Source organism: Crassostrea angulata, chromosome 2 (assembly GCF_025612915.1).
Source record: "Crassostrea angulata isolate pt1a10 chromosome 2, ASM2561291v2, whole genome shotgun sequence".
Lineage (NCBI taxonomy): Eukaryota > Metazoa > Mollusca > Bivalvia > Ostreida > Ostreidae > Magallana > Magallana angulata.
In genome coordinates this window covers 49,946,194-50,068,622 of record NC_069112.1, presented here as the reverse complement: position 1 = coordinate 50,068,622, position 122,429 = coordinate 49,946,194, and the positions used below count along the sequence as shown (strand labels likewise).

At 35.2% G+C, this 122,429-nt stretch overlaps 6 protein-coding genes and 1 long non-coding RNA gene across 12 annotated transcripts in view; 2 read left to right on the top strand and 5 right to left on the bottom strand.

The window, feature by feature from the left end:
- Positions 1–9,405: 9,405 nt before the first annotated feature.
- LOC128171322 (uncharacterized) lies at positions 9,406–13,157 on the bottom strand. Its single transcript, XR_008242061.1, has 2 exons — positions 12,873–13,157; positions 9,406–9,704 (listed from the first exon to the last, which is right to left on the bottom strand). It is a non-coding gene; the product is annotated as an uncharacterized LOC128171322 (long non-coding RNA).
- A 2,956-nt stretch (positions 13,158–16,113) lies between these two features.
- Positions 16,114–17,736, bottom strand: LOC128171321 (dynein light chain Tctex-type 5-like). Its single transcript, XM_052837096.1, has 2 exons — positions 17,342–17,736; positions 16,114–16,917 (listed from the first exon to the last, which is right to left on the bottom strand). The coding sequence occupies exons 1-2, from the start codon at positions 17,486–17,488 to the stop codon at positions 16,348–16,350; spliced, it is 717 nt and encodes a 238-aa protein (XP_052693056.1). The 5' UTR covers positions 17,489–17,736; the 3' UTR covers positions 16,114–16,347.
- A 2,047-nt stretch (positions 17,737–19,783) lies between these two features.
- Positions 19,784–75,525, bottom strand: LOC128171315 (potassium voltage-gated channel subfamily H member 7-like). 5 transcript variants are annotated; one of them, XM_052837080.1, is made up of 14 exons: positions 75,384–75,525; positions 73,249–73,323; positions 64,522–65,546; positions 33,381–33,491; positions 30,281–30,763; positions 29,748–30,147; positions 26,813–27,012; positions 26,537–26,636; positions 26,171–26,323; positions 25,607–25,800; positions 24,369–24,474; positions 22,896–23,066; positions 22,354–22,687; positions 19,784–20,020 (listed from the first exon to the last, which is right to left on the bottom strand). In XM_052837080.1, exons 3-14 carry the CDS (start codon positions 65,251–65,253, stop codon positions 19,804–19,806), a joined length of 3,201 nt encoding a protein of 1,066 aa, XP_052693040.1. In that variant the 5' UTR covers positions 65,254–65,546; positions 73,249–73,323; positions 75,384–75,525; the 3' UTR covers positions 19,784–19,803. The 5 variants fall into 5 exon arrangements, with proteins under 5 accessions (XP_052693040.1, XP_052693041.1, XP_052693042.1 ...); XM_052837081.1 differs by lacking the exons at positions 64,522–65,546; positions 73,249–73,323; positions 75,384–75,525 and adding an exon at positions 46,728–47,431; XM_052837082.1 differs by lacking the exons at positions 64,522–65,546; positions 73,249–73,323; positions 75,384–75,525 and adding an exon at positions 42,502–42,657.
- Positions 75,526–76,521: 996 nt separating this feature from the next.
- On the top strand, positions 76,522–85,070 carry LOC128171316 (uncharacterized). Its single transcript, XM_052837085.1, has 20 exons — positions 76,522–76,657; positions 77,119–77,421; positions 77,562–77,741; positions 77,898–78,038; positions 78,135–78,191; positions 78,844–78,936; positions 79,028–79,066; positions 79,201–79,341; positions 80,076–80,207; positions 80,474–80,614; positions 80,806–80,958; positions 81,092–81,256; positions 82,099–82,212; positions 82,290–82,436; positions 82,700–82,873; positions 82,965–83,102; positions 83,282–83,341; positions 83,641–83,781; positions 84,201–84,581; positions 84,906–85,070. The coding sequence occupies exons 1-20, from the start codon at positions 76,591–76,593 to the stop codon at positions 85,052–85,054; spliced, it is 2,916 nt and encodes a 971-aa protein (XP_052693045.1). The 5' UTR covers positions 76,522–76,590; the 3' UTR covers positions 85,055–85,070.
- A 5,679-nt stretch (positions 85,071–90,749) lies between these two features.
- Positions 90,750–97,793, bottom strand: LOC128171319 (acidic leucine-rich nuclear phosphoprotein 32 family member A-like). Of its 2 annotated transcripts, none has more exons than XM_052837093.1 (8): positions 97,631–97,793; positions 95,715–95,858; positions 95,422–95,541; positions 94,967–95,123; positions 94,816–94,875; positions 93,363–93,454; positions 91,909–91,969; positions 90,750–91,793 (listed from the first exon to the last, which is right to left on the bottom strand). In XM_052837093.1, the coding sequence occupies exons 1-8, from the start codon at positions 97,688–97,690 to the stop codon at positions 91,720–91,722; spliced, it is 768 nt and encodes a 255-aa protein (XP_052693053.1). In that variant the 5' UTR covers positions 97,691–97,793; the 3' UTR covers positions 90,750–91,719. The 2 variants fall into 2 exon arrangements, with proteins under 2 accessions (XP_052693053.1, XP_052693052.1); XM_052837092.1 differs by having other exon boundaries at positions 93,327–93,454; positions 97,631–97,791.
- A 16,385-nt stretch (positions 97,794–114,178) lies between these two features.
- On the bottom strand, positions 114,179–115,618 carry LOC128174443 (DNA-directed RNA polymerase II subunit RPB1-like). Its single transcript, XM_052840000.1, has one exon. The coding sequence runs from the start codon at positions 115,616–115,618 to the stop codon at positions 114,179–114,181; it is 1,440 nt and encodes a 479-aa protein (XP_052695960.1).
- A 3,019-nt stretch (positions 115,619–118,637) lies between these two features.
- Positions 118,638–122,429, top strand: part of LOC128171320 (ras-interacting protein RIP3-like) — a 5,740-nt gene continuing 1,948 nt past the window's right edge. Inside the window, exon 1 of the mRNA XM_052837094.1 lies at positions 118,638–118,795. Coding sequence (XP_052693054.1) covers positions 118,724–118,795 — 72 coding nt within the window. The 5' untranslated portion in view covers positions 118,638–118,723. The remainder of the gene's footprint in view (positions 118,796–122,429) is intronic.

Genomic DNA, 122,429 nt, shown 5'->3' with positions numbered 1-122,429 from the left:
TCCGGAAAAATCAAATTTCAAACCCCAATTGTGCATGGTCCGATTTTAAAACGAATTTCAGCGTTAGATTAAGCTTAAAAAGATCTTTGTTTTTGCTAAATGAAAAATATCAAATTATTGCTTATAAAAAAGTTATCATAAAAAGACTTACTAGCCATTTTAGCCCCTAATTTGAGGGGCCAGCCCTTTTTTCTTTATAACAAATAAAAGGTCTCGCAAATGTAAACATTTTTTGTTCGCATGTATTCACAAATTAATAAACGTTTTCGAGATATCTGATAGCTGTGTTTTAGGGACCGACCCTTTAACTCCTTATCGGGGCCACCAACAAAACATTTTAATTGCCATATTGTTAAGAACATTATTCTTAACATTTTGTGTTCTACATTGTTTTTCAAAATATTTCTCCTTTTTCAGATATTAATGATCAAAGTTTTGAACTTCTGGCCCCTTGAAACCCCTAATTACGTAATATATAACTTAGCTATGGTACTATAAAGATAAACAGCTGTACAGTGAACATTTTGCTTTTATAATTAATAACAAATTTTTGTTCAGTAAAGAGTTATTGTAAGAAGATTCTAGAGCCCTCTTGGCCCCTAACGTTAGAAGCCAGCCCCTTTCTCTTGATATATAATTAAAGGTCTTGCAAATATAAACATATTTAGTTCAACAAGTGTTCACAAAGTGTTAACCGTTCTCGAGATATCTGTATAAATGTGTTTAAGGGGCCGACCCTTAAAATCCTTAGTGGGGCCATCATCAAAAATTTAAGTTGGCATATCGTACAGAACATTATTTTGAGCAACTTTTGTTCTACATTGCTTTTCAAAATGTTTCTCCTTTTTCCGATAAAAATGATCAAAGTTTTGAACTTCTGGCCCCTTGAAACCCCTAATTACGTAATATATGACTAAGCTATGGTACTGTATAGATAAACAGTTGTACGATAAACATTTTTGCTTCTATGATTGATAACAAATTGTTCAGTAAAAGGTTATTGTAAGAAGACTTTAGAGCCCTCTAGGCCCCTAATTTGAGGGGCTAGCCCCTTTTCCTTGATATCAAATTAAAGGTCTTGCAAGAATAAACATCTTTTGCATTACATTATTTCACAAAATATGTATACATTAAAAGATATTTCAGAAAATGTTCAAAAATTTCACGGAAAAATTTGGTGCTTATTTTCAGGTTCAGGCAAGCTTCGAAGCCTTGCACAATTTTCATAAGTGAAGGCAATGGGGTACATCTACATACATTTATCTACAATCCCTGAAAATTTCAAGCTTCTATCTTGATTAGTTTCGGGGGAGATGCGTGGACAAAATGACCCTTAAAATTTTACAAAATCGTCAATTTCTGAAACCGGCAGTGACGTCATAAATTTAAATTTTAATAACCTCGAGTATTTATAATACCAAATAAGTTCTGAAAATTTAGTGGAAATCGGTTGAATAGTTTTTGAGATATAAGCCACAAAAAAAGTCAGAGGAAGAATAATAATAATGAACTAGAGCAAAGCTCGTTGCAAAGCAACGAGTGGGTCTTCCGTTAATGTCGGATGTAAAGCTTGAAGTTCCTGTAAGAAGCAGAGCTCTTAAACCAATAACAAGAGTAACGATAATAAAAAGATGAAAAAAATCGAATTATTTGTGGTACGACTTAACAAAATCCGAATGATTTTAAGTACGAATTAACGAAAACCTTTCTGATTTCAAGAACGACTTAACAAAAAAATCCGAATGTATTCAAGTACGACTTAACAATTATTTTTGGTACGAGTTAATTTTACTTTGAACACAACGCTATTTTCTTAAACAAGAACGTGGAATCAAAATTTCCGGAAAACTCAATTTTTTAATCCTAATATTATTGTAATGCATCGTCCGATTTTAAAACGGATTTCAGATTAAAATTAAATATAAAAAAAGCTTCTTTGTTGCCTTATGATTAATATCAAATTATTGGTGAAAAAAGAGTTATTATAAAAAGACTTAATAGCCGTTCTTGCCCCTAATTTGAGGGGTCAACCCCTTTTTCTTGATAACAAATAAAATGTTTCGCTAATTTAAACATATGTTGTTCTACAAGTGTTCACAAATTGTTAAACGTTATCGAGATATCTAAACAACTGTGTTTTAGGGGCTGACCCTTTAACCCCTTATCCACTAACAACAACATTTTTGGTATCATTTTGTTAAGAACATTATTTTGAACAACTTTTGTTCTACATTGCTTTTCAAAATATTTCTCCTTTTTCAGATATTAATGATCAAAACTTTCAACTTCTGGCCCCTTGAAACCCCTATTACGTTACATACGACTTAGGTATGATACTGTATAGATAAACAGCTGTACAATGAGCATTATTGCTTCTATAAATAATAACAAAATATTTTTCAGTAAAGAGTTATTATAAAAAGACTATAGAGCCCCCTTGGCCCCTAATATGAGGGGCCAGCCCCTTTTTCTTGATATCAAATTAAAGGTCTTGCAAATATAAACATATTTTGTTCAACAAATGTTTAGGAATTGTTAACCTTTCTCAAGATATCTGTATAAACGTGTTTTAGGGGCCGACCCTTTAACTCCTTCCGTGGCCACCAAAAACAAAATTTTAGTTTTCGTATTGTTGAGAACATTATTTTAAACAACTTTTGTTCTACAGTGCTATTCAAAATATTTCTCCTTTTTCTGATATTAATGATCAAATTTTTCAACTTCTGGCCCCTTGAAACCCCTAATTACGTAACATATGACTAAGGTATTGTACTGAATAGATAAACAGCTGTACAGTGAACATTTTTGCTTCTATAATTAATAACAAAATATTGTTCAGTAAAGAATTATTGTAAGAAGACTTTAGAGCCATCTTGGCCCCTAATTTGAGGGGCCAGCCCCTTTTTCTTGATATCAAATTAAAGGTCTTGCAAAATAAAACAACTTTTGCATTACATGTGTTAACAAAATATTTATCAGCAAAAGATATTACAGAAAATGTGCGAAAATTTCGTGAAAAAATTTGGTGCTAATTTTCAGGTTCAGGCGAGCTTCGAGGCCTTGAGCAATTTTAATAATTGAAAGCAAGGGGGTACATCTACATACATTCATTAACAATCCCTGAAAATTTCAAGCTTCTATCTTCATTAGTTTTGGAGGAGATGCGTGGACAAAATGACCCTCAAAAATTTACAAAATCGTCAATATCTGAAACCGGAAGTGACGTCATCATTTGAAAATTTAATAATATGTAGCACCGATCATGCTTTATCAGTCCTGAAAATTTTGTGCATATCGCTTGTATAGTTTTTGAGAAATAGCGCTCCAAAAAAGTCAGAAAAAGAAAAAAAAGAACTAGAGCAAAGCTCGTTGCAAAGCAACGAGTGGGTCTTCCGTTAATGTCGGAAGTAAAGCTGGAAGTTCCTGTAAGAAGCAGAGCTCTTCAACCAATAACAAGAGTAATTAAAATATAAAAGATGAAAAAAATCGAATTATTCCTGGTACGACTTAACAAAATCCGAATGATATTTAGTACGACTTAACAAACACCTTTCCGATTTCAAGACCGACTTAACAAAAAAAATCCGAATGGGTTCACGTACGAGTTAACAATAATTTTTGGTACTAGTTAATTTTATTTTAAACATTACGCTATTTTTTAAACCAAGGACGCGGAATCAAAATTTCCGGAAAAATCAATTTTTAAACCCCAATATATCTGTAATGCATCGTCCGATTTTAAAACGGGTTTTGGTTTTAAATTAAACTTAATAAAAGCTTCTTTGCTGCTTTATGATTAATATCAAATTATTGGTCAGAAAAGAGTTATTATGAATAGACTTAGTAGCCCTTCTGGACCCTAATTTGAGGGGTCAGCCCCTTTTTCTTGATATCAAATAAAAGGTCTCGCTAATATAAACATATTTTGTTCTACAAGTGTTCATGAATTGTAAACCGTTCTCGAAATACCTGTACAAATGCGTTTTATGGGCCGACCCTTTAACCCCTTACCGGGGCCACTAACAACAAAATTTTTGATATCATATTGTTAAGAACATTATTTTGAAGAACTTTTGTTCTACATTGCTTTTAAAAATATTTCTCCTTTTTCAGATATTAATGATCAGAGTTTTGATTTCTGGCCCCTTGAAACCCCTTATTACGTAATATATGACTTAGGTATGGTAATGTATAGATGAACAGCTGTACAATGAACATTTTTGCTTCTATAATTAATAACAAAATATTGTTCAGTAAAGAGTTATTGTAAGAAGACATTAGAGCCCTCTTGGCCCCTAATTTGAGGGGCCAGCCCCTTTTTCTTGACATCAAATGAAAGGTCTTGTAAATATAAACATATTTTGTTTAACAAGTGTAAACAAAATGTTTACCGTTCTTAAGATATCTGTACAAATGTGTTTTAGGGGCCGACCCTTTAACTCCTAAATGGGGTCATAAACAAAAACATTTAAGGTAGCATATTGTACAAAACATTATTTTGAACAACTTTTGTTCTACATTGCTTTTCGAAATATTTCTCCTTTTTCAGATATTAATGATCAAAGTTTTGAACTTCTGGCCCCTTGAAACCCCTAATTACGTAATATTTGACTTAGTATGGTACTGTATAGATAAACAGCTGTACAATGAACATTTTTGCTTCTATAATTGATAACAAATTATTGTTCACTAAAAAGTTATTGCAAATATACTTTAGAGCCCTCTTGGCCCCTAATTTGAGGGGCCAGCCCCTTTTTCTTGATATCAAATAAAAGCCCGTGCAAATTGAAACAGCTTTTGCATTACATGTTTTAACAAAATATTTATACGTCAAAAGATATTACGGAAAATGTGTGAAAATTTTGTGAAAAAATTTGGTGCTAATTTTCAGGTTCAGGCGAGCTTCTAGGCCTTACGCATTTTCCGCAATTGGAAGCATGGAGGGAAATCTACAGACACTCATCTACAATCCTTGCAAATTTCAAGCTTTTATCATGATTAGTTTCAGAGGAGATGCGTGGACAAAATGACCCTTAAAAATTTACAAAATTGTCCATATCTGAAACCGGAAGTGACGTAATCATTTGAAATTTTAATAATCAATAGCGACATTGATGCTTTATAACTCCTAAAAATTTGGTGTAAATCGGTTGAATAGTTTCTGAGAAATAACGATCCAAAAAAGTCAGAAAAAGAAAAAAAAGTATAACTAGAGCAAAGCTCGTTGCAAAGCAACGAGTGGGTTTTCCGCTAATGTCGAAAGCAACGCTAGAAGTACGTCTAAGAAGCAGAGTTCTTTATCTAGTAACAAAGAAACCTAAGTACAAAAAGATAAAAAAAAAATCGAATGATTCTTGGTACAACTTAACATAATCCGAATGTTTTTAAGTACGACTTAACCAAAAACCCTTAACCATTTCAAGAACGACTTAACAAAAAAACCCAATGTGTTTAAGTACGACTTAACAAATTTGACTTCATTTTAGGTACAAGTTTACTTTACCTTGAACTAACATCTTTTTTCTTAACCCAGAATGCAAAATTAAAATTTACGTAAAAAATCAATTTTGTTTAAAACATAATTCTGAGCAACTTTTTCTCTTCACTGCTTTTTAAAGGGTTGACCTTTCGTACTGTGTGCTCGTTGCGTCATTAATTGTCAGAAACTTATCGATGTTAAGTTTACTTTACTGTACCTCTGTGAATATTTTCTATGTAAAATTACTATGAACCAGACAACATTGAAATGGTGAACATTTCAAAGGGCCCCGCTTATGTAATTTCAGAGAATTCTGCTTTGACCCTGAGCTATAACTTGAAATTTTTCCAGCTGGCATAGAACTTTTAATTCAATTTCATTTCTCCTAACATACATGCATTTTTGTTCAATCTGACCAAGATTAAGCATATTTGGAAAATAATCTACTGTCTAAAACTAATTTTAAAAAGATCTGCTATGACCTTCCAGGGCTCTACATTAACTTTTTTTCCTACTTGTCCATTCGGACAAGTGACCAAAACATTTACTTGTCCGAACTTCAACTTCACTTGTCCGAAAAATTTTCAATATTAAAGATCAAATATTGTCAACTTGAGAACTACAGTACTCTATTACTAAAATAAAATCATTTATTGATTAATACTCTAGCTATAATTAATAACCTGACTTTTTAAATGGAAACTTAAAGTGTCTTTCCTATAATTATGTACATGTATTTGTTCTATATAACATTAAACATGATTTGTCAGCTGTAGCTTTGTCATGGCAAATTACAAGACATCTTAAATTTAGCATCAGGTTTAAAAATACATGTAACTGTTATATTGATTTCTCAGCTGTTTTTTAAACTAAACATGGAATGCCATCATAGTCTATCAATGATGAATGAAACCTAAAATAAGTTACATTTCTTTCCATAATCCTTTATCTTTGCTACCTTTTCTTCCTTTCTTTTTCTTAACATATGTGTTTGGTACTTTGTAAGAACTAAGATCCACACCTTGAAAGTTGTTTGAAATTAGTGAACTTCAATCCCGATCAAGAGTAACTCAATTGCATTGCAATTTGATGTCGGGATCGAAATTCAAAATAACTAATCGATAAACTTATAACGAGACTACAGATAAACTTATCACAAAACTTTCTTTTCTTTTTTAAATGTTGGAGACTTCTTACTATAAAAAATGCACTTGTCTAGTCGGACAAGTGGCCAGCAATATTCACTTGTCCGCATATTTTTTTAACTGGTACCGGACAAGCGGACAAGCGTTAATGTCGAGCCCTGCCTTCACATTGACAGACTTGGTTCAAGGTCACTGCACGCCATTAACCAATAAACTCTGTAAAGGTAAAATATTAGCCAAATTGGGGCTAAAAGGAGAGTATATCTATGCTCTTAAAATATGGATTTTTGTGTGATCTGATATGACCTTGACTCTTCATCTGCAAATATCATTCGAGGTCATTGCATATATTTTGATCAAAGGCATCATGTGGGTGAAGTATGAGGCTGAATGGAGCAAAGGGAGAGAAGATATACTCCGGACAAGGATTTTTATAAATATAATTCTGCTATGACCTTCACAGTTTCTTTTCACTGAAAATAGGTTCAAGGTCACTACACACCCTTTCACCCTTTACTCAAACGCTCTGCTTATGTGAAGTCTGAGCCAAATAAGGGTTAGTAGAAATTATATATGCTCTCAAAAAAGGATTTTTGCATGATCCGATATGATCTTCACCCTTTACCTAGAAATTTCATGCAAGGTCACTGCACATCGTTTAACCATAGAGACACTCTGTGAGTATTAGCCAGATTGGACCAAAGGGAAAAAAGATATGCCCCAGACAAGGATTTTATATATATAATTCTGCTATGACCTTAACCTTATACCTAAAAACATGGTTCAAGGTCACTGCACATCCTTCAACCAAAGGAACCCTGTGGATGAGGTATGAGCCAGATTGGGCCAAGGGGAGAGAAGCTATGCTCCTGTCAAGCCATCTCGGATGGACAGACGGACAAATTGATCACTAGAAGGCGCCCGCATAAACATGCCTTTTTATCTAATTTAAAATAGTATCCATGCTATCTGCCCATGGTGAATAGTCATCAATATTCACAATATTTAACCAAAAAAAAGCTTTTAAAAATATTTGAAAAGGTCAAAATTGTAAAAACCCTAGCGGGATTCGAACTCATGACTTACAGGTTCCTAGTAACCCTCTAACCCACTGTGCTAAGGAGTTATGTGACCATTTTTGAAAAGAAACTACATGTACTTATATAATTACACTTTATTTTATTGTTTATTTCGATAAACAATACGTCACAACATGGAAGTGTCCCATATCACCTTAAACTCGGAACACCTCTGACCTAATAAGATCGCATCATTAAATACAAAGTTTGATTTAACTCTAATTTGTTTATCATCAAGAAATTGTGCATCGCTGACAAATAAAGTTTTCTTCTGTATAATGAAATACCAATTAACTGACTATTCGGACAATAGCAAGTAAATTGTCCCACTCCACAGCAACTATTTCCCTTGGCTTTGCCTCATTAAATAGTTGCTGTCTTTGGGGACAATAAACTTGCTATTGTCCTCATACCCAGTAAATACTAAATAGGCATATAATATCCCATCCACCTACATTTCATGTTATATAACCTCCCGTTTGTAACCTTCAATTTCACTGTAAAGTCAACATATCTGTCATAGCCGCAAGTTTCACAATTTATTTCTGCTTCTCATGTACTTAAAATCAGGGGCCTTAATATTGCTTACCAATTCCAACAAGAGACATCCCTCTAACTATTGATAATCATTAAAATTCATTTCATGAATCTACGCAACAATGATAAACCTTCAAGTACAGTCACTCTCAATTTTACAAAAATATTGACGGTACTTTATCCGAAACTGTTCCTTGTACCTTTAACTTAGTACACTAACATTTTTATGAAAAGACTAAGAAAGCTAATGCAATTCTGAGAAAAAGAATACCACATATTGCCAATTCCATTGAGGTTTAATAAAAATATGGCCATTTAAGTGAACCCACCATTTCCAATTTCCTTTAGTAAACACAGATTTACAGGGTTCTCCATAGTAAAACATCTTTACCTGACCTTTTAGAGGTCAACTTTTGTTCAACCACCTTTAAAAAGAAACCTTATTCAATACAACATACCCCTACATGATATAATCATGATAAAAGCTTCACATCACTTAGAAATACCCTTACATGTATACCCCCCACCCCCCAATCTTTTGATTTTCATAAAAAGTCATGGTTTGAAATGTTTTATCTAATTTTATGAAACGTGTGGCAATTTCCTTGAGTAATTTCTCACACATATGAAAACAATCATCAATGATTCTAAAATTTGATCTTTATTTGTTTATTGTATGATTTGTACCATTTTAATTAACAAATAGACAGCTGTCCTGCTTGTGATTTCTTGTTTTCATGAAAAAAGTAAGCTAACAATCATATTTAGTGAATATCTAATCTATTCTGATTTCTAGTCTCCTTCTAACCATGCTAAAACAGTAAGTTACAACCTACAAGTTAGACATCTGCCTTAAATTAAAATTAAATTCAAACTCACCCAGGTAGCTGGAGACAGATCGAGTTGATTTCAATGAAAAATTTTCAAATTTGACATGTTTTTCTACTTTTTTTTATGCATATATACCTTAGAAAGGTAGAAATAGGTTGTTTCTTGTTCATTTCAATAGTAATTATCATAGCAGATGTTATTTCAAAGTCAAATGTACATTTACATATCCTACATGTAATCTTAATGCAGACAATTAAATAGAGGGGGGGGGGGGGATTTTTCAATTATGTAAACACATCTAAATATCTTTATGAAATAAAAAATAAAGGAAACATAATTGCATACTTTTATTGAAAAACAAATTTTCACAGCAATTATGAATTTCTTTATAAACAGCCTTAATTTTGTTTTCATAATTTCTTATCAAACACAAACCACAACATGGCATGATGCTTTCTTCAAGTTCCATTATTGTTTATGCATTATCGGATTTAATTTGAATTACCGGTAAATAGTCTGTAGAACACAAGGAATATGCATGTGGATAGAGGTGACAGGTTAATCTCAGGAGCTGACCCCCAAGAATCAACAGGTACCGGTAAAAGCCATGTGGTAACAAGAGTCTGTTTTGAGCTGAAATAAAAAAAAAAATAATTAGCTGTGTTTACATACATGTACTAGTAATAGCTGTGTTTACATTAACATATGCATAGTATTTCTGGGAAAAATACACTGACCATGCAGTGTAATAGGTATGACATATCCCAATACATGACATAACATTTAGGCAGTACAAGATCAAAAATTTGCATATCAAGTCATAATATAATATTAAAAAATTTTCATAGGTATAAACACTTATCAAATTGAGAGAGAGAGAGTTTGAGAGAGAGAGAGAGTTTATTACCGTACTTGTAGTGCAACAGTCAATATTTCAATTCGTAAATTACAAACGAATATTACCCACCGAACAGCGTCAAAGTACATGTACTGGTATTAGCTTCTGGTATACCATTTTTTATCAATTCTACTGTGTTTTTTTTTTGCAAATAAATTAAGCAAGGGTTTTTGCTTATTTTCTTATAAATTACATGTTTTAAAAACAATACTATGTGTAATAAGCATAAAACATGTATGAGTAAACTTAATGAAGAATTTTTAATAGATTATTTTTCACAGAATGTGGTACATTACATGTATGTCAATCTTTATAAAACTAGCGTATATTTCATGCGCCATAAATTGCAAGTTTTTTTTAAATATTATTTACTTGCATGATAGGTATATATGGTCTAACCAAAATTTTCTTCACAAAGCTACAGCTGTATGTACCACATATATGTTTTGTCACAAGTATACATTTAAAAAAAAACAACCCCAAATTCCAACAGTTGAAATAAACTCAACTCATTCTCTGATAAGTTCATTGTGTTTTGTGCGTGCATATCTTATTTGTCTGCTGCAACAGCAGCCAATCAGCGGTAAGCTGAATCCACAAAAAGAAAGTTTGTGTTTTAGGAGCGGGTAAATTGTTTATGCGACACTGTCAAGAAAACCACACCAAATAATAACAGGAAACATAAATCACTGTAAATATTCACTTATATGTATTGTGTTGTAAAGTAAAGGTTTTTAACACTTATTGCATCTTGCAAAACATGTGATGACCCTTAATCATCTGTCATATATCTGATATACATGTATATGTAAAAGATGGGAGAAATAACGACGGAACAAACTGGGATTCGAACCTGGCCCTCTGAATCTCTAGTCAAGTGCTCTACCAAGTGAGCTACATGTATCTGGCACCGGTATTCAAACCAGTCTGACCGTCACATTCCTCCCCCCTTAAATGATCTTCACCCTCGAAGATCACCCCTGGCAGGAGTTAACCTGTTAGTTCCAGGGGTTGGTCACAACACCAATATTGTAACAGGATGGGAGAAATAATGAAGGACCAAACCGGGATTTGAACCTGGGCCCCCTGAATCTCTAGTCAGGTGCTCTACCAACTGAGCTATCTGGCACTGGTATTCAAACCGGTCTGATCATCACATATATAAAGAATTATTTTAAACAATGTTGTTCAATAAAAAATAACACGCGCAACCTTCAGTTTTTGTCTGTAATTAATCAATATTGGTGTGCGATCAGTTCTCGCCGAGTACCATTTCTCACCAGTGCATTGTTACGTCATTTTATCAACACATAAAATTATATACGAAAATATGATGTTACAGTGCACCAGCGAGAAATGGTCCTCGACGAGAACTGCTCGCAGGCCAGTACTGCCAGTAGTCAGATTAAAAAAAGAGAATAAATCAAAGGCCGGAACGGCCACAAAGGCGTCGAGCTGACATGTTCTTTTATATAGACAGATATCAATAATTAGATTTGTACTTAGGTCGTATATCAAATAACATTTGAATAAAAAAAGTAACTGAATTATGTTTAAATTTGTGTTGCTTTAAAAACAAAAAATCAGTATATTTCCTTATAAAATAGATAGTGATGCGTTTATAATACAATAACTCATCATGGTTACAAGAATCAAAAAAGAAATTTCAAAGTTCAAAAATAAATTATTTTCTTTCTGCTTTAAAAAGTCTTTGATCAATTTTCACAGGTTCATAATATGAATACATCAACAGTGTGCCCCTAATTATAATAATAAAACATACTTCTATTTATATTTCAATTCCCTTTTGAAACAAGATTACCTATGGTTGTTTACAAACAAATCCACAACACGTGCTATCTTAAATGCTTGACCAAACCAACTGCATTACCCTGTTTATTTATTGCAACAAAATTAATAGATATGTTTATCGCTTACATTTATATTGGAGACCGTGCCCGATAACAAATAAATTTACATATCAAATTTTATTTCTATCGGGCACGATCTCCACTTAAAATGTAAGCGATAAACTTAAATAATATTTAGTGAATTTTTTCACTTTATTATATTCATCCGCCATTTCTTGATTAAGCAAATTTAGACTTATGCAATGAGTTGTCAATAACCAGGGATGCAAAATCAGGTTTTTTGTACACAATTTAGTTGAATAAATGGAATAAAAATCTTGCAATACGTTTAACAATTTAAAGAACTTATTTCTTATGCGCATTTAAAAGGCGGTGCAGAGCGTGAATTTTTGGACGATTGCCAATCCAGACGATCGCTAGAAGGCTGCCGAGCATTAGCTCGACGCCTTAAAAATTACATTTAAAACATTAACAAGGACAATTTAAGTACACATCATAACTGCTAAACAAGAAAAATTATGTGAACTGGTAGAATAGTACGCATAGTTCTAACTTGTAACCTACATGTACAAGTACATGTACCGGGTACCCGTTGGTCTGCTAAACCTTTCTAATGATACAATGATTGGCATCATAAAGATATTAAAGTCATGTTTTAACTCTGAAGTCTGAAGTATACAATTTTATTTACTTGAAGTTATGTCTACAGGATATTCATGACTACATTTGGAGTCTTCTGCACAAGAATATATGATATGTTTCTAATTAGACCCTGCTTTGAATTTTGAGTTGAAAATTCATAATCTGTTATTTTTTTAAATACATAAAATCAGTTACCCTTTCCAGTCCCCCATGAACCTCGAGCGAGTCTAAACATCCATGAAACATGTAAAAATTACACGTTAGCCTAGTAAACAAACACCCACACCATAACAAAAACAAACAGTGTGCACGTACTTACATGTACATCTATACTATATACTAAATTTTAACTTTAACTTTTTAAAACTTTAAAAGGAGTAAAAGCCTCACCTTCTTCAGTAACATCCACATAAATCACACACTTTAATGTCCATCTTTTCCCCTTTATTACTCGTAGCTTATCAACGGCTGATCGTCGACAGAAGTGTGGCTGTCAGAATTTCCTCGTAAACGATTCACACGAGAAAAATATCCTCCTTAAACAAATATGTAGTATTGTTCCCTGTGCATGTTCATATGTTTCACAGTAAATTGAAAATGCATTTGTACGTCGAAAGAATACACAACTTCTCTTCTGCATTACGGCTCTCTCTTTTCTACAATGCCGTTCGTTACTGTTTAAATTCGGCGCGCGCGCGGGGGTTACAAACAGGGGCGCCCCGACAAATAGTTGCACATAGAACGTTAAAATAATGTGTGTTCATTGAATTCATAAATGATATAGATGAAAAAAATGAAATTGAATCACAACTATTTATCTAAGACGCAACACAACGTAATGCAGTATATGCCTGGGCCTTAAAGTGGCATTTGTTCGCTTGTGTGTCTATGTAGACAAATTAACTCGTTCATGTAACGTTACGATTCACACATATTTGTTTTATGAAATTTGAAAAAAATAGGGCACAGAACTTTTTAAATTTGATACCAAATGACATTATTTAATATATTAACAATAACTGAATTAATTTTTTTTCATAAAATGATAACGATTTTTGCTATCAGAAAAATACGTGTATGAGCTGCTGATCCCTAATTATAAGGGCCAGCCCTTTTTTCTTAATTTTAAATGAAAGCTCTCGTTATTCTAAACAACTTTTGTTCTATATGTATTAACAAAATATTTTTAGTTTAAAGGTTATAATACAAAAAGCAACACAATTTCAGCCCCGAAAAAATCTTAAACTTTGGCGACAAATAGCTCAAAAACTAACAAAGAAATTACCAAAATTTTCATGCCAGCAAAACTATAAAATGTTACCGACAATTTCGCCAAATTTCATGCATCTATCATCTGTAGTTCCCGAGATCAACTCTGGACAAAAGACCCCCCAATTTTCAATTAAAGGGCAATAACTCATAACCGGAAGTGAATTTTAAAAATTTGAAAAAAACGTCTAGAGATATTAATATCATCTACATACCCTGAAAGTTTCATAGCAATCATACAAAAAATGTTCGAGAAATCTCGTGCACAAAATTTGCGGGAAAAAAAAAAAAATAATAATAAGAAACAGTAGAATAACAGAAGGGTTTTCCGTTGAAAAACGGAAAACCCTAATAATAAAGAAAAAGAAACCGTAGAATAACAGAAGGGTTTTCCGTTGAAAACGGAAAACCCTAATAATAAAGAAAAAGAAACCGTAGAATAACAAGAGGGTCTTCCGTTGGAAACGGAAGACCCTAAAAAGAATCCGAAGAAAAACAATAGGGTCTTCCGTTGGAAACGGAAGACCCTAATTAATCCGCATTTGAAGTGGCGGGTAGCGAAATGGACTCTGGAGGACCTGCTGCAAATTCTTCTCTTCATATTTTCTTTTGCGAATCTATATTCTGTCAAACTTATTAACGGAGTTCCGATTTTCCAAGGGGACCACACTGTGTGTTTGATTGCGTTTCAAGTTGCAAATTTAAAGAGGAGAGGGGGAGGGGTGGGGTCAGGATTCTCGAACTCCGTCTATATCTGCACGTGTACTAGCGTAACCAACAATGCATAACATAAAGCTAGTCAACCATACACTAGCAAACAGTTACATAACAATGGACTTGCAAAAATTTACTCAGAAATGTACTTTTTCACAGCTAGTCAACTGTGCACTTGTATTCAGCTTTCAAACCATGCATAAACATTCACCTAACCAATCGCGCGCTTGCGAACAGCTATTTATCAGTGTACATACATGTATACAAGAATTAGCTAGCATACATATAACATGCAACCAATAGCACATCCAAATAGCCAAACAATGCACTTGTATATTTCTTGTCAACATCAACTAATTAACCAAACACGTACAAATAGCTATAGTATTATACACGCACATGTAGTCAGCTGCTATATTGTAAAACTTGAAATGACTGGACGTGTGTAATTACAAAATTGACATGGCACCTACTTGTTATATCACATATAGATTTTGGTACGTAAACACATCAACCCAGTTTTTTTTTTACAATATGACACCATCTGAATACTTTTCACCTTGACAACCTTATGAACATTTTTATTTAACCAATAAAAGACCTGAATGTATTTAAGTGTTGATAGCACAATTTTAAGGTATCATGTCCTGCACGTGATAAATCTCTGACATACACACATGGACACAGGGGAATCTAAGTACCCTCACTGTGTACAGATTAGAAATATCATACACTTTAGATATCGGACGCTTATCTGGCAATGAAGATTAAAATGAAGAGGAAACATCTTAATACACAGTTATACATGTCTGTTTGTGTTACACAATCTCTTTACAAAATTATTATTTCCCCAACCTCAAAAAAAAAACCAAGAAAGAAATGAATTCTTCGAAGAATTCACTTCTTTATTTTGAATTTTTTCCCTTTAAAATGAACAATGTGATGACCGCCACAAGACAAAAAAAATCATCATTTGACGAAAATCAGAAGAGGTAAGCCAGCGACATGTCTGCCGAACTATACACACTGATGTTTTAAACATGGGTGAATAAATTGCCCATAATAGCGACTAATTGAATGAGAGGAGAATTTTCAAAACTTTTTGAAATAATAAAAATTAAATACTTTAATTATCTCGACGATTTTGATTTATTAAAAATTTCGATTATTTGAACTCCTCTCCCCATTTTCATTATTTTTTTATCTTCATTTGGAAGAGGCGTTGTCCACCATTTTATGAAATTTAACAACCAATAAATTTATTAATCATGTGTATTGTTTCTTAGGAATGGTTCAAACGCCAGAACACAAAAAGTTAACGAGCGGTTATGTGACAACAGGTGATCATAAATCATAATCTTAGGTGACTAAAATACACGCTAGTTACAAAAAGCAAAGCGAGGCAGAAGATTGTTCGGATCAGAATTCGTATTATTCTTAATAATCAAAATCAGCCAAAGCTGAACATTTTTAAAGATTATTTTTTCAGTTTACATGTGAAGAATATAAACTGATTAAAATTTCAATTTCATTTTGATAAGCTTTTGTATTTATGAAACCATGGATTAAAATCAAGAAAGCAATTTACTTAATATAGGATTATGGGGAAACAATCTGAAGAAAAAAGCGTAGTAATTAAACTAGCGAATGAATGTATACATGTTTATTATTGAACCATTGTCTAATGATTCAACAAGAATTTTTGGCGTTGTACAAAAACACTAGCAAACCAACAAAAACCCATCATATACATGCAGACACTACACAAAACACTTTGGAATAATAGTAAGAGCACGTGATTGGAGTCCATTTGGCAAGATAGATCTGGCAGTGTGATTGTTAAATCAAAGCTTACACTGACAAGATGCACCGTCTGAATACATTACTCAAAATACAGACCATAGATCATGGCCACGGCGAATATAGAGGTGTTAGAGTATTTCACACTGACGAAGTTGTCCGTGTTCTTGTTCCACAGACACCGGCTCCCGAACTGCATGCCGGGCTTTTCCCGGAGAGACCCGATGCTGACGTTGGTGATGATCTTGTACCGCTTGAATCCCATCTGCTTCACTCTCTCAAGGATGTCAATGGCGACTGTCTGGCTGACGTCACGACACGTGACTGGATCGTACTCAACCTTAGACAAGTGCTCCGCTAACACGCCTTCAGCAAGTTTCTCGACATCACAAACTCGGAAAACCTTGTCCTCATCTGGTTCCAGTTTGTAGGTATTCTCTATCCGGTATGACTTTTTCGGCATGTCGTTTGAGCGCTCACCAAGAGAAGTGATCTCCAATGCTCCCCCAGGATCGTTGATTTGTCCGGACCCTGTCTTGGTGTGGTAGAACTTTGCTGCCGCTATGGACCCCCTCGCCTTCCGGCCCGGCGTGGAGGCGTCACTCCGCGGGAAGTTAGACAGCCTGCGGGACATGCTAAGGGCGCTGGTTATCTTGTGTCAGTGATAAAATGTTCCCCGTGTAGTCTCTATCTTCGTAGTATGGTCGAAGTTCAACACCACTACTCTAACTTTAGTATACTAACTCGCTGGATCAACACCATGGAAGCACCGAGTCTGTTTAATTTGCAAACGGTTTTGCTACCTGTGCACACAATGGTCCACAGCCGCTGTCAGGTAAATAGCGATCGCTGGAATTCAATACACATAAAGGTCCATTATAATCACTCCGCAGTCTTCATTGACTATTAACATTTCTGTCGAAAGTAATTATTCGCAACAAAATGCCTGTCTCACTTAAACACAATGCTATTAAATATCCGGAAGTGCTGTTCTTTCGCCGTAGAATTTTCATACAAAAACTTCAGAAGTCTTGTTTTCGTTAAGTCAATAACTCCAAATTAAGCGACATAAAAACTTTTTTAAAAGAAAATCCTCCCCAGGTGTGTATCTGTTTCTGTTCTCTGTTGCTAGCATCAGCGACGGCTCCACTACAGACTAGGGCGGTCTTCGCTGGTCGTATATAGCCCTGACCCTTCTCATATACAGGCCAACTCTCCACCATGATTTCGTCTTAAGGGATAATCCCAGTAATTCTTAATACTAAAACGATCATACCTTTTTTACTTCTAATATCAACTATAAAATAAAGAAGCTCGAAACCCCCGCGGATTAGTGTATAGTTGTCGTTATAATGCCCAAGATAGGCTCTTGACCCGCCGTAACTTTATAGGTTATTAAATTTCTTCACGGATCACTCACTGTGATTTGCGATACTAAAACGCAATCAAAACGAAATGCATTATAAGGTTTTAAATACATTAATTGCTAGATATAGCGCCATTCACACGGCTCATATCTGATCAATCTGTCTGGGATTTGCCCAAGATAAGTTTGTAACCGAGTGCAGATCTGAATAAAATCAAGTTAAACACAAGATATGAAAGGCTGTCGTTGTAATCTTTAGAGACATACTTCAGTCAGCTTTACTGACAAACAGAATATCATACCAATTTTGTTTGAGAGTTGGCCTTTTAGGTGATTTATTTGTTTGTACATTCATAATAGTTAATTTTCCATAATGATATATGATTCATTAGTTCTAGAGGGTTTAAAATCATCTTTTTATCCAAAATACAAAATTAAAAAAAACAAACAAACAAACCAATTTTTTATAATTTAAACAAAACACACTTCGATTATAACAATTTCTTAAATTGAAAAAAAATTAAATCATTGACATCCATACATGATTGAATTTTTACGAGGGGTGGGATGTGTGGGGGATTATAGAGGTTAGAACCCCAACATTTAAAATACTAAAAAGGATTTTAAACCGCTAAAATCAACAAATGTGAGTAAATTCTAACGAGGCGAATATCTAACATAAATTTTACTTTCCTTGAAATTATCATAAGTGCTTCCAGAGGGGAAGGGGCGATGCCAGTGCTTTACAATGCAATTATAATAACTCGGCCGTGGGTCGGGGTGATCCCGACGCTTGATATGCGCATGGCTTGGAGGAATTTTGCGCAATTTGTCCCGAGTACTGAGATACAATAGACATATACAGGGTGGCCTTTTTTGACAGAAAAAAAAGAAACGAGAAGACTCCGTGTCAATCAAAAATGTTTAATTCATTAAAAGAAAGAGTCAACACCATGTCTGTCTTACGTTGTGTTCTTTCCACTCATATTATGGTTTTTTCATCCTCAAACTGTTTCGTTTCTACCCGACCTCATTTACAGATATATAACTTGTAAAACATAAAACTGGTCAAAGATTTCCTTTAGAAAGAAACAAAAGGACATGTTTATTTTGCAACCAAAATTGTGTAGAAGATGAATGCCACTTTTTAATTGATTGTCCATTATATCAGGAAGAAAGATATTCATTTTTTAATCATATCTCAATACTTTACAAAAATTTTAAATAATCAACAAAGAATGACAAATTTATCTGGTTAATGTTCATTGACGACAGAACAATAAATACAAAGTTAACTGAATATATAATTAATGTTGTCAAAAAGGACAGAATACTTTGAGATCTAAGTGAAGTATTGATGAAACACTCATACAGATCACGATACCATCTTTGTATTTGTATTAGCTTCTTTTCTGACTACATTGATATATATATTATTAATATATTGTAGCATACTGGTGTACATTTGCCAGGCTGCTACATCTACATGTTCATGGAAGTGTATGGATGACTGTGTATTTGTAACCTCTCTTTTAGGAATTTCTCTCTAATATTTGTGATCTTGTATACCCTCTGGGCCAAGAATTGGAACTATTATCAATATTATTATCTGCTTCAATCCCCCCAGAGCTACTTCAGACTCATGGACTTGTCTGCTTGGTGGATTTTAAACTTTGTTATATTGTAGAGGACCTAACCTTCTGTCAACTTATAACATTTTTATGGCATAAAAGTAGCTTTTATAGAAAATTAAAACAACACAGCTTCATGTTACACTGATGTTTTCAGATGTGCTGTAGCATGTTTTTACTTTTAGTTTGGTATGGCATCGAATGTATCTAATTTTAATTCAGTTGGAAATTATTATGATTTTCCTGAAATTGCCACGAATGACAACTCCAGACACAAACTCGATAAAGCAAAGAGTTTATTCTAAAAATTGTTTAGTTTTTCGGATAATATTTTCCCCTCCTCTTGTTCTTGATTTACGTCGTTGGCTCTTGTCGTTTTTAATCAATCATACATTTACATATGTATTTCTTTTTTTAGATCCTGCTGTTTTAACTATAGTTGGATCATGCAACTAATAAATAATACGTATATGTTTTGTTGAAATTAAGTCTTTATATTTGACAACTAAAAATCAAACTACTTAAATTTTGGCATTTTATTTCATATCTTAGCAAACACACGGTCTAAGTCAGTCACGGTTTTGATCAGCCTTGCCCCTTTTGGTTTCGGTACCTTGCTGACGTCACTAGATTTGGCGGACGGATGCATAGAAATGTCTTCTGTCTGGGTTACATGCGGGTATTTTGGCTTTTGTCCAAGGAGCTCTAGAATAGCGTCCACGGTTGTGAATAGATCATTCTCAAATGTATTCATTCGTCTGAAATTAAAATAAATTACTCAATCAAAAAAAAGCCTTGCCATGCTCCACCCCCTAAACAATTAATAGATATTTGTGAAACAGTTATGCCCCCTCTCGTATACATCTGCGAAAAAATGAACGGAAACTGCAAATAATTGAATTTTTTCTAAGTCCAAGGCGCACATCTCTGTCAAAAATTGCTCGATCGTACCCAAATTAGAATTTGACCTATATTTTAGAACCGTTTCAACATGAGCTTGGACTTTTGGTGGGATGTTACTATATAGTTTGCTCATCAAAACAAGCTGTCAAACATTTACCTCTTTTCTTCTTATTCGCTAAGAGAAGCTCATTAATATTTATAGGCTGTCAAAATCGGTAAGCCCCCCCCCCCCCCCCAAAAAAAAAGAAATGCTCTGTTGTGTGAAATTGACGATGTTTCAATTGAAATATACAGCCCTGGATGAAGTCGGGCAAGTGTCGTTGCGTTATGTGTATTCATACAATGCATCTTTTGGCAAATGACTGGACAGTTAACCATGAGTAGACCCCGCCTTCATCAAATTGGAGTTTGTCATGTACTGCCCAAAATCCAAGCTCTTGCTACCACGGTTCTATTAAGATAAATCTGGGTAAAATGGCTCGATCGTACCTAAAATCGAACTTGATCTAATAGATATTATTGTAATAAAACTTCGAATGGGGGGGGGGGGGCATAACAATTTAAGCAAATACACTGAACTGTCTGAATAAACATACCTAACAGTGTATTTTCGTTTTGGCTATTATACATGTATGTAAATGTTTTTTTATTCACCAACTAAGGGTCCTCAGGGAGCATATACACGTACATTATAATACATTATTGTATTTAAACTGTTTTCTATATTTATTAAGATTCATTCTTTCAAAACACTCTCTTATAGGGTGATTTCACCATGCACCGGACACCCTTGGATTTTTCCCTTTGATCACGCATCAGTCATCGTCCAAATATAAATAAAACTTGTGTTAAAAGTGAAAAGTTTTCCCCTTGCTTAATTATTGGAGAAAAAATAGTGAAATTGTTAAAAATGTAGAAAAGTAATATTTACCAAGCATCGGACAGCTATACAGTAGAGGTTAAAAATAACATTTTCTGGTTTTAATGCAAAAATACAAAGGTTCGGAAAAATAATTTTATTCAATTGCTATTCAGATTCCTTTTAATGTAAATCCTCAAATTTAGACTAATGCTTCTGTTTAAAGGAATATTGATCATGAAGGGTTCTTTATCGTGCCACCTCCTACATGAACTGTAGATTAAAAATGCTGTGTCCGTAAAACTCGAATTTTAAGTGGTCTGGGGAAAATATTTGTATCAATTATTTTTAACATTTTTATTTTACTTCACATTTAAAATATATCACAAGGAATGAGCACAAAACATTCTTATTATTAGAAGAAATCATGCACTGAAAACTGTCCGATGCATGATTAATTTGTGTCCGATCCATGGTGAAATGAACAAATTCATGGACTTACTTCAATCAAATTTTGTTTCAAAACCTACTCCTCTCTAATCATTTTAGGCAGAGAGTGCATTTTCACTAATTCACAATCAAATGCACAACATTCAAATAATGCTTTAGGGCAAAATCTTCGTAACTTAATTTTCAATGATGTCGTATTTGACGTCATTTTACGATTGCTATTTTCTGACAATGTGACTGTCAAATTCTTAATAATGATAAAATTATTTAGTTCTAGTTCAGGAATATACGAAACAACACAGGAAGCACATGCACATTTATTTGTTTATTTACAACCAAAGTTGTCCGATCCAAGGTATATGTCCAATGCATGGTAACTCACCCTAATTTGAGATTATATTAAAAACGTTATTTTTATCAACTGAAAAGTGGGTTTTCTATCCCTAACATATACGAATCCCTATTAATTTCCGGGCTGTTGGATTGTCCCAGATTGATAAAATTGGCAGGGGGGGGGGGGGTCAAAAGCCTATCTTCAGTGCTTTTTTATGTAAATTGAATAAGTTTTGATTTTCCAGGGGCATGTTAGAATCTGAAACTCCTTTAGTTAACTAAAACTCCCTTCAAAATCCGTCTGCAGCACAATGTATGGGTCGGATACAAGTCATACAGTATCATCAGATCATACTAAAGAGATTCTTTTACGCCTTTTTTTATTTGCAAATTTCTATTCTAAAGTTTATTTCATAAAAAATGTTAACATCTTTCAATAAAAGCAAGACATCTACCATATAACTGTTGGTCTTCATTAAAACATATCGACTGAAAAAAAAACTTAGTATCGTTGGGTTTTATATCGAAAGAAAAAAATGAACTCACTGATGAAGGGAGGTTATCTTGCTGTCGATATCACTTATCACGTGACCACTGTCACGCATTTCTCGTTGCTTTGAAACGTCGTAGTCTACAGTGATTAACTGAGGACCGGAACTGGAGAGCGACTTCGGTGTATAGGACGTAGCTGTGGAATCCATTGGTGAATTATAGTCACGTGAATCATATGCATCATCGTCTGTTGTACGCTTCTCTGATATGAACTCTGATCTTATTGCGCCCCATTTGGATTTCGATGCCATAGCTGGGCGTTTCGGTTTGGTAATCTTATTGATTCTAGACACCGCCGTTACAGCAGAGAAAAAATTCGTCATAGCACCTGTTAAAAAGTAATTAAGAAGAAGTTTATTAATAATAAAGTTCTTAGTCGTCAAAATTGTATATAATAAAATCTGGGTGCGTGAGATCATGGATATAACTTCTCTTTTTATATTAGTTTTGTTGGCATCGTTTTCTAATCAATATAATTAAATTTATGCATTTGTAGGTGCGTATGGTCATTATATAACAGCTAAAGCTATGTATACCTGACACGGAGGCGGAGGAGTTTTTCCTGGTGGGCGGTACTTCTCTCTCCTCGATGTTGACGTTTTCAGTGGCTTGCTCGGTAGAAAACTCTAGAATCCCAACGTGTTCCTCGTCACTTCCGGTCGGATCGTTGCTGTTTCTTTGTCTCATGTAATTCTTTCGATGCCCAGCTGTAATAAAACTTCATGCAAATGAAACGTGATCTTCTATATAGCATTTAAAGTGTTAACTGTAAGAGGGTGTTTTTGATTAGTTCATAAGTAATTTGATTTTACAATTATCTATATATTTAATTTAGCAGAAGATAATAAAATATAGATTTACGAAGGGAAAAAAATTCAATATTATCTTGTTGCAATATAATAGCCCCATAGGAAAGTATTGCCTCCCCCATGAATATGAATCAAAAACTGACGATAAATATTATGATAGTATTCATGATAAGTATGGCATGAACATTGTACCAAGTATTATTCCCTTTATTAATTCATAACTCTACAGAAACGACTAGACTGAAATTATCGATTGGTCGAAATCTACAGCGGCTGAATCTGATAAGAAAGTGACAGGACTGAAATTGACACGCCCTGTTTATCGATTGGTCAAAACCTACAGCGACCTTAGAAATATCACCGACTGCACGAAATAATCATGACGACGTCAGACTCAAAGTCTGTCAGGATACGAGTTTTTTGTTTCTTTTATCTAACATACTTACGTACATTAGCAGTAATTTATTGAATTTTACTTACTTTTTATAATCAATTTATTAATTAGTTGAAAGAAAGACGTCAATATAAACAATAAAATGCTTTCTTTAATGATTCATGCCGGTTATGAAGGTGGCGATCATTGCAGAAAAAATTACATAACCTGCTTACGCGGGTAATGTATTTTGTGAATGAATCACCAAAGAAAGCATTTTATTGTTTAAATTATGGCATGTATATGTATATATATATAACCTTGTCTAAAACCAGACATGCTAGAAACTAGTTCGGGTTCGGCGGACAGGTAGATTCCACTGCACAGAGAGGGTTCCTCTTTCTTTATCCCCGTCCGCTCCCACCCCGGAGGATGATTGTGGGGTGTTTCCTTGGTTTGATTTTGTATATTATAACTAATTGTATATGAATGTTTGAAATCGGAGAAATTCGATTCAAAGTTATTTGATCATGTCTCAATGGTATTTAAAAATAGGTAATGAAATTTTAAAACAAGCTGGATAAAACTCATATACCATCGCAAATCATGATACTCTTTATCATATGTTTTTCATGTATTTTGTTAATCCTCAATTTTTTTCAGTCAACATTATAATTGTGACCGCACAACACATTTACTACGTCAACAACCTTTCGCACGTCTAAATAAACTTTAAATATAAACAAAGCCCTGCTTTACGCTTAAAAAGACAGGTATAGAGATTTAGACATTCTTATTAACAAGTAAGCACAGAGTACAAATCTTACCATCCATCGAGCGCCCTTTGCATTGCATTCTGGGACGTTTTTGACGGATAAACTTCAGCGTCTCGTCCTCGATCTTAGATTTGTATTTCCTCTCCAGCAGTGTGCCCTACAAGAGTGTGGAAAACCGGTCTAATTAAATCTAATTGCGTCGTTACATTTAAAATAGAGTACCTGTATGTCTGTTTTTCTGTTTAAATGTCTATAATGTGTAGAAACTAGACAACACTGAGATGGTGACCATCTCAGAGGGACCCGCTTGAATAATGGACAATAGGAGAAAAAGAATTTCAAAGAATTTTGCTTTGACCTTGATCTAAAATTTAGAAATTTTCCAGCTGGAATAGAACTTCTAATTCAATTTCATTACCCCTTACATACAAGCATTTTTATTTCATTTGAACAAGATGGGAAATAATCTATGGTCTAAAACTGGTTATAAAGAGATCTGCTAAGACACACTGATTTGGTTCAAGGTCTCTGCACGCCAAAGCTCTGTTTAAGTATAGTATTAGCGAAATAGGGCTAAGTGAAAAAAAATATATATATGCTCATAAAAAAAGATATTTGTATGATCTGATATGACCTTTACACTTGACCTATAAACATTATTCAAGGTCACTGCATACCCTTTGATCAAAGGCACCATGTGGGTGAAATATGAGATAAACTGGAGCAGAGGGAGTGAAGATATGGTCTGGACAAGGATTTTTCATAGAATTCTGCAATGACCTTTACATTTGACCTTGAAAAATAGTTTAAGGTCATTTCACATCCTTTACTCAAAAGCTCTGTTTATGTGAAGTATGAGCCAAATAGGGCTAAGTGAAAAGTATATATGGTCTGAACAAACGATTTTGCGTTGTTTGATATGACCTTGACCTACAAACTTCGTTCAAGGTCACTGCACACCCTTTTACCATAGACCATCTGTGAGTAAAGTATGAGCCAAATTGGACCAAGCGGAGAGAAGATATGCCCCGGTCAAGGATTTTGTATATAATTCTGTCAAGACCTTAACCTTAGACCTAGAAACATGGTTCAAGGTCACTTCACATCCTTCACTCAAAGATAATCTGTTGGTGAAGTATGAGCCAGATTGGGCAAAGGGGAGAGAAGATATGCGCCGGACGAGCGATCTCGGACGGACAGACAGACGGAAGGACGGACGGACAGACTGACAACTATAGGGCGCCGGCAGAGCAAGGCCCTAATTAAGATAAACCCATGAATTCAAATACCTTTTTAAGGTCAAAAGTCACATGGAACTTCCTAATAAACTGTTCCGCAAACTCCGGATAAGTTTGTAGCACTTCCTTTAGGTCATCCAGCTCTATCTTGTTAATATCACAATAGGACAGCGCCCGTACAAAATACAGGGACTGTCCCGCCGTGTCCGAGTCCTTCATGTCGGCGCCAAATATGTCGTGTTTACCTTGAGTGATGGGAACGGAGAAAATATAATGTACAGGTAACTTATCGCAGTATTTCCATAATATAGTAATATCTATATTTTAAATACAGATGTATAGTTATTATTCAGCAAGTACAGAAAAATATATAAACAGAAAAATCTTATTTCATTTCAGCCCTGTCTCATACCAGATAACGTGGAATCAATAATACAAGTTGGGGCTCAATGATGATGGGTTTTGTGGGTATCCACGGAAAAAACAAAATACAATCTACGAAAATTGGCAACAACAAATTTGAAATTCAAAGGTTTTAACAGTTATTTTTATCATAGACTAGCTAGCATGCATACTGAATTTACTCGAGAATAGCCCGATAAAGAGTTCATGTACCTAATATAGCCATAACGGAGTCGTCCTTCATGATTTCAACGGATCCCCTCGCCATGAAGTAGATGGCAGTCAGAATGTCCCCCGGATGTATCAACGTGTCGCCAGGGGGCGCATGTGTAGTTTTGAATTTCAAGGACAGTGAACGTAAACATCCTGAAGGAATTAAGAAAAACGTCAAAATAATAAATGATAAAATAATTGATATTAATAATTATTTAACAAGTATATCTAAATTACATTTCTTTAATATTTTGTATATTTAATTTTCCTTTGTTATTTACTAGCATATTCTCTTTGTAAATGCCAAACAAATGCAGTGGTTTAGTTTGTGTGTTTCAGCTGTTGATTCCCGTAGCACGGAAGTACCTGGGCTTGCCCCTTTGAAGGCCTGACAGTTGGTCAGCAGGTTCTTGTTGAGGTGGAGACATATGTCGGACTGTAGACAGTCAGGGAACCCCTTCAAAACCTGAAACAACAAATTCACTGAGTCAGATTCGTCCACATTGGTATGTTTCTTATGCTACATAAATACAATATTCCATTGAATGAGTGTTATCTTTACTTGTACATATACAGTGTAGCAAAAACATTTATTTAATCAGACAACCACACAGTTCTAGCTGTCTCGCTATCATGACGTACATTGCCCATGTCCACGCCGTTAGTGTACGCCCACGCGTGCTGGAAGGACTCCTGGAGGCGGGTTGCCAGGTTTTTGGGTAGATGATGAAAGTTGATGAACTCTTTTATGCTGGATACGCGCTCCTGATAGTCGTCCGAGCCCTGGTACATCCTCAGCATGATGGACGACACGTTACCAAAAATGGCGGCACTCAACAAGGCTGTAAAACGAAAGCAGGTGTCAAATCGTACACAGTGGTGTAGCTACTTATTTATATGAATACTTATTAATATCTATACTACTATATTAAAATAATAGACTCGAATTTTTGGTCTTTAATACCGATAAATCGAAAGAGTACGGTCTTTTGTTTTATATATTTTAAACATCATTGGTACTTGAAGATTACCAATTTGTTATTATTTTTTCTCAATCAAGCTTCGCTCATTAATAATTAACGAAAATTCCTCAAAAAATTCCGGAAATCATCTGGGGTTTTGGAATTTTACAATCTTGCACATGCGCAATACATTCACGATAAATCACAAAACGATCATATTTTATGTTTCCCCAATATCACATTTGCAAAGATAAACTCAGAAAGCGTGTAAACTTCCTTTGCTATATATTCTATTTATCAAAGAAAATACGGGAAATAACTCTAACACGGTGCATTTACTATCATGAAAAATCCCCCTAAATCGTTTTGGAGCGATTATGCAATTTTCTGCTACATTACGGGTAAATGGGAGGCATTTTAACTGTGGTGAATGCCTGTCCCGAGACAAAAACTAAGCAAATTGTAGTAAAATTAATAGCATTATTAAAGATTTAAAGCTTGGTTATGTAAATTATATGTCAACACTACGGTGTGTTAAAATATCTATTTTGTAAATGTCTGATATCATATGCAATGTCAACCCGTGCACGCACGGGTAAAAGTCTAGTAAATACCTAATTTATCTTTGGAACACATATTCTTGGAGCTTTTTGACAATTGGAAAGACTATCTCAATTATATATTACATAGGCATCCATGACAACTCCCCTTTTTAAAAACAATAGTTCGGAACTTCATTCATTAAAGCCAATGATACATGTATAACCTTAAAATATACCACAAAAAGACATTTAAGACTGTTAAGCCGATACTTCAAACTGATGTTGGGCTACTAATATTTACAAAAATATTAACATCCGATGATTTCGGTGTGGTTTACCATGGCCAATGAAATTAAGAATAAAGGAATTGTTACAGTAAAAGTCTAAGGAAGTTTAGAATTCTAGAGTCTTTAAAAGTAAAAAAAAAATGAAACAAAAATTATTTTATTTACAACACAAGTCATAAATGTACTTCGAAGTGATTTTTAAAAGGACGCTTTGGGAGTTAGTTAATATTCCATTCCAGATTTCATTTTCTTAAAATTGAAACAGTCTCTACAACTGTATCTCACTGGCAAATGGACTAACCATCATGACTTCACAAACTCTGACTTTAACCTTGCAGCTATCATTCATATCATAAATTGTTCTTTTTAAGATATTTTAATATATATTTAATTTATATATATATATAAATATATATATATATATTTAATATATTTTCCTTAAATCACAATTAAAAAAGATATTCTGAGAAGAATAAAATAAATGATACGGAATTTTAGCAACAAGTTCTGATATCTGATGGACACATATCAAACGGAGAGTATCGTAAGTTTGGGGATATAAGATTTATTATGAATGCTTTTAGAATTTTCGGAGTGTTTCATAGAATATTAAGAAAGATGTAGAGGAATACTCCTAACATTTTCTATTGTAGGTATTTATATAAATAATAAATCAAAATAGATAAATAAGCACAATGAATTTAATTAGCTTGATTTAAATGTGTCTGCTACACACTATACTTGTTTTAAAGATCAGTAACAACAGTGATACGTATACTATTTCCTTCCTTTAGTCTGTTTTTCTGGTACGGCACGGACGAGTCAATTCACTTAACAAGGACAGTTGACGCACCAATACCAGTAATATACTTCTCCACACGCTGTAAACGTCACCGATGATTGACGAGGGACTCCGAACTACTCGGATGAAGCCCTCTAGTTTATGTCAAAGATTTTGATTGCTCTTTGGGGTTGTGCGGTTTTTAACAAAGCAGAGCGGAGAATGGGGGATTTTGTTTCCTTCGCATCGAAAAACGATTAAACTGATAATAATAGATGGTTTTTATGTTTCTCAATAGGACGTACAAATGTACCATAATTATGTACATATACCGAGAGTCAAGTACACTGTTTGGTATCAGGGAAAGTAGGATATATTGTACCATTTTGACACATAAAGTTAACAAAAGGATCCGCTATCATCATTTGGCCTGTGCTTTAAACGGAGGAATCTGTATTAAAATCGAAAACTATTTATTATATACTAGTACCAATCAATTTTTCCTTTCATGATACTGTTAATTTTACTGAATGTGATCCGATTTTTTGAGATTCAACAGTGGGGATCCGAATACACATAAAATACCGTCTGTATTTTAGCGCGTTTAAAAAGAGGTCTTTTGAAAATAATTTTGTTGAATAAGGAAACGTCATGATTAATCTTAAATAGGTAGTTTAATAACCAAAACTCTGACATGAACAAGGGTATATGATAAATTTATCATTGTAACAGTAACTTGATTCAAAGAGCCGGATCACGTCTCGTTGCCAGGCGCATTTTCTTCGCCTCTCCTTCGATCTGATGATTCGCGCCTGGCAACTCGACGTGATCCAACCCTTTGATCAAGTTCCTCCTGTTAATATATATAGATATGTATATACTGTCTAGCGATGAAAACTCTAAACCTAGTATTTAGAACTACAGGTAGGCTTACATTTGTATAAACTGTGTAGATATGTACATCCTTCTTTTGTTTTTTATTAATTAAAAATAGTTGTGACTTACATCCTAGTAGCATGGCAAAAATACTGAAGATTTTCTCGGCATTAGTGTTTGGCGCCACATTCCCAAAGCCTATACTCGTGAGGCTTGTGAACGTGAAGTACAGGGCCGTTATATAGCGGGTTCTGATTGGAGGACCACTCATCGTATCGTTTGCAAGGTAGGGCATGTCATATTTATCCGCCAAAGTATCGAGCCATCCGATTGGTTGAGGGAGATGAGGACGTTCCATATAGGCAATGGCGTAGAAAATACAAGCCAGCCAATGACCAATCAGAGTGAAGGAAACCATCAGAAGCATCAGCACTGCCGCCCCATATGCTGCAAACTGTTCGATTCGCCTCAGAACTCGCAGAAGACGTAAAAGTCTGGCTAGCTTCAGGATACCGGTAATGGTCATTAACTATATGAAGAAAATAATCTAAATAATCAGATTACTGAATGGCTGGTGCGCTGATATTCCAATTAATGTATTATCGAAAGTAATATCAACTTGGATTCCATTTTATGCAAATTACCAATTTACATGTACTTACATCACTATTCCCAGAACCAAACAGTAAAAGGTCAAAGGGCAAGGCTGCTACACAGTCGATAATGAACCAGCCTTTGATGTAGTTGATAGCTATTTTCTGCGGATCCATGACAACCTCCCCACTGTGTAGATACGTGGTCCGGAAATTAATTAAAATATCTGCTATGAACATCAGATCTACAATCAAGTCTATGATAACTAATGGGTCTGTTTTTATTGTCTCGGCGTGCTGAAGTCTCGTTGCAGAATCTCGGTGAAGTCTCATCTTGGCCTCGTCTTCGTTGAGAATGAATGCCACAAAGTATGGCGTGAACACTGCCGTGTAGAGTACAAGGAACAAGACGATCCAGTCCCACACAGCCTTGAAGGGAGAGTAGTGCAGGATCAGGAACTTGGCGGGTTCCGGGCGAGTGACCTTTGCCTGACTTTGCAGCTGTTGGAACGCTTCATGCTCTTCACTTTCGTTGTCTCTGTCAACAAGGGACTGAAAGTACAGACGGTACAGGCTGTCACAATTCTTGAAACTTAATTTAACCATAGTCTCAAAAGCACAGAATAAAGACAATTAACTGCGTGTCTAATAATTTCAGCATCAATTGTTTGCTCGTTTTGCAACACAATAGAGTTTAATCAAATATATTCTCAATGTTCAGGAATAATTTCAATTGATTTAAGACTTTGTTCTCAACCAAAACGTTCAATGGTTTTCATCGGTTCCTGATATGATATATATTTATTGGAGAGTTTTTGTTTCAAAATGATGTTGATCGTACTGTTCCCGGGACACAGATCATGCTGACAACAGACAGACAATATGTAAAATTATTGAGAAAATTTAGTAATAGTGTCATGTTGTAAATTCTAAATTTACTGGGTGGCAGTAAATACAAAATTTACAAAATGACAATATATTTACTTGATCAGACATTCAGTCGATTCATAAAGAACAGAGGATGCCACACATTAAACACAGAAAGATCATAAAATTCAACAGAACATGGTAAACGACAAATAGCAACAGCGTCGACCAGCAGATACAGTAGTTGGTTAAGGGGGTAGTACAGTTTTCCTTATTTCCGTAATTAAAAAATCAGGCCCTAGCCTTTTAGTTATCGACGACTTTTATTCCCCTTTAAATGCATTTTTGAACTATTTTTTGTAAATTTCATCACTTTAATCGAATCCCCTGACCGGTATATAAAAGACGTAACATTTATCATTTATAAATAACCCTGACCTATAGATAAAGGACGGGACTTTTATCATTTAAAAATATCCCTCACTGGTAGATAGGGGACGAAACATCTTCACCCCTGACTGGAAGATAAACAACAGGATATTTATACACCTGGCCTGTAGATAAAGGACGGGACATTTAGTTCCCTCGCTGGTAGAAAAAGGACAGGAATCTATAACCTCTTTTCTCCCTGAGATTTATATATCTATGTACATTGCAGTAGGACTCATTATAATCCTGATAAGTACATGTACATAGTAGGACGGGGGCATCCCCAGTCAGATAAATGTAAGGGCAGATCCTAGCAGCTAGCCTAGCCGCTAGGTCGTAGATATCTAGGTCTGTTGCACGGACCGCTAGGTCTCACATTTGAAGTTGGAAATACTCAACTAAAGACTAATCACATCGACATAATTTGTTAATTTCAAGCGGAAATATGCATGTTTAAATTCATTAAAACTTAAAAAATGAACAAAATATCACTAAGTAAATAGATTTCATGTTTGTTACAATTAAAGTGGTAACTAATTAGGCGGTCATCTTAAATTTGACGCTTGATGCATAAAATATTTAGGCTACGATTATCTACGTAGCGGCTAGGGCTACGTCGCTGAACGGTAAGTTCAACTACATTTACGTAGCCCTACGTAGCAGCTACGATTTCGAACGCAGCCCTGGTTGCATCCCTGCTTTATACAACTTGGTAGATAAAAGGACAGTATTGCTTGGTCGGGTTTGACATCATGTGATTTGTATCCCGTCTCGATTTTCAATTATCCACCAAAGCAATGAATGATCACATTGATCAGTCAGACAATCGTTTATACAGGCAAAGATTCTATGTATAACTGGATATTAAAGCGAGAGACAATGACTGTCTCGTATGATCGTCCGCTAACTTTTTTCTTTTTGTAGATAATCTGCCTTTTGCATTTAAGACAGCTGCAAAACTTCAGCTTTACGGGGAAATGGTTGGCAGGTTCTACGGTGTGTAATCATCCCTACAGTTCTACAGCAATGTCTTAGATTTAGGTTGATTATAAAGTTTAGACACAACATCAAATATGTACATGTTGATTCCCTTCAATTTTATCAAAATAGGTACATGGTCATTGACAGAGTAATCAATACTTTTCTTCATTATTTTATGCATCAATCCTATTTTATTTATAGATATCATAGAGATTTCACGGTATATGATGTAATATAAAGGTAATAATTATTCAAAAATCTTGTTTTGGTTTTGTTTTAAACATTTGTTCTGGCTTTAACTTAGTTAATGACGACAACAGCTCTCAATGAAAGTTTCTGGTCCAGCTTGTTCGGGCTCAAATGGTGATAAATACCATCCAAAATTCACAAGCTAGCTTGTTCTGCAATAGGCGCACATTATCAATCTGACACGACGGTCATGGCCTATTTGTCAAACTGCATTTTCAAAACATTATCAAAAAGAAAAAAGAAAAGCAATAACAGAATTAAATGCTATTTATGAATGGACACCAATCGGGTCGTGTCAATGTGCTTACGAAAAAGTAACCCCCTTTAACGAGCTTCCGTATTCCTTCTTGACAAGCAGTATAATGTTTCCTTTATTCTAAGGACCATGATGGAATGAGAAATAATTGCATTATTTGATTAGTTAACTTTTGTTAGAATCGTTCACAAAAATTTTGAAAAATAAGTTCTAATTTCATGAAAGAAATTAACATGTATTACAAAAGAATATATTCCGTGTGAAATTTTAAAGCAAAAGAAATAAATCTTAAAAGCCTTAGCAAAAATTGACATACACGGCTGGCCATCGAGGCTGTATCAGGTGACCATTATGGAGGTTCGTTGTAATTGCAGAGCCGACCCTTACCTTCTTCTCTGGGGCTGTGTCAGGCCTGTCGCTCTCCTCGGCTATAGGACGGAATGACGTCTTTCCTTTCAGTTCCTTTAGAACCCTCAACATAATGATCTTATTCTTCGCCTATATACAGAAAAAAAATACGTATTACAGCTTGTAAATAAACCCAGACAGTTCATCGAAAAGAAAGTCATGTCGACTATTCCAAATGGTGAAACATTTCCGGGTAAGCCCCCCCCCCACCCCTTCACTCGATCATACGAACACAGTAAAGTGGGTCGGTTTTTTTAAAGCTGGAAACTTTCTAAAACGAAGGGCCCAGTGTATAAAAATGGGATGCGTATTTTTAAATCAAAGTTCTATTCTTCACCTCTTCATATCTCCCATCGTTGATGGAGACCGATAGTTCTGAGATTCCATTAAGAATCTGTTAGTTCCGTCTCCGGGCTTTTACGCTGTGTTACATACCGCTATTTAATAACTCCGCCATTCCATAAAATATCGGACAGTCTCGACCCCCGGTAATGAATTCTGATCTCTGCGACGATCTCTGCGTTTGACTCTTGGCTTAGTTCTTATTCATCACGTGAGTCAATACGTATTTTCATCGATATTAATATTAATACGTTACTATTCTCTGTCCAAAGATATCCTTAATTCACATTTTGCTTAATACATGTAACTCGATATTTATAGATATCTCAGGGTTCAAATGATGTTCATTCAAAAGTATGAGACGTCGCGCACGGTGTTGGTGTTAAAATGTCCTTTCAGGGTGCGCGCACAGTATTTGAGTATTTTTAAAAACAAAAATTTGGACTTATGTAATTTTATATACCGATCTGTTCGAATGTATACGGACTTCAACAAAACATGTAATAAAATGTAGGAATTTTTTTTTATATTTCATAAATCGGTGTTAAAACCTGAAATTTTTTCTAGAAATGGCATGTAGATAGGTAACACTTTTTGGGTACATATCTCAAATAAACTACATTATCTCGGTGAACTTTCATTTTGGGAGGGAAATTTTTGGTTGACTAATTATTTCGATAATGTAACAGATATACGTCATAACGTTTTGACGTAATCAATGCCAGGAATCGACGCCGGATCAAAGAATTCCCAGAATGGAGTTGTAGATGCGTAAAAAATCCTCGAAAATGGCCAGGGCAAGATGAGTTAATTGCCAAAATATAAATTGTGATTCAGGAACTTGCAATGATCTATTGAAGTTTTTTTTTAAAAATATGTCTTTTTTAATAAAGAGAAATTGTTTCTGTGTAAAATTTTCGTAATATATATTTTATAATTAATTTAATTTTTTTAAAATAATTAAAAAAAATTCGTTATGCTGGAGTTTATTCAAGACACGTGTCACAAGAGATACATTTCACAGTCGAACGTTATGCGTAGCATGGCGATCACAAGTATCATGCCCATTTAAAAAAATGTTGGCTATATTTCATAATAATAGAAATCATTTTAGAATGTGCATTTTCATAGGTTTAATAGCCATTAAAAAGAAGCAAATGTGTCCTCAAATTTTCTTAATAGAAACATTTTAGAATGTCAATATGAAATGTCACACTTTCATAAAAACACATTAAACTACATAAGCAATGCAAGAGAAAGTAACTTCGACACTTCTTTTAAAAAGTCGCGCAGAAAATTCACAAAAATGAATCGCAGTTAGAAATGTGCTTTTTCTCCCAAACAATTTGATGCCAAATATACAAGCATTTCGAATAAAAATAATTGATTTTTAGGAAAAAAATGATGTCAACATTATATGTCACGGGTACGTAAAATGACGCTAGGACTTAAACGTTACGGCATGCAGTATGTGTGCGGGTTTTTCTTCTTCATAAAAACAGTTCTAGAAAAAATTATAAATAACTACAAACTATTTTGTGAAGAAGGTACCAAAGTATAATCAAAGTACTGATAGTACTGAAAAGCGCTAACCCAGATTCTGTTTGTATATAAAAGATATATGTATATAACATTTTAGTTTCTGTATACGCAATATATTTCCTCATCACTGCGTGGCAGCCCCTGCAATGATGTATGTAAGCCCTGTACATCAAATTCACAGTAGCCCGCACTAGCCCGTGCAGCTCCTGAAACTGGTTCCCTAACCAGTTTAAATGATATAAACTTCTGCTCATAGGGGGCAGTTATTCATTGCACCGGAAGTAGAAGTCTAACAACAATAAAGCGCTGAGCTATGCTTAGCGCTTTAAAAATAATAATGATAAAATATAAGAATAATAACTTAAAGACAAAATTGATGATAAATATCTGAACTTAACCGGTCGAATTAATTTATTTTTACGATTAAGATATAGACGACATGGGTACATGTAAAATGACGCAATGACGTTAAACGTAAAACGTAATGTGACGATGAACATGTATTTTGATTATTTCAACGGGATCTTTGACTGCTACACTACGAATTAACATTTATGAAAAAAAGGAAACATAGAAGGGTAGAACAGACTCGGGAATGAAGGAGTTTTGTATATCAATTTTGAATCAAGAGCTATTCTTTATAATATATGACTAATTTCAGAGGAAGTTCATTTTAGAATTTAGGAATAAGAATTGAAAGCTGTGAGCGAATCACATGCTTTTGAACATTGATATTTCTTACAAATATTTATTTATATAACAGTTTTGAAATATAAAATCTCTTACATGTGGAAAAAAATCAATTTAAAGGTCTTATTTTTTAATATACTTGTATGTTGTGGTTAATGAAATGTATCACTATGTTATGATAATGACGAGTGAAAATGACGTTTTGACGTTTTTTTACGTTACCGAAATTAACACCAACACCGTGCGCGACGTTTGAATAATTTCCCAAGATTTCTTCATTGAAACGCTCCTTCTAACTTGCCATGTTTTAACATACGGCCAAAAATGTGATGTCTATGGGAATTTGGTATTGCAACAGACTCGGATAATAAACGTAGAAAAATTGTGCGAGGTATTTTGAATGACATCCGAATGGAGAAAAGATGCCGAATGTTTCCCCATTAAAAATCTCCGTAAGAAATCTGTTTTCGTTCCTGTGAATTTTTACGAGTGAAAAATGATAAATTGTAAATGGAGTTATCTTGGATATTTTCCCTTTCATCTATTTCGATTGCACTTCTTTCGCAGGTTTGAGCATTTTTATTACAAATCGCCCAAATGTGCTCCACAAATATCTCGGGACATACTAAAGAGACTGTCCAGCTGGTCTATGAAATTTGCTACAAACGCAACTTTTCTTCATAGGAATCAAACATTGATACCATTAATGTGAACATGCCATTGTAATGTTTACATTGCAACGTTTACATGAAATTAAACGGTATTTTCGTTTATGTGAGGTATAAATAGTGCCTGCTTGGGAGGATTGTCCACCGACGCGAAGAGGAGGTTGTCAATGGTTTTCAAGGGGTGTCAATTCCAGCTGTTACTCTTCCAAACGGGCACTATTTATTATATAATACTGAATTATAAAGAACTTAAAAATTTATAAATGCTTTTGTTCCAAAAATTTCAAGTGATTTAACTTAATACTGGGTACAAGTGTAAATTTATAACGTTAAATGTAAATCATTTGCACTTCATAAAAAAAAATATATATTATACAAATATTGACCGGTCAATATTTTTTGGACGAGCTAATATAACAATTGTTGACTATTCGTCTATATAGAGTTATATAGTGAGAATATATGTAATCAAAGTGTTTAAAATAAAATTTTGAATAACGAGTTTATAAAATCTCCTGCTATGAAGATTGTTCTCATAAGCCTTAGAAATTGTTTACAAATTTGATAAAGGTAACACAGACTATCGTGTTAAGAAAGGGCTAACATCCCCAATCAAATAGTAATACCGGTAATATTGCTTTCTACTCCTGTCTAGTCAGATAGATCTACTTCTGTCTAGTCCGATAGATCTACTCCTGTCTAGTCCGATAGATCTACTCCTGTCTAGTCAGATAGATCTACTGCTGTCTAGTCAGATAGATCTGTTTCTGTCTAGTCAGATAGATCTACTTCTGTCTAGTCAGATAGATCTACTCCTGTCTAGTCAGATAGATCAACTCCTGTCTAGTCAGATAGATCTACTCCTGTCTAGTCAGATACATATACTCCTGTCTAGTCAGGTAGATATACTCATATCTAGTCCGATCAGATAGATCTACTCCTGTCTTGTCAGATAGATCTACTTCTGTCTAGTCAGATAGATCTACTTCTATCTAGTCAGATAGATCTACTCCTGTCTAGTCAGATAGATCTACTGCTGTCTAGTCCGATAGATCTACTTCTGTCTAGTCAGATAGATCTACTGCTGTCTAGTCAGATAGATCTACTGCTGTCTAGTCAGATAGATCTACTGCTGTCTAGTCAGATAGATCTACTGCTGTCTAGTCAGATAGATCTACATGTACTCCTTCCTCTTTGATAATGTCTAGACAGATATATTTACTTTTTCCATGTCAGGTATTGCTACACCTTATAATCATAAACCAAGACTCTCCTCAGACTTGACATTCTTTTGCAGTCAGATAGGACTACCTCCTATAGTCGAATATTAGTTTCTTTTTCGGGTGCGTCCTAGTCCTACTGAGCTAGACATTCTCATAATGTTATCCTTCTCTCCTCAGATAAGGGTATCCCTTCCTGTTGGGATAGGTTACTCCTTTCTCATTCAGAATGTTCTCCCTTTCTGTTCCAAGAGAGTTATACGTTATATAGAGCAAGTTATTCTAAGATTGATAGACATTTTGTCTTTACAATCCGCGATGTCCCCGTCGTAAGTTTAATAACAGCAGATATTCTGTGAATGATTCAATTAGAAATGTGTTGACAGTGGTCAATAACGAACAGTCAATGCGCCTTTATTATGATGTGCTGATGAGAGCTGTCGACCAGTCTGTTCATTTAGTTAGAGAAATAGTTTCTATGGTTACATTTAGATACATTTAATAATAAGATATATCAGAATTATTAAAAATAATACGTTTGATAGGCAAACAAACAGATAAACAAGAAAAATATAAGGTTTACAAATTCTCCATCATTTTTTTCTTTGCTTTAAGCATCACTTAATTCACTTGCTCTGTGGTCTTAATGCCATAGAAGTTATTAGTTTTCTTGTCATCCGGGAACTTTCAATGACTTTGATCAAAAGCTTATGAGCTCTTTAGGTTAATAACGCTGCTGGTGATGTAATATCGTTGTAAAAACTCGGTCGTAAAAAGCTCCCTGTCAACCACTGATGGAATCTGGCGATGTTTTCAATATCAATAAATCAGGCGAGGGATGGAGTCGTCGTGTGCCGGTCTGTCTGTGGGACAGCACTGGGAACAGTATATCGCGGTACTACATCCAAGCTTGTCCCCGGTCAAAATTATTTAAATGATTAAACAATAATACTGAAATAACGCTTGAAATTAAAAATAAAGTAAATAGAACTTTGTTGCTAACACTAATGTTTACACTACTAATAGAAAAGCTCATGCGACATCTACCGCGTGAAGTCGAGTACTATACCTTGCTGGTGTCTCCATAGTTTAACCATATTGTAACCGTTTTGTAATCACTTTGTGGCCATAATGTAACTATATTGTTATCGTATTGTAATCACTTTGCAGTCATAATCAACAGAAAGACCACGAGCACGCTGAGCCCTGAGAACCAGCAGGATTCACGCCGATCACTCTGAACAATTTCAAATCAAAAACTCCCTTTATGTTATTACTTTGTATTAGAGTATATATTGACATCATTTTTACACGCCAAAAAAGTCAATTAGCAGTTTGTCATTTATTATCAATATATTAACGTTCTAGCGTCACTCAAAGGATCTCCTGGAACTCAGCACAAAGACTACATCACAGCCAAGCACCAACCACACACTCACACACACGGTAATCATCTAATTAGACCTCGCCATGAATAACTAGATATACGTATACATGTACTCTGTTCACAGGGGTCTCTTATTTTGTCATTAATCTAATGTTAAAACTAAAAATGGTTAGGTTCTGCGTATTGCAGTAAAATTATTTCACCAATATTGAACATCAATGCTAGGTCAATGAATAACAAATGCCCCCCCCCCCCCCCCCACCCCCCACCCCCCACCCGGAAAAGCCCAAACATCAATCAGTGCATTCGAAGTTTGATATGAAGGCGTTCATGTAGTGTTCTTTTGTTGTAATTGTTTTGTACAATGTATGGAATTTCGGTCAGACCTATCCGAGCACACCAGACACCAAGTAGCTGCCTTAATTTAGGTGATATATCCGAGAGAAGTGAGTCACTGTCCCCTCGTCTCGTCCCGACCACTAACATTACATCAAATATACATACACTCTTGTACTATCTAAAGTGCAAATCACTGTAAATGTAGAGAGACCTAATGAACAGATGGAATATAACATAATCGGAACCGGAAATCATCAAGGGTGCGATCGATTTTATATGCAGCAGCATTAGTCCAAATTTCTCTCAGCTTCCGCTTAAAATGTTGTTTTATTTGTAGCTTTATTGGTCTTAATGTCAAGTATCTTCTCTTTTCATGGCATGTTCCTCTTTATGGATGTTTACTGACTTCATTAACGGACGCACAAACACAGAAGATATTTAATGTGTTTTCTATAGTCGAGCAAGTTCTTATAATGATCTCATTATTTTCTAATGTCCCATTTCTTTAAATAAAATTAAAATCTTAGGCCAAATTCCAAGTTTCTGCCTTATTATCTTTCTTTAAAGGCCACTTGTTCAATATAATCTCAAAAGCACGAGAAAATACAATCCATTTATAAGCATCACCCATCACCTATTCTAAAGCTATTTCTTCGATAAAAATACATCTAATTTAGGGAGTGAGCCCTGCTGATGGACACTTCAGTGTTTAAACGTCTATTGTATACTAGGTGCAAGCTTCCTTTAATTTTGAGACGTTGTGATGCTAACAAGAAAATTTATAATAATATAATGTTATACATAATCAATGTGATGATTTTACTTCATATTTTCCCTGTGTTGAAGAGCTGTTAAAATCAAATGTATATGAATAAAATATGAATAAATGATAAAATGAAAAACAGGTAAGCGATTTTACCCATGGACCGCTGTAGATTTTAATCGAGCATGATTTGTCTGGTCTGACCAAAGAAAGAATTCCAGGGCTAGTATTGTTTTAATAAGTTGATTTAGATTCAGGTACACAAGGTATCAAAATGTCTTCAAAATGAAATTTTCCATCAATAACTAAGATTTCATTCTTTTTTGTTCAAATTCCGCACGCTGTAAAAGTCCAAGGCTTTATGTTTTAGAGAATTATATATATAATATGAGTTAAATTTGGCCCCCATAATTCGCCATTTTATAAAGTGTTTCGGGTACAATAAAATGTTACGTTATTTCTTTAAGAAGAGAGTTGATGTAAACTATATATTTTTCACCTATTTATTTGATTTATTTGCACTCACTGGCAGTATATGACGTCAGAAGGGACGCTATTTCTATAATTCAATCAAAATCAGTCAAAAATTGACATGCTACTTATCTTTTTATGAATGGGAAATAAAGAGCGCATGCTTGAACAAGGAAATTTTTTTGGCACTTATTAGCCTTGGCTAGATACATCTCTGATTAAAATATTCTGTTTGTTCAAGCATGCGCTCTATGGTTTTTGAATGAAAAATTGCTTAAAATTATATAAATATAAGTAATGAGGAATCATTCTTTGAATATTATGAGGTGATAATTTCGGTCGGGGCGTGATCAAATCTATCATAAAGCCCTTCGGGCTTTAATGGATTTGATCACGCCCCGACCAAAATTATCACATCATAATATTCAAAGAATGATTCCTTATTCCTTATGTAAAACATCACATATCCTGTTAAAAGAATTACAGTAAAATGATGATGTTCATTTTAGGATGCCATTTTAGGCCCATATCATATATAGTTCTTTGTATCATTTTTATTTCGATTTTGCCTTTAAAAACATTTGCTCAGTGATGTCTGTTAAGGTTTTCTGGGAAAAGATAACTTACAATGTATATAACCACTCTGTGCGCCAGCTTGCAAATATTTGCTACAATATATATATTTTGACAAGTCTGTCCAGCGTTTCTTGGTCTTACCTGTCATAAAATTAAAATAAATACCAATGTGATCAATATAGTTATGATTTGATTAGTAGTTTCATCATCTTTTTTTGAAAGTTGTTTATTATGAAGGCAATAATGACTTGATTGCAACTATTACCACCCAAAACCGGCATCAACTCTTGTAACCACCAAGATTAGCGATAAAGTAGTCTTCTCATCGCAGAAATATCAATACAATAATGTCAATGTCAATTAGAAACATATGTTTAAATTGTTTACTTTTCTTGAAAAATAAACGGACGTTGAATAGAAATTAATTCTGGTTTTTAAATGCTTGTTGATTATTTCCCCGTTCTCGAGTTCTCTTTAGAATTATAATTGACTGGCGCGCCGTGTATAGCTTCCCGACAAGCTAATCAATTAAGAAACAGAAAATATTGTTGAAAAATTGAAATATATTACGTTTTAATGACTGGCTTCAAAGAGACGCGCATGTAATGTCGAAACAAGCATTTGGTTTAGTTTTATGTTAAACCATTATGTTTATGTTTATACAGTATACAGCGGGGTAAAATAGAAACAAACACCCGTGAATTAAAACTCAAAGAACAATAAATGTACATACAGGCATGTTGATCCGTTCTTGGCTATACAAAGCTGATAATTAATAAATTAATGATTTGGGTGATTTTAAAGTGATTGATTCTGCACTCCATCTGTTTTTCTTTTTAAATTATGTTTCACTTTTAATTCAGTTTGATTTTAAATACATTTTGCTAATGAAGAACTTTGGTAACATTGGTTGGAACAAAATCTATACATCAGGTGGTCAAGGAGGTATACGTAGATAAAATTTTAAATAAAAACTATTTTATGATACCATACAAATATTACAAATATATTAATATTCGCATTTACGTGCATTACCTTTATCCTTATTTTTACGTTAGTTAGTTTTGGAGCAATGATGAAGTGATGACCGTGGACCTCTTACCGAGATATCAGGGTCGCCGCTTACAGTTTGTCCCTCCCGCCACACAAAATTACGTCCCACGTTTTCACGCCTGTCACCGGCGCTAGTCTCCCCCGAGTATGGAGTCGGCGCCCGCTCCCCGACTATACTTAACCATATTCAGTGAAACAACACTTACAAGTTTGTCAAATCGATTTAACATATGTTCTCTAAAGAAAACTTTCAAAGACCAATTGATCTTACTCTAATGAAATGAGGAATCGATTGAGATATTTGGAATACATACAAGAACGTTCCGGAGTGACGTTACTATATCTGTCACATTGATCCCGATAAAATTAAAAATCATAAAAAATATCTTAGCTTAAGCTTCATGCTATTCCATTGAAAACTTTAACTAGACTGCAGAAACTCAGCAGTTAGGGGACAACCCTACGAAACTAAAGAGCGCTTTATTTGGAACGATATAGATCGGCCAAATTATAACGTCCACCGGGCATTTTCCATAGCTTTTGACCTGTAATATTTGCAAACTTTTTCAAAGCGGCTTTTAAATTTTAATCAATTACTATTCACCTGTATTGAGGTAAAAATTAAAATGTTCGCATTTTCAATCGACTAACGAGCTTTACTTTAGGTATACTGAACATTGGTTCATCTGATATACGTCCATATCTTTTCAAACCAAAAAGTCATTTGCTACTTGCAGTAATTGTTCACTTCTGTAATAAGGACAACGACTCGCGGTTAGCTATAGCAATGTCTGCCGTTCATAATTGAATATCAGAGTAAACAGAACTTCTAGCACTGCCACTGAAATACAAATGAGTCCAATCCCTAATTTTAACTTATTATTTTAACCCCCTCCCCCCGAAGAAAAAGAGATCAGACTTATCGTCGAGTAATTACTGTAGCTTCATTAAATGCGGTCACTGTTAAATACCGAGCGGTAGCTATGATTAAGATATATGCCGAATACAGTTCTGCATTGTTCAAATTTTATATAAAAAAAAATATATCAGACAGTTTAAAACTTAAATTTTTCTTACATACAGTAATGTAGTGGGCACAAATCGAATGTAAAACATTGCCTTAAAATGTATAGTTAATGAATTCGTGATGCCATCTATGGACGTTTTCCCATGCACAGTCAGTAACAAACCTTATATTACATGTAAGAGTTTTGTCGAGGACTTCAATATTTTGTTAAATGGTTAAATTAAGAAAGAAATGCAATGTAAATGACGTTTAATGCCATTTTTCGTCCACAGAGATTTAGACGACAATCACGTGACACGTTTTTATTCAAAAAACGCTGTCCGAGGTAGAAGAAAGGAAATTGCACCGCGACTCCTGACTATGACTATTCACCCGGTGTTGGGACTACGACTATTATCGGCATGATGTTCTAGAGCTGAAACTATGACTACTGACGGCGACTATTCGATTGATGTTGGTCTCCGACTATTAGCGGTGACTATTAACTTAATGGTGGGACTATATATAATGATGACTATATATTCTCCAGTTACTTGGAGTACGATGTTTACAAGCGGGCGAGACTTTGACCCGGGTCCTCCAACTCAAGGTGTCTACATGTACTTTTTAAGGCTGTTATTAAAAGGGCATCAATCACACACTTTACTCATATTTGGGTAGCTGCAGGTCTGTAGCTCTCGGTCTGAAAAAAATTCAGATGGACGACCGTGGAGCTACAGTGCCACCCATTGAAAAATGGTATATTGATTGCGCACAAAAATCTGCGGTAGTATTGGACTGATAAACATTATTTATACGTAACTTCTAATGATATCGTCTCTTTACTTTACTCTGATAATCGTTTAAAAACACCATCACCAGCCCCGTTAAGTGAAGTGGTGCAGTTTTTTTTTACATGTAAAAATGGCGACTCTCGATCTCGATGTAATTATAACATCCTTGATTTTCCGAGATCGGTAGCGTGCTTCGGGGCAAGTAAAGAGACGATATCAGTAGTAATTTGCATGAAGAATTTAATGGCACTATTTGTTTTCACAGAATTTGCGTATAAAAAAACGTCTATCAGTCCAAAACCAGCGCAGATTTTAGTGCCCAATAAATATACCATTTTTCAATGGGTGGCACTTTAGCTCCACGATCGTCCACCCGACTTTTTTACAGACCGGGAGCTACAGACCTCTAGCTATAATTTGGATTATTTCTAAGCGATTGGCTTGAACAAAGAAATTACTATATAGTATATGGTTTTATGTATGTGAATTTTATGTAAGAAACGTGATATATAAAATATATTACTACAACTTTGTATCAGACGAAAAGACACCGTCTCTCATTGAACCTTGTTTTATTTCCTCCAGATAAAATGGAAACATCAATCTGTGTGAAAAGGGTTCCTCGTGGCAGTTTACGACACTCGAAAGAATGCTTTATGGTAACAATTTCAATCACTAGAGAGTCCCAATAATTGGCCAAAGTGAGCAGAGAACATGGTTGTCGACAGACGTCCACGTTATTCTAGGGAGCAGTTTGAAGTAATGAATGAAATCAAGAGGCTTGTTGTGTTATCATCTAAAAGAAAATGTAATTACACCGTTTATTTCCAACGTGCATGTCCCCAACATTTTTCTATGAACAAAAACCGCTGAATGTAAGCTAACAATATCAAATGAAAAATACTGATGATTAGATGAAATACTCAATATTATATAACAAAAAAGTATCACTGTTGAATTGTTTAATGTGATGACATTAAGAACTAGCATTATAGCCTCGTTTTGGTATGAGGTCTCTGCTTTAACATTTTTCACTTAAAATGAAAATGTTAATTCCCACGAAACCGGGGAGGGAAGATATTCAGGACGTGGCTTTTAAATGTGAACATCATATAACCCTAGCTACATATTCAACAATTCTAGTGGAAAACCACTTTAATTAATCATAAACCACGTGACCAGTTATCCAGATACAATCCTATTGTATTCTATCGTAGAAAGAAGATTACCCAGCTAGATCACGGGGATGACTGGTCGCAGAACGGATTTATTTATTCCCCTAATTTGTTTACTGTTGACAGGCAGAATGCAGATTTCATGCATGCAGGAAAACAAGATTACCCCGCCAGTTCTCGTTGTTCCTGAGCCCCGTCAGGGAAACCCCTAATCATAGAGGCCTTAGTCCAGTCTGTCGAGGCTGACATGGAGAAATTGATTGCTACAGGAACTTGTTGAACATATTCTATAATCCCCATCACGTAGTAATTACATGGTAAAACAAACTTGCGATTTCTCTCCAAATGTTTTTGTAATAGAACAATATAAAAACTATGTAATATATATATATTGAGTTAAGTTTCCCTTTCGAGCTGTTTATATTCAAAGGCTACTGAGACTCTGTTTTCTGGCCGAAAGATCGTATCTACCAAATTTGATCATAACTAAGTTTGATTCGGGCACTGACCCGACCTGTTGGCCATGATGTTTGCTTCCCTTGCTGACCGACCTTAAAGCAACTTGCCCTAATGATTTCCGTGCATCACGCATATTTCACGTTAATGAACATTTAATGAGTAAGGGAAGTGTGATCATTCAAAAACAATTATTATTAAACACAATTATATAACAGAAGTCGGCAGGCAATGATCAGTGGCGGATTTTTAGGGGCGCCCTCTGTTGTCAAATTGTCAATTTACGGTTTACTTTTATGTCATTTTCAAAGGAAAAAGGGAATTTTTCAAACTCGATAGACCATTTGTAAGTAATTAAAATTAACTTAATTTTTCTCTCTGCAACCTTACCATCGAAGTCAGTTCGATCCTAACGCCTGTAAAATTCAAATATTGACGAATTGTCATGTGTTTTGACTCTTTTAATCATTTATAAATGTAGAGAATTAAACAAATCACAAAAATATGAGAAATATCGATAAAACCCATGAATGAAGATATTTATTGACAGGCAAAGCATTAAATATGATCAACTTGATCACCAACACCCACACTGCTAACCTTTAAATTTCTTATAAATGATTAATTTAATCGATCTGTAAGATACAGTACGTTTTTACGCCATGGATAGAAAATCTTTTTCTTGCTTATACTTTGTACGGCGTTTTATTAATATTAATTAATGGTACAGATCTATAGACTGTTTATAGATTACAGTCACTAGGCCTAAGTTAATGGTTGTGACAGATGGGAAAGGTAACTTTTCTTGACCTGCTAATCTAACTCTCCCTCGCCGTGGACCTACCTTTACAGTCGTTGCCACTTCCGGTTCCATTTTTTCGGCTTCTAATTGTTCGTCCATGCGTATCTGTACAGGCTCCAACTCGCTAAAATGTGTAACTCGCTTCCGGTTTGGACCCATTTTACCCTTCTAGACTGTTTATTTTGATGCAGTGCACGCAGATTTAAATCTCTAATCCATTCGTCAAATCAATGATTTTTTTCCTCCAAAGTTTATAATTAATACATGCACACAGCGGTATGTATTGTCATACAAGTCACCGCGGAAATCCACGTCGATCCATGTTGAGGAGTCGCGTCCATTGTGTTTAGCTCTCTGTATCCGATCAGGAGTGACAGTCCAGGCGGCACTGGTCCGGTGTACACGGTGCTGTATTGGTAAACAGGATCATATCGCTCTATCTCCAATAATTACATAACGAAGACTGTTAATGGAATGAGATGAATAAAGGGGACCAACACTATATCCGCAAGGGAACAAACCCCAATATTAGTCGTCCGGCGGTCAGCCGCATTGTGACGTCATGCCATCGTAACCTCACCCACTGCCAGACATGACGTTCATTCTATCCGACATTATGTTGACACCAATTTTCATGAACAATAATTTAGTTACGTGTTACAACTTACAACCCCCGTTGCTCACATCTATCAGTAATTATGTTTCCTCAGTACTCCCGTTTTACTAAATCCATTTACTCTCTGCGTTTCTGTTGGTTTTCAACTGTAATATATACCGGTACATGACTGAGAGCCTGCAAGTTGTCTAAGATATAAAAAAAAACTTTCCTCCAATCAGACGGTACTTAGTCACGTGATGTCCTTGATTTCCGGAGAGTCTGTCAATTGCTGTTAATATTCTGTGGGACATCCTTTCCTAAAAGCCAGCTTACGATCGCAAATTGGGTGCCACTTTCTGCTGAATATAACGACTAGACTCGTCCCCTTCTATTTCTAGTTAAGGATGATCGTCTAACGCTATAACTTTATTGTATTTGGCTTTCTCTAATACAGTACTGAGAAATTGTAGTTCTTCTCATGTAATATTCATTTATTCCATTTCCTCTTCCGACCTCAACACAATCATCTATATAAATTTTATTCCGTGATCCAATTTTTATCCCGCTGGACACTTACAGCATGCGACCATTTTTCGGTCCGAGTCATTGTCAACCAATTTCTCAGATTAGAAATAATTAAAAGCCTGCACTAACACAATTTTCTTGCTAGTAATGATGTAACTCTATATTGTGTCTAAATATAATGAAACTTTAAATAGCTCTCTAACTGTAATATGAGGAAGTTTATGACAAAATGTTTTCGAAGAGAGGATTGACTTTCGTTCCCCAAACGATGTCAAATGCTTGCAAATGTTCCTCTCTGTTTTTGTCTCCATGTTCTAACTCTGTGAGTAACGAGGATGTTCTAGAGATGAGACTCAATCTGCAGCCCAAGTGTGAACCCTCCCTCTGTGGGAATAATTAAGATTTCCTGGACTCCCATGTACACGGAGAATAATTCTATAATAAGAAGATTCACAATTAAGGCAATTCCCGCAACAATCTGATTAAGGGTCCGTGTACTCAGTACTGCGCCCGGGAATCCCCGACTAAGCCACGCCGCATTCAGAGAGATCATTTAAAGTCTTCATTTAGATTTGACGCAATCCATCATGTCGTATGCTTCTATCAGTAATTGTCTTCTGCACAACACTATGATTTCGTATGCATGAAAACGCTTCTGTTACCATGAGATTGAAGGGTGCCTAATACATTCTCTTTCTTTCTTCTTCTCCTTTTTTTTGTAAAGAAATTGGACTTCGTACAAATTATCTAAAGCGCTGGTCCATCTTGATTAAGTTCAACCGTGGTCAGATGAAATCTCGTAAACAGAAAAGAGTGGATGCAAAAAACGACTCGTAAAAGCCAATCAGACGACATTCCGTAAAGCCCAGAGTGTTATATATAAATATTTCATGCACGCCGGATGCTTTGATACAGACATTTTACACCCTTTAGTCTTGATGTGAAACCAAAGTCGTGATTCATAACATGATATATGTATAAATGTACCTTCTAAAAATCTTATTTGGTGCTCAGTAGACAAAGATACCGTTACTGTTTTATCCTTCAGTTTATGAGGTCAAAAGTGTTTCAATCTTTTCAGGCACTATTCAGAATTGGATATACTTTATTCCTGAAATAATCCGATTTCATAAATTGGCGTAGTAAAGAACTAACCATTTATTTACTAAAATAAGATTTGTTGGAAATAATCTAACAATTCTTGTTTTAAATGAAAATGTTTTGGATCTTATTTCCGTTAACCCAAGCAAATACTGAAAACACAATTTATTACCAAGTTTATATTTTGCCATTTCAAAACCATGTAAAACATAGTTTGGCAACAAGCGCGTTATTTTTGTGCTATTAATAATACAAGGAGAAATTGTGGTTTTATTTATTGCTACCATTTAGTTAAAGATTTGGTTTTTTTTAAAACTTTTGCAATTATTTGTGGGTTTTCCCCCTTTTTAGGCGGTTAGCATAAACGCTTTATGTCGTGTTAATCCTAATATAGTGGTTTTTCTTTTTAATGATAAAAGCATTTACTGAGTTCTGGCCCAAAGTGGGAGTTAAAAACCTTAGTTTATTATGATAACAAATAAATCTACTAATAGTTTTAAAGAAAAGAGATCAAATAGTAGTACCGTGATACTGCGTGGTTGCGTTATACAATGACATCATCTTTTGGTTCTATTTGCATAAAAGCATGTATAATTCGCAATGAAAATATCTTTGGGGTTGAAAATAGGCATACGTAAAAATACACATTGATATTTTTATGGTGAGCTTTCTGATTTCTTATCAACAAATTTATCATCACAAATTATGTAAACTAACAAGAGGCCAATTTGCCTTAACGGTCACCTGAGTAGCATATAACCCATACACAAACTTGTCGAGGAGTCTCATATATGCATTTAATTAGGTTTCATTCTGGAGTAGAAAAATTATAAATTTGTAATGACGACCACCTCCCTGCCTGAAATCTTTCAAAAAGAACTATGAAACCTATAATTTTGGCGAAAAACTTAAAGATCTGGTCTACAAAATCATGAATTCAGTTTTCCTTTCAGGTGTGTGGGAGTAAAGAAGATAATTTTTAAACATTCTATGCAATAAAACCTATACATCCATTTTAGCCCTGCCCTAGAGTCAAAACCCATATTCCAGGGGACAAGAGATTTAAAATTTTAGTAGAGAACTTCCTGGTAAACATATATATATATATATATATATATATATATATATATATATATATATATATATATATATATATATATATATATGGGAGTAGAGAAGAAGATTTTCTAAGATTTAATACATTTTTACTTTATGGCCATAATGGCCCCACCCTAGAGCCTGAACCCCTGACCCAGGGGCCATGAATTTCACAATTTTGGTAGAGGGCTTCATGGACATCATTATTATGCATTTAGTTTATAACAAATATTTATAGGAATAGATAAGAAGATTTTCTAAGATTTAATACATTTTTACTATATGGCCATATTGGCCCCACCCTAGAGCCAGAACCCCTGACCCAGGGGCTATGAATTTCACAATTTTGGTAGAAAGCTTCATGGACATTATAACCATGCAACCACACGAAATCTTGCTCTGTTAGCCAGTATGTAAGAAAGGGCGTTCTAAGTTTCAAGAACTTGTGCCCAATCCTTTTGTTCCAACCAGCAATCAATAAAATATGTTTAAATCTGCCAGTACTGGTTTGTCACCAAGAGGGGATTCTCCATTCACACTGCACACACAACTGTCTGCTTGGTTTTTGAAGAATCTGGGTATTAAATAGACAACTTGAAAACAAAATAATTATATTGATTATGATGTTTCTAGTAGCTAGTTAGATTGTCACGCAAGTGTTTTATTTCTGTTTTCATAACAGACATGGAATCCATCCATTATGGCAACTATCGCAGAATTTTGGGAATCACTTTGTAAAACAAGTTTAAAAAGTCACAGGGGAACTGCACAATGAAAATCTACAGTCATTTATTTATCTTTTGTCTCTTGTTGAGTTTATAACTGTCCTTTTAATCTTGGTACCACTTTAAAAGAGTCCATCCATGAAATACAAAAAATCATAGTCATCAAAACGATCAAAGCAAGTTAAACACAAGGATATAACCAATCGCAAAAACTGTTATGGGAAAAAACATTTACTTGATTGTTTAGATACATGTAAATAAGGATGTCATTAATAGCTGCATGGACATATCCTGTCAACATTTAAAACAAGAGGCACTGAGCAACAATAGCCATAATAAAAGATACATGTATATACAAATATCTGGACAATGTAGAAGACTACGTTCCACATAAAAATATTTTTAATTTTTCACCAGATATTCTTATGTTAAATATTGAGACTCATTTGTTACAGGAAAGTTTTATTGATTTACCACATACTGAGCATTGGAGTTCTCAAAAAGATCGTCAAAAATTGTTTACTAGTATATATGGATAAAACTACATCAGACTATGAACCCTTTGTGTGGTCCAGAAATTGTCCAGGGGCCCAGTCTAAAAATTAAAAATCAGCAATATGTCAAAATGCTTTCATAAAAGTACATGTAATACCGTATTTTAAAATATTTGAGTTATTGAGAATAATCTAAGATCTTTCGAGGTAAAAAAATTCAACCCCGATTCGTGGCCCCCACCATTACCCCGGAGATCATGATTTGAACAAATCCACTCTACGTGAGGATGCTTCCTTACAAGTTTCATTTTTTTCTGGCCAAATTGTTTTTGAGAGGATTTTTAAAGATTTATTCTATATATTCCTATCTAAAAATTCGACCTCCCATTGTGGCCCCAACCTAACCCCAGGAATCAAGATTTGAACAATCTCGAATTTACACTACCTGTGGATGATTCCACACAAATTTAAGTTTTTCTGATCGATTGGTTTTTTAAAAGAATATTTTCTGATTTAAGTATATTGAAAATTATGCGAAAAAATGTTCGACATGTAGGGTCACCCTTACTCCTTTTGTGTAAACATACTTTATTTCAATAAAATGAAAATATAGCAATATTGACAATTTCTAAGACAGATTAGGGTTTTTTAAATTCTTTATTGTTAAATTCTGGCAATCTAATTTGAGGTAGGCCTATGAGACGGGAGATAGGTAGCTTTGAAAAGCGACCTCTAAAATGAAATTCAATATTATTATAGAATGATCTAAGTTACTGTGCAATGTGCCGCGTAACGACTATCTATCTATACTACTATATTAAAATAATAGACTCGAATTTTTTAGCTTTAATACCGATAAATCGGAAGAGTACTGTCGTTTGTTTTATACTAGTATATTTTAAACATCATTGGTACTTGAAGATTACCAATTTGTTTTTATTTTTTCCCAATCAAGCTTCGTTAATTAATAATCAACGAATATTCCTCAAAAAATTCCGGAAATCATCTGAATTTTTTGGATTTTACAATCTTGCGCATGCGCATTACATTCACACTAAACCACAGGAGGCTCTTTATTTTATGTTTCCACAATGTCATTTGCATGGATAAACTTGGAAACGATAAACCAAATGCGTGTTGATTTTCATTGGAATTTTTTCTGTTCATCAAAGAAAATACGGGAGATAACTAAAAAACAGTGCATTTACTATAAAAAATCCCGAGAGTTTCAAATGTCAACATGGTGTGTAAACGTTGTTAAAATATGTTGAATTCTGCAATTATAGAATTCAATTTTTGGAAGAAAGGTATTTACAGCTTCAAAATGGTTTGTTGTGAACAATTTGACCGTTTTATTCAATGCAACTTTCTCCTGAGACATAAACAAAATGTTATCTATGTCTCTGTATTCTCCAAAATCGTTTTGGAGCGATTCTGCAATTTTCTGTTACATTACGTGTATATGGGAGGCATTTTAACTGTGGTTAAGGCCTTTCCCGAGACACAGTTAGATTATTCCAACTCAGCAGAGTGTAGTGAAATTAATAGCATTATTGTAGACTTGAAGTTTGGTTATGCAAATGTCAACAATATACTGCCGGATATCGTATGCAATGTCAACCCCTGCGTGCACGGGTCAAAGTCTAGTATATATCAAAATATCTACAGTGTCCAAGATCACAACATGTCATCATTCATACATAAACTTCCAATGACCTGCAGCATAGGCGTCGGGACCGGGGGCTGGGGGGGGGGGGGGCTTAGCCCCCCACTTTTTTTGCAAAGTTAGACCTAACCATTAGGCACATAGCATCATAGCCCCCCCCCCCCCCCCACACACTTTTTCTCGCAGGTTGTTACAAAATTTACCTTGAAAAGACGGAAATATTGAGATGTTGGAGCCACAGGTATACTAGCCCCCCCCCCCCCCCCCCCGGATTAGGATTTTCCTCATATCTGAGATTAGCATAACCCCCCCCCCCCCCCCCCCCACTTTCAATTTGGTTCCGACGCCACTGTGCAGTAATCTAGTAATCTTTCCCATACAAGATGTATTATTTGATCGAACTATAAAATCCAATTAAAATCACACTGCATGTATACCGTATCAATATAAAGTTATATCGTAACTTAACGATGTTTTTAAAAGGTTTTAATTATCATATTCCAAATCTGCAGGCTTTATTCTGATATGTGAAGTAACATATTTTTTGTTCTCCTTTAAATCCATTCATTACTTTCCAAATGAAAGCTGAATACTATGATACTAGTAAATAACAACACATTGTGTGGAATTAGCAACGACACGCTGCAGCTATTTAATATTTGGCATATTAAATGTACACATATATAATTATGGCATAAAGTTGGATCACATGATTTATTTATTTTAATAAAACAATTCTGAAAATTTAACCTTCCCGCTGTACGTGCCGTCCTAAACTGGTATTTAACACCTGAGCAATTCTTTATATAGCCTTGCTAATAAACCGGTTCTTAAGAACCAGGTGACACAAACAGGTATTCGAATGAAAACCTTATATTTCCGGATAATTAATTCATTATCATACCAAGTAGAAATTGATTTCTGTCTAATTCGTCCCTCAAACGAAAGAAATCATATATATATATATATCAATGTATTATAACAAGAGCGACAACCCCTGTATATGTTCAGTATACAGTTGTCTTTCTTTCTTTTCAGATGAGCAAAGACGTACTCTATTTGAGTACAGTAATTTAATTTAATGACTTAAAATTAACAGCTTGATCTCGATGAAAGAAGTAAGGGGTGGTGATGGGGTGGTGATGGGGTGGGGGGTCACCAAATATAACAGTGGAAAATACGAAACCTACACACAAAACAAAAAAGGGTAATATTCTCCGTTACCTATTCGATATTATTTATTTATTTCAACTCATTGTCTTTTGAGACTATATCATTCAATATATAATGATTTATAGTACACGTATGTACAACTGTGGCTATATTTAGCTACACGATCGATGATACCGCGGCACTACAGTAACACCTATTCTAATAAGGATATGATAGATCAGAGGAGAACTTAATTAAATTAACAGTTTGTCAGCTAGACCGAAATGTTTTAAAATATTTCTGGGTTTATTTAATTCGTCTGCTTGGTCATGTTGTCCTCGCATCTCAAACGCACCAATGTTATATAACCATGCTAATAATCTTAAAACGAGTCAGACAAATGTTATTTTACTCGACACATTGAACGAGAAGACAAGTTAGAATCACTGTCCAATTATCAAATTGTGATCCGGCTCTATTTGTACAAAAATAACTATCAGAGTGGTACGTCCTTATTTTTTTTTTACTCCTTTATAAGAATTTTCAAAAAATTAAAAGCATTTCATCATTATTAAATTGAATTTAACGGATGTATAAACTAATGATGCTTAGATTTAAAACTTGCCTTGACATTTGCAAACCAATTTAAGGTATCTTATTCCTCACGTTTTTATTTCATTGCGCAAATGATCATTATACTTGTATTTTAAATGTATCTGATTGTATATATTTAATCATCATAGAAAGATTAATATTTCATAATCATACAACATTCATAAAGAATTCAGTGTGACCATTGTGCATAAATGAAAACAATTTTTGAAGAAATAAGTTTGCTTAATCAAAAATACGGACAACAATCCTACTCATGCTGAAATTGCATTTTAGAAATAAGGTCAAATTAAATGAGCCATATCTCAGAGGGATGAATACTAACCCCCATTATCTTTGTATTTTTCAAGAATGTTTTGTCTACAGATTTCAGTGATATACTTCTCAAGAAATTCTTGATACAGCAACATTGAGGAGTGGGATACCTTAAAGAACATCGTTCATTCTTCTTGTTTCGCACTTTCTAACATAGAGAACTCTTAAATTTTTTTTACCCTCAAAAATTCTAAACTTTATGAAAATAGGTTGGATTTCAGAAGTCAATAATCTGACTTTTTCCCCAGCCAGTTCGTAGTTCCACAAAACAAACAATGCTAGCAGTGCTGACCCCGAGATCACACATGATAGCAGGGCGCGGGTTCTTTCGTGTCCAAACAATAAACTGAAAACAGGAGAAATCCCGCGGAAACACACCGCCATCCATCATTATCACCGTCCGGCTCCCGGACTAACTACGGGGACTCGTAGTGGTGGATTGAGATCAAACAGCAACATTACTAAGACTAAAAGTTGATTAGCAATACAACTGATTCCAATCACAGAGCCGCTATTGACCGATCTCCCGCCACCGGCCCTTATATAGCACCAATTCCGACTGAAAAAATTGTTTGGTCTCGAGGTCGGCCTTCATTAAACTCCATCCTAGTGCACATCAACCTGCTACATGTGATGTGTGAAGTTGTCTTACTATTTTATTTGTAACCAACCCCCTCCCTTAACATTAATTTCTGCCGGATGTACGATTTTACAACTATTGAACAAATCATATGATATCCAAAATCTGCTCCATTATCTTTGCTTTACATTTTTGTGACAAAACCATTACATTAGAATAGTTCAAACTAATTTCCTTTATGATCATGAGTTATAAGTCTGACTAGGACAAGGTACCAGTCAGGACAAGTTACAATGTACTAGTCAGAACAAGTGATTACTCAGGCAAAATAACAATGTACTAGTCAGACCGAGCTACTAGTCAGAACAAGTGATTACTCAGGCCAAATAAAAATGCAATATTAGGATAAGTTACTAGACATGACAAGAGACTAGTCAGAACAAGTAACAATGTACCAGTCAGGACAAGTTACTAGTTAGGACGAGTTACCAGTCAGGACAAGTTACAATGTACTAGTCAGAACAAGTAACAATGTACCAGTCAGGACAAGTTACTAGTTAGGACAAGTTACCAGTCAGAACAAGTAACAATGTACCAGTCAGGACAAGTTACTAGTTAGGACAAGTTACCAGTCAGAACAAGTAACAATGTACCAGTCAGGACAAGTTACTAGTCAGAACAAGTTACAATGTACTAGTCAGACCAAGTTACTAGTCAGAACAAGAGATTACTGAGGACAAGTAACAATATACTAGTCAAGATAAGTAACAATGTACAAGTCAGACCAAGTTAATAGTCAGAACAAGAGATTACTCAGGACAAGTAACAATGTACTAGTCAGGATAAGTTACAATGTACAAGTCAGACCAACTTACTAGTCGGGACAAGTGACTACAAAGGCCAAACAACAATGTACTAGTCGAACCAAGTTACAATGTACAAGTCAGAACAAGTTACTAGTCGAGACAAGTGACTAGACAGGCCAAATAACAATGTACTAATCAGAACAAGTTACAATGTACTAGTCAGGACAAGTTACAATGTACTAGTAAAGACAATTGATTACTCAGGCCATGTAACGATGTACTAGTCGAGACTAGTGACTAGACAGGACAAGTTACAAGTACTGTAGATAAGGAATGTGTTAATTTGGAATGTTGTTATCAAATAGAATATCTTCTTCTGTCACCATACTTTATATGTTATTTTATTCACTTCTTTTAAATTAAAGTCCTTTTTTTTAATTCAAAGAGTAAAATGTTTAATATTCCATCTATACTGTTTTGAAAAAAGATTTAAGTTCGAATTTCCTAGAATTGCGTTGCCTATTCTAAGAGTAAAGTTCAATACGCAACACTAAAATTGGAAATTGAATGATTAACTTTGATAATTCAAAGAAATATGTCGGCCGTTCGGAATATAAATAACAAAATAACCCTTATTTGCTTGCTTCCGTAACTATGTCATCCGTCTATTTGTCATCTAATATCTCTTCCCATCTGACAGAACATTTTAATGTGTTTCAACAAGTATATATATATATATATCTCGAGTATAACTACAGATTTATTTAAATTTTTATATAAATCTGTTCATTTCTACTATAGAAACGGAATAATATTTCCATATACATTGTATATACTCTGTATTTCATCATTTTAAGAAAACGGTCCTTATATCCCTGTGTGTGCTGAAGGATGGCGAGCTCCCTTGTTCTATATATAGGGGCGATTGTCGACAGGTGATGGTTCCGTTGTCGATGTAATTATAGGCAGTCTGACCAGGGAGAACCACACTGACGGGGGCCGGCCAATACTTACAGATTGCGTGGTTTTACTTTCTTTTTTACGATATGTATCATAAACATCACTCTGAACTCTTTGCAATCACAACTTAAAACCGATGGATTAAGTATCAGGCACAATTCCCATAAGCCACTTCGATTACCCATAAAGCTTTGCCTCTCTATCACGGAAATCTTTTCCATAACAAAACGTCCGGATTGTCGTAAAATACTCTTCTAATGGCGGTCTCAAGTGAGCAATAAAGCACGCCCTGGAAACACTTTATCATTCTTTTCAGGTAAAATATTAATTACTTTATTCTTGAGTCGCGTGGTTTTTATTGTGCCTTGCTGTGACGGATCAGATCAATGTCTATGGGATAGGGTACTTATCTATAACAATTCTAGAGGAAACATCAAGGTCAATTCTAAGCGAAGTAATCTCCATCCAAACGTACAGTGCCAAGAAACTCATTACCATTTGACTTGTTAAAGCCTTCTAGAATTGAGCCAGCATTGATGTCAATAGTTTGAGCCCTGGCAATGGTCACACGGCAATTATTTGACCCTTTGATTTCTAATTACAAGCTGTGTTCCCTGACCATGATATGAATCGAGTCATAAATTATGTAAAGATCTATGGCTGTTTCTGTTTTCTCGTGTTCGCTTTTATTGGTTGCGATATTCTTTGGCGAAGTAATCCTACTTGTATGTGTTTCCACAAACAGAAGAAATACCAAAAATACCAAAAGATTTGTGGCAGTATGTCTCTTTATACCATCTAAATAAATACCAACATACACGTACATACAATTCTGGAAAAAAGAAAAAAAGAACGACATATTTTTTGGCGACATACCTACATTCCAAAATATCTCTGACTACACTCCAAAATATCTCCGACTATACTCCAACATATCTCTGTTTACCACTAACATATCTCTGACTACCAACAACATTCTCTAACTACCAACAACATACCATCTCAGGAGTGACACTCCAACATTTCTCTGACTTCATTCCAACATACCTCTGACTACCACCAACATATCTCTGACTACACTTCAACATATCTCTAACTACACTCCAAAATATCTCTGACTACTCTGACTACATTACACCATATCTCTGACTACATATAAACACATCTCTGACTACACTGCAACATATCTTTAACTACCACCAACATATTTCTGACTACCACCAACATTTCTCTGACTACCAGTCTACCACTAATATAACTCTGACTACACTCCACTATATCTCTGACTACACTTCAACATTTCTATGAATACACTCCAACGTACATGTATCTCTGACTAAATATCTGGCTAAAAAGCAACATATATCTGACTGAATCTCTTATTACATGTACTCTAATATATCAATGACTACAGTCCAATATATCTCCGGCTAAACTCGAATGTATCTCTGACTACACTCTAAAATAATACTGAGTATATTTCTAAAAACACTTCAACATATCTCTGGCTGCACTCCAACGTATCTCTGACTACACTCAAACATATCTCTGACTAAATTTCTAACTACACTCCAACATAGATAGATACTTTAATAACTTGACTTAATACCAACAAAAAAAATAATTGATAAACGCTCCCGAGCTAAGAGAAAAATACTAACCTTTATCTGACTGTTTACAAACTGATGATGATGACCTCTGTTCACACCTGGTCGATAGCTACAGATATCAACAGACCACTGGCATCATACCAACATACCATTGGCATCATACCATCAGACCATGGCATCATACCAACAGACCATTGGCATCACACTAACAGACCATTGGCATCATACCAACATATCATTGGCATCATACGAACAGACCATTGGCATAATATCAACAGACCACTGGCATCATACCAACATACCATTGCATCATACCAACAGACCACAGGAATCATACCAACAGACTATTGGCATCACACCAACAGACCACTGGAATGATACCAACAGACCATTGGTGCATACCAACAGACCACGGGAATCATACCAACAGACCATTGGCATCATAATAACAGATGTTCAGCTTTATAAATGTTCCAAAAGATCTCTGCATGACTTCTTCTTTCAGATATCTGACTTCATACCAACAGATATCTGTATACTATAGTATTTGTTTGCTTTATTTTTGTCTTTGAAACGTCAAAACTTTTAAAGTAATTTTACTCAATTACCATAGATAAATTTTAAGAGATTATATGCTTGTAATTTGTGGTGTGTATTATGCAAAACAGTTAGTTAATTTTCAGCTATAATTGTATTTTTTTCCTAAGTTTTAAACATATCTGCAAAGCATGCCAAAAATACTTCAACAGTATTCTTAACCATAATTTTAAAATGTAACTTTGGTAAAAATAAATGTATCTGTTTAAAGGCATATACACAAATCTGTTCAAAGCGAATAAAATAGCGCAGAAAAATTGAATGATTAGGAATAGTAATTGAAATCTGTACGGTAGTTTCATGATACCCGCTGTCCGGTAGGCCGTAGCTGCAGAACTGTAGCTCTACGGGAAACTCGGGTTGACGGACCGTAGAGCTGTAGTTCCATCCCTACAAAAATCTGTATAATTATTGCTCACAAAAGGTTCCACACGTATTTTTGCTAACAATGCAAAGTAATACATGTTTTCCAAAACGAGTTAAACTATATTCGATGTTTGCTTCAAGAGAAATTGCTTTGTAAGATTATATTTCATTGGGTTTGTTCAGTAGATTGTCATTGCAAGCTACAAAGTAATGGCACATAAAGACCGGAAAGTTCCAAAAAGACCGTAGATCAGAACCTTCCGACAATCAACAATAGAAGAATTCCATTTTGTTAAATTGCTAACTGCATAACGATGACAATGATTGCTATTGACGTCCTGTTTCCTCGTCTTGGCTCCCACAAATCATTGCAAGTCGCCATAACTGTCCCGAAATTTAACGACATTGAAATTGAATTGTTTTATGGGTACAGTGGGAGCTGATCAATACCTTGATCTACTGTGATTTTCCTGCTGTGAGTTGCGTGATTCGGGACAAGAACACAGACTCTGCCGTGAATTATACAGACAGTACACGGAGGTGAGCCTCGGTCTGAGATCTACATGCGGTTTTAATGCGGTCAAATGCCAGGTGCCATGGCGACTTGATAGAGACGTACGGCTCGCCTGTCTCCGTGTATCAACCCCGACAATGTCACCCCTGGTGCTTCCGTCTCAAACTGCCTCAGAGATCGACGGGTCACCTGACACAATAACAGTCACAAATACATACAAAACAACCAGCCGTCCCTTTAGTAGGCCGCCATCAGTTAACTACCTATAAACTAACTATCTACCACTGGTCTGATAAACTTTTGTAACATTACTTTTGTGAAAAAAAGTATTATTTTCATCGTGTGAGTGAAATTGTACGAACTTTAACAAGCACATCACATTAGAAAATTAAATAAAAATCATTTTCACCGTTCAGTGGATTTGCAACGTAACATTATTAATGACTGTTTCTAGCCAAAATATCATTGGTCCTTAATTAAATATGGATTTTACATTGTGTCAGCGCCTGCCCTTGGGACTGATTCCGGCACTGTTTTTGTTTTGGTATTTAATTACAATTTGTGACTGAGGTGCGCTGTAGCCAAACTTCCGCTCGGGTAATCCGTTTTCATCCGTTTGAATACCCTTTTATTACATAAATTGAAATTCATTGCTCTCGGGTTATAATGAGCTTGCGAGATCAATGTTTACTCAATACTTTTATAAAATCACCACAAAGCTCCATTTCTGTTGCGTTTTGTACGGCTCTTATTCTTTATTACTTGTCAATTAGTTTTTAACAATGTTGAAACAAACAGTGAGGCCATGATGTGAGAGCCCCGCATCAAGTGTTACCAAGGCTATTCTACCTCCGCTCTCTGCTGGCGTAAGGTCAGCACCTTATCCGATTTCTATCAAATATTGCCATTCAGTACAAAATTATAGTCGTATAAGGAGAAAAAATAAGTGACCTCCGTTATATCTTTTCCAAGTCATTTTCAATTGTTTAAAAGTTATCCCAACTCCTCTTTCATTTCTTTCCTATATATAGGTATTGTACATGTATACATCTATAAAGCCTTTTATAGAGGTTTTATGATAGATATTAAGCCCGACCGTATTAAGGACGACGGACCAAATTCAATATGACTGCCGTAATTACGTACATCAGAATAAAAGAAAATAATAAAATTTTCATTCTACTAAACACAATTTTGATGCCAAAATAATTTTAGTGGAGAAAAATTAAGAAAAAGAATATAAGTCCGAATTTTCTCTGTTTGCGACAAGTCCGTTATATTTCCAAAGTTCATAAATCCTAAAACGCCCAAAGGCAGTTTATAGTGTTAATATCTGGTAGATATTGAATTTATATCTTAAACTAACAATATTTATGTATATAGCTGTTAATGTAACGTCAGGCAATAATTAATTATATCCATTTTCGATGATATTTCTGAAGAAAAATGAACCATGCAGTGAACTTTGACACAACCCCTCAAAAAATTACGTCGATGACCTACATTTTTTCTGTTCATCGGTAAGCTATTTGACTTCCTAATGTTACAATTTAATTGGAGTAAAAAATCTATTGCAGAATGTTTAAAATATCAGTTTTTATACCACACCCCAGAAAATTCCCATTATTTTCTATCATATCTGAGGATTTTCGTACCCGAATTTTGAAACGCCTCCAGTAAAATAAGGATGTCGATGAAGATGTAATTTTTTTATTGAATTTCACTCGCCATTACCTGATTAACATTATATAAAAATTTGAATAAAAAATCTATTGTGGAAATGAATTGGGTCCGCCGTCCTTAAATCACCTCAAAATATTCAAAGAATGATTTCCCATTACTTCTACTCATATAATATTCACCAATTGTTCAATTAATTATCAAATTATTGAGATGTCATGCAATTAGGCAAACCACGCTTGCGCCCCACAATACGTCTTTTCGTCATTGATGGAATGAATTGGACTATGCGTTATACATGTACATGTAAATTTGATTCGTAGTTTTATTACAGACAAAAACACTGTCAAGTGTAAATATCGATGTATGTTTTAGTCATTACGTCGGTTGAAGCGCGGACTTTCATCGGTTCTGACGATTTCACTTTTTCATAGATATGAAGATTTGCAAAGACTTAGTCTGTCCACAGAGAAAAGCATGTGCACTAGTTCCGCAAAATCCTGATTAAGTCATTAAAGGGAACTACAAATCTTTACTACTTGTAAAATTATCAGCACGTGTTTATTATTTAATGTTTATGATGAAATATAAAACAGCAAAAAAAAAATTGATATGAGAGAGAGTACCCAGTGAATGGTCGGCTCGGCTCTCGGTCGTTGTCTCGTATTAAATATTCATACTGACACGGGGTTCTTTTGTTAGAATTTACCATAAATCGCGGTACACTGAGGATCGTGAATGCCGTCCCAGTCTGAGTTCTCGGAGGAAATGATCGAGTGGTGGAATACTTCTTGTGTAAACAAGATTTAATGCATTTAACTATTTCGAACACTTAAATCCTCCAAAACAACATTAACGTTTGATCATATATGTAGTGTCTGGATACAAGTACTGATGACATCAATGTCGTTGTGATTTATTATATCAAGGATATTATAAAACTAAAATATAAACAAAACTGATAATTTGAAAAATAATAATTCAAAACAATGTTTATTTAACATCGATTCTTAACCCTTAAATAAGAATGTTCAATGCTTGAAATATGTTGATTAAAACTGGCGTACACGTATCAAAACATTCAATAGTGTCATTTTTAGAACTTCAGTGCCTATATTTTTTTTATAAAGTGGGTCTGTCCTTTATGTCATACTCTAGATAAGGCCTAAAGGAAAACAGACCAGTATCAATTAACAACAAAGTGGAGAGATGACCCACTTTACGTTAAAAATATTACTATGTATCCAAACAATTGAGCACTTTAGAAAAATGTTACAAGTCATTGGCCAAAGTCGCATATAGCATTTAAATAACGAATTTTCGTGTGACTAAAGGTTCAGTGTTTAGAGCACCGGACATAAGATAACCTGTTAAAACATGTACTTTTTATGTTATAGGTTCGAGACCCCAACACTTATGGCGATATTGTTTTTCATATCGTTGTGTTTTATTAAAACATTATTAAATTGTTTTACTTTGAAAAAAAAAATAAATTGGAAATGGTATCTTACGACTAAGGAAAAGGGAATTTGCGCAAAACCCCCAGCTTTACAAGTACTAGCAAAATTCATGAATTTTTTTTTTAATTTTCCACGGATATTTGTGTTTGATGTGTGAAATGTGTATAAAACTTCTGTTTCACAGGTAGCAGTGTCACGTGACGGGTAGACAGGAAATCAAGACGACTATATCAACATCCGAATCAACAAACGGGAGTTAATCAATAGACTTTCATTAGTTTTGTTAATTCAAATTTCGGAATCAACAAATTGCCAGATAATCCGAAATGCTGATTTTTCATCAGGAAAAAGTACATTGAAAGACGGCTTAATTTAATTCACGAAATTTCCCGTAAATCAATTCCATCTTCTTCTAGGCATGCAATATGATTCAACACACCGGTGTACATTATTGAACTGCTTATTGTAAAAGCAAGAAATGAAGCTGATTGCACAGATCTCAATGGCTCGTCATCTGACGACAAACACGTATATATACTGCATTATGGATGGTTTGAAGTTTGTATCGGAATGTCAGAGGTTTATTAATATTCATCATAAATCCGAAAATGAAATCGTAGCTGGTAAGATAGCGTAACGCATGGACCATTTCAGACGTTAAAATAGTATCACTCTTTTACCAAACACAAAGGGTGAGTTTCTTTTTTTCTGCCATGAAATGGTCATTTATCGATGCACATGCTAGGTATCCGCTACAATCCAATAAGATAGACAGATCTTATATATTGCCACAGAGAATGATCATTTAACTTTGAAGTGGCATTAGATCTGTTAGAAAAGCCCTTACTGAATATCTTGACTTGTCATCATTTTACACGACATTAATAATTCTATGTTGTACATTTATACCTATTGTCACCGCCTAAAGAGTAAACAGACAACATGCACCAATTCCACATACAGACTTTTTTACTCACCTTTTGTATGAGCAAGGCTTTGGTTCCTCCTTTGATGCTCTTGGAAATGGCCTTTAAATTCCCTGACCGGTCCGATTTCACGGATCCATTCGGGGTTTTGGGGTTTTCAAGTGGAGATTTTGTCATCGGTTCCTCATTTTGAGTATCAGGTTCGTTTTTCGGAGAAGGCATTGTTTTCTTAGGAGTGCATTTACCGGTGGAACCAAGTCTCTCGCCCCCTTTCCCGCCTTTGGACTGCGGTTTCTGGATAGGCAATTCGGAGTCTCGTTTTGCCATGACCTCTTTGATGGGTCTTATAGAACTTGATGTCGTTGCCGGAATTTCTATGAGACTATCTAGTTTCAGAACCTTGTCTAAGGAATGGCTGCTCTCTTCAAATGCCGTTAGATAAACGTCAAAACCACTGGCGGAAGTAAATGGCGTTTCGTAGAGCGCCGACTCCGTGGCGATGGATTCAGAAGGTGTGTCGGTTCTGTCCCCCTCCCCCGGGGCGCGACTGACGGGGGACGCATCACGGATTGTTGCCTCAGAGTCGTCGGTGCCTGACTTAGCTCTAAAATCGTTGTTATCGAAAATATCAGAAAGAGATGACCTTGACCCACTATCAAGATGACCTTGATCTGTTAAAGTGTCTTCTACGTCGGACTGGGAATAATTCTCACACAGACTCTCGTCAGCAAATTCCGATTCCATTGAATGGACGAGCACGTGTTGGTTCGTATCTTGATCCATTGTAATTAGCTCCGATCATTTGTTCACGAATTAAAAGAAAACCTCAGGACTTGTCTGTTCTAAGTACAAGATACTGGGAACACAGTTAACATGTATTATTTATGTTTTAATTTCCATATTGACACACTCTGCTGATGTAGAAGGCGATAAACTATTGACTCCCTATCCACTTGCTAGCCGTGACTGTCCAAAGGCCTCGCAGCTCTCAATCCGTGTCACCTGCAACTTTATAAATACTCTCGTCAGTAATTGATTCCTTCAAACGCACATGTGACCACTTTCCTGTCTGCATCCTATAAATGATAAAATAATTGAAAATAATCAAGATGAAACATTCCCAACAGAGTAATTGTATCAATTTCAAGCAATTCAGAGTCATTTTTAAACTTTGAAAAGCAACCCGTTAATTATGATGGTCTACCAGCTAATGATTTATTAGCTATGAATTATTAGCGGCTTAACACAAAAAGCTAGTTTTCGCTGATACATCCCCATACAGTGGTAGAACTACGGAACGGTTTCACTTAAAGGCCCAGTAACATCACTGTAAATCAGCCACAAGCGCCTCTGAATCAATTTCTATAGCGTGTACATTTCTATTCTTGTTTACTATTGCATTGCGTACCATCAAACATTCAAATCAAATGAGGCTGAGTTTATTGGTTTACCGAGTCCTTGCTTACCGCCCGATGGGATCCGAACGTCCCAGCGGAAGTCACCGCTCACCGTGGTATCAGAAAGAAATCAGAGTTTGTCTCTCTTCGACGCCCAAAACGCTGATTGCATACGAGAGGTAAAGGCATCTTTTTTCCAAATTGAATTATTGTATTTTCATCCCGAGGAAACATGAGTAACGATATAACAATGGACGAAAATACATGAAAATTAGAATATCTATTATATTAAAGAATTCTGAGACGCACTTTTTACTCCCCTCTCTATCCTCGTCTTATATCGCCATAAGACACAGAGAGGACGGAACGAGCCGGACTTCCCTGGGCATTAATCTATAATCATTTTACACGATTTTGTTCACTGATGTCCACTGCAATTATTTCACGTCTGTTTCATGTTCAACAAAATAGGCAGCGGACCTGTCCGGTCGAAAATCCACTTATCGGATCAAATTGATTTTGCTTGTTATTGTGCCTGTTTTATTGCCTTGTTCTTAAGTCATTTTCCTCAATATCAACTGCAGTTGAGATGATAGACATCAAGCTAATTCCAACATCGTTAAAGACCTTGTCTTATTTCTGTGGCTTTTTTTTTCAGACGACAAGTGACACTCTTCTAGTCAAACGAGAGTTGATGACATGAGACTAAAAATATGGCACTGTAATTGTAACTTATTCCCTTAAGAACAATGGCAATGAATAGGCAGAAGGAAATCTCTGAATTATCACCCCAATTTTAGTATTCTGAGTTACTAACCCCAGAGTCAACCACGACAGGAATACCCGAAAAGAAGAAAGCCTTGCATGGCGATCAGAGTTTTGTGTAGAGAAGTAATCAGTCCTCAAATATTAATTCAGAGCTTGGAAAGAAGAAACTGAATAAATTCATTCACATATACCTAGTAGTAAGAAGTACTTTGGATTGTTTAAACACAGATTTGGAATCGATGTTATACATATGAATAAGACTATGAAAAACCTTAACTGTATTCTACCAGGGACGTATATACGTAAGTATACAGGCACGTAGCATCGTTTTTGAAAGTTGGGGGCGAGACCCATCCAAAAAATCTTGACAAGCAAAAAAAAAGGGGGGGAAATTCAAAGTTTCCAAAAATCTTCAAAATCCTAATACATGGTGGTGGGGGGGGGGGTGTAGAGGTAACTTCAATTTGACTCCTCATTTCCTTATTTTCATATCAATTTTTGACTTACTTCCAAAAAAGTGGGGGGGCCAACTCCATTATAATTCATTTTTTAATATGTAAATTTTAAAAAAATTGTTGCTGCGAGAAAAAGTGTGTGTGTGTGTTGGGGGGGGGGGGGGGGGGGGGCAGGCTACGTGCCTGAGTATATACGTCCCTGATTCTACTTACAAGATTTTGGCGTATGCCTATGGTGACGATCCTGTCATTTTGCGGTTATTTTTACACTAAAGACTAATGAAGCTGGCTTGAATTGTTTGTGTATAACAGATCTTTGAGATTAATGAGGAGACTTCAGAACACGGCTTCAGACTCCGGCGTGTGCCAGCCTTACAGAGCGCCGCCATAGTTGTAGGACATAGATCTCAGTACAATCCCAATAAATGGCTTCTGAAGCCCTCGGTGCTGGAGGGTTCCGGCATTAAACGACTCTCATTTCCGGCCGTGTAATAGAAAACTCCTGAATGATGCTCCACAAAGAAATGATGTAGAAAAAATAGCGACATTGACTGGACACTACAGGATAATGGAGCATCGTCTTAAGAGTGTGGCTATTATGACATTACAAGAACGTTATTTTGGGTTTCTACAAAAATGTCAAACAAAAGCACACCAAAATATGTCGTCGTATTGCATCTAATTAAAGCGTTATTTCTACTTTCAGTGTTCAATTGTTTGGTGCCGTCTCACTTGATATATAACTATTTAGTTAGATATATGCACGTCCAACAAGTGTTTGACAATATGAAACATAACTACGTCGTACCCAAGCAATCTCATTTGATTTGACGATATGAACGTTATTTTGTATCACTAAACGCCATATGATCACTGATGTGTGGGGACAACCACGTCTCTGGAGACCACTGGTGATCACGTGTTCTGATTGTCACGAGGGGACTGGCTCGCCTGGGTCTTACTCGACTCATGATCAAGGGCTGTATCAGACATATTGTCTCAGGGAGTTGCATCACGTAATTTGATTATGCATTAAGGATTCCAGAAAAAAGAGAGATAAGTCGCCGAATGAGCAAAGAACTGCACTAATTGTCCCTCCCTGTCTCTGTAAATGCATATAAGGATACATTTATTCACGTGACTACAATGTAAAGTTTTCCGTTTTACCAATTGACAAGCATTGAATACTTTGTAATTACGGTATTTAAACTTGAATTAATTTACCTCTTCGAATAGAAGGGGTTTCAATAGATATACATTAATTGGATTTTTTTTAAATAACTAACCTCTCTGCAAGTTTGCATGAGATTTACCAAGAACTTCAGAAGTATATTTTGTTTTAAACCAGTTTTACATGTTTAGGTAAATAACCCATGTGGCCATTGATTTGATCAGATAAGTCCACTTCTTTACTATTCATGTTTCATATTGAACTTGATTTGTATCACGGAATTAAATCTTTCATCTCTGAATTATTTATTAAGTCTTAAAAACAGACAACAAAAATTAATACTTGGTACGTAATACGCGTCTCTTATCATAAATGTATATCATTTCCCACATTAAAATTTGTCAATCAAAATGATAACTTCTTTTTTGCTGGAACGATCACGAAATCTCGCTGTGGACATTGCTATTATTACAAGACAACTGATCAGCTCGCGACTTACTTAAATAAACATGTATATAAAATCCATTACTCACACAGAAAACAACACTTTTGGAATGAAGTTGAACAAATTTCTATTGTTCCTGACAATTGTGTACACGTGAAACAACACGAATCTAATTCACGTGCAATTCTTTTTTAAGAATTTTATCACCACGTATAACACAACATGCGGGGTGTATGCTATGTTGTACACGGGGTGTAGGCTTCCGAAGCAAGAAAACGGTGTCGAAGGTACGATATTTGTCCAATTAATTAACTAAAGGACTTATTTTGCCAAAAAGAGTATGATTACGGAAGAAAGCATGAATTACGGAATACAAAGACACGTTTTACTCCACTGTACATGTTCTAGTTTTCTCAAACACCTCAACACAATTCCGACAGTCAGGGTGAGTTTGACCCTGACGTACGTTAATGATCAAATATCTGGACAAAGGTTCCGTTTATCATCACTGTTTTGTTACTAACAATTACATACCATCAGTGTTTGATTATTCATAAATTTTCTGTGAATAAAACCAATCGAATACAGAAATATTTGCGAAAAAGTGATGTTGTACACGGGGTGTATACAATGTGTTGTACAAGGGGTGTATACAATCGGTTTTTATAACGAGTTAACGACATTCTAGAGTCTTGACATATCCTAAAAAGCAGTTCATATTCTTAAACAGATTACATATGTTGCTTTTATCATATTAATCATGTCTATCACTTCCATCATTGATATGATTGATCAATTAAAAATAGAAGGAGACGATATTATATATCACTATTTATAAACAAGCAATATATGGGTATGAATAAAGATTAAAACGTTCTATTTTACACCTTGTATTTTACTTTCTAATATTTATGTTTCAGATAACGTGATTACAAATTGTCTCAGAAAAAGAGAAGACTCTGGCTTAATAAACCAAAGCGCATATCTTTCAAAGCAACTATATATAAAAACAAATAATTATGAATTACTTACTGATTCACGGAACTTGCACTGCAATACACCCCCTTCTAGTAAAAAGCATCAGTGCACTCCTTCAAAAGTTCGAACTCCCAAAAGAAAGAAGGTTAGTTCATACACAAATAATGACCAAAATTCTCCAACAAACTTTCAGTCACCTTCTAATTTTCCTCACAATCAGTCCAAACACATTTCAGAAAGTGACTCTGATTTGTTCCGATGTTTCTTCGCAAAAATGCAAGAAAGTGAATATTGAACTGATTTTATAAAGTTCATAAAATGTGTTGTTGATTGATCTTTCCCATTAGACAATCTATCTTTTGTGCTTTTTATGGAAACTGTTCGTTTTTTGTACAACAAATACTTCAGAAATGAGGTATTCGGACACATCCAAACTAATTTAAAACTTTTGATCAAAAGATTTATCAATATACATTATTATACGTTCATGTTAAATACTGAAATCTTGTTGGTTTAGACGCAGTTGGTAATCCGTTCTATTACCCTCAGCGTTAGCAACACACTTGGCAACGGGTAACACAACGAATTGTTACATGCGCGTAAATTATGCGCGTACAGTTCGCCGTAGAATTTACTTCTTTTCTATCAATCGCAGCTTTTCAGGCCTTCCCGGAAAGCTCGGAAAAACACCTCGAATGTATTACCTAGGAGTCCATGACAACCCCCTTTTTATAAAACTTGATATAAATACAACACATTTTACGATCTGTTGAGATGTGTGTTATACTTCATTAAAGTCAACGATATACCCTAAAATATGAATATAAAAACACAGAAGCGACATACAAGGCTGTCTAGCCGATACTTGTTTTAATGGGAAGTCACTCCATTTTGTATAAAATTCTAACATCCGGTGATGTTAATACATTCGAGGTGTTTTTCCTTGCTTGCCGGAAAGGCCAATCGCGAGAAGTTGCGATTGGATTTCTATATAAAAGCAGCAAAATTTTCTTTAAAATAAAGACATTCAATATAATAAAATAAATAGTGCCTGTTTGGGAGGGTAACTGTGGAAATTGACACCCCTCGAAAACCATGGTCAACCTCCGCTTCGCGTCGGCTGACAATGGTTGTCTCGGAGGTTACACTCCCAAACAGGCACTATTTATATACTGTAGAAAGTATGTACCTACCGTGTGTTGTGCTAACCAAGCTCTATACATGATAATCTAGAATGATCCAAGACAATATAAAGAGCTACATTATCAAAATAGATAAGCATTAAACATTTTCCATTGATATTATGCACTAGTCTCTGCAAGAAAAACCGATTGTATACACCCCTTGTACAACACGTTGTATACACCCCGTGTACAACATCACTTTTCTGCAAATATTTCTGTATTCGATTGATTTTATTCACAGAAAATTTATGAATAATCAAACACTGATGGTATGTAATTGTTAGTAACAAAACAGTGATGATAAACGGAACCTTTGTCCAGATATTTGATCATTAACGTACGTCAGGGTCAAACTCACCCTGACTGTCGGAATTGTGTTGAGGTGTTTGAGAAAACTAGAACATGTACAGTGGAGTAAAACGTGTCTTTGTATTCCGTAATTCATGCTTTCTTCCGTAAGCATACTCTTTTTGGCAAAATAAGTCCTTTAGTTAATTAATTGGACAAATGTCGTACCTTCGACACCATTTTCTCGCTTCGGAAGCCTACACCCCGTGTACAACATAGCATACACCCCGCATGTTGTGTTATACGTGGTGTTTATGTAATTTCATTTTTTACTTCACGCAGTGCCCTTTACGTGAGGCACGATTCTCCTTGCAATGGAATTCTAACATAGCAATAAGTTTGTGGTATTACAGGTTTAACGAAGCAATAATTATTGCAAAGCCTTAAATTTGACGTAAGGTGGATATTTGAAACTTCAAAGCACCATGTTTTTCTGCATTGCCAACATGACTTTGAAAAATAGATTACTAGTAGTAGTAGAGTCCGCTCGAATCCTATTTTTCTTGTTTTATTCCAAAAGAATAGAAGAAAACTTCTGCATTATTATAGCATTGAATGATTTATTTTTGACGTCGTCATGTCAATAACTGCCGTCAGATGAGCAGACAAATTATCATAACGCGCTAAATGCTTATATCTACATTCCCTTACCGAAGAAATCAATTGTTTACTTAAATAAATCGATATAAAGTGCAGATCATGGAGGGAGTGAATTAGTAACAGCAAGAACAGCTGTTTTAAAACCGGTTTAAACTGGTTTTCACATAGACTGTTGAGATGAGATCGACGAGCATGAAAATATAATCCATGATAAATAACTCTTGAAAAGTTGCTTTTAACAATAAAGTCAACTTTTTTGTTAAATAATTATAAAACATGGTGTTTTGACAACATTAATGAAATGCATTTTTAACCGATAACATAGAAATCACTGTATGTAAATTACTCGTAAATTCATACGCAGTGAATAGGTGTTGCATTTAGAGGCATTTAAACATCACAGAATTCAATGGAAAAACACAGTAGAATGTAAATATTCAGAATTATTTCTTATAAAAAAAATGATTTTTAAAAATCAAATTGTCCTTCCAGATATACAGTTTTACGTATATATTTTTATATGTGGTAAAATACTGTATTTAAAAAATGGGAATCGAATAGCCGGTAAAAGACTTATCGCTGTATACAATTGTCTTATTATGCTAACATTATGCTGAATACAATAAAATGGCTTTGCCTTCATTCCGCAACTCTAAAAACTTTGAATTTCACATAAATACAAATAACTTTACCGTTTGTTTTTGGTTTAGGTTTTTTTTCGTAAGTTATGGATTTTATTTATATATAATTGTTTGAAGGAGGTTCAATTACATGTAAGACATGTGCCATAAATGAAATAATTGCTGTTGAATAAAAACCTAAACAGGAGATAATTAGATTAATATTTCAGACTTACTTAATTCTGAAGGATCACACTCGTCAATCATCGTTAGCGCGAACTGATGATTTCCCGAACATTGACTATATAAAGAAGATTAGTACACAGGCTTGTTAAAAAAATCGGCCGATGAGAAAACAAATTTTCCGGCCGGTTGCCATTTACGGATCTTCCCATTAAATTGTTTGCAAGCTTGGTTGCTTTGACAAATTTGCACGTGCTCGTCTCCCCTCCGTTGTCGTCTGCTTGAGCGACAAGACGTCACCCTTAAACTGATCCGTTCAATTAGATTCTAATTACTTTTTTTGGAAGCGAAGATTTAATACCCACTTTAATCCGAACTCTCGTCTATCTCACAGAGAGAGAGAGAGAGAGAGAGAGAGAGAGAGAGAGAGAGAGAGATTCTTCGTATGGCCATCGAATCCATGTAAATAACATTTATTATTGAATAGATATTCGCCTTGCAAAATCCCTGCTATAAGACTAGGAGATTGGAGAATTCATAGGTGTGTTCCCATCTGCCCAAGAAACTTACATCTAATGTATTTGACTAATGAACACGATAACAATTCAGTAACAAATCTCTTTGTTTACCTCCAAGAATGATGCCCATGCTTTAGTGGGATGTTTGGGGTTGGTATTCTCCTTTACTCATTTCTAATTTTCAATCTATAAAGTTAAAAATCATTACATGAAAAACTTTTGATTTTTTATTAAAAATAAGTATAGGGCAGAATTATACATTGGGATTAAATACAAATATTGATGGTTGCGATGCTGGGCGGAGAGTTCGTACTGTTTTTATAAGTTATTCTTATTCATTTTTTTTTCAAAATCATGTAACTTACTTTTTTCATTGTAAATTAAAATCCATTATTGTCTAGATCTCGAATTTGGATATTTTATTTGAAAGAAATCATACTTACAATAGATTAATAGGTCAGATTCATATGACTGGTCCTTATCAAAAACTTTATTTATACATGTACTTTTCCAGTTGTTTTTTTTTTATCATTTTATCGGAAGTCAAGTTATTTTTTGGCAATAATATATCTCCCAAACACGAAAAAAAAAAGAAATAATCATAGTGAAAAACAAAGATATTAGATCTGCTCTTTTTCATGTCGCATTGACAATTTTAATAACGTGTTTGTAGTATAGAATAATGCATATGGAGAAATCACGTACACTTTATTCATGAGCTAAATGCCACGTGACACTGTTCTCATTAATATTCATGTCTTCAAATTGTCTCCCCTAGGAATGAAAATTACATACCTTTTATGTATGAAATTTTAAAACTTTATTTTTTTTAGAATGAGAACATGTTTTGGGGCAATGCATAGATTATCTGTGTATGTTTTTGTCACCACAATCAGTGATTCACGCTTCAAATTCACTTTGAATTCCTCTCTATCAAACCATTATAGATAATCTAAAAATAGGACTATACCGGCTAAAATGAGTAAATTAATAAATAAACAGCTAAAAATATCAGCTTGAAACAGAATAGAATAATAACCTGAAAAATCTCATTCAATTCATAACGAAAATTCTTAAATAAAAATATGCAATATGCCAAATGATTCAATATAAAGCCTAAATGCCCTATAGTTGCAAGTCCGACAGCGTACTGAGAAAGTCTTGAAAAATGCTAAATTGAAAGTAAAAAGGAACCGACAAGACTTTTAAAATTTGAGTCAAGATTTCTGACACAACTAGTTTGCAATGTAAACTTTGTAAATATATGAGGAACTACTTTACCTATGTATGGCAAGTATTTTAAAAATAATTCCAAAATCCCTTCATGACGTCTTTCATCACTAAAACACACTTTATTCCTACAACGCCCCGCTTCGATTTTTCAGATTCAAAAGGAACCGCTCTCTCAATATCTAATGTAAACAAAACAAGCACATTCCGATCCCGGATGTAGTAAATGAGAGAACCAAATGAGGAGAAAATATTTCCGAAATACTTATTAATTAAAATTTGCGATTTTTCTCATTCCTTTCTATATATTCTATTGTACTGAAAATCGCCATTGTGATAACAATATGGCCGCTATGCAAATTAGTAAAATGTACACCATTTCTCCATATGGTGTGTTTAACGATATCCCAGAAATCAAAGATTTCTTTGTACATTCATTGCTTATCTTTTAGATAAAAAAACAACATTGGACTATTAGTACTCGGCGAATTTTCGAGGATTCTGTAGCAAAATTAATGTCTCAAGTTGTGAGGCTTTGCGAATCCCTATGTATCAAATAAGGATGTCATCATTCAAATAAGTCATATTTAATTTTCCCACAATAAAGATAAAACATTTTTTTTTGCCTGAGTTTCAGTTTGATTTTTGACAATAGAATTTTAGATTGTGTTTGGAATTGATAGTGCCACATTTATGTTGATACATCCAATTTAAATGTCAAAATTCTAATGTCAAAACATTCTCTATCAGTTTTGCTAACATTAACCTCTGGTTTCCATATACCTGTGTAAGACATTAATAACATTAATAACGTATATATCTACCATTATTGATGGTTCCATTGATATGCTAATATCAAGTACATTTGACAACTACAATAATCAGCAATTTACATATCTTTGAATCACTCGATCATCAATGATTGTGTTAAATTAATGTTATCATGATTTGAACTGTTAAATAAATTGATTTCAATTGTTATCAAGGTTCAAATTATGATAAAACAATGATCCTACCTTCCGCCAGGCGTCGTTGTTAGGGATCAGAGCAGTCCGTATAAGTCATTCATTCAAAATCGGATGTTTTATGTTATAAGTCACGTGACCGCTTGGCGTGAGAGACGGAGCACGTCTTGGATATCCGAGATCCAGTTACAGTAATTGTACGTTTGTTCAGGACTATGATCATAAAACATAAGTTATATATCTTGCCAGTAATCTTCTTGCATGGTCTGTAGCAAACGGTACAGTAATTGTGATTCTCCTTCGTTAAAGTGCAGTAATGATCGTGTAAGATGGCCGCAACATCGCATGAATAGTGTCCATTTTCAGACGTAAAATTGTCAGATTCCTTTTAACTTTCGTGACAAGCAAGATATGAATTTCAGAATGTCAAAAAGAAGCCTTCAATCTCAGTATGTTGGCAATTAGTGAGAGCACATCCGGGTCGTGAAGGGAGGCCGGAAACCAAGCAGAAGTGAAACGTCTTCTAATTAAGACAATTAAAGATACTGGGGTCTTAATGAGCAAAACTGGAACTGTCCATATCGAGCGAGGGATCCTGTACGATCAGCCTGATAAACATAAATACCTCCCTCTGCTTCCTTAAGTGTATCAGCACGAGTCTTTACGATACACATCAAGTAAAATAGACAACAACTGAAAAAGGATTAGACCTAAGATTTGTTGTATTACAATGTCTAGTGCAATGTGCGTCTGTGTGTGTGTGTGTGAGAGAGAGAGAGAGAGTTACAATGCTTGCTCCCTTCATATCTGCACGAAACTCCAAAGAAATCATGCTATTTAAATTGAAGCCAAACTGACGCTTTACTTCATCCAAAATATGGAAGCATTGGTTGTTCCTTCTTCGCAATGGACTGGTCAACAATAGTGATGGTTTACGTACTTTTACCCACTTTATTTTGATGATTGAAGAGAGAGAGAGAGAGAGAGAGAGAGAGAGAGAGAGAGAGAGAGAGAGAGAGAGAGAGAGAGAGAGAGAGAAAGAGCTGAATAATGACGCAATATCTGCCTATCTTAAACAGGTGCATGTCATTCGGCCCAACTCAGTTATCACCGGTTATCTTTGTCTTTTATCCTTTTTTGATTAGCATCACTTCCAGTAGAATTCTATCATAGTTTTGTTTATTGTGTGATGTCATCTTTTTAAATATTTATTCCACTTGAACTCCTTGTGTATGAGCGAATTTGAACAAATCTCAGTATGTTTTGGTGTTTTTACATATATTACATTTGTGTTGGATTTTTTAACGAATTCTCGCTTGCCACAGGTAGGATAAACATATATTGGTTGAAAATCAAAAGAAATTCATGTATAAATCAAAAACTGTATATCAAATATTTTTTCAAAATTCCGTATTGATCAAAAATTGAATTTTCGATCGGCGTCAGAGTTTTTCGTGCGATGTTGATTAGATTGTTACCTTTCCTGATCTGATTGTCAACAAGGATACATATTAATTCTTATTGATGTTGGGCTCTGAAATGATGTATACCTTTGAGACAACCAACGGTAGGCTATGCTTAAACGCTAATCTTTTAATCACAGTCGTAAGGATTCCTGTGTACTTCGTGGGTACATCGATTTGCCTTTGTGTTTGAAAACCATCAACATTTAATGAAGGATGCATTTTCTATAAAATACACAGACACATTCCTTTATTAATATGGAGAATTCCAGTCTAATAACATAAAGATTTATTATTTTGTTTTAATTGTTTGTTTTTGTTAGACTCAGGCAAGGACTCTGGACAAGATCCGCCGCCATTTGTGAATCCCTTCAATCATGGAAACTCACTGTTTGAGACTCCATACTCGGGCTCCATCAACGCCATGGGAAGCGGGGGAGGGGGATTCCTGCAGGGGGCTATGTCTATGAATGGCGGGGGAGGGAGGAACGGACTACCCTCAATGTACATGAAGGACGGCACGCTTCACATGGGTCACCAACAGCAGTGTCTGAAAAACATAGTCTGTCCAACATACTGCCACGAGACGGACAAAGATGGCTGCGAGACGTGCCCGTGCGGACCAGGTGAGTATGACAGCAGTGGATTTTTTGTGTAACATAATCTCCAGTATATTACCTCATTTAACTTAAAAGAATCGCCTGTATTGAAAAGACTTTTGCAAATTTCTACAATTGATATAATACATGTACATGCATTTGAGCAGCTAATGGAATGTTACCTCCGGGCTACACGGAGCAGCATCAGAAGAAGAAGCCAGAGGAGGACGTGAAGAAGGACAGTCAGTGTCTGCACACCCTGATCTGTATGTTGTCGTGTAAGGACGGGTACCAGCTGGGCAAGAAGGGCGGGGACGGCTGTCAGACCTGTAAATGTCTCAAGAAAGGTGAAACAGACAATATACATGTAGTTCATACATCAATGATATAGTCAATGTCATTACATTATCCCATAATTACATCTATTTAATTTACTAGTGTTCCCAAAAAAATCTTTTTGTATGTTTTCTCGTTAACAATGATATTATCTAAAATATTTACAGATGACGAGAAGAACAAAAATAACACAAGTCACACAGGACAAAAAGGACAGGAGACGCTGAACAATAAAAACAAAACTCAGAACACCGCGGGCGGATCCAATGCACAGGGACCGTTTGGTGGCGCTGCAGGGAGCGAATCAGGTTATAACAGATGTAAACCGAATATTTAACGTAAAAAAAAGTGCAAATTACACCATGAAAACACTCTGCAGATTGTACATATCTATTATGTTCCAGGATCCGGATTCAATCCGATGTTTCCCGGGACCGGAATGGGATCGGCATCGGCAAGCGGTAAGTGTACGTGTGTATGGGTGGTTTATGAAAGCAATGATAAAATGATGTCATTGCCATGCACACAAACTTCCTCGAAGTGACAGAATGTCTCATTAATCTAGTTATTTTTTTTTTATATCCATCCTCTCTCTCTCTCTCTCTCTCTCTCTCTCTCTCTCTCTCTCTCTCTCTCTCTCTCTCTCTCTCTTGAGACACACATTTGTATTCTACTTTATTATTGTCGTTTGAATTACAAACCTTTCATTACACAGAGCGTAAACGTTTTGCTCCTTTAAATACCATTAAAAAGATTATACAAATAAGTTGAGACTTGACTGACAATCTTGTCACCGTTACGAAATCTCGGTAAAATCCAATTCCTCTTCCCCGGCTCTCTGACATGGAGCTTCGCTTTGACTGATCGCTTGCTCGGACAGAAACCATTAAATTGAAGAATCCGCTATCTTTCCTAACTCTTAATAATCTCATTATGAAAAATTTAAGTCATATTAAAAAGATTAACGAATTTCTGAACGCCGAAAATTCATTTTCGCGTAATAAGGTATCAATCTGTGGAACAGATCCATTTATTTTCTTTATATAAATCTCGTAATATAAGCTGTCTGTATAATGAGCACGCGGCGCTCACTGTTTCTTTCTGTTGGTATAGGTGCTGGAATGCCGAGCCCGTTTGGCGGCGGCGCTTCCGGTGGGATGGCGATGAGTCCGTTCGGGCTGGCGGCAGGTGGCGACAGGACGCCGGGTAAAATCTTTGATCTGGTGAGATTTAGAAACACGTGACAATGTCGTTACTATCACAATTTCTATGTAGGTTTAACCTTATATTTATACAGGAAAAGACTGCTTTGGACCAGAATGCTCAGCGAAAAATGGTATCAGTTTACACAAAGTTTTTTTTATATATATCTGTCGTGCCTGTTCCTAGTTATAGAACTTTGCTGTTTGGGCGAAAAATGTGGTTCTCTTTTATCAGGTAATTGGACATTACATTTTTCTGATCTTTAAGGTATGAAATTATTGGGCGGGACGAGGCCGTCAAAAGACACCTGTCCCTCTACTTCCCTGTGTATCAAAACCTGTAAACACGACCTGAAACTAGGGCCCAAAGGTTCCGATGGCTGTCCCTCATGCGCTTGCGTGAAATCAGGTAATTGCATTAGACAAATATTTCAATTGTTTTTCTCGAAAATCAAAAATCAGAAAAAGTGAAACAAAAAAACCCACAAAGCCAAAAACAAAAACACACCACTCTCACGGAGCATAAATCAACAGTGGGGTCAGAGTGAGAAGGACGAAGAAATTCACAAGATAATCCGGAGTAGTGGTTACATGCATAGATACATCTTTTATTATCAGATCTTTTATTTTGACGCTGAATAAAACAAGAGTGATTTATTTATTTATTTCCATTCGATTCTATAAAAGATATTTTGAGTTTAGTTCTATTCAGTGTTTTATTATTCTCTTGTCAGAGCATTTTCCCCTCTTTGTGTTTAAGTACCGATTGTGCTAGTCGCACATTTTCAGGCACGTAGCACCGTTCTTAAAATTGTGTGTATGTGTGTGTGGGGGGGGGGGGGGGGGGGGTAGCCTTAGCAAGAAAAATCTTGACAAGAAAGAAAGAAAAAGAAGGAAATTATAAAAATCCTAATTCTTGGGGGGAGGGGCGGGGAGCATTTCTTAAGCTTAAATTTCATTGTTGATTTCCTTATTTTTCACTTTCATTTCTTACTTGCTTCCAAAAAAGGTTTGGGCGGAGGGGGGGGGGGCAAACCCATGATAATTCATTTCTATATATATGTAAATTTAAGAAAAATTTCTTCAGCGAGTGGGGCCTAACCCCTTTCCCCCCTCGATGCTAAGTGCATTTTCCTCTTTTAGAATCGAGTACAACAGCAGTACCAAGCCAGAAAACATGTGATGAACTGCTAAAATGCATGATGGGATGTCAAGACGGATACAAAATCGGCTCCGTGGATACTTCCGGTTGTCCTGTTTGTTCGTGCAAATCAAGTGCGTTCTCTCTGTGTCTCTTCTGCAAGAAAAAAACAACAGCAAAAACAAAACAAAAAACAATTTATTGTTGTCTCTTTCAGTTATATTTATAGATAAATTTCAAAGTTTAAGCATACTATAAAGGCTTAAAATTTAACGATTTTAAGCACAAATGAGTTTACTATTATATTAAAATATTGTTGTGCAAAGAAAGATAAATTTTGATACAATGATGACTTTAACAAGAACAGTTTAAATGCATTAACATGCCTGTGTTTCTGTAGGTCCCGCCCCTATCACAACACCTGCTTCTATGTCCTCTTGCCGGGAGATAATGGAACTTTGTGTCCAAAATTGTCGCTATGGTTACCAGCTTATTCCCTCCTCTAAGGTGGGAGAGTGCACCAGCTGCTTGTGTCAACCAGGTATTGATCATATACATGATCTGATAAGGACAATGACAGATAACAAAAATATGATAGTTATTTTAAATTGACCAGAGTTCTTTTTAGTGCTAAGCTATTCAAAACATTATCATGCTCAAAACAGAATCAACAAAACACGGACTGATATTGTCTTCATGTCGGGGTCATCGGCACACTCTCGAATATTTCAGCTCCCACAATGCCAATGCCAACAACATCGAAAGTGACTGCCCACCATACATCTTGTCAGGATGGCGTCGTCAGTTGTATGACAAGTTGTCGCTATGGTTACTTCCTGAAGGCTTCAGAAAATGGCGGCTGTCCCCGCTGCCATTGTCTCCCACGTAAGGAGTCAAAGTTTGATTGATACTCAGTAAATATTTTAAATCATGAGTTTATTTGTATTGATATACAAGTATGTTTAACATATATTTGAAGGCATATTTGTTTACTTTTCCAACCTGTCTATTTCTTAAGCCCGGCGGAAGATCGAAAGCTCGGCAGTTGTAACAAGTAAGCCTAACGTATACAATATCCTAAAGAATTGCCCAGGAGCTGTACATTGTATGCTAAATTGTAAAACTGGATACGTTCTTCGAACTGGCTCTGGAAGTGAATGTCCTCAGTGTACCTGTCAAGCAGGTTAGTATCTGCTTTGGTCCTGTTCTTAACTAAGATACCTGTAATGTTTTTAAGCATTGTAATACTTTGTTTTCTTTGTTTCTGAACAGATTGCACTACAACACATATGTTTTGTAATTTATTTATATACTATGTTGTATAACGCTTGTTTGTAGTTGCTCCACATACTACCGGTATTTTGTATTACGTTGATCCACATACTTTATTGTGTTTGCGTCGTAGTTGCTCATTATGCTTATTCTATAAGGTGTGTTTGTAGTTGCTCTACATACTATATTGTGTTATGTGTGTTTTGTAGTTGTTCAACATACTATTTTGTGTTATGTGTGTTTTGTAGTTGCTCCACATACCATATTGTGTTATGTTTGCGTCGTGGTTGCTCATCATGCTTTATTCTATAAGGTGTGTTTGTAGTTGCTCTACATACTATATTGTATCAAGTGTGTTTTGTAGTTGTTCCACATACTTTATTGTGTTATGTGTGTTTTGTTGTTGCTCTACATACTATTTTGTGTTATGTGTGTTTTGTAGTTGCTCCACATACCATATTGTGTTATGTGTGTTTTGTAGTTCCTCTACATACCATATTATGTTTTGTGTTTTTTGTAGTTGCTCCACATACCATGTTGTATTATGTGTTTTTGTAGTTGCTTCACATACCATATTGTATTATGTGTGTTTTGTAGTTGCTCCACATACCATATTGTATCATGTGTGTTTTGTAGTTGCTCCACATAATTTATTGTATCATGTGTGTTTTGTAATTGCTCCATATACCATATTGTATCATGTGTGTTTTGTAGTTGCTTCACATACTTGATTGTTTTATGTTTGTTTTGTAGTTGCCGTGCAGCCTCTGAGATGTACCTCTGCTCTGTTCTGTCATCGGGGTTGTGTTCTTGGTTACAAACATGGCGACCATGGTTGTCCTTCATGCTCCTGTATCAGTCCCTCAGGTACTACAAGCAAGGGATTTTGAAAAATATTGTTTTAATATTTTTAGCACACAATTTACACATTTCTTACGTTATAGAGATAGGAGTGACGTCACACACTGCCATTTTTATCACATCATCAGTTCGCTGTAATGCCCATTTTTCCTGCTCCAAGCACTGTGATTTTGGTTACAGAAGCGGAGATAATTCCTGTCCGACCTGCCAGTGCTTGATTCCGATTAAAGGTAAGATGGCATATTCAGAAAGAGTTTCAAAAATGATCATCAATATTGTTTTTAATTGCAGAGCTGAAGCTCCATGGGAAGTTAGAGTTGACGGATCATCTACCTGAATTTCTCCTGTAGCTACAGCTCTGTAGCTATATTGTTTTTACTATTGTAGGGATCCCAAAAAGTCTTTTTTTATTTCTTGAAAGATGTTAGCGCAAAAATTTTCTTGATATTGGTGTATATATTAATTAAACAGTTCATGGTTCAATCTAATTTAGTCTCAACTTCCCAGCATGGGTGTACAGGTGTGGGATGCCACCAAACGATCGGTACTTCCGGTACAGTAGGACACGTGATATCAACGCACCAATCAGGTTCTCAGGCTGTCCCTATGAAAACTCCTCATCACCCAGTACCCCTGGTCCAGATCACCCATGTCAGTGGGTCACACGGTACGATATCATGATGGAGGTCCATTATCCGCCATTGGTTTAATTATAATCTTCATAAAATCCTCTTCATCCTACACTGTCTGTTTAACAGGAGAGGTCGGTTCATACAACACTATCTCCATGTTGATGAAGTACTGTACAAACGTAGCTCACTGCGTCAACAGCTGTCACGGCGGCTTCTCCTTGACGGGTTCCGAGGCCGGCAGATGTCCAGCCTGCACCTGCACAAGTGTGTTGAGGGGTTTTTTTTAATCAGTCATTGTGGTTTTTTCTTCATGTTCCCTGTACTATTTTAATAACTCGTGGCGATTGGTATCCACCCTTGTTGATAAAGTACCTGTTAATTTGCATAATGAAACTTTAAAACAAATAGTATACTACTTTCTTGATCATATTCATTTATTTCAGGAACATCGCAACCAACGGGATTCAAAGTACCGCATATATTGTCGGTCACGGGTATGCCAGGTAATGCTAAAACCATACCTTACATGTATATCTCGCATGCTCTGCTGTTATATCTTATACTATATAAGGCTTTAGTATGCATAACTCTGTAAGTCCAGATATTTCCTTTTAGAATCATCAATTAAACAAAGTAGACTTCGAAAATATTTTACTAACTGACTTTTTTGCACAAATTTAGAAAATTAATTTTCGAATTTACCTATGCGTCTTTGGGACTATTTTCTATTTTGTTTTTTGTTTTTGCAAGATAGAGAAGGACGATAAATGTTCGGTCACATGTTTGTATTGAATTTAAACAGTTCAACATCACAGTCACCAGGATATACATAGGATGTGTCCCGAGACGTTCCGATGTGGAGAAATGTGTGCTGATGGATTTACATTGAAAAACGAGCCCGGGAATCCCTGCCCATCGTGTAACTGTATCACGGGACATATAAGTAAATCCTCTGTCATATTGTTTGGTTAATTCCTAGATTTGTTAAATATGAATTTATAGATTATGAACTGATATTTTTGTAAATATGTGCTTTTTTCATTACGATGAATACAAATAGTCATTTCGGTTTCTTATATCTTAAAATATTTCAACATTTCTTAACATATAGCATCTAGACGAGTTTATTAAAGGCTAAAACATGAATGAGAAAATATCAAACATTTTAGGAAAACCTTTCTGTGAATTATGTTTATGCATAAATGTTTTTCAAGCATGAACTATAACCCAAAAATGTCCATACTATATAATGACAAAAATGTATGTCACTGACGATATCGTCTAAAACATTTGCCGTGTACGTAATTTTTCATTATTAACTTACAAGTGTTTTTCCATGCTCTTACAATTCTTTTTTGACAGAAGTTACTGCATCTCCTCAGACAATCCATCCTATTCAGACAGGAAGTCACGTGATGGTTGATACGGGGGCTACAGCTGGGAACGTCCCAATGGGGATTGCCGGTGGTGGGTCTAGTTCGCTCCCTCTAAAAGCACCTAGTCCTTCCTTGACAGTACCCGGAATTGTCCCCAGTGTAAACATAGCCGCACCTCCATCATCTGGTGTCATCGGTTCGGGAAGTCAAGGCGTTCCTTCCGGTTCCGCGGTTCACTTTAACATATTGCAAGGACCGGGTGGGGAAAATATAGGCGGTCCCCAGGTGGCTGCTGGTCATGCGCTGTTGTTACATTCCAATAACTGTGTCGGTCCCGCATGCTCAGCGAAAAATGGATTTCATAAAAGTAAGTCTATGTAGGAAGCATGGCGGGAATCGTTTGAATCATCGCCGTTAGATTTGAACTACATACTAGGCGGATGGAATTACAGAATCATGATGGTGCATGTATAATTTAGTCCCCATTAGCCATGCAGTTCATCTGTTGAGTATATACATACTTTTGATTTGCATTTGATTTGAATATTTTACTGTATACATGTTATTTACTTCACGTTTTATCGAATGCTCCAAAATTTATTAGAATACAATCTCTTGTTTACTAAATCAGAGAAGCACTATTGATAAAAATAAAATGATTGATTATATCGGCGTTTTCTATACTTTGTAGATCACGTGGTGACGTCATCAGTGAAACAGACCCCGCCCAATCGGTGTGCTCGAATAATTCACTGTGTGCTCACGTGTCACTCTGGGTACAAACTGACGGACAAGGACGAGGGCGGGTGCCCTGGGTGTGATTGTTTACCCAGTAAATAAAGGCTACTTAATTATTTACACGAATTACATGTGTATTTTCTTAACTAGTATTTTCTTGAGAATTGAAAATGACGTTAGGGTTTCATTTCAGCTTAAATTCGTTACAGCATTTGAAAAGGGGAATCTGTAAAGGTGTTGTTTTTGTTTTGCCTTGTGTTGAGTTCAACTGTACGGTTATTTGCTGATAGGTGTGTGATATTGTAAGAGAAATCAACAAAAAGTAATGGAAACGGGAATCTGGAACAGACTTTGTTCCGAGAAAAATTGATGTCCTTCTTTCTATGGTCAACTCAAAAACTGGACGCTCAAAGAATAATACAAGAGGTCCATGTGCCACATCGCTCACCTGAGCAACAAAAGGCATAATAAAATCAGCTTAATTGAGTCAAAGTACAAAATATCTGGACAATGTGGTTTAATATAATTAGATCTTGTATAAATAAAAATCCACCCACCCCCACCCCCACCCCCACTCCTCTGGAAATTTTTATGTTTAAAATCAAGTCCCTTTTCTAACAGGATGATTTTATAGTCATATCACGTTGTTGAGTATTGCAGTTCTCAAAAAAGATGCTGAACAATTATTTATAAACGCCGTTTCACTGAAACGGGATATAAACCTACATCAAACTCTGGGGCTCGTTTCATAAAGAGGCCTAATTTTAATAGTCTAGTCCGAGGACTTGCACCGAAACTTAGTCGGGCGTATTTTGCATTTCATAAAGCGACGTAATTAGAGGCGTAAACTTTAGGCTATAGCTATGACTTTAGTCCTTGACAACGCAGCACTGCACATGCATAAAGTTGTTTCTATAACAACATAATATGCATATGGGTGTATGCTGCATATGAAAATATGATCAAGTTTAGAGGAATAAGCATTTGCAATAATTTTCACTTAGAATATTTAGATTTGATAAATTATTGTTTCAGTAAGTACAAAGATGCACGCAAAAGTACTTAACCAAGGTTGAAATTTTCAAATAATATTCATTTTCCTTCAACAATTTACCAAACAAAAAGCATATAATATCAAAATTAAATTATACAAATTGATAAAACATTCGACGGAAACCAATAAACTATTTAATAAATCATTTATTTCTGATACTGTCAGAAAATGGAATGCCATGTCTTAATACAAGGGAGGCAACTCGTATTAAAATGTTTTTTAAAAAGTTTATACAATGATACGGTAAAGCCTCAGAAACATCTTTCATTTGGAAAAAGATTTTTAAACATAACTCATACACGTTTGAGACTAATAGAATCATTCATTTTTACGAGTGTGGGATAGTGAAATTCCACCGAGGGGACAAGATTCACTGTCTAGGACGAGGCTTTGCCGAGTCCTAGACCGTGAATCTTGGCCCCGAGGTATTAAAGAAAAACACAATGCCTAGACTAGAGCTAAAAGTTCACATATAACTAACATTTAGTAGAGGTAACAAGATATCTTATTTTTCTGTGGAGGTAAGCAAAAAAAAAAAAAAAATGAAAAATACCAGCTAAACTGTTGACAGCTGTATCGTGATACATGTACATGTTGTTTCACATGACTAACTCCTGGGCTGCACCAAGATCGTAGCAGCTAGCCTAGCCGTCAGGTCGTTGCAATCTAAGTCTATATATATTGAACGGACCGCTAGGTCGAAGATTTGAAGTTGGAAAGACTACTTACATCGACATAATTTGTTAATTTCAAGTGGAAAATGACATGTTAGAATTCATTATAACTTAAGGGACAAACAAAATATCACTAAATAAATAGATTTTATATTTGATACGAATATCTAAGTAGCGGCTAGGCTAGCTGTTTAACTACGTAGCCCTAAGTAGCAGCTACGATCTTGAACGCAGCCCAGGTCTAAAACAAAAAAATGAATGGTTGTCCAGTCTGGGAGCTATACATATGATATATAGACCTGCAGTCATGCATGAACAATTCGCAATATGTATATGTATCATATTAGATACATGCGCGGATCTAGAGGGGGGTTAGGGGGTCCAGGCTCCCCCCTGTAAAATTCAAATTTCTTTAAATTACATATAAAATTAACAAAAATATGTCTCGGACCCCCCCCCCCCCCCGGGCACACTGAAATATCCGTCGGACCCCCCCCCCCCCCGGGAAAAAATTTCTGGATCCGCGCATGAGGTAGCTTGCGATACTCTGGCCCAGGCAGAATCTTGGTGAATAAAATAAAGTTTACGTTGCAAAGAATTTCTCCTGTTTAATGACAAAATTCGCAAAGGCTACTGAAAGAATTCATACTCTTTAAATATTAATTCCCTTTCCAATCAGCCAAAGATGGCGGCCAAGGGACAAAACTCAAGTATTTCAACTATTATTGAGTTATCAAAAAAGATTCATTACTGAGATCAAAAGACAATACAAGCCCTCCTTTCAATAAGATGTTTTAATATCCTTACCTTTAACTGGACAGTTGACGAATTTTAAAAAGGGATGCCTTTGAGCAAATACTGGCGTCTACCCCTTGACCGCGTTCTGAATCTTCATCTTATCACGTGACTTCTCATATGGTGCGAAAAAAAAACACGTATGCTTCGGTACGGGTATGTGAACGATCAAATTAAAAAATGTTAGAAGACGCATGAACTTGTAGGTATTTTATCAAAGAGTTTATGATTATTACCTTCAGATACCCGTGTTGCGTTTTGTTTTATTTTATTAATAACACCGCTTGTGTTAACCAGCGGGTGGGGGGTGGGGTGGAGGGGGGGGGGGGGGGGGTCTTGCGCCCATTTATAAAGCCTATTTGTGGGGGGGGGGGGGGGCATGCTACATCTTTTTTCTCTGCATGATGTAGGTGTCTCATCTGTTTTTCATAAAATTTCACCCCGCAGCAAATTATATGGGCAATATTTACAAATATTTATTATTTCTATCACAGTAATATAACCATTTGTAATCTAATCTAGAGGAATCAGTTATACAAAATAATCAAATTATACCACGTAAGAATTAAAACGTACTTTTTATCAAATATGCGGTCTGTGCTCAAAGTCCAATCACAGACCAAATTAATGTTAGGTCATTTGACCTCTATGCAAGATCCTAAATTTGGCTTTCATTGATAATGTGTTTGGTGCACATACATGTATAGTTTTTTTAAATGAGTTTAAAACTGTATGTGGATAAAAAATGACTCCGCAAAGGACAAAAATGTTTTATAATAATTCAGTATATATATAGACATAAATATTTGAAAATGATAACTATTAATTAATTAAATAATATTAATGACAAAGTATAGATAGATATTACGAATCATATTTGTTTATTTTATTTTTTTTTAAATTAAAGGTAAGTCTTTTAAGCCATTCCTCCTCTGCTCAACGAGCTATATGCCGTGTGCGAAAAAGAACGAGGCTTTCCGTACTGCGTCTGGTGTTACTGTTCTGAACGCTAACCCCAATAGTATATGGTATAATGGTAATACCACACACAGCATTGAGAGCTGTAACCCCGTTAACTTTTTTGTCGGTTCAGAGCTTTAACCTTGTTCGTATCAGGTGTTAAAACCATGCACTTTGTCTAACGATGTTTTATGCCAAGTTTCGTTAAAACTAGCCTTATGGTTCTGGAGATGTTGAAAATGTTAAAAGTTTACAGACAGACGGAAAGACGGACGACAGACAAAATATGATCAGAATAGCTCACTTGAACTTTTTAGCTCAGCTGAGCTAAAAATTAAAGTCTATCTCTTTATTATCTGTTTCGTCGCTCTTTAATTCCATCATTCGATTAATTAACTACGGCTATTCATCAATCGGATTCAAATAAAATTGATAAAGTACAAAAATTCTGCATTGATAATTAAGCATTGAATCATTATTTTTTGAAAGATGTGGTCTCATAACTGCAACGGTGTGTGCATACAAATTGAATAACGCGCGCTAGCGCGTTATGAAAATTTGTTTGCACACACCGTTGCAGTTATGAGACCACATCTTTCAAAAAATAATGATTGAAAATTTGTTTGCACACACCGTTGCAGTTATGAGACCACATCTTTCAAAAAATAATGATTCAATGTTTATATTTACGTTTTGTCATATTTATTTCCTTTCCGCAAATATTATTTCTTTTTAAAAATTTCTGTCTTATTCAATGAGTAATGCGCAATTGACGGAAGAGCCACTGGAATAGCCGTATTATGCTGACAAAAATAGTTCACAGAGTTTTAAATTATGACTACAGAATTTTTACTTTTCTATGTAATTTTATGAATTTACTTTTGGTATACTAAGAAATTAATCAATTGCATTCATTAGGTTGTTAAAAAATATTTACACCAATGAAATGTCAAACAGTGTAAGTATAATATTAGGCCGTGATCCGGTTTGAAATCGCGAAGAGAGTCAGTCACGTTTTCCGAGAAATACTAAAGGAAGACTAAATGTATTAATACGCTCCAGGTTTGGTGATTGGGTCTTCTGTGTTATGCGTAAATATCACTAAAATCAACCAATGCTATTTAATAGGGGGAAAGAAAGTGGATGTAAATATAGATTCATGTTCCATATTGTCTTTTCCTTACCTTCTACTCGATGGCCTTAAGATAATATATGTGCGCTATACAGAACCATCGCAAAATAGTAGATAAAGAGTTATCAGCAAAAACAACATTCCACGTCATTACCTGCTTAATTTGTTAAATATTGTCACTTTAGAAATAAAAGATTTTCTTTGAAATACTGTAAATATGTTAGCTATTTTATTTTTAAATGTCTTTAAGTTGCGATAAAACAATGACATGCATTCTTCATTGGTTCGTGGTTTAAAAGTTTGCGGCAATACAGATTAAAATATACTACGCATCAGCAATGCTCGCTACCTTCATACCTTGCTGCAGCATTGTAACTCTACGGGATACAGACAGTTCAATTCATACAAAAACTATTCATAAGTTGTGCACACAAAATTGCGGTTTTTTTTTACTTATTAAACTTATCTAGAAATATATTCTTTATATATTCTTATACTAAAAAAATCCTTCGATATTTTACAACTGATTTACGATTTGCTTGCCTCGAACGTTTTCCTAAGCAACCTACAGCTAACCAACCTTGTAAAGTGAATCATTTTTAATTCAAGTCAGGATCAAGAGTCGCTATTTTATTTTTTGCAATGTCGCTACCTTCATGTCATAAGTATCATAAGACGCATCAATTTATGCAAGTCTGGTGAAGTTGGGACTTAGATAAGGCTATCAAGGGGCACCTGCTTCAAAAGCCTTAACCTCTTCCCCAATATCTGAAATTCATGGCCCCGATTCAGCATCAAAGTCTTTCAAGTCCATAAGTAGGTTCAAATTTGGTGAAGTTAGGACAAGTAAAACTTAGATACAGGACCTGCAACAAAAACTTTTACCAGGTCCGGACGCCTACGCCATAGCATCCCCCCCCCCCCTACTTTGTCTCAGTGAGCTAAAAGTGGTACTTGCACAAGCATGCGCTTGATGTTTCAAAGTCAAAACACCATGCCTGGCTACACTTCATAGCTGCATTATCAGTGCCATCTTTCCTTACACCGTTTAGGCAGGTAGAGTTGACTTAAAATGCACCCTAATGCAAAACTTTAAACCCCGGATGCTGACGCAGAGGCTGTAGCATGAACTGTCCTGACTTTTTGAATAGTAAAGGTAAAATAATTAAGGGAGACAAGTCCTGTCAATATAAAAACCTTTAATTTTTCTCAAAGGAGCAAGAGTTACTCCTCTTGTTGTGCTATACATATAATGATGTCATTTACAATGAACTACCAGTTTTAATGAAATGATATACAAAATTTACATAAAAATACATTCTCTTCAATCAATGCTACTCTCGCTATCAGTGCTGATTTGATGAACAATTGTAGGCAGTGTATTCCATAGATATGAAGACATGAAAAAAAATATAATTCAAACATACAAAATAAAGTTTTCCAATACCTGACTATCCTTCCAAATAAGACAATTTTCAATTAATAATTGTTTTTCCTTAATACCAACATGCAAAATTCTCGAAACAAAAATTGCTTTCCAAATATGGTTCATATTACATGAAAGAAAAACAGCAATACATGTAATAACTGTTATAAAATCTTGTCTTTTAAATAGTCTGTCAATTAAATTTTACATCCACTTAATTGTAATCATTTTCATAATGCAAACAGGGTTTTAAAAAATCAGCACTTAAAAACTCTTCCACTCAATGACCTGTTAACCTTTGAGGTGTCAAATATGAACATGAGACATAAATAGATTCATTTGCATTCCAGCGATGTCAAGAGGTTCCATTTAGAATTTCCATTAGAATTGAGGACTCTGGTTGAGATGTCCCGGCAGTAGTTCTTTATGTGATGGGTCAGAGCTGCTCCTGCTTGTTCGGCTTTATGTTCAGGGGCCAGCCAGTGCGCGAGTGATGAGAGAGATGAGAACTAGTGCACTCGCGGCAGAGATATGAGAATGAGTGTACTGGCGTCAGAGAGATGAGAACGAGAACGAGTGTACTCGCGGCAGAATGGAATTGTCAGTGTAATGGTGGAAGTGCTGCAACCTGAGCTATCATCATCAGTCAACAAACAACATGGTTTCATCGGTAACTGTACAAATTTACATGGATTTACACAGAAGGTGGGGGATGGGGCCCTTGGATCAGTCATCCCCTTCCTCCTCGTCCTCGTGTTTTCTCTTGGTCCCACGCTGAGCATCATCATCCTCCTCTTCTTCTGAAAAACACAACACACTCATTAATCTCGGACATTAAGTGTGTGTTAAGACATCAAACAAAATAAGCAACGATACAACACAAGAGATTTCCTAGGATAACAGATAAATACATACCTTCCTCCTCATCTTCGTTCTCTCCATCAACAGGATCAAAGTCTTCTCCCTCAGAGTCCTCCTGTAATACACACAGTTGGTTAGACTAATTACTTACACAGACGTATCATTGTGTCCACTACTAAACTACTATAGCAGTACATGAAAGACATCACTCTCTCTCTCTTTTAAATATTTTACCCAAAAAAAACTCTCTCCCTTTAACTTCACATACATTGCTCTAATTGCAATATTTCACTGAACAATGAATTTTATTTTATTTTGTTGAATTTCTAATCATTGTGCAAGCATATTGATTTTAATTTTAGCAGTGACTATTGTAATTACTTAGTAATCTCTGAAATTGATCTCTAGCTTTTAGCTTCAAAATAGATCTGTCAAACATTCATAGTTTTGCCGTTTTTAAAAAAAAATATTAATTGTCTATTCAAAACATCCAGGTTTTGGAGATGAAGTTTCAAGTACAATAACCACTGTTACTTGTGAAAATAAAAATCATCACTTACAAAAATATACAACAATCAGACAAATTAAATGTATTAATAAATAGACATATATTCTGAAAATTCAAGTCAGAAGTACTACTGTAAATTACTATCATGAGAGTCCATCTGATATGAACAGAGCATACAGGGAGGTAATTTTAACATTGTATTTACCGGTGATTTGAACATATTTTATTGTGTAAGTAACACAAAAGGATCGGAAACAAGTTCTTGCAACTTACAAGTTCCTCTCCTAATGATAATACATACAATATATACAATTGTCATAGTACATGTAATATTACATGTTACTTATAGTTATTGACTTTATAATAATTAAATTCATAGACATACATTTACAAAGTAATTGCAAATATATAGTAGATAACGTTAATGTACAGTATAGAAAGCAAAAGCAAAAAGGAATTTAATTATTAAATCTTCCAGACTCATTAATAAACTTTTGAACTGCTGAAAAAATAAAGCAGTTTGTATTGTAAGACAAATTGTCACTACCCCAAAGAAGCAAATGTGAGTTAATTAAAATTGTTTCATCAAGCCTATTAAAAAGTAATTCAAAAAGATTGTATTTACCGGTAATATGCACACCCAATAGGACAAAAGGAGGAATAGGGAGAGGGGACCTAGAGCCCCTTACAAAAGTTCAGCAAGTTACATGAGAGAATTCCCTGTTAGGTCCAAATGACCACCCATATGAAACCTCCAAGAATTGCAAGTATTTTGACATGCTTTACGGAAGACCTGTGTCATTAAAGATTTTAATCACTGCTTAACACTCAAAAATAAAAACTTTGTATGAAAATTTAAAAATTTTCAGAAACTGTATTTGTACTGTATGCTCTGCTCATGATGAAATAGGGACAGAAATACAAGTAGAGACAAAATTGGTGGCCTTTTTGTGTGATAACTAACTTCAATGTCTTCCTTCTGGAGATAGTCTAGACCAACCTCTTCATCTACACCATCTTCATCTTCCTCATCATCATACTCTTCTTCATCTTCATCTCCTTCCTCGTCATCATCATCATCATCGTCATCGTCTACAACACCATACCTCTAGACTTTAGTACTCCAGACTCAAGACTTATCTTTTAAGTTTTACACAATGCATACATAAATCTTTGACAAAAGTTATGTTTATAGATGTTAAAATCAGAGTTGGGGTCAATTACTTTGAAAAGTAATTAATTACTTTCAAATACATTGACAATTTTATCAATTACTTGCAATTACAATTACATTGATTTTTTAAAATGTAATTAATTACTCTCAATTACTTTGATGAATGTAATTAATTACATTTCAAATACTTTAGTTTTATTTTTATCTTGAGAACATATACATATATTAACAGCATTAAGATATACAGAGCTTTATGTACGGTTATGTTTTTAAAGGTTGTATAGTTCAGCTCAGATCAGATTTCTTGAAAATTTCTAGAAAAATTTTCTTTAATAATTCATGAAGTACCATTGAGTTCATTTTTGATTCTGAATAATATTTTCTCTATAGTGAATTAATTTTTATTCACATATTAAAACGTTGTTTATTCAGAAAGTACAACTTTCGGAAGTGCAGCATATCAGTATATAAATAATAATTGCTATAATTCACAAGAATGAGATATTTTGACTCCCTTAAGTCTAAAATCAATTGGGGTTCTTGGGTATTAGAGGAGTTCACACATCCACAAAATTAGATCTTTACCTATTGCCCTGGGCAATGTGTTATGCTGTATAAACATATGAAACATTATGGGACATTTAATTATTGTATAAACAAAAGTCCATGCCAAACATGTTTAAGTTCTATTTATCATTATAAGACACCTTTTTTATATTTTAAACTTGGGAAAAAAAAGTAATTGAGATGTAATTGAAAAGTAATTCAAAATACACAATATTTTTGGAATGTATTTAGATACATTCAATTACTTGTAATTGAAGACAGACTCAATTACAAATTACTTTCAAATACTTTGTAAAATGTAATTAATTACACTCAATTACAAATACTTTTTTCAATTACCCCATCCCTGGAACTTAAAATTGTAAATAAAATTTAAAGGGATATAATATTTGAATTTCATGTCTTTCAGTTTTCTTTAAATTCTACAAGGCAAAGCAATGTAAATATTAAGTTTGAACATGATTTTAGGCCTAGGAACTCCAATCTAAGACAATAAATATTCAGGCTAAACACATTGTGTTAATATTTCTTATTTGACTGAAGGAAGGCCATATAAAAGATGAGATTCTTTCGAACTTTCAAATTCATCCCATTCCATCAGCCTAATTATTTTTTCCGTATAGCTCAACTACAAAACAAAGTCATTTGTTCTTGAGATTAGCCAAAACAGCATCATGACACTCAAGATGACAAACAGATCAGATTCCCCTACCATCATTGTCTGGGTCCTCTTCATCGTCGTCATCATCTTCATTCTCAGACCCATCTTCTCCTTAAAGTAAAACATTTGAAAATCATACAATCAGAAAAGTTTAATAGACATATGGTATGTTTATAATTCTGTCCCCTTCTGTTCCACTCACCATCTTCCTCGTCCTCGTCAGCCTCCTTGTCATTCTTGTCAAAGCCGTCCAGATATTTCAGGTTTGGTAGGAGTTCAAACACCTGTTCTCTGTAATCGTCCAACTGGGTAACTTCACAGTTAAAGAGGTCAAGGTGCTTCAATTCACTGAAGTTTTTCTGGTAAAAAAAAAACAAAACTTTTAACAGATAAATTTATAAGAAAGCTCAGGAACGATAACAAATTTCTACAGAGATTTATAATGGGAAATGTTGACATCTTTTCTCCATTGGGAAGTATTTCGGACACCTCGCACAATTGTTAATGTTATCATCTAGGGTATATTTGTGCTGTTTCCAGAAAACTTAATTCTTTTTACTTATAGCATTGTATTGAAACCGGACAAGGGCTTTTGAGGTTAGAAATCTTGGGATTTTTTTTTTAAGTATAATACCAAATGAACATTCTACTACATACCAATGGTTCAAGGGTGTCAATTTCTTTGATTTTATTTCCACTAAGGCTAAGGTGAGTGAGGTTGGGACAGCCTTGTAGGTTTTGTAGTCCAGATTGGATTCGATTATCACTAAGTTCTAACTGTGAAAATAATAATAATCAATTTTTAAAAAATATTATTAAAACAATTGTTTTATTCTCTTTAAGCCCCTTTCAACTTAATTGATACAGTTTATATATCTCAAAAGTAAGTGACATTTCATGAATTCAGATGCGAGTACTTTCTTTTCCTTAATAAAGCAAATTGATCTCACCTTTTGTAACTTTGGTAAGCTAGGAAATCCCTTTAATGAAGTTAATCCAACATTTATTAGGCTAAGTGACTCTAATTCTGAAAACTCTTCTGTTAACCCATCTATTGAAGGCGCACGACAACTGTCCAGGTTCAGTTCCAGTATCTGAAAATACACGTACACGTGGATTTGTTATTATTTTTATGCACTACTTTTCACTAAGCGTACGAATACAAATTATTTGCATAATATTGATCACGTCTCCAGGTGGTTGTGAACATTCATCCTAAAATTAATTGAACTTAAATGAAAATAAATAAGAGCTTTTTGAATCAATGCCAGAGAGCATGTTTATTTGAAAGCATTTTTGCCTATATTCATTACGCAAAGACAACTTCTATCTGTAAAACGGCTTGAACATTTGATACAGGATCTACTTTCTTGGTAGCGTATGTATACATCAAAGTTAATGCTGAACAAAGGCTAGAATGCCAATGTCCGCCATACTGTTCACAACGCCACGTAAAAACTCGTGACTGAACTCCGATTTGATCACCTAAAAATCGCGTTCAAAAGCTTGGTAAGTTTCTAAAATGATAGAATATTACAAATCCGTGAAAAAGACATACACCAAGCGGTAAATGAATGTATAACTTGTGGAATTTTATAAACAAAAATCTTGCTTTCCAAATATTCAAAATGGCGTCTGTAAGCTGACAGCAAAATCGTTCTAAAAATAGTTCCGGAATTAAATTCAGTAAAAATTACATTAAATGCATTTTTTATTTTATATGAAAATATAAATGTATGAGTTCAGTTGTTTTTAAACAATACTTCCACTACAGATTAATTTAATGATGAATGATTTCCCATTTTGTTTATGGTGACGCGTTAATTCTGATGGTGCATGTCTGCAAATCTAGGTCAAACACATCGCATTAAAGCACTGCGAATAAAAACTTCTAAAATCTATTTCATTTGAACAAAACATTTCGATCTTTCAAATTCCTACAGTAAAATGCATTTAAATAAGGTTATTCGCAGCTAACTTTAGGAAAGTAAAAAAAATCATTTAGCGTCGTAATGGCTGCCTTTATCGGGTACAACCAACCTGGCCTGACGCCGAGTGAAGTTGATCAAGTCGAGATTCAGTTTATCGTGGAGGCGCTCATGCTGGAGATGCTTTATTGTGTGTCAAAACGATGGAAGAGTTATTTTCAAAGTGAAAATAATGTGTAACTGAGTGAACATTTGGATTTCTTATAATAAAGTACATCAGTGCATCCAACATGGCGAATGATTGGTTTGTGTTGTGTTATTCGACAATGCATATGACCACAAGAAGGACCCCCCTTGTCTCGCATCAAGCATGGGAAAGTGACAATCATTTTGCTAACAACTGTCATTTCATACTGCATTCAAAAGTCTTTTTTCGTATTTTGGAGAGTATCATTTTTCAAATTTTTGTGCAGTAAGACATGATGCTTTCTTTAATTTTCAGTCTATACAAATGTGTTAAAATGTCAAAAAAATGTAACAGGTTGCAGTTAATCTGTTATCAAAATGTAATAGTACGGCTCAGTCTAACTCCTGATATCATACATAAAACACACAATTTGAAAGCTTTCAATTTGCTGGACATGACAGGGGCGCCATATTTGACTTCAAATCCCCTTGTTGTCTTGAACCTTAAATTGATTTGAATAATGAAAGAAAGTATCGACAATGATAAAATCGGGTACAGAATCGTAGAAAAATGCTTACTGCACACAATAATGTACATTTCTAACAGTAGTTACATAAATGCAAGTTGAAATTAGAAAAAATCACTTCCCCTCTTGACCAAGTAAAGCACATGTTCCCCTGACCATGTATGTAAACAGAGACCACACGGCTTTTTCGAGCTAAATGACAACAGGGATACATTAAAAACTTACCTCTGAAGGTTTTCTCCCCCTCTTCTCCAACTCGATCCGCTTAGCCATTTCCATAGACATGGTGAAAGTAATAAATGTGTTAGCACTACCTTACTATATTATCTGTATCGAGATTGAATACAATGTTGAACGTCGTACACTGCGCGGGCTGAGCAATTGTTCTCTAGAGGGTATAGCGGTATTGGTGCATTGCGCGGACCCCAAACATGTGAACTGCTAATGAATATTCATATCGATGGTGGAATCCAGCCAATGAAATAAATGAATTGTCTGATGTAATTTTGATAAACAACCTCGTCATTTTTTTTAAAGTTTCAAATTTTACGCGTTTAGTACATTGACTGACACAATATTACACTGTAAAATGCATGTATATTACAAAAAATAATGCCCCATCTTAGATCTATAAATCCGACGTATGTGGAAAAAAATTTATCACAATATACATCCTAAATTCATATAAATATACAACGTATAAATATTAGGAAATCTTATAAGATATTTAAAAAGGTTAAATTTTCAATCAGATAAATTGATATATTCTGACATTTTGAAAATAATCATTATCTTATAAATTCATTCATCCTGAATTTTTAAGAACATATTGCCAATATGTAGCTTTTTTTTTTTTGTAAAACTGTATCGTATTATTTAGGAATTGAATATGGAAAATCTGGTTGTTTTGGTTTTTTTTTTTTTTGCAGCAAATGAAATATTTATTGATAATTCTTTGAAAGAAAACCACTTTGTGTGTGTGATTTTTTAATTAACCCTTTCAGTTAATTTTTCTGACTTTCCTTTTGTATATGATTGCAATATAAAAGGCTACAGAAGTCAAGGAATGTCATTCATATACTATGTAATTGTTTAAGTCTTAGGTAACAAAAAAACTACGGATTATATATCGGAAAAATAAATCAACGAAGAGGGATATAAAGCCAGGCACGTAGCATAACTTTTTCTCTCGAGAACAAATCATATAATATAAAAAATGAATTATCATGGAGTCCCCCCCCCCACTTTTTTGTGAGTATGTAAAAAAAAAAATTGGAATGAAAATAAGGAAGTGAATAGTGAAATTGAAGTTACAGATACTAGCCCCCCCCCCCCCGGGTTTAGGATTTTGAAGATTTTGGAAAGTTGGGTTTTTTTTTTTTTTTTTTTTGCTTGTCAAGATTTTTTGGATGAGTCTGCCCCTCCCCCCACTTTCAAATTTCAAAAACGATGCTACGTGTCTGAAAGCTACCATATTTTTAAGGGCCGGTCCTCCATTGACCACTGAACTGGTGCATATATGCATTTATTTATAAATATTGTTAATTGACTATTTGCACTGTATTAAACTGGAATGGTGAAATTTGAAAAATTCCTTTTATTGAAAATGAGATGAACTATTATGTAAAGTTGTGGTCATAACAAATGGGGAGTGGGGGGGGGGGGGGTCAACCGTTATGGTTGATTACAGGTATACCATATCTTTAAAAAGCTAGGAAATGCGAACGATCTCTTGATATGTTATTTCAGTGCCGATTAAACACGAAACAATTAAGTGATTGGAAAAAAAGTACACACAAACACTTAATTGTATTTATTGATTCGGCTTCATCTTCTCCAGAACCACTGGACCAATTAAAATCGAACTTGGCACAAAGCGTCCTGGGAAGGGCTTTGGAATTTATTCAAATGAAGAACCATGCAGGTCCCCATTTAAAGGGGAGACTGTTTAGAGTTATTGAAAATTTATTAGTATTTTTAAAAAAAATCTTCTACTCAAAAACCTTTTGGCCAGAAGAGCTCAGGTACTGTAGATTCAAATCACCACCACAGGGATATAAATTTGGCCCACAATGTGGGGGGGGGGTGAGTATACATTTAGTACCTGTAGAGAAAAACTCTTAAAAATCGTCTTTCTAAGAAAAAACATTTAGCCATGAAATTTGTAACTTGTGTGGACACATCCACAGAAGATTCAGGTTTTTTTTTTAAATCATGAATCCAGGAGGAAGGGTTGGGCCACAGTAGAAGTCAATTTTTACACAGGAATGTATACATACTTTTAAAATCTGCTCAAAAATCATTTTAACCGGAAAATCTGTTACTTGAGTTGAGGCATCCTCAGTTAGTGTAGATTCAATTTATTTCGATCAAGAGTCCCGGGGGTAGAGTGGGCCACCATGGGGGTCAAATTTTTACAAAGGAATATATAGAAAACAAGCTCTAATAATCCTCTTAAAAACTTATCAGCCAGAAAAGTTGGATTTTGTGTGGAAGCATCCTCAGGTAGTGAAGATTCAATTTTATTTAAATCATGATTCCAGGGGATAGGGTGGGCAACAACGTGGGGGGGGGGGGGTCACATTTTTACATAGGTATATATAGAGAAAATTCTTTAAAAAACATTTGGATAGAAAATCAGCCACTTGTATGGAAGCATCATCAGGTAGTGTAGAAATTAGTGTTCAAACCACGATCCCAGAGAGTAGGGTGGGGCTGTAATGCGGGGGGGGGGGGGGGGGGGCGAATCTTTACAAAGGAACATAGAGAGAAAAATCCTTTAAAATCTTCGCTTTCAAAAACTGAAGCATAAAAAGGAGCTTAATATTTGTAATATTTATAATATTTAACAAAGGAATATGTGGAGAAATTTAAACAAACAAGAACTGCTCTACTTAGTTGTCTAGATGTTTTCTATTTGATGCTCGAAAAACGGTCTAAAGCTTTCTGATCAGTTATGGCTTTTGTTGCTCGGGTGAGCTATGTGGCTCCGCCTCTTGTTGTAATTTATTGGGGGAGGGGGGGGGGGGTATTTATTAACAACAATAAAAACGTCATTTATTATACAGGATAGCACAATTAGTTTACAAACTATTTCACATTGAGGTCCTAATAACGCATTTACTGATTGATCTTACAAAATCATGTATTAATATGAGTTAAACTATGTGTCATATTTTTTTTTACATATATTACGTCAGATAAGCACAATGCCACTATAATAAACAATTGCTTATTTATTTACTTACTGATCTGAGAATGGTGATAAAAGTAAGTATACTTTTTTTTGTACCTGAGTTGGTAGGCACATTTTATTTCTAGTACTTTTTATAAAGAGGAACCATTAATTAATGAAACAAATGAATACTGGCTATTAAAAAACCGTTCATGTGGAAATATTTCTGTCTCTATATATTTGTTCATTAACAAGTGGTCACTGATGTTCTATTACAGGTAACAGATAGATGTATTAACGTACACATTTTGTACACATTGTGTAGTTAACTTGTACTCATTTTGTACACATTGTGTAGTTAACTTGTAACACTGTGCCGGATAATTATGCCAGTGTCAAGGTGGCATTTTTGCACCCGTCTAAGCTGCATATATCGAAAAATTCAAATATGCCACATGATAGATCATTGCTGAAAGAGTTAACAACCACCTTTGTTATGATCGTAACTCACCTGTCACGTGAGATATTTACCTTTCAAAAATGAATTCCTACAGGAAAATAATTTTTCCCATAGGAAAAACAATATTCCTACAGGAAATTTGAAATTTCCTATCGGAATACAAGAACTTTCTACAGGAGTTTCAATACCAACAGGATTAATTTGATTAAATCCGATAGGATATATTAGTTTCCTATAGGAAAACTGCTAGTCTGAATCAAATTCCCACAGGAAATACCATTCTCCTACAGGAAATATTATTCCTCTAGGATTTTTAGAAAATCCTGTAGGATTGTCAATATTTCCTGTAGGAGAATCATTTCTCCTATGGGAATTATAATTTTCCTATGGGATATTAATTTTTAAAGGTAAATATCTCACCTGTCAGGTGTAACATACCAAATACAAAAGAGGTTATATACTTTCTAGACAATGGTCTATCATATTGTATGTATGAATTTTTCCGAAACTGCCTCTTAAGCGGGTGCAAAAATGCCTCCTTGGCACTGGCATAATTATCCGGCACAGTGTTTTGTACACATTTTGTACATATTGTGTAGTTAACTTGTACAGATTTTGTACACATTGTGTAGTTAACTTGTACAGATACACTGATTGAAATCTAGCTATCAACTCCTGTAACAGGTTATTTTTAATATTAATTGTCAATTTGAAATGTTTCTATAACCGCCATGACAAAACCTTATCACGATCAAACTTCCAACTTAGTTAATTTTCCCCGCGTATATAAATATACGCATCCTTCGCAACGAAGATGCCTTCGCCTTGATATTTCTGTATTTGCCGGAGTTCAGTTCATAACTGACATGAATTAGAACATACATGTACCTAATACAGATGGTATTTTTACTGTATGATAACAATTGCTTATAACGTACCCTATACTTATAAAGTCTACCATTTCGTGGTCTATTGAAACTTAGCTATGATATTTACATAAAAAAATCCGACGTGTTTCATACATGGCGATGAAATGACCCTACCACAATCTATATCCTGAGAACTCCATGGACTTGCACAGGCTGACCTTAGACCTCCAGAAGTTGTACAGTAGTAACCATGGTTATCTTCATATATATGGAACAATCGACTGCTCCTTCTATGCAACATGCTGGTAGAAAATAACGGTAATTAACGGGGTGTTTTTTTTTTAATTCTTTTTTATTGATGATAATGAAAAGATTAAAAGAGATAAATGTCAAAATAAAATGTTTTTAGCTAGCTTCAGTCAACGAGCTTCATGGACATCGACCAGTCTTACATCATTACATGCATGAAAATAAATGACATGTTTTTGAAACAGAGAGAGAGAAATAGCTTAATCTTTAAAGTTCATTCAAATAGTATCGTTACAAAAAAAGGAGGGGGGGGGGGGGGGTATACAGATAAAGGTCTTTAATATTTGTGCATGGTATCTTACTTTGATTTAACTATGATTTTTAACACGGACCCGTAATTTTTTTGTCGGGTGGGGTGGGGTAGGGTTAAAAACTTCTTTTATATATGTAAGTTTTATAAATATGCCTGTTTGAAACAGAGAGAGAGAGAGAGAGAGAGAGAGAGAGAGAGAGAGAGAGAGAGAGAGAGAGAGAGAGAGAGAGAGAGAGAGAGGGGGGGGGGTTGCAGGTTCCCTCCTCTTCCACCCCCAAATATACATGTCTTGAGTTTTATCCACTATAATTTCTGACTCTATTATGTGAATAATGTGTCGTGATTTCGATATCATTTTAAATAAGATATTTACATATCTAAAATTACACACTACACGTGGAGAAGAAAACAATTTTGGATGATAGATAATGTATTGAATCCTCTCTGTTTAAGACAAACTGATACAGTAATCTAATATCGGTCATTTGAAAAAAAATGTATTTATAACTCTAGGCATTTGAACTAGCGACCGGGGTCTGCAAAATCAAATTTATATACTTAAACGGCCATCTGAGAGAATCGTAGCGATAAACAGTACATGTATAGTGATGTACATAGATATACACTGTACATGAACATGAAATAAGTTCAAACATTCCAATAACTCTCAAATTGACAAATACCTGCCCACAGTGAAGAAATTAAATGTATAAAACACAGAGAAATTCCATATATTTACATATTTGACCTTTTTATTATTTGCATGTGAAAAATTTGTTTGTCATTTATTGAGAGGGCTATACAAATACTATAGAACTTGTGTCCAAACCCCATTGTAATTATATTACAAGTTCAAACCAATCACACCATTAACACTAGACTACGTACACTTTAAATTCAAAAATGGTCTTATCAATATGTTTGGTCCTAGAGAATGGCTGATATTTGTGCGTTAAACCTCAAATAAAGAAGAAAATGTCTATACGTATATCGCATAGCCCCCTAACTCCGTCACTACCCTAACTCCGTCACTTTCGGGAAACTCCTCGCCGTTTGAAATCAAGTACGATTATGACGTCATTTTTTACATGTCAAAAATCTTTAATCAAATGTCAACAATTTGCAACGGTTAAATTTAAGAATATGTCAAAAAATAACAGAATTAAACCATGTTCATTTTATGCACCATTAATTGTGTAAAATCAGCTAAAACTTTTTCACGGGTGCACTAAAATATCGATATTTCTGACATGCGGGCCCATTCGATCATTTACGGTGGTCAGCCATTTTTAGAGAGGCCAAGATGAAACATTTCACATGTAATACATTTTTGATTAAGGTAATTAATACATTTTTTTCAGACCGCAATAGCCTTTATGCACTACTCTTGATGGTAACGTCAAATCGCTCATGCAGATACTTTTGCCTTATACAGGGTATATAGACACATCCGGTATATCGCTATTTAGAATGTGCTACATTTCTAAAAATGTAATAAATAAATAATTTAATAAGTAATATATTAATTAATGATATAAAATATTTGAAATATATAAGGACATAAATCAAACGGCATCCATAAATTCTGAAAAGGCCATTGTGATTGTTGTTACATGGACCCATTTTTTATTCTGGCGATCATTTCATTTCGATGAAATTAAATACAATTTAAATTGTATGCACCATTTTTACTTATTATAACTTGGCCTAGATAGAAATTGAGTTTTAACTAAATTGTTAATGTGTCTTCATTCCCTGCCATATCATAGAGCATGTGGGTGACGGAGTTAGGTTCATAAGTTATGATAGCACGTGTGATAAACGTCGTATTCAGTGGGCTTATTTGAATAAAAATAAAAATATTTTTGTTAATAATTTTATAAATTATATTGTTTCAGATTATATTTAGTGATTGCAAATGATAAAAACCACAAAAAATAATTTTCAGAGAAACGCGGGAGGTTTTCTACTTATGGTGACGGAGTTTGGGTGCTCGGGGATATACAATGCACGGATCGGGGGGGGGGGGTGCGCTGGACTCTGTAGAAAAATTCAATCTTAGTTAATTTCCATTGTAAATTTACCAAACATTAGCCTTAGCGGATCATGTACATGTATTACTTTAGTTTGCATTTATCTCATTTTCGTATGTATGTTATATCATACTCATTTACATGTATGACTTTGATGTTAAACTTTGACATATTTTAAACAACATTACTACACATCTTGATCTTTTACCCAATAATGTTTCTGCAGTCAAAAGTTAACTGTCCAAATATTGTACCCAAGATTGGTCGCTCACGACACGGTCGGCCTCACTGCTCACGTGACAAAGATCAGGAGCCGCGCATTGTTCTGAGCAGATTTCGCGGGCAGCAGACATAAACCCAGTATGGTCAAGAGAATTTCCCTCCAAGAGGAAACTCCCTAAAGAGTCCCTTGTTTTGAAGCATTGTAGAACTCGATAGGTACGTAGAAAGATAAATAATCTGTATAATATATGCTCTTTTATTTTACGTCCTTTGCGACTTTCATAACGCCAGGCCTGAAATTAAAACAGTATAACGCCTTTGAATTGCTGAAAATTCCGAAATGAACACGGTAATGTAACAACGGAATAATGCGCTTTTCATAATTGATATCGTTTTAAACACCATCCACTAATCATACTTCTCTTTTTAAGCAGAAGACCCCCCCCCCCCGGTTCTGTGTTCGAGCTGACCCTGGTGCGGAACTGAGCTGGGAAATTCGGACATGTCAAAGAATACTTCGTTGGAACACATGCACATTATGGAAGCTCGGAGACTCTATAGTACAATGGTAATGTATTATTAGCATTACATGTGTATAATAATTCATGACTTGCTGAATTTGAATCCATATTCAAATGTGTCTTGCGCACATGCGCAGATCTAGAATGGCTTTCACCGGGGGGGGTGTTGAAGAAAACTTTTGTTTTTAAAGCCTTTATCAGTAACTTCAAAATAAATACTTTGAATTTTCAGGGGGGGGGGGGGGGCTGGTCCCTTCTAGATCTGCGCATGATATCTTTGTAAATTTTTGTATTAAGGCTAAGACTAAGACATGACAAAGACGTCAGGAAAAAAAATACATTCGCTTTTGAATAAAGTTTAGCTGTTTATTTCCCCAAATTATATTATTTCAGTATTAATTATCTATTTAGAAATATTCTTATAGGGTCACGTGATTCTGCTAAAATTAGATGTCTTGGTTTTCATGATGAAAAATTTATTTGTAATAAGTTGTTAGATAATTTAAAAGTGCTTGGAGCTCAGGCTAAGAAAAATTTATGCTATAAAATATTTAATTTCTAAAAAATAGTGTATACAATATTTGCAGGGGGGGGGGGGTCCCACTGTATTTGCTTTCATTCAATTTTTATTTTAGAGTAATATCGTCACACTGTTCCCAGTTATTTTTAGTTTTTTAGAATGCACCACTGCATGTTATCAAAGACGACAGTGTCTAACAAAAAACTTTTTAACGCTAGAAATTATTTCTTTTATTTAAATTTGAATTGATAACATCGAAATTTTTTTTTGAAAAAAAGTACGTAGTTTTTACTACACACTAAGAAATTTTGGTTTCTATTTATTTATTTTTTCCATTGAAACATTTCAATTACTGATAAAAAAAAATGTAAAGTCCACTGTGAAACATACACATTTTTATATATACATGTATCTATGTTGAGATAAACTAGTGTAAACTGTTTTAATTGAGTTTTTCATCCCACATTGATGTATTGATCCCGCCCTTATAAATTGCCATGAATTCTTCAGTGTTACACAGAGGTAGGGTATAGGGGGTGATTTTAAGAATTTACTTAATATAGAAGCAAATTATATTTAGCAAATTGAAGTTTTAGTTATGTGAAATTATTACAAAAATTTATGCACACTTCAATGCTGGGTTTTGATTGTGTTCATTTTAAGGGGGGGGAGGGGTCATTTTTGCAGAGAACGTAATGTTGTTTACAAATTGTTATCGTATCATCATCCCTTGTCGTTGCTTGGGGAGGGGGGGGGGGATTACAATTTTTTATTAGAATGTATGAAATAGTTTGAAGCCAATCAGAAGTTTTGTGAATTTTGCTTTAAAGAATCATTAACCACATAGGCAGACATTTTAACCAAGAAATAGTGTAATATAGAGCTGGCTATAACTTGTATAATTAAAAAATGACAGGTAAAAAATGATTGTGCATAGTCCGTAGGGTCATTCGGGGCAACTACATGTATTTTGGAGGGTCCAAATCAAATGGGGGTTCTAATTATATGTAGTCTAGTAACTTTTGTTATAAGTCAACCTTATTCCATCATACATGTAATTGATATGGGGAGAATATTTTTGAGTCACAAAAAATATTTTGTTTAAAAAATGACCAAAATCGTACAGATGAAAACATATTAGGTACATCAATATGTAAATTTCTATAGAAAGGGGAATAACTCTGTTTAAATTTGTTTAATTGTTACAAAAATTTTAAAACTTTATCTTTGATAACTACCGGTAGGCATTTTTCACAAATGTTTCATTATTTTCTCAGAAAAATGTTGAATTTATTTGCCGAGTTATGTCCCTTTTCTAACACTGATTTACTTGATACAAATAATTTATATGCGCTTGATTTTATTCACCACAAAATGATTCTTGTTGTAATCAGTTTACGGTTCAGCTCGTGCTCTTGCTTTAAAAGACAAACAGTATTTATTGCTTGACGACAGACTGTTTAAAATATAAATTATGCGTATGAATTGAATACACCACATCAACGGGGTTACACATTTTAATTTTTACAGGGTCTTGAGAGATGCTGTATTTACTGTAAACACAATAACAAAGAGGGTTTTAAGCTCCTTTATAGAAAATTTATCTTTAATAATTGTATTATCGGTAATTGATTACGTACATACATGTATGTATTTATGAATTACTCCAACGCACTTTATTTCATTCAACTCATTATGTAAAGCTATATTCTTTTTGCAACTTAAAGTGTAAAGACATTCGCATTAAAACAATTCATTCTTTATTTTGCTTTACGACTTTATTCAGAATTGGAAAATAAACAGCAAATAAATTAAACCTAGTTTTTTGAAGCTGGCTCTATTCCAGATTAATTAAGACTAAAGTTGCGATAAAGTAAGTGGAAAAAATTGGAGAATACTACGCTGAAATAAAGTATGCTCGCGTATTTGCAGCTGGTATTTGCTTTATTGATCGCACGTAAATGCACAGAAATTCAAATATGCATAAAAGTAAATAACTACTATAAAAAAGCATTTACTGGTATTTATATATTTTAACAACTGCTTGAACTAAATTTCAAATGAAGTAAAATATAGTTCATAAATGCCAGATACGCCTCATATTGATAAATTGACGGACATCACACATATTGATGGACCATGGTGCGTCCTATGTACATCTTAGGATACGTCTTCGTCTTAAGTCTGTTTCTCGAAGCTCTCCTAAATATAGGAAACGCCATAAATTTGTTTTTACCTACCTTATCCTAAGACCATCCTTGGGCTGTATAATAACGTTTTGGGGGATATTGGGGCTGCTGTGAAACTTTTTCCTAAGACCGATAGAATAAAGGAATATTTTCTACAGTTCCAGTATTTCCAACAAACATCTAATTCCTATTCCTTTAGGGGGGGGGGGGTGGGGGGCATAGTCATTTATTCTATCATGCACGTTCATTTTATCAATATAAATTGGATGTTCCTAACTTTTTTCCTAAGTCATATCTTAGGAACACACTTAGGTCATATCTTAGGAAACTTTTGTGAACATGCCTGCAGATCGGTTTAGTTTTGATTTCGTTTCTTTTCTTTTTGTTTTGATTTCGTTTAGTTTCGGTAGATTTCATCTCGTTCCAGTAGATTTCGTTTTATATCATTTCATTTTGTTTCGTTTCGTTTTGCACTTTACAGGTTCCCTTAATAAGAGGGAGCTATTCATGAGTTTCAGAATACTGTGATTATACTTGTATTGTGATAAAATATAATGTCAGCGATGAGTGGCCATAATTCAAAAGGTGGGGGTGCGGGGGTGGGGGGATGGGGATCAAAATTAAAAACAAATTAAATCCTACTGATAGAGGATGTACAACGTGTAAAATTGATATCTATAAGCAAGCTTGTAAATAATAATTTATGATTTAGACAAAGCATATTCTTGAGGTCAGAGTAAAGCAACTTTCGGGGGGGGGGGGGGGGTCCAAGGTTCTGGGGGGAAAATGATTAAGGAAATTAATTTCAGTAGATTCCTCTACTTAATGATATTATAATATTATTTAAAGACAACGCAAGAAATTAATATTTGCATAAATTACGTTTTGATATTCCATCATTTGTCAACTATACAAATAATTTAAGTTTGGCGTTTGTGATTTCATGCTCACAATTTGTTATTAAAAGGGGAAATCAGTATATGACAAGTTTATAATTTTTATACAATGCAACTGGGAATCAGAATGAGACACATATAAAATCCACATTTGATATGAACTCAAGCTATCTTATAGAGTTTTTAGATTGTTTGATATATGAAGTTTTTTTGATGGTATGAAAAAGGACATAATTCTTCTTACAGCCATGAAAGATGTTGGAGGATTGGATCTAACAGCCATTACATTATCATCATCATCATCATCAGCTGAATCAGTTCAACAACAAAGTCCAGCTACCTGTATTGTGGTAGGACCATTCCTTGTGTGCCATTACTGTTAACCAGCCCCTATTTGTGTCAACTTTATTTCACAATATATAACAGAGATAACAAGATGTAGATTTTCATGAAAATACCAGAGACATTTGAGTACTGGTTTGTGGTGATTAATATTTGTGACGATGAGCTAGGATATTGCAAACCTCGTAAAAATTATTGACATATTTAAGGTCTTAAGTTTCTAATGGAAGACCTTAAATATGTCTCCATTGAGCAGCGTTCATTAATCTACACACTCATCTTACGTAATTATGCCAAACTTGCTCTCATTGAAAGCCCATGTATATTATAATACAATATTCAGAATTAATTCATCATGACATATTTATATTGATTATTTTGACTAAATTCATGATCAGTAACTCCTTTCCAAAAAGTGTGGAGCATCCTTATAGCTGACTTGAATTCGTGAAATTAGTCTTTTTTTATACAATCAAACTCCATAGAAAGAGTTGCCTTTCTTAGCATACACACATCCAAGATAAATACAAAGAAAGAGTGTGTGGTCATTTTTAACTCACTCAGAGGAAGTTGAAGTATGTAAATACATGTAAACCCTTTGCAACAGGTTCCTATTAAAGATTTTTGGAGCAGGTCCCATGTCTAAGTTATGAGAGTTCCAAACTTTACCAACTGCATCCTATGGTTACTAATTGTGAATAAAACAGACTTGGATGCTCATGCAATCTGCAATTGAGCAATGAAGGAAATAGAAGTATTTAGAACAGGAGCCTATCCAAGGTATATACTATATAGCTGGTCATATCTTCACCAAACTTAAATGGATGATGCATCTTTTGATAAATATAATTTATACTGTATTAAACAGGATAGAAGACTGAATCTTACCCAGCCAAATTAAGGTTTTGAATGCTCTCAAAGTATTTGTCACATTCACATTCACATTAATTCAAATACAGAACTTGATCTTGATATTGGATGCTAGTGTAAGGTGGTAAGGGACACCTCCATGTTGTGTACTTCCTATCAAAATAAAATCTAGTACATTTTTAATTTTATGACCCCCCCCCCCCCAAAAAAAAAAGGTGTAACCTAACAACATAGCGCAATGGGTTAGAGCATTCATTAGGAATTTGTAAGTCATATGAGTGTGAACACCATTTTGGCTTTTATAATTTTTACCCTTCCAAGAATATTTTGTCAAATAGGACTACATGAGGCATGATGCATTTTTCACCCTCCAATTAAAGTTCTAAAGAGAGGTTTATTAAAATAAGATAGGAGATAGTTGAAATCATATTGAAAATAAATATGAAAAAGGTTATCACCCAGGAGACATCATATATAAATTAATTTAGAAAGGAGGATTCTCTCAGCTTGATAAATTTATGTTTTGGAGCAAAATAAAGGCGTTTTACAATGGTATTTTGTATTTTGAAACATCAAGCGCATGCTTGCGCAAGTGCCATTTTTAACTTACTAAGATAAAATCGGGGGAGCTTATGCTGTATACGTAACCCTGGCGTTGGTGTCTGGGCCTGGTTAGAGTTTTTGGTGCAGGTCCTTTACCTAATTATTACTGGTCCTAACTTCACCAAACTTGCACGGATGATGCATCTAGACCTACTTATGGACTTGAAAGACTTGGATGCTAAATCAGGACCATGAATTTCAGATGCTGGAGTATGTTAAGGTTTTTGGAGCAGGTTAAAGTTTTTTGAGCAGGTGCCCTTTGATAGCCATTTCAAGTTACTACTGGTCCTAACTGATGATTAAATCTTAGTGACTACTGATTCTAACTTCACCAAACTTGCATAAATGGTGCGTCTTATAATACTTATGCACTTGACAGGTTTGAATGCTGAATCTGAGCCATAGATTTTGGATGCTGTATGAGATTTAGGTTTTTGAGCTGGTAAAAGTTTTTAGAGGAGATGGATTTTGATAGACAAATCTAAGTTATACCCCCGCAAACAAAGTTTAGGGGGGTGTATTGGTTTCACCCTGTCCGTCTGTCCATCTGTCTGTCTGTCTTTCCATCTGTCTGTCCGTCTGTCTGTCTTTCTATCTGTCTGTCTGTCTGTAGATGCAACATTGTCCCCCCTATACAATTTTTTACTACTGCATGGAACAGTCTGAAAATTTGTACATATGTTGATCACCATCTGAAGATGTGCACCTGCAATTTTTAGCTCACCAAGACTTATGCTATACCCCCGGCGTCGGCATCTGGACCTGGTTAAAGTTTTTGTTGCAGGTCCTGTATCTAAGCTATTACTTGTCCTGTATTCACCAAACTTGCATGGATGATGCATCTGGACCTACTTATGGACTTGAAAGACTTGGATGCTGAATCTGGGACATAAATTTCAGATGCTGGAGGAGGTCAAGATTTTTGAAGCAGGTTAAAGTTTTTGTTGCAGGTGCCCTCTGATGATTATATCTTAGTTACTACTGGTCCTAATTTCACCAAACTTGTATGGATGGTGTGTCTTATGATACTGATGCACCTGAAAGACTTGAATGCTGAATCTGAGCCATAGGTTTCGGATGCTGGAGGAGGTTAAGGTTTTTAGAGCTGGTTAAAGGTTTTTGAGCAGGTGCCCTTTAATGATTATATCTTAGCTAATCCTGGTCCTAACTTCATCAAACTTGCGTGGATGGCGCGTCTTATGACACTGATGCACCTGACAGGCTTGAATGCTGAATCTAAGCCATAGATTTCAGATTCTGGAGGAGGTTAAGGTTTTAAGAGCTGGTTAAAGTTTTTGAAACAGGTGCCCTCTGATGATGATATCTTAGTTATTACTTGTCCTAACTTCACCAGACTTCCATGGATTGTGCGTCTTATGATACTGATGCACCTGACAGGCTTGAATGCTGAGTCTGAGCCATAGGTTTCGGATGCTGTATAAGGTTTTTTGGAACAGGTCACATGTTTAATAGATAATAGTACTATTTCAAACTTACATAGTTGATTAAACTGTAATATGAATAAATCGCAGAGGTAACTTCAGATTCAGAGCTTGATCTCAATTATCAAGGATGCTAAAAAATATAATTTAGTTATTACTGGTCTTAACTTCACCAAACTTGAATGGATGGTATGTCTTATGATACAGATGCGCCTGACAGGCATGGATGCTGAAACTGAGCCATAGCTTGCGGATGCTGGAGGAGGTTAAGGTTTCAATTGCTGGTGCCCTCTGATGATGATATTTTAGTTATTACTGATCCTAACTTCACCAAACTTGCATGGATGATGTGTCTTATGATACTGATGCACCTGACAGGTTTGAATGCTGAATCTGAGCCATAGGTTTTGGATGCTTGATGAAGTTTAGTTTTTTGGAACAGGTCACATGTTTTATTGATGATAGCTTGCATAGTTGATTTAGCTATCATTAATGAAACGCAGAGGTGCTTCAGATGCAGAGCCCTGATCTCCATTATCTGTTTTAGAGTGATTTTTAAAGATATTTCAAGGAATTGAAATGCAACGTTTATTTACACAAGAATACCCATAGATTAAGAATCTATATATAGTTACCTGATTAGACTTCCACAACTTGACATTGTGACGTCACAAACAGTGCATTATCCCGTAATTTTCATAAAACTGAGCAGAAGACACCAATTCCTTAGTGGTTTTTTAAATAGTCCACGATGAAACTCACATTATAATTTATCATGTGATATCAAATAAAATATATTGATTTCGTTGTGGGTGACGGCTGCGGACACATTTTCCTCTTCAAAAAACTGTGAGAAAAATGGCATTTTTCATCATTTTTTACCAAATCTTAGAGATATGCAAAAATGTTTAAGTCCTAACTATTTGTTGAAACAAGATTTGTGTATAACTTGGTACTTTATATACACACATGTTCAAGATGGTACATGTATATTTTTATGAGATTTAAACAACTTTTGAATTTTAGGGCAAATATTGAAAGAACCCCTTCTTCTTTCACATTGACATACTGTATACAGGGAAATATTCGCCCCCGTTTTATTTTCACCCCTTTTGCCCTCATTGTCATTGGACTTTTCAAATTATCTATTTTTTTCACAATTTTGTTTGGGCAAATTCAAGACGGAGCCAAACCATTTGAATGTATTATAGATGGGGGACAATAATCCTGTATTCAGTAGTCATTTGACATCAATACAAACAAAACGTGCCACTTTCTATGTACATGAGTATTTCCGAAGATTGGCAGAAAGGTTTGTAACGTAAATCTTATATTACACCCTTAAAGTTTATATGACATATGGGTAGGCAAATAAACTGTGCATATTTCATATAGCTGGAAACAGTATATTCTGTATTAGTATTTTCTATGTAAACAAACAAGTCTATGGCATAATATTGTATTGTATGATAAGTATGAGATTTTGTATCATTCATTAGTATATTCTCACGTCTGTCAATATAGCTTCATAAAGACATATATGCAATTATTGTAATTTTCAATTGTTAGAAAGATATTGAATGGTCTTTTATATTTCCATGTACCAATAAATCTGTCGATTCGTAGATTTTTAGACATTGGTAAGACTGAACCTTCACGACTTCAAATAAAAGGCAATTGGTGAAGAAGAGGTGCAGTGCAGCAGTTTTATTGCATTACAGATATAAGGATGGCAAATTACAGTACTCAGAAATCAGGAATGGGGTCAATTACATTCTAAAGTAATTTATTAAACAATAACTTGCTTTAAACTGGCAATTAAATTACCATTACAAGGATTTTAAAATGCAATTGATAAAAATTACAACTACTTTGCAAATGTAATTAATTAAATCATTTGATATATACATTTGTTGACTTTTTTTTCATAAGAGGGGAGTGAGCGGAGAGAGTGGGTAGAGAGGGGAGTGAGTGAGGAGTGAGTAGGCACAACCACTCGCTCCCCTCTCTCACCACTCGATCCCCTCTCATTCCCCTCTCACTCACCACTCACCTCTCTCACTCACCACTCACCTCTCACTCACCAACAGTGAGTGGTGAGTAAGAGGGGAGTGAGTAGTAAGTGAGAGGGGAGTGAGAGGTAAGTGAGTGGTGAGTGAGAGAGAGGTGAGTGAGTGGTGAGTGAGAGAGAGAGGGGAGTGAGTGGTGAGTGAGACGGGAGAGGGTGGTGAGTGAAAGGGGAGTGAGAAGTGAGTGAGAGAGAGGTGAGTGAGTGAGAGAGAGGGGAGTGAGTGAGAGGGAGGGGAGTGAGTGGTGAGTGAGACGGGAGAGGGTGGTGAGTGGTGAGTGAGAGAGAGGGGAGTGAGTGGTGAGTGAGACGGGAGAGGGTGGTGAGTGGTGAGTGAGAGAGAGGGGAGTGAGTGGTGAGTGAGACGGGAGAGGGTGGTGAGTGGTGAGTGAGACGGGAGAGGGTGGTGAGTGGTGAGTGAGACGGGAGAGGGTGGTGAGTGGTGAGTGAGACGGGAGAGGGTGGTGAGTGGTGAGTGAGAGAGAGAGAGAGGTGAGTGAGTGGTGAGTGAGAGAGAGAGGGGAGTGAGTGGTGAGTGAGAAGGGAGAGGGTGGTGAGTGAGTGGGGAGAGGGAGGGGAGTGAGTGAGAGGGGAGTGAGTAGTGAGTGAGAGGGGAGTGAGTGGGGGTGAGTGAGAGGGAGGGGAGTGAGTGGTGAGTGAGAGGGGAGAGAGAGGAAGGTGAGTTAATGGGGAGTGAGAGAGGGAGGGGAGTGAGTGAGTGAGAGAGAGGGGAGTGAGTGGTGAGTGAGAGGGGAGAGGATGGTGAGTGAGAGGGGAGAGAGAGGGGAGTAAGTGGTGAGTGAGAGGGGAGTGAATGGTGAGTGAGTGAGAGGGGAGTGAGTGGTGAGTGAGAGGGGAGAGAGAGGGGAGTAAGTGGTGAGTGAGAGGGGAGAGGGTGGTGAGTGAGTGGTGAATGAGTGGGGGTGAGTGAGAGGGAGGGGAGTGAGTGGTGAGTGAGAGGGGAGAGAGAGGAAGGTGAGTGAGAGGTGAGTGAGTGGAGAAAGAGTGGTAAGTAGGGAGTGAGTGGGGAGAGAGTGAGAGGGTGGTGAGTGAGAGGGGAGGGGAGTGAGAGGTGAGTGCGTGGGGAGGGAATGAGAGGGGAGTGAGTTGAAAGTAAGTTGGGAGAGAGAGGGGAGTGAGAGGGAACAGAGTGGTGAGCAAGTGCGGAGTGAGTGGGAAGAGAGTTGGGGGAATGGATGAGAGAGAGGGGAGCGGGTGGGGAGAGAGAGGGGAGTGAGTGGTGATTGAATGGGAGAGAGAGGAGAGTGAGTGGGGAGCGAGTGGTGAGTGAGAGGGGAGTTAGAGAGGAGGGAGTGGTGAGTGAGAGGAGAATGGGGAGCGAGTTGGAAAAGAGAGGGGCGAGAGAGAGAGGGGGGGGGCGAGAGTGGGAAGGGGGAATGGGTTTCATAAAGATATTGCCTCGTATCGGTAACTGGTACATGTAGCACTATAATCTGTAATTACTTATGCTTCATGTCTTATATATATATCATTTGTTCATTTTACATTTATTGCACGATGTGGATGAAGATGTGAATATTTATTCTCCCCCAAAAAATTATTTTTCCGAGAGGAAACCTCGGAATACTGAGTATATGATTTTTCTTGGGGGATTAATTTTCATATCTCCCGAGCATTCATGTAGCAGTTGTTTATAATACCGAGTAACATAGACAATATAGAAAACGTCGTATTCTAATCGTGTTTCAACTCTATTGAAGTAATAATGCCTTGTACGAGAATATTTTAGATTTAATCAGTATGCTCGTCCTTGGGCTTATTCTTACGCATACTAGTAAAGGAAATCACATGCAAATTGTACAGCTAAAAGATTCCTGATTTTCTTAAGCGATATCGATATTATTTTCAGGATTTGTAAGCATGATGAGGGGCGTATGAAAATTTGATGATGAGTAGGCATTGTAACACATATAGATTTGAGTATTTTATCTACATTAAGGTGTTATGAGACAGGCACGTAGCATCGTTTTTGAAAGTGGGGGGGGGGGGGGCAGACACATCCAAAAAATCTTGACAAGCAGCAAAAAAAAAAGGAAAATTAAAGTTTTTCAAAAATCTTCAAATTCCTAATCCGTGGTGGGGGGGGGGGGGGGGTACTAAACTATACTTTCCAAAAAAAAATCTTCAGTACCTAAATTTTTCCCCTCCAAATAATCAAATTCCTAATCCGTGGGGGGGGGGGGGTAACTTCAATATGACTCCTCATTTCCTTATTTTCATATCAATTTTTTACTTACTTCCGAAAAAGTGGGGGGGCCAACTCCATTATAATTCATTTTTTTATATGTAAATTTTAAAAAATTTGTTGCTGCGAGAAAAAGTGGGGGGGGGGGGGGGGGCAGGCCCCCCTGCCCCCCCCCCCCCCCCCCTGATGCTACGTGCCTGTGAGATATCTTCATGTTGTGACGTATTTCCGATCGAAATAATGAATTCAAAAATAATTCTATAATTTTTTTTCTCAAAATAGTTACCTAAACAACATAGCGCAGTAGAATAGAGCGTTAACTACAAATCTGTATGTCATGAGTTTGAATCTCGCTAGGGATTTTATAAATTTTACCTTTCCAAAAAATTTTAAAACTCAATTTTTTTTTTGGGGGGGGGGTCAGATATTGTATTATTTAAAAATTTTAAAACGGTGAAAGTAATTTGATTATAATATATTTTTATCCACATCAGTATTGTTAGATGTCCCATACTACATGAAATGAAAGAAACGCGGAGGAATCGATAAGCGATATGTTTAACATCTCAATCACTAGTAACATGGCCTTCCTAATGAACTCACATCTTTTAATACGAATATGGTCTTTGGTCATATTTCATCACGCACGCTGATTGGTTGGATCAGACTGACACTCTATAATGTACAAGAGGCACACGGCCCATTCAGCATATAATTAAGCAGTATTCGTACTTTTCTTCACTCGGAGATTTGTTTACAGATGTCTGTATGAAGTTTCTCGATATTTCAACCTATATCATTTCCCTATATTTTTGAACAATAATTAACAATTCTGCCAATAAAACAATCAAAAAGCAACAATAAAGTTTCTATATTAAATTACTTTCCCGGTATATTTTTTCTATGTGCAAACAATGCTTTTCTGCCTTGTTCTGATAATTGTTTTTCAGCTTTAGAATTTGTTGTTAAAGTTAAAAAGTATTCCTAAGAACATGTAAGCTAATTGATTTACAATTACCAATGTGCCAACACTATTTTTTTTATTCTATCGTTATTTCTGAAAATCACAATTTTTGACTTTTTTGCATTAACATGCATTTTCCAAATATTACAATATCTATATAATTCATTCAAAAGACATTGTAAAGCCTCCACACATTCAGAGAACAGGACCGTGTCATCAGCGCACATTTATAGAAACAGATTCAGGAAAGATAACTCGTAAGACAAACAACTATTTTCGAAATCGTTGACATACAGATTGAATAGAATAGGTGATAACACTTCGCCCTGCATTAATCCTAGGTTATTACAATAACATTCTCTTAAAAATCCGTCAACACCAATACAGGATTTCACATGACGACCCAGTGATTTCCCTTCAATGCCAGCCTATGAAAGTTTAAGCCACAAAAGTCGTCTATCAACTGATAGAGTCAAATCAAGAATCATGTAAGGCGTTTGTTTTTATAAACATATATTTAATTGATGATTAGGCACAGAACAATGACCTGATATAAAACAGGTCACATCTGATTTGACGAAGATGATATTGAGCTCAATAATCTGTAAGCGTTACAAGAAAATGAAAAAAGCTAAGACATTTGCTTACGGATATTTAGATAAATTTCTTTTCAATATATATTTTAAATCAAATATATTTACTACCACCATTAAGTATTAACATTTTCAATTTATTTGAGTTTAAGATAACGTGTATGTGACAGTAGCATTATCTAATTTAAAAAATGATTAAGCCAAACGAGTAAAATTGACATCCCTAGTAATAAAATATAAGATTTCGTTCCACATAATTCTGTCATATAATATTTGTTAGATGTGAATCAGATACTACATGTTCTCTGAGATCAATTTTTGACTACGATTTAAGAAAATGGAAAAACAAACAAACAAGTCCATTGAAGTCGAATTTGCCATGCAGGCCGATTGTAAAACCTGGTTGAGCACGTCCCCAGTCGGCGGAGTGATGGCGTTATGTAAGACAATGCCCTGTCATGTTAGTTACACTCAGAGAGGGATACCTTAATAAGTGGTCACGCATCACGTGTTGCAGTAGACGTAAACCCCTCATTAACACCACACACACGGCAAATGCACGGCCCGGAGTGGGTCAAGTTCGCTTTATCGTAATGCTTTATTTATGTACACGTCTTACGTAATTTGTCAATAAGGATATACAGAGCTAATACATGCCAGTGACCTTATTCGTCCCGGGTTACACGGAATCCCCGTCTCTGATTGGTCAGTCAAAAGTGTGAATCTCCATTCCGGTGGTCGCCCAAAGAAAAGTACTGCGAAGTGACTCGCGCGTGGACAGACATGGATATTGTGTTACTGGTCTGTGTTTTCACCATCCTCCCAGGGGCTTTCCCGGCTCACCTTTCCAGAAATGTAAGTGATTAAAACCATAAAAACAACATGCTCTCAAAACGTTTTTAAGCATAGAAAAAACATACTGTGAATATCTTTTTTAAACAAAGTTCCGATAGTTTTTAATTTTAGCTGTGATGAAATGCTCACTCATGAAAAAGACAGTTTATTAGATAAGTATCTCATACCTACCTTTCCTATCATGTGAAGATGCTATTTTGAATAGCTAAGATAAGAATTCAAAATGGAAAAAATAATAAAACAGCACAGAATTCGGCTTTGGAAATGTTCTTTATTTAAATGAACCGTGTCCTTTCTTTATATACCTTTTAACAAATTAAGTTATTCATGTTCTCAGTAGTAAAAATATGTGATACGGTTCGTCTGTTAGTTAATTTCATGATTTCAGAGTACTTTCAGAGTGCTCTTTGATGGAATACTATTAGTGCATGTTTTTAATTCGTCGCTACTTTATATCAAGCTACTAGTATTCAGCTTTTAATTAAAAAATAAGGTGGTTAATGATTTTTTTTATCTGGAGAACGTGTGAGATAAAGTATCGTATCAATATTCATAAAGCTTAATTAACATGTCATGATATAACAGACCAACCCTCATTCCTATTTAATATGACACGAAATGTTAATCAAAGTCTGCTCCAGCTTCTGGGCTGTGACAGAATTACGAGCCAGTATACTTTACCTAATTGTATTATGAATGTAAGAAAACTCACGGACATTGGACATCACCTTGCCTGCTCCCAGCAAGCATGATTAATTCATGCATCTCTCTCTCTCTCTCTCTCTCTCTTTCTCTCTCTCTCTCAGATTGACATTAGGGACAAAGAATTATTTTATTTTCGATGTTCTTACTGATTAGGGTCTCCATGTACGATATGCACGTTGGTTCCTGCCATTATGCCATTATGACTCATTGTTGTACCTCCAGATCGACATCCCATTAAATTCAATTAAGTCATCAGTCGGTTGATCTGTGACCGACAGGGAATCCGCCATAGATCACTGAGGGATGAGTAACACATCAACACCGATCTGTCGGAGACAAGGCTAGCTTATACTGCCGCTATTGCAATTCTATCCCGAACACATCTCTCCCCCTTTTCGCATATACTATATAAGATGAGCATTCGGTATGATTCTAAAAGTTGATTCTTGTTGCAAGAGTTGAAAAAAAAATGAGTGTCAAACAATATCAGTACACGTCACTAATCTGACAGTGGTTTTTTACGATAATCTGTATGGTAAAATTAAAAAAAAAATAGAAAATTTAAAACTGGGATTATATGTGCATTTATAAATGATAAAATATTATACAGCTCATATTTATTATCGGCCGCAAGGAAGATGGCAAATCTTCTCACGTGATCGAGAATTGAACATGTTATTGTTGTGTATTTATTCTAATCCTTATAAAAATATCGTCCCTTCCGATATATTTCATTTTATCAAAAGCAATCATGTTGTATATTTTACTTGATAAAATGAAATATATCGGAAAGGACAATATGCCAAGTTGTGTACTGATATTGTTCGGGCTAAAAACTTGAAAGATCAAAATATACTTTTGTTTTCAAAAATTTCCACATCTTAACGCAGGGATGAGTTAAAGGGAAAACGCCCAATAAATAAATGAAGCCCTGTACATGTATACACACTCTGCATTAAGAGTAAGTAAATGTTCATGTTAAGCATCCGGCTCGGCCATAAAAGCTCTAAAGGTCGCGGCGCATTGGTTGTTCTCCGTTTATGGGGGATGTGCGGCCATTTTGTACATTTGAGGATAAAAAAGTAAACATTTCTTCAACTGGTCTGTATGTGCTCGAAACTGGCCAAAAATGTTGCCAAAAGAAAAAAAAACCCACAATAAATATGAAGTCCTACATGTTATTTTGTTTGAATTAAAAGAATGCATACAAGAACAGGACAATGCCTTTTTAATCTCTTAGAACAGCTGTCGAACTGCGCTGCTACAGACTTATTTTGAAGATTCAAAAATCTGACAAAAAAATATAGAGGGGGTTCATTGGTGTCCACTCTACAACCATTTGTTGAGAAAAAGGTCTAAGCTTGCTTATTTAAGTTATAACTTTGTCTCAAAGTAGGGTTCTCTATTCTTAAAATGAGTCTCAGAAACTACTAGTAGCAATTCCCACAAGGAATATATGCCTGTGTTTCTTGAGGTACAGACGAGATATGTTTTCATTGAAATATAAATTGAAGTATACTTTTTTTTAATTTAAGGCGATCACTTTTTTTTTACCACTATTCCACTTCTAAAAAGAATTTACTTTACTCCTATAGAACTGAAAAAAACCCATAAAACAAACAAGGGACAGGTATAGAGATGTTAATAAAATTCAACATGGAATCGGTTTGAATTGACATTTTTTTCTATGAAAATATAACGTTAATGTGTTTCCATAGACACAGGAGTCTGGTTTTTCTTGTTATAAAAATAGATCCCATGCCGACTGATAAAAATAGGGTACCCTTTTTTAAGCAAAGTTACAATATTAATGGTCAAGATTCAAACTTTTTCTCAACAAATGGTTGTAGAAAGGACACCAATAAGTATTTTTGTCAGATTTCTAAATCTTCAAATATGTCTGTAGCTGCGAAGTTCGAAAGCTGTTTTAAGTGATTAAAAAGACATTGGCATGTTGTTGTATGCATAATTTGCATGCAAAATAAAACGTAGAATCTCACATTATTTGCTTTTCTATCTTTTGGCAACAGTTCTGGTCAGTTTCGAGTAGAAACAAGCCAGTTCAAGAAATGTACAAGAAGGCCGCACTCCCCTTTAACTATGCGCATGGGACTCGGGGTTTTTTTGTGCGTCTAGGGGACACTCTCCCCTCCCCATTTCCCTTTGTCATCTTCTCCCGTCATTCCCCTGTTTGATGACGAATTGATGGAGCGTTCCAGTTACTGTTGCACGTTTGAAGGTCTATAAAATTTGAATGAATAAAAGCAGAACATTCCAACATTCATTTCAAAATGTTTTTGATAGCTTTGCTTGTTGACCTGGGATGGGGGAGTCAGGATCTCTATTTTTCAAATTTTGCATTAACGCGTTGCGGCTGTGGAAATGAAACATAAAGATATTAAGATGAAGATATTGAGCAAGAAACCCGTTGAAAGTGCCATTTCTACAATTACATCTCAATTTGTTATAATTGAAAACGTTTAGTATCTGTAAAACAGATAATATGTTCTCCGAATTTGATAGATGAAAGATTTGCGATCGAATTTGACACTTTGTTTGGTATTTATTGATATAAAAACTTTATAGCTCTGATGTTATCTGTGAGATATGTATTGTAGTACATGTATATCCTATTATAGCAATCTAAGTAACACTAATTATAAAATAAGATATGTATGTTTATGCTCAATCGCAACTTGTACATCTTGGAATATGCTAAAATTGTCTCCAAATTAATATCATTTTCCATCAATTTTAAGTATTAGCTTGGCAGACTTTAAAGTCTTATATTATAATCTTAAGGTCAAATCGTAGACTAATTAAGTTAAGCTTCTGATCTTGGTTACCGAACTCACTCCCCAATGGGGTTGTATAAAGAATTCATTGAGAAGTATATCACTGACCAGACCAGGGACATATGTACTACGTA

What these genes read in the sequence shown, in the direction of transcription:
- LOC128174443 (XM_052840000.1), bottom strand. Translation starts at nt 115,618, where the DNA reads ATGTACCAGTTACCGATACGAGGCAATATCTTTATGAAACCCATTCCC.
- LOC128171321 (XM_052837096.1), bottom strand. Translation starts at nt 17,488, where the DNA reads ATGGTGGAGAGTTGGCCTGTATATGAGAAGGGTCAGGGCTATATACGA. An exon ending in GAGGATTTTCTTTTAAAAAA is followed by an intron (nt 16,918 to 17,341) that starts GTTTTTATGTCG and finishes CACTGACACAAG; the next exon opens with ATAACCAGCGCCCTTAGCAT.
- LOC128171315 (XM_052837080.1), bottom strand. Translation starts at nt 65,253, where the DNA reads ATGGATCAAGATACGAACCAACACGTGCTCGTCCATTCAATGGAATCG. An exon ending in TTTTGCCATGCTACTAGGAT is followed by an intron (nt 27,013 to 29,747) that starts GTAAGTCACAAC and finishes TTCGTTTTACAG; the next exon opens with CCTTGTTGAGTGCCGCCATT. An exon ending in TGACTTTTGACCTTAAAAAG is followed by an intron (nt 24,475 to 25,606) that starts GTATTTGAATTC and finishes ACACTCTTGTAG; the next exon opens with GGCACACTGCTGGAGAGGAA.
- LOC128171319 (XM_052837092.1), bottom strand. Translation starts at nt 97,690, where the DNA reads ATGTCTATGGAAATGGCTAAGCGGATCGAGTTGGAGAAGAGGGGGAGA. An exon ending in TGACGAGGACGAGGAAGATG is followed by an intron (nt 94,876 to 94,966) that starts GTGAGTGGAACA and finishes TTTTACTTTAAG; the next exon opens with GAGAAGATGGGTCTGAGAAT. An exon ending in GAACGAAGATGAGGAGGAAG is followed by an intron (nt 91,794 to 91,908) that starts GTATGTATTTAT and finishes TGTGTTTTTCAG; the next exon opens with AAGAAGAGGAGGATGATGAT.
- LOC128171316 (XM_052837085.1), top strand. Translation starts at nt 76,591, where the DNA reads ATGTTTTGGTGTTTTTACATATATTACATTTGTGTTGGATTTTTTAAC. An exon ending in TCCAGCCTGCACCTGCACAA is followed by an intron (nt 83,103 to 83,281) that starts GTGTGTTGAGGG and finishes CATTTATTTCAG; the next exon opens with GAACATCGCAACCAACGGGA. An exon ending in GTCGGTCACGGGTATGCCAG is followed by an intron (nt 83,342 to 83,640) that starts GTAATGCTAAAA and finishes GAATTTAAACAG; the next exon opens with TTCAACATCACAGTCACCAG.